The sequence below is a fragment of the Symphalangus syndactylus genome, chromosome 20 (genome assembly GCF_028878055.3).
Source record: "Symphalangus syndactylus isolate Jambi chromosome 20, NHGRI_mSymSyn1-v2.1_pri, whole genome shotgun sequence".
NCBI lineage: Eukaryota > Metazoa > Chordata > Mammalia > Primates > Hylobatidae > Symphalangus > Symphalangus syndactylus.
The window spans coordinates 48,272,941-48,417,119 of NC_072442.2; the positions used below are offsets into that span (position 1 = coordinate 48,272,941).

The following is a 144,179-nucleotide window of genomic DNA, read 5'->3' on the forward strand; positions in this document are numbered from 1 at the left end:
GGTGATCCACCAGCCTCCGCCTCCCAGTGCTGGGATTACAGGCGTGAGCCACTGTGCCCGGCGAACCTACTGGTTTTCAAGAGTTGCATCACTTTAACTGGAACATATCCGAAGAGTGGGACCAGATTTTAAGGTGAGTCAAGCCTAGCCTTCCTAAAACCCTATTGACTCCTTAATTCAGCTCAGGGCACCCCTTTGCAGCAAAATCCCATCCTTTGAGACCCCCAGGAGATGGTGGGTCAGGGAAGCAGGAGCCTCTCCTGGTCTGAGAAGTCTTAAAGGCAGGGGGGAGAAGTGCTGCCTCCTCATTTCATCTCTCTCTCTCGTCCTCCTCTCTCTGCCCTTTTTCTGTCCCTCCCTCCATTTTTTAGACGATCTGTAGAGGCAATGAGCTTTAGCAAATTTATCCAGTTGTGTAAATATTGCCACAAAGCAGCTTTATAACACCTCACTCACCCCCAAAAGTCCTCTGGACCCTATTTGCAGTCAATCCCTGCTCCTTTCCCAGCCCCCAGCAACTACTGATCTGCTTGCTGTCTCTCTAGTTTTGCCTTTTCTAGAAACTGTATAAAATGAATCATATACTACGTAGCGTTTGGTGTCTGGCTTCTCTCACTTAGCGTAACGTTTCTGCATGTACCATAGTTTGTCTCCTCCATCTTTTATTATTATTATTTGAGACAGGGTCTTGTAGCCCTGTCTACAAGGCTGCAGTGCAGTGGTGTGATCATGGCTCACTGCAACCTTGACCCCCTAGGCTCGTGCGATCCTCCTACCTCAGCCTCCCAAGTAGCTGGGCCCACGAGGGTATGCCACTATACATGCCTAATTTTTTTATTTTTTTGTAGAGACAGGGTCTTGCTATGGCCCAGGCTGATTTCAAACTTCTGGGCTCCCAAAGTGCTGAGATTACAGGCATGAGCCACCATACCTGGCGCTTTTATTATTATTTATTTATTTATTTATTATTTTTGAGATGGAGTCTCTCTTTGTTGCTCAGGCTGGAGTGCAGTGGCGCGATCTCAGCTCACTGCACGGGTTCAAGCGATTCTCATGCCTCAGCCTCCTAAGTAGCTGGGACCCACGCCCAGCTAATTTTTTTTTTTGGTATTTTTAGTAGAGACAGGGTTTTGCCATGTTGGCCAGGCTGGCCTCCAACTCCTGACTTCAAGTGATCCATCCTCCTCGGCTTCACAAAGTGCTGGGATTACAGGTGTGAGCCACCATGTCCAGCCCTTTTATTATTTTTTGGCTTAACTTTGTTTCTCTCTCTCTCTCTCTCACACACACACACACACACACGTACTCAAACACACTCATGCACACACAATTTTCTCACTAACCCTCTGACCTTCCACCCCAAGTCCTGACTTGGTCTTTGGGCCCTAAGATGCAATCAGGAAAAAAAGTGTGGAGTCCACACCCCAGCTGGGTCCTAAGTGGGTGCCTACAGGGGCAACCACCATCCAGCCTGCCCCAGCCCATGGGGGCCCAGGATGTAGTATCCCCAGTGATGGTGGGAGCAAGGGAGAAGTAGAGGCGAGGTAGGGGCTGTGAGATGTGCTTCCCTCTCCCTCCAGCTTGAGACCCTCGGCCTCTGACCAAGGCAAGTGAAATAAACATGAACGAAGCTGGGAGAATAAAGTCAGTTTACTGAATGAATACATGGCTCGAGTCCATTCAGGGTCGAGTGAGGCCTGGCAGGTGCCTTCAGCAGTGGGACCCCAGGCCACTGGACCTGGCAGGGCTTCCGGGTCCTCTTGGGCTTCTGGGCTAAGGGGGCAGCACCAGGCCAGCCTGCCAGGGGCTCCACAGTCCCAGGCTGCTTGACCTGTGCTGTCTGGGACTAGACTGGTTGCTGTGGCTGCCCATAGATGCTCAAGCCAGACCCCAAAAGAGAGTGGCACAAGGTGAAAATGCTAACTGTGAATGCTTTGGTTTCAGTTTCAGTAATGAGGAGGAGGGAGGGAGGCACTTGGGGATGTAGAAAGAAGGGCTGGCGGGAGAGGTCTCTCGGAGCTCCACAGTTGGCTTCCTTGCTAGACGACCCGGCTTTGAGAAATGCTGCCTTCATTTCCATCTCCCAACTCCGAATCTGGAAGGCAAGATGATGTTTCAGGCTGGAGGGCTGCAGCAGACTGTGGGTCTGTCACAGGGGGCATGGCACTGCTGCTTCATCTTCTCCCACCCCAGCCCTGAGGCCCAGCCACCCACATGGCCACAGTGCCTGGAACAGTGTGGGGAACAGAGACCTGCAGTCTGGGGCCAGGGAATCCACAGACTGCCCCATTGGGGTTTCAGCCACACCAGCTTCCCCCAAAGACAGCATCTTGGTCATCTCCATGTCCCCACATAGCCTGGTGCAGCACTTGTTTTCAGGCTGAATAGCTGTGGGGGCCATTGCTTCCTCTCAGGGTAAGGCCCCACTTGAACCCCTGCTTCCTAATTTGGCAGGGAAGGGGGAATGGACCCAGGTGTTTCAGGAGTTTTTCAGAAATCAATGGCTGGACGCAGAGGGACAAGTGATAGGAGGGGGAAAGGGAGGGAGAGCAAGAGGCACTGGGAGGCAGTGTGGTCCAAGTGGAGGAGGTGGAGTTGGTGGGGGGGCGGTGGGGGGTGGTCTCCTTTATTCTTGGGGGAAACTTATCTCAATATGTTTCTTTCCCCCTTGACTTGAGTGAATGCTCCCTGACAATTTAGAAACAGTTTAGGCCGGGCGCGGTGGCTTACGCCTGTAATCCCAGCGCTTTGGAAGGCCAAGGCGAGCGAATCACTTGAGATCAGGAGTTTGAGATCAGCCGGGCCAACATAGCAAAACCCCATCTCTACTTAAAATACAAAAAATTAGCCTGGGGTGGTGGCGGGTGTCTGTAATTCCAGCTGCTTAGGAAGCTGAGGCAGGAGAATCGCTTGAACTTGGGAGGCAGAGGTTGCAGTGAGCCGAGATTGTGCCACTGCACGTTAGCCTGGGCAACAGAGCGAGACTCCATCTCAAAAAGAAAAATAAAAAAAGAAAAAGAAAAGGAAGTTTCTGCCTGTTGTGGAAGAAACTGTCGCACGGAGCAGGAGCAACTGACATCCCCTCAATCCTACCTGGACCCTCTCACCCTCTCAGTTCTACCCAAGGAAGCCCCAGCCCCTGTGCTGCCCCCATCCCCTCGTCCATCCTGCGCCTTCTCCAAAAGCCAGTAGCCTTGACTAGGTGTTTGGGGAGGCGCTCTGGCCCAGCCTTTGGCCAAGGGCACTCACGCCCGCCCCGTTCCTGCCCCCGTCCTCATCTGTTTGCATATCTGCAGGAGGTATTGCCCCCACCACCGCCCCCCAACCCCTTGTCTTGGTGACACTGGGAAGTTATTTGTGCCACTGGGAAGCAGCTGTCCTGGTGCTGGCTCCTGCGCGCACCCAGAGACTCTCCCCAGCTGCCCTAACCTCGGTTTCACTTGTGGCATTTGTGTGAGGCTTTGGTTCTCACGTGCAGGGGAGGGGGGGCCTGGTCAGCAGGCTGGCATGGGCACCACAGAGCCACAAAGAGGCTGGCACTTCTCTGTGCTACCTGGTGTGCCCTGATGTTTTGTCTCTTTTCCTCCTGTGTACCTGAACCGAGCTAGGGCAGCAGGTCACAGCTGTGACTCACCTCTGGCAACCCATATTAACAAAGTGCTGCCAACCAGGCGAGTCATGCCAGGATGCCAGGGGACCAAGGGAGTGTGGCCTATGGGGGAGGCTGGGTGCCCATGGCTCTGCCACTGGCTACCCTGGCTCTTGTCTTGAGAATGGCTCTGGCGGGAAGCCAGGCCGGGGCTGCCACTGGTCAGCACCCGAGGATGGTCCCTCTGTGCTGGGTTCTCCTTGGCCTCGGCTGTGCCCACTCGTGTCCGGGGTGTGTGCAGAGCTGGGGGCAGGTGGAGAGGGCCTGGGCCTCCAGGGGAGAACTGCCTGTCTCCACCTTGGGGCCGAGAGCGGCGGGGGAGGGGTGGTGATAGAGTGGATCCTCTAGCGGGTCCCAGTTCCCGGAGGAAGGATGGCAAATGAGTTAGGGGTCGCTCCCTCTGTGGGACCATTTGCCTCGGAGCAGCACGGAAGGGCGGCAGGTTCCCTGCCTCCCGTGGAGACTCTTTTTGGAGCACCACCCTAGGGATGTTCTTCTGCCCTCCGGAGACGTCGCTCTTCCCTGGGGCCCGGGCTCGAGGCCAGGGTGCTCCAAGCCCAGGCTCCAGGGTGTGCGGGGAAAGGCTCGGTCCTGCTCGGCGCGGCCCGCCCTGGGCACTAGGGGTCGCCCCTGCCCAGCGGAAGCCACGCGGGCGCGCCCGGCCGCCGCAGGTTTCCCCGGACCGGGAAGAGCGAGGCGTCTCCGGGGAGGGGGCGCCTGGGCGCGGCGCCGGGACCCTGCCCTGTCCTCCCGGCCGCGGCTGGACGGAGCGCGGGGCCGCAGCGACCAGGCTGGGCTCCCGTCGCGCCCCTTCCGGAGCAGGAGGCCCTCGCCGAGGCCGAGCCTGGGACGCGCGGGGCGGGCGGCGGCGGGGAGCCGCGGGGCCGAGGCGCAGGGCGTTTTCCCCGGAGGTGCGGCGTGCGCCCGCGACACAAAGGTCTTTTAAAGACCTCGCAGCGCCCTTCTCGGCTGCAGAGGCTGGAGGCCCGGGGGACGAGGCCGGGGTCGGGGGTGGCCGCGCGAGGGGGTACTGGGATCGGCCGGACCCCGCGGTTGCGCCCAGGCTGGGACTCCCGGGCTCCTTTTGTGAGCGGAAGGCAGGGCCCTCCCCGGGTCTCTGAAAATGGTCAGTTGGGCTTCGCAGGGCTGCGTGCCCGGAATAATAAATTGGCTTCTCTAGGGTCGTAATCTGGGCCCCACCCCGAGCAGCTTTGAGCTGGTTTGCGCCTTCCAGGCAGGACTACTGGGGGTTTTCAAAAGCACCCCCGCGGTCGGCTGTGTCAGGACCACCTGGGTCCCGTGTGAACACGATTCCAGGGCCCCACCCCATCGCCTGAAGCGGAATCTCTGGGCGGGGCCCAGGAATCCGAGTTTTTGGCGAGTTCCCCGGTGATTCTGATGGCAAAGCCCATGTCGGAGCCACTGTTCTAACGGCTTTTGGGACAGGCAGTTGTGAAATTTTCCCCCAGAAGAATCTCTGGGGACCCAGTTGTCACACGCCCCTGGATTCACTGCTGTGTTGATTCTGCCTCCTGATGAAGTTCTTCCCGAGTCTGACTTCGAGCCCGCCTGCTTTATTAAGCACGTTTTTCTCCAGTCGGTTTTTTTTTTTAATGGAAATAGGAACAGGCAGAAGACTTTTCTCGAACCTGTTTGCAGAGAGCCGTCTTGCCCGCTTTGAGGGTCCTTTCTCGGGAGACCTGTTTGCTTTGTTCAACGTCTGAATTCAGCAGACCCAAAATCCACCAAGGCCACTAGCTTATGAGTGAATGTGGTCCCTTCAGGTAAGGGCCAGACAGCCCCTGCCAGGGCTTGGGGAGGGTTTTCCTAGAGGAATCCTGGCAGTAAAAAAACCAGCCCCCAAACTCTCCAAGTGCTGGACGCTGGAGAATCCCAGCAAGGAAAAGGAACAAATCTTATCTCATGCCGTTTGATAACCTCTTCCCTTTGTTGGCGCTTTTCCTTGCGTTCAGGATGAATTAAAATTCTTCTCTGCTCTGCAGCCAGTGAACTTGGCCTCGCCTTCCTGATTGTTTGCTGCGGCTGACTTTCCCAAGCTTTGTGGGGTTATTTTTGCCTCTGGGTGGTGGTCATTCCTTCCTTCCATGGCATTAGGTTCCACACAGTCACAGAAAAAGAGGAATTTAGCAAACACCCTCAAAATGGCAGGACTGGCCCCCAAAACCTACTTTCATTTGCCTCTGTTCTGGGTTGTGGGTAATTTCTTGACAACTACAAGAGAGAAGACAACGAGAAATGAATTGTTTTTTCCAATACAATTGTGAACAGATGTATAACCTCCTAGTTGCAGGAACGTTCTAGGAATCCCTTACACCACCTTAAAGGGGCAGGAAAATGGGCAGAGGTGCTGAGGGCTGGGTGAGTGCTAAGCATTGGCAGGGCTCAGCCTCCTCCTAACGAGAGCTGCAGCCATAACCTGGGTCACCTTTGCTGTCTCGGGCTTCTAAATTTGGCAGCGAGAACAGACTTGCTTCCTTTGAGCAATTGATCTGAATAGCAGAATCCCATTCTGATGGTCCGAATCACATTTACAGGCTGTGGGGGTGAAGGCCGTGCTAATTGGCCACTTGCCTCGCCACTGGCTTTGAAACAATCACTTGTATTCTCTGCCCGGCAGGAAGCAGCAGACCCATCAAGGCCCTGGCTCGCTCTTTGTTCTGACTTTATGGCATTTTATGCCACAATAAGAAACACTGTGTACTCCGTGGGAGCCCATTGTGCCAGGCTGCAAGGATGTGGGCTCCGGTGCAGAGGGCCTGGTGCTCTTCCCCAGGAAGAAGAGGGGCTTTGTGACAGGCTGGGGGACAAAACAAGGGGTGCTGGACACTGTTACTGGGGCAACTGCCTGGCCAGTGTGGAGGCAGCTTTAGTCCCTGGGACCGTTTCTGTGCCCAAGGAGAGGGAGGGCAGGGGAAGGATGGAATTTCATCTAGAGTAGCAGGTCCTGGTTACCTGGTAAATTATGCATCAGGACTGGGCTAGCCACTGCCTCCGTTTTCTCTGGGCTCCCAAGATAACCTCCACCTGCCTCTAGATTCTGTGCCGGCTGATCCTATCTATCTCACCAACTCTTGTTCCATCAGGAAACTGCATCTTGGTGAGTGGGAAGTTTTTGTAACTGTGGACCAAACCTGGGCTTCCCATATTTTGGGTTGATCTGGTCCTTGGAGGGAAGAGCTTTTGGTTTTGTACAAATGATGTGGATGGGGACGGGGGTAGCCGCAGTTCATCCAGTCTCACACGTGAATGAACCAGCGGGGATTTGAGCTTTTGGTTTTGTAGAAATGATGTGGGTGGGGACGGGGGTAGCCGCAGTCCATCCAGTCTCACACGTGAATGAACCAACGGGGATTTGAGAATGGCTTCTAGATCCTACCTGCTCCTCCGGCCAGCCCCTGGGCTCCCTTCCCCTGCACCTAGCCTGAAGTTTTCCACCATTAACAGCACACCTGGGGCAGAAGACAGAGGAGGGTCCTTGCTCCAGGAGATCACTGTAATAATCAGATAGAGACAAGACCTGGGCTGGGAGGAAGCCAGGACACGGGGGATGGGGGACCAGGCCCTGACAGATGGAGTGCTCCGTGTGGGGGCTGAAAGGGAAGGAGGAGAGGGAAGGCAAGGCCATTTAGCTTCACCTCAACGGTGGGGTAAAGTGAGGTTGGTGGGTCCTGTCTTCTCTGGAGATGCTCCCCGATGGGAGGAAAGGCCAGCTTCCTGCCGGCCACTTGCAGAGGTGAGCATTCAGTGCTTCCGCCAGCCTGTCCCTCACCCCAGACCCACCCCTGTCCTTCCCATGTCCGATGCTCCCATGCGGGCCCCCTTATTACCCCGTGCCATTGTGGCAGCCTCCCAGCTGGTTTCTTTCCCCTCCAATGTGGCTGCCCAAGTTCTTCTCCCAAAACCCACATCTCCTGGCCTGCCAATCCCAGGCTGGAAACTGTTCCATGGCCTCCAGAGCCGCTCACAAACCCTTCCCGCCCCGCTCCCTGCCTGCACCTTAGGCTCATTCTCTGCCCTCCCTGGCTACACACCTCCCTGACTTTCCCCAAACATGCAGGTCTTTCCACGTCTCTGTGCATTTCCATTTCCCTCAGCATGGAACACTCTCTCCCATCACGACTACCCTTGCCCATCTGCCAGACCCTCCAGGATTCTGGGTCAACATCATCCCCACGGTGGATTCATTGATGCGAGCAATAATGAAACAGGTTTGCCACCAGGCTCCCAAAGAAGTGGGAACACTGACTGCAAAGGGCACAATCTGATTGGATGAAAAGCGAGGCCTCAGAAGCATTGGCATGTGTCTGCGAAAAGCCTGGCTGGAGGTCTGTCCTAGAGGAGGGGCGGAAGGAGGGGCGAGAATGGCAGCGCCCCATTTCATCCAACTGCTCTGTGTTCCCCACATCTGACCCAACCTTCTCTTACAACACAGGCACATTTGTGGATACTCTTGGTTACATGTGTGTTCTCTCCTTAGACTCTGAGTCTCTTCTAGGAAAGGAGTGTCTTAATCATCTTTATATTCTCAGAATCTAGTTTAGAGGCTGGTATGTAGTAGGTTCGCAGAAAGTCTTTGAATAGCGGCTGAGGTGGGAGGATTTCTTGAGACCAGGAATTCAAGACCAGCCTCGGTAAACTAGCAAGACCCCATCTCTACAAAAAATAAAAAATTAGCCAGGCATAGTGGTGGACGCATCCCAGCTCCTCAGGAGGCTGAGGTGGGAGGATCACTCGAGCGCAGGCATTCAAGGCTGCCAATGAGCTGTCATCCCGCCAGTGCACTCCAGCCTGGGCAACAGAGTGAGACCCTGTCTCAAAAAGAGAAAGAAAATCTTTGAGTAAATAAATATATGTTGAACTTGGAAGTATTCCTTTACCTAGAATATTGTTCTCTCTGCAAATTTTGTACTATCACTTTCTCCAAAACATAACTCAGGACTCGCCTCCTGGAAAAAGTAGGTTCTTTTTTTTTTTTTTTTTCTTTTTGAAACGGAGTCTCACTCTGTCACCCAGGCTGGAGTGCAGTGGCACAGTCTCGGCTCACTACAAGCTCTGCCTCCCAGGTTCATGCCATTCTCCTGCCTCAGCCTCTCCAGCAGCTGGGGCTACAGGCACACGCCACCACGCCCGGTTAATTTTTGTATTTTTGGTAGAGACGGGGTTTCACCATGTTAGCCAGGATGGTCTCCATCTCCTGACCTTGTGATCCGCCTGTCTCGGCCTCCCAAAGTGCTGGGATTAAAGGCGTGAGCCACCGCGCCAGGCCAAAAAGTAGGTTCTGATTCAGTAGTTGACTGTGCATCAGAATGTTACTAAGCACCTATTAGGTACTAGGCATTTTCTAGGCACTGGAGGCCTGTGAGATATAAAAGAGATAAAGTTTCCTGTGCCCAAGTTGTTAATGAGTGCCCCCAACCCATGCGGGCCACTTGCTTATCTGGCAAAATCATTTGGGACGTCTGTAAACACTCAATGTTCCTGGCATCCATAGTGCCAGAGACATGGTCAGCAGTCAGATGTGACTCACTGTGTGCCCAGCATCATAAGAGACCGGCATAGAAGGCCTGGCTTTGCATTCAAATAGCTCACAACTTCACTGAGGAGACCAATTGTTTATGGGATTGCAGGAAACCCCAGGAAGCCCCAGCCAAGGAAGAGCTTATGTTGTCAATTTCACAGCCTGTAGGAATTCACTGGGTCCACTAGTTCTCTTGCACAGGTGCTACTTTCCAGTTATTTCCTGGTTTTATAAATATGTGTCTCCTCTTTCAACTCCTTCACAAGCTCTTTATGGAAAGGGACATCATGGCGTCATGTCTAATGTCTAGTAGCTTCTTTCCCTGATCCTCATCTCCACACCTGGTACAGGGCAGTGCATGAATGGATGAGAAATGATCACCACCATTAACAGGCATTTGTCAGCCAGGAGCGGGGGCTCACACCTGTAATCCCAGCACTTTGGGAGGCCAAGGCGGGTGGATCACCTGAGGTCAGGAGTTTGAGACCAGCCTGACCAACATGGCGAAACCCTGCCTCTACTAAAAATACACAGATTACCTGGGCATGGTGGTGCACACCGATAATCCCAGCTACTCAGGAGGCTGAGGCAGGAGAATCACTGGAACCCGGGAGGCAGAGGTTGCAGTGAGCTGAGATTGCGCCACTGCACTCCAGCCTGGGCGACAGAGCAAGACTCTTGTCTCAAAAAAAAAAAAACAAAAAAAAAAACCAGGCATCCATCACTGGGTCTCTTAATGAGACACAACCAAGAAACACAATGTGAGTGAGTTCTCCAGTTCTGGTAGATAAAGGAGAGGGAAGGAGGGCTTCTCTCCTAACTTAGTGCCTCTCTTTTGCTAAATGTTACCATCAGATTCTGAGTGTTTTCTCCAAGAAATTTCTGAGACGCAAATCAAGAAGTGTGAATTTAACAAGATCCAGTTGGTTTCCTACTGTCATTTGGGTGCCCTTTTTTTTTTTTTTTTAAACAGGGTCTCGCTCTGTCACCCAGGCTGGAGCGCGGTGGCACAGTCATGGCTCCCTGCAGCATCAGCCTCCCTGCAGCGTCAGCGGCACCTGGCCTGGGTGCCTCTTAACTGGTTATCTGTACCTGTTACTGCTCGGTGGTCTAAGTGGGTGAGATCAATTTCAGCGTTTCTCCAATTCAATGTGAGCTTGTGGTGACAGAAGAGTGTCCCTGGTCCCTCCTGCTGCTTTTTGCTCTGGTTCCCAGCTTGCTCCTGGTGCAACTTCTTCCTAGTCCAGGACAGAGTTACTGGAAGTTTCTTTAGAGAGGGTGCTTCAGGGCTTTGGTCTTCATCCGTTGGGTGGTACTGTTTGTTGTTTGTCACGTTTGCTTTGCAAGTCTGGTGGCTAATGTTGCTTGCATTGGCTCACTGCTCTTGGGGCCACCTGTAACCTGTATCAACCCCGGATGCTTTGAAGTTCAATGCGCAATAAAAAGTTCATTAAAAAGATGTGGAATCATGAAAATAAGGTTACAGAAATGTTAACAAAGGATCATTTCCTGCTTTTAGTACTTTTCTTTTTTAAAAAATGTATTTCTCTGAGAAATTTATGTCAGCATTAAAACCATGGAAGAGTTTAGGAAGGACAGGCCTGGGTCAAAAGGAGGGTGAGACTCTTGAGGAGGTATCTTGGCAGAGCCCCAGCCTGTTTTCTTAATTGAGAGCTCAGGGTCTAAGGAGAGAATGTAAGCCAGAAAAAAAGAAAATCTAGGTTTCTTATGACTAACAGTTTGAACCCAGCATTTTTTTTTTTTTTTTTTTTGAGACGGAGTCTCAGGACTGTCACCCAGGCTGGAGTACAGTGGCACAATCTCAGCTCACTGCAACCTCTGTCTTCTGGGTTCCAGCGATTCTCCTGCCTCAACCTCCCGAGTAGCTGGGATTACGGGCATGTGCCACCACACCCGGCTAATTTTTTTGTAATTTTAGTAGAGACGGGGTTTCACCATGTTGGCCAGGTTGGTCTCAAATTCCTGACCTCAAGTGATCCGCCCAGCTCGACCTCCCAAAGTGCTGGGATTATAGGCGTGAGCCACTGCTCCCGGCCCTAGCATTTTAAATAGGGATGGCTCTAAATGGATGGAAACAGCCCATGGTCTTACAGGTCTGCAGCCATGTAAGGAATTACATGTGGAATTACATATGGCAGGTGTCTCTTGTCCATGTGAAGTGACTGGGGAGAAAATGAGAGAGAGAGGAAGAGAGGAGAGAAGAAAATGAAGAGAAGGAAAGGTGTACAGGATGGGGTGGCAGTGTCATTAAAACTGCCTCATGGCACCATCAGTGGCTTGTCCACTGCCACACTGGCTCACTTTCCAGTCATGACCTTCTGACACAAGCAGAGGTCAAGAGCCAAGCCTCAAGGTCAAGAGCCAAGCCTCAAGAGGTATCCTGGGATCCAAAACACTGCCAGCAGACCAGCCCCTGGCATGACCTTAGGGGTAAGGGCAGTAACCTGTCCTCATAGTGCCCCTGCTTGGCCAGGCACAGAGAGGCATTTGACAAAGAAGGAAGTCCCTTGGGGCATAAGGTGCTGATTTGACAATGACCAAGTGTACTAAGACACTGCAGAGGTGGACCTGTCCAACTCCCTCATTTGGGTTGACTTTGTTAAGGCCAGGCTCCAGTTAGGAGGAGGACTAGGCTTCTCCCTCCACACCATGGGGCCTCCTAGAGAGCCCCAGTTCTGCTGAAGGAAGCGCAGCCACAGATGATCACTCCTGGTAAACATATCGTCTTCTCTAATGACAAATGGTGCCACCATCATCATCTTGGTTTCTTGGCAGCCTGTCTCTTTCAACAGGTACATATGCTGGCATAGCATGTCCTGGGGGCCCAGGCAGTCTCTTGTGGGGAAGGTTCCTCTTTTTCTTTCCTTTTTTTTTTTAATTTTCATTTTTGTAGAGATGGGGTCTCGCTGTGTTGCCCAGGCTGGTCTCAAGTTCCTGGCCTCAAATAATCCTCTAGCCTCGGCCTCCCAAAGTGCTGGGATTATAGGCATGAGCCATCACACCCAGCCAGGTTCCTCTTTTTTGCAGGTCCTCCATGTTCGGGTGCCCACACATAATACACAACCAGCCCCTGCATCCTTGCTGTCCTCTATTTTTGGGGGGCAAATAACCTAGAGGCTCACTCAGTTATATGACCATTGATGACCATTTAATTACTACTCATGTTTGGTAATAAGCAATTATGTGATCATCACTTACTTTTCAGCCAGAGGGTCACCGTGTATACACTTAGCAGCTGCTAAATCTTAGTCCTAACAATGACAGTCCCATATCCTCCCAAGCGACCGTGAGGACCTCAACAGCTTGCACATCCAATAAACAGCATTGCAGGGTTTTCAGGGCTGCCACCGGACAGCTCTGGGTCACAGCCAGACTTACCCTCTCTCTTTCCACCTGGTTGTTGTTGAGCCTCATGAGTTCTGCAAATCTCTGCTCATAAAGGTGAAGCAGCAGCACCAGGTACAAACATGAATTCATCAGCTCGTTTTGTGCCTACAAATGGAAAAGAAAGCTCTTCAGCTCATCTGTAAAATAGTCATGGTCTAAACTGTGGGATGCAGGGTAACAACGCTAAGAGGTGACAAGAACTGGGACAAGAGCGCAAGCTCCAAGGCAAGGCCTGCTCTTGGGGACCAGAAGACAGAGCAGGAGGAGGTCCAGGATAGAGGCCAGGGCAGCCACTCCCCTGGGATTTTTTACCATCTAGAGGAGGATGCTCTGAGAAATTTCCATTTTCCAGGCTCAATCCCATTTCACATTTATTGAGCAGTTAAATATGCAAAGCCTTGGGCTGGATGTTGTGGGGAACACAGGGCTAAAAGCCTCAGAACTCCCTGCTGGGAACCCGTCGCCTGGTGTGGGAGAGAGATTCATCCGTAAGCAGCTCCAATACAAGCTGGATGTGTCGAGTGCTACAAGAGAGATGCACCAGGCCTTGTCCGTAACATTCTCAGCAGTCACAGATGTCCCCTTGTGAAAGGCTTCCTGAGGAGCCTCATTTGCCTCCATCATTCCTTCGTTCCCCAGTCCCTGAGCATTCATCTTGATCTTGCATACCACCTTTTGCACTTGTTAATGTTTCCGCTTTTTCTTGAGGAGTGGGCTGTGTTTATTTTCTCACTGGTGCTCAGAACAGGCGCTACACAGGGAGGATGTGATGGTCTGGCTGGTCGTGGCGCTTCTCTGTCCTCAGCACTTGGGCTTTGCTGCCAAGAGTGGCTGTGCTCACTCTAGACCTTTCACAGACCTTCCATAAATCAGTGGTATTAGTAACAACTACTCCTATCCCTCTATAGGGGAAGGAGGGGAAGGCCCTTTCAGTCCCCATCTTTCCCTGGAGTGGGGGTGTTGGGATGGGCCAGGCAGTCAGTGCTCACAAAGCCACCCAGCCCCCGGGGACTAGAGTCCCCAGCAGAGGGCATGGCCCCTTCCGTCACCCTTGGGAAAGGTTGCAACTTTGACTCTGTCAGCCCAGGATAACGACATGTGGGCATGAATGACACAGTGAACACTCAGTGTCTCATCTGCCTTCTTCCTGCAGCAGCGCGGGTGCCACATCTTCCCGTTCTCATTAGATCCAGGGCAGCTCAGGAGGTTGGCACAGAACCCACCTCTCCCAGGATGAAGCAGCTGCCAGAAAAGGCACAGAAGTTGAGCAAGGATTGATATGCTCTTCCTTCTGAATCAGGGCCAACTCTGGATCTTGGTGACAGCTGGCCCTGAGATCACTGCTGCAAGCCTCTCCACCATTCTACACATCCATCTTCGAAGGCCCCAGTCCTCTGTCCTTAGCAGTTAACCTCCTATTTTTAGCCTTTGGTCGTGTTTTTTCTGCTCTGCTGACCTTGGCCTAGAGTGAGCAGAGAACAAGTTGCTTGTTTTCACTATTTCTGTTTTATTTATTTTATTTTATTTTTGAGACAGACACAGTCTTGCCCAGGCTAGAGTGCAATGGCGTGATCTCGGCTCACTGCAACCTCTGCCTCCCAGGTTCAAGCAATTCTCCTGCCTCAGCCTCCCGAGTAGCTGGGATTACAGGTGTGCACCACCACACCCAGCTAATTTTTGTATTTTTAGTAGAGATGGGGTTTCATCATGTTGGCCAGGCTGGTCTCAAACTCCTGACCTCAGGTGATCCACCTGCCTTGGCCTCCCAAATTGCTGGGATTATAGGCATGAGCCCTGCCTAGCCACTTTTTCTGTTTTAATTGCCTCCTCCTGCCCTCCCCATGAGTCTGTGCCTGCCTCCTACTGTCTCGCCAACCACCTCTTCTGAGAAGCCTTCCTCACCTGGCTTTTAGCTCCTCCTCACCAACAAAGCCTTAGCCCTTATTTGTTTACCTCGTCCCCGGCTTCCTCCTGCAAAAGCTGCCAGTGGTTCTCTCACCAGTGCTCTTTGCCAGCCAGCTTTTATGCTCGAGACACCGGGATGCATAATGACAAATCAATCAGCTAGAAAATGGCTTGGAACTATCAGGTTTGTCAAAGCATTCAGGGAAATCATTTACTTTTTATGACTCAATAAGGCCCAGAGGCATGCAGATGGGAGAATATCCACTAATGTTTTCTGCAGATAATTTGAAAAGTCACTTCTAGCAGATTGTGTCCCTTCTCTGGTCTGTGGGAGGGAACCTGTCACACGGCGCCATCAATCTCGCCGGCTCGTTTCCTTTATGTGCGCCCTTTGCAGAGCTGGTGATGCTCGACAAAGGGGCTCAGCCCACCAATCAGAGCAGGCGTGTGATAGTCAACTCCGAATCAGCCTTTATACTCCTGAGCTACAAGTGGGAGGGATTTGTTAACTCAAAGAGTTCCATCGCACTTGGCTGGCCAGGGCCAAATGAACGAGGTTTTGGAGCAGGGCTTACTGGGGCTACGGCCCATCCACTCCTTCCTTGTCCCAATCACATCACACTTTGACTCCCACATGGAGTTCCCTTTGTGTGCCAGACTGAAGGGAATGGGGGTGGCATTAATAGGAGGGGGCAGGGACATTAAAAAGGAGAAGGCATGTGAAACAGCACAAAAGGGCTCCGGAGATCTCAGCCCACCTGCCAGCTGTTTTCTCCATTTTGCTAATATTCATTTAGGCCAAGAGACTTGCTACTGATGGAAATTCTCAATATATTCCACTTAAAGAAGCTGACAGCCTGGCTGAACGTTCTGTCAAGTCTTCGAATATATTCAAGAGTGCTCCTAGTTATAAGGGTGATTAGGTGACTGCGTGTGTCTGAGGACATCTGTCCCTGGCTGAGATGGAGCCAGGCCAGGCCTGTGCTTCAGAGCAATGACAGCCTGAGGCCCACTGAGACTCTCCTGTGCGGCAGAGCAAGGATGGCAGGGGTGTGTTCCAATTCAGTGAGCAGGGGGCCCTGGAGTGCACCTTACCTGGAAAGCGCTGCCGGCTAAGGTGGGCAGTGTAGGGCCACCAGACACTGTGACTTTAGGCAGAGTTTTAACTGTGCAGGGCCAAAGGGACTCAATTTGTAATGGAAGGGAAGTAACCTCTGTTCTGCCTGTTTCCTCAAAGCGTGATAGTAAAGTGAGCTAATATATGGGATCTCACAAAACAAACACATCCTACAAGAGGCAAGATTTAGAGACAGGATTCCAGGTAAATTGTCTGGGCGTTAAGATCTGTGAGGGCAAGACCTGCATCTGTCTTGTTTGCTCCTGACTCCTAGTGCCTGGCCCAGTGCCTGGTATACTGTGCATGCTTTATATATATATGCACAGATGAAGCAATGAGAAAAAAATGCATGATTGTGATGGATCAGACAGTGACCCATTCAGCCACAACTTTTGAATCTAGTGGTTCCAGGTTTAACATGCATCAGAAATACCGAGCAGGCCTTTTCAAACACAGTTGCTAGGCAGTCCCCTCCCCTCCCCTCCCTTCCCTGCCCTCCCCCTTCTCCTCTTTTTTTGAGTCAGAGTCTCACTCTGTTGCCCAGGCTGGAGTGCAACGGTGTGATCTCGGCTTACTGCAACCTCGGCCTCCCAGGTTTAAGTGATTCTCCTGCCTCAGCCTCCCGAGTAGCTGAGATTACAGGTGTGTGCCACCACTCCCAGCTAATTTTTGTATTTTTAGTAGAGACGGGGTTTCACCACATTTGGCCAGGCTGGTCTCGAACTCCTGACCTCAAATGATCCACCTGCCTCGGCCTTTCAAAGTGTTGTGATTACAGGCGTGAGCCACCGTGCCCGGCCTCACTGCTCCTCCTTTCCTCCCTGCATTTCTGATTCAGTTGGACTGGAGTGGGTGCAAGAATGTGTACTTCTAACAAGTTCCCAGATGATGCTAACGCTCCTGGTTTAGGGACCACCCATTTTTGAGAACCACTGATCTAAACTAATGGTGAGCACTTGGTAGCTGCTAAGCTGAATCTGGCTTGTGGATGTGCTCTGGTTGGATGGAAGGAAGAAAGAAGGTAGAAAAGAAGAGTATGACCATCTTTAGCTGGGGAGAGCACTTTCCATTTTGCCACAAATGCCACCACGCCCAATGGCAGGATACCTAGGAGATTACCACCATTTGTTGTCAGCCTGGCCTCTGTGGTATCTGAGTGTGTAACCTGTGACTTAAGCTTTCCTTAAACCTGTTTTCACCTCGTCCATTTTGGAGGCTGGAATGTTATCTGGCTCACCGCAGCATGCTTCTATCCAGGAGCTCTGCCCTCCACCCCAAAACCGAGCACCCAACCAGCACCCAATATGAGTCCGGCTTCCAGGCGACAGCCAACGCTCACAGGAGCAAATGTAGGCTTGCCTCACACGCAGCACTACCGAAAGAGTCAGGGGAAAGGAGGGCTGTACTGCCACAGGCCCTGACAGACCTAAGATGAAACCGCCAGGTCCCTGGGGCCCCACTGCTGCTCTTGTCTAATGATCCCCTCTCCAGATGCTTGCAGGAGTTCCTAATCTAGCCGCTTGAGGCCTGGTAACAGACCTTGACCTTGGGGCTCATACTAGAATAATCTGAGTTCAGTGCCCTGTTAGCACCTTGTGAGCAGCATCTGCCCTGCTCCCACCGGAAGTACAGAACTAAGGTAGGAAAACGTGCTCTGACGGGAGCCCCTCCACACCCTCAAAGGCCACCGACGGTGCTGACCGGGCACCTAGAGGACACGCCCTGATCTGTGCTTAGGTCCCAGGTGAGGCGTCCATCCCAGATGTTACAGACTTTACTCCAAGGCCCGGTGGATAGAAGGCCCGCTCCTCTCTTTCCTTCCGCTGTTAAACATCTCTTCTTCAGAAAGGCCTTCTCTGGTTGAGAGCAAGTCGGAGTCCCGCAGCTGTTCCTGCAGCGGCCTGCACGGTCCTTGTACCTCTACCTGCAGGAATTGCTGGCTCCAGTCTTCGCTGCTGGTCGGTAGCCCCCTGCGGGTCTTGGGTACGGCAGCATTTTCAGCACAGTATCTCACAGGCAGCAGGTGCTCAATAAGTATTTGTAAAGTTAAACTGGCTGGGTGTGGTGGCTCACACCTGTAATTCCAGCACTTTGGAAGGCCAAGGTGGGAAGATCACTTGAGCCCAAGATTTTGAGACCAGCCTAGGCAACAAAGTAAAACAGACCCCATCTCTCAAAAAAAAAAAAAAATAAAAATAAAAATAAAAAAACAGGGTGTGGTGGCACATACCTGTGGACCTAGCTACTTAGGAGGCTGAGGCAGGAGGATCCCTTGAACCCAGGAGGGACCCTGGCCCCATCCCAGAGCTGGGGTTAGACCTGGGTTGGGCCTGTGTATCACCATTTTAATAGAAAAAAAGAAGACCTGCAGCTAAATGTTATAAGTTATCATTTTGGGTGGTTTTGTAATTAAACAAAAGCAAAAAAAAATTATAAGTGGGAAAATATATAAGAAAAACAGTTCACTAGTCAGTTAGTTTGAGGTCAAGTGAGAACCAGGCTGAGCTGAAGCCAATTCTAGGCTTCTTTTGGTTTTGCCCCTTTTTTGGTACATGTCTAGATTTGTACACGTCTAGAAGTGGTGCCACTTCTCCAGAAAGGAACCCATTTGCCAAGGACAAGCGGCAGGAGGGTGGCCAGGAGGCCCGGGTGAGCCAGGTTTGGCAGCGAGGGGAAGGGACCAGGCCCACAAGGCACAGGTGTCCACGTCACCTCCACGGCCAGGCTGGCGGCCTCCTCAACAGGGCTTGTCCCCTCAGTGGGCTCATTGCGCCTCGGGGACGAGCTGAGGTTTAATGACATTGTAGATATCTTTGTGTTCAACAACAATTGCTTCAGTCTTTATCTATGGAGAGCTTCAGAATTCGCCCAAGTCAGGCTCCCTGGGGCCTAGGGTTTTGCCCAGGCTGTGAGCAGACAGGCACTATGAATTCCCAGCAGGTCACGGGGACAGTTGGGACTGCAGTGAGGTGTGAGCCCTCAGCCGCTGCCAGACAGCAGCTGCCCATGCTATGACCCTGCTCTCCCCACAGGGCGGGCCTAGCGGCCTGGCTGCCACCTGGGATGATAATGCGAGCATTTCCAAAAGGCTCTGATGGCCTGTGAAGTTCTCACTGAAACGAATTTAAAATCATTCCTGCTTCCACGTGGAGCAATGGCTGCGCTGGATGCTTTCTGTTTCCCCTGCAGATCCGTGCCCCTCCTGCTCTGTGGCCCAGGGGCCGGCCCCATGGCTTTCCCCAGCCGGGCTCCCTTGCCCTCTGGCTTCCCGTTGGGTTTGGCCCATGGGAGGCCCCGGCGGGAGACCCAAGGGCGGAGGAGGAAGAAGCTGGGTGTCTCTTCCCCAATCCCTCTCTGCTGGGTGTGGTGTGACAGTGGTTGCTGTCTTCTGCTGAAGGCCACAGGCTGCTGGTGGCTGATCCTTAGCTACAGCGCTCATGACCCTGGCCACACTGCTAGTCCCAGGACACCCCCTTGTTCCTTGCTGCTTTCTTTTGCTGCCCACATTTTCCTCCTCCCTTCTGCGTTCTTCACTTGCCCCCTTTGAGTGTGCCACCATCTCTTCCCACGCAGATCCTGGCTGATACAATTACTGTCATAGTTCTTTCTAGAAGGTGCTTGTAGCCAGTTATCTCAATGCGGAGGGTGCAGTGGGGCCGAGGATATGGATGTGACCCAGTGGGGCTGGTTTGTTTTGTTAGTTCACTGATGGACTCTAGGCCAGTCATTGGTGCACTTAGCTTTCTCCCGAGTGCCAAGTTAGTCGAGCGTCTCTGCGGCTGTAATCTGACAATTCTCATGCATGCAGCCTTCTCTGCGCACACTCTGTCTATGGGGTGATGTACTCAAGTCTTTTCCTACATCCAGACCTGTGAGGTGTGAGTTAACATCTCTCACCTTCTACAGATAAGAGAACTGAGGTGCAGAGAGTTGCCATAGTTTCCTCAAGGTCACGGGGCCACTCTGGGGAAGGGAGTAGGGTTTAGATTGAGATCTTAATCAAAGCTGGTAGGCTTTTCAGTGGGACATGCAGCCTCAGACTATGAGTGCAAACATCTTAGTACAAATGGAAAAATGTGCTGCTGTTGGGTCAGTTCTATAAATACCATTGATAAAGGACATTAGATGGTGGCAGCAGCTTGGCAGAGGGAGAACCATGTGGAAAGGCTTGGGGCCAAAAGGGGTATTTTCTAGACACGGTGTTCCCCTGGGCTGCATGGTGTTTGTGGTGTCAGTAGATTGCTCTGATAGATAGTATTCTAGGCAACCCATCCTCATGTGAACACGTCCTCCTTAGGAGATTTGGCAGGCTCCATTGCCCAAAACGATCTATTTCTTGAGATGAACCTGTCGGTGCCCTGGCTGGCACCTGACCTCAGGCACTGAGAGGTTCTGGTTTCTTTCAATATTTCGCCTCCCACATGCTCAGCGTCCAGGAATGTGAGTCGCTCTGTTTATCGTCTCAGATCTTAGTGCCTGGTGGTTATGATGCAGTGATGTGAGACCTTCAGGCCTCAAAACACTATTTATTTCTCAAGAAGTCCTTCTCCTCTCCCCTCCCCTGCCCTCCCTTCTCCTCCTCTCTTCTTTTCTGTTTTTTCCTTTTCTTTCTCTAACCTCCTGATGCCTAACCTCTGTAATGCTGCTGTGGCATTATGCCCTCATTCACTGAACTCTTCAAATATCCTTCATTCTTGTCAATATTTTGTTCTTCGGTCTACACCCTTAAAATTTTAAACAAAGAAACTGCAGAATTGCCTGGACTCACACAAATCATTTTGACTTAGCTGTCAAAATGTTGGCCAAAAAAAGGTCTGCTAAATATTTATTGACTGCTTATAATGTGGAAATCACCTTCTAGATCAGCCCCATCCAATAGAATACACTCAGAGGTACAAACACAAATCACAGATGTAATTTAAAATTTCTAGTAGCCACATTAAAGAAGCAAAAAGAAACTGGTGAAATTAATTTTAACAATATAATTAACCTAATATTTTCAAATGATCATTTCTGTATGTAATTTTTACTTTTTTGATATTTTACTTTTTTTGGCATTAAGTATTTGCCTGAGAAAATCTTTATTTCTCCTTTGCTCTTGAAGGATAATTTTGCAGGGTACAGAAATCTAGGTTGGCCAGTTTTTTCTCTTAACACTTTAAATATTTTGTTTCGCTGTCTTCTTGCTTGCATGCTTTCTGGGAAGTCAGATGTCATTCTTATCTTTACTCCTCTTTAGGGAAGGTGTTTTTCCCCTTTGGCCTCTTACAGGATTTTTTCTTTATCTTTGATTTTTTTTTCCATTTTAAATATGATATGTCATGGTGGTGGGTTGTTTTGTTTTTGGCGTTTATCTTGTTTGGTGTTCTCTGAGCTTTCTGGATTTGTGATTTGGTGTCTGACATTAATTTGGGGGAAATTCTTAGTCATTATTGCTTCAAATAATTCTCTGTTCCTTTCTCTCTTTATTCTCCTTCTGGGTATTCCCATGATGTGTCTATTACACCTTTTGGATAGTTGTCTCACAAGTTCTTGGATATCTTGCTCTGTTTTCTTTTTCTCCAATCTTTGTTCTCTTTGTTTTTCCATTTTGGGCAGTTTCTATTGGGATATGCTCAACTCAAAGATTCTTTCCTCAGCTGTATCCAGTCTACTAATAAGCCCATCAAAGGCATTCGTCATTTGTTAGTGTTTTTCATCTCTGTCATTTCTTTTTCCTTCTTAGAATTTCCATTCCTCTGTGTACACTGCCCATCTGTTCTTAAGTGCTGTCTACTTTACCTGTTAGAGTCTTTAGCGTATTAATTATAGTGTTTTACATTCCTGGTCTGGTAATTCCAACATCCCAGCCATATCTGAGTCTGGTTCTGGTGTTTGCTCTGTCTCTTCAAACTGTGCTTTTCACCTTTGAGTATGTCTTGTAATTTTTTCTTGGTAGCCAGACGTGATGTACTGGGTAAAAGGAACTGCTATAAATGGGTTGTTAGCCATGGGGTGGTGAGGTGTGGGGAGAGGGGAAGTATTCTACAGTCCTTTGAGACTCTAGATCCCAGTCTGAGTGAGCTTGTGCCTCTGGACTGTGAACTTCACAAGTGCCTCTCAGTTTCTCTATCCTCCCCCTCCCACCTTAGGTGGGACAAGATGGCTAGAGAGGGCTGGAGTTGAGTATTTCCCTTCTTCCAGTTAGGTATGGTGCTCTGATAAAACCTCCAAAGGTTAGGCTCTGGTTAAATAGTTTCTCCTGAGAGCAAACTTTGTTAGGAAGAACAGAAAGCTCTGGCTTATACCAAAATGGTTACTTTCCCCCTCCCCCTGCTGGAAGCATGAAGGAATTTTTCTCTGCTATTCACTGTAAGCACCTGGTTGCACTCCTGGATAGAAAACTCACCGAAGTGTGGGGATACCCTTATGACAGGGTCCCCCTGGAATTTTTGACTCTCAGACTTGTCTACACTGAGCCTCCAGCAGTTCATTAATTACAGCTTAAGGTTACTTGTCCAGCACTGGTTTTCACAGAGCTTTCTGCTCAGGAGTCTCTGCTCTGATAAGTTGTGATTCTTTTTTTTTTTGGAGATGGAGTCTCACTCTGTCACCCAGGCTGGGATGCAGTGGTGGGATCTCAGCTCACTGCAACCTCCGCCTCCCGGGTTCAAGCGATTCTCAAGCCTCAGCCTCCTGAGTAGCTGAGATTACAGGCATGCGCCACCACGCCTAGCTAATTTTTGTATTTTTAGTAGAGATGGGGTTTCGCTGTGTTGGCCAAGCTAGTCTCAAACTCCTGACCTCAAATGATCCGCCCACCTTGGCCTCCCAAAATGCTGGGATTAGTGATTCTATCTGCCTGTCTTTCCAATTTTAGGGGCAGTGATTTGCTCTGTGATCTCACTTCTGTTATGGATCTAAGAAGGGTTGTTGATTTTGCACTTTTTTCAGCTTTTTACTTGTTGTTAAAGCAAAGTGACGACTTCAAGCTCTTTACATACTGAACTGGAAAGTGTACTGTCTTTGAAACTTGGTGTTTAAAATTAGGTGATATATTACCCTTTTTTTTTTGGTACTGTGTCTTTGAAATTTGGTGTGTATGTGACACTTACAGGATATGTTGATTAGAACAAGCCACCTGTTCATTAGCCACAAGTGGCTTGTGACTTCTATATTGAACAAAATAGTATTAGGTTGGTGCAAAAGTAATTGTGGATATTGCCAACAAAAGTGGCAAAACCACAATGACTTTTGCACCAACCTAATAGTTCTAAATGGAAGGCTGTTTGCCTGAGAATTGGGTGATTAACTGCTATCTCAGGCACAAATCAGCTTCCCACCTGAGGGTAACTAACTTTTTTACAATATTAGAAATGCAGTCCAAATACCCTAGGAGAGTTAATTCACTAGGTGTTAAAGATCAGCCAATAGGCATTTACCTCATGTTTATTAGCCGTAGGTAAAGCAGTTCCTTCTTATGCCAGGGTTACTTGGTTTTTAAATTAGGGACCATTTCCTCCAAGACCCTGATTTTTTTTTCTCTTGTTATTAAATTACTTCTGCAAACGTGGGTGTGGAGCTTACTAGAATTTTTTGGTATTTTTCTGTGTCCAGTTGCCCACTGAAGCTTCTTACTTTTGTTCCCAACAGCAGGGCAAACTCAACCCAGGACAAATAAGACTTCCAACTCTCAGCCAGCTGCAGTGGCTCACGCTGTAATCGTAGCACTCTGGGAGGTGGAGGCAGACAGATCACTTGAGGTCAGGAGTTCGAGACCACGCTGGCCAACATGGAGAAACCCCATCTCTACTAAAAATACAAAAATTAGGTGGGCGTGGTGGCACACGCCTATAATCCCAGCTACTCAGGAGGCTGAGGCGGGAGGATCGTTAGAACCTGGGAGGCAGAAGTTGCAGTGAGATTGTGCCACTGCATTCCCGCCTGGGCGACAGAGTGAGACTCTGTCTCAAAAAAAAAAAAAAAAAAAAAAGGCTTTTCAACTCTCTAATACCCTAATTTAGTGGCAGGTCTTCTCAGAGAAGTAAGCTAAATGGATATTGTCAGACTCCTGCCAGCAGAGACCTTCTACATTTCTTAGATCAGGGAAAGGGAATGTCTTCTCGCCCTGCCCCTCTAACATCCTTTAACCTGTGGAGGCAGAGTGGCCACATTTCTTACCTGAGATTGCTGGTGCTTCTGGTAGAACTCAGTCATGTTAAAGTCACCCAGGTCAACCAGCAGGCCTTGCTTACACATCTCACAGGTCTTCACGGCACCAAGATCTGCTCCTTAAATTAGATAAAGAATTATACGGTACATATAACCATGGGTCTGTTTGTGTTAGCACATTGACAGGTGATATTTGGAGAGTGAACTTGTGTGTGTTATGAATTCTGAGCTTGAGTGACCTTCCTTTAAAGCCAGCCATCTTCTGTAGAAAATGACCTTGAATCTGAGAGCTGAAAAATTTCCTTTGTAGTCATCTATTATGCAAGCTTCATAGAAGTGAAATTCCCATGACTTTTAAATAGCAGATCTTGCTTCTATTTAAATATAAACACGATGGTTCATAAACTTGGAATTGCTGCACAGAGGCTAAGAGTCTATAACACAGGTGTTTGTAAAAAGAGTGAATATTCAGCTTTTTTTTTTCTTGTAGACCCAACACAGGTCCAAGTAAATAAATTAGTGAGGACCAAAATAGATGGCAGAAACTATTCTCGATCAATGGCTTAAAAATCTGCCTTTACTCCTGCCCGGGTAACATTCCCACCTGAGAACAGTGAGGGAGCGAGGGGCCAGGTGTGGATACTAGTTACAGTAGTACCCAGGCCCAGCTCATCGGCCTGAGCTCAGACTCATCTGGGAAAAGAAATATGAGAAGGCTTCCTCTGTTGCTGTTTTTATAAAAACAGGCATTCTAGATCAGCATTTTTATCCTATTCCCCAACGCAAAAGTGGAGGATGCAGAACTGGGCTGCTATGTCTAAGCAAACATTCTGCCAGACAGTTTTTCCCCCTTAGTTGCGGCATTTGACTGATGATGTACTGATGTTTATTTTATGCATTAGAAAATAAAAGACCTATTAGTTACCAGTATGTATTTGGTAAAAATAGGGCTTGTGCAGTTTGATACCCGCATTCTATTTCCCCACTGGGGATATAAAGAAACAGTAAATAATAGAGACTTTCAAAGGGCAAGGATGAACAGGAAGTAATCCCTTATCTGCATTTTGTTTGCTTGACTTTTTTTTTTTAGCATCATTCAGTAACGCTTTTGGCTACCAAATGTCCCATGAGTCTTCCGATCGAATCCTACTGAACACACCCATACAAGCATTGACATTTATGAGCATAGCAGCATTTTCATGACATGTTTCATGGTTAACTTTTTCTGTGTTAGATGTTTAATTGGCCCAAATTTCTAGGAAGATAAAGGATTGCATGGCAGTCGTTAGCAACCAAAATCCACTCGTTTCTTCCCTCTCTGAAAGACTGAATACTTTGCTCGTTATATGGATATGAATTTAAGCATCTTGATCAGTGGACTTACATTTCTTATGCTAGGGAAGTTGCATAAAACAAGCTCCCTGGATGAGACAGTAATGTGATTACCCCATGTGTTCATTCTCTGATTCCATGGTGTGCTGTCCTTGGTGAGGGGGAGTGGCAACATCTCATGGGGACAGGGTAAAGCTCTAAGTCTGCCTTCAGCCTGGATAGTGACAGCTAAGGAGAAGGATATGGAAGAGGGGGAGAAATAGGATCTGGCTGTGGGGTGATATGTTTTCAGAGAGGTGTGTCTGAAAGAAGCCGCGGCTATTTTCTGATCAAGTTGCTCTTTGCGCTGATGTTCCATGCGTTTTTTGTTGTTGTTGTTGTTAAAGTTGATCTCATTCCTAAAGCCGTGCTTTAAAGAAACCTTCTGTCTCTGCCCAGAAAACTACAGCTGACCTACCGATGTGGTTGTTATTTAGGTTATAACCTGCTCAGGGAGCTGAGAAGGGGCTGCACACCCAGTTATAAGATGCTAGGGAGCTGACAAAATCAGCACATGGAAATTTCTTTATCTAATATGGTTCTAGACAATCAGATCAGCGCTCTTATCCCTATTACTAAAAGGCAGCTTTGTTTAGTTTCTTAGGTGACCCCCAAATAAAAGGAAGTAGCATGTGTGTGCTGGGGGTCTCTCATGAGGGAACTTCTGAAGTATTTTGCTGGGTGTCTGCTAGCTGGGCACGGCTACTGTGTGTCTGCTGAGCTTCCACTGCTGACCCACTTCTATTTCCTTCCTCCTGAGAAGCGATCTTAGCATCTCTGCTCAGGCCTCAAGCAGAGGTAGAACTCAGTAGCATTTGTTCCCAGGAGTCTTCTCTCAGGTTAAAAAAACAAAAAACAAAAAACAAACCAAAACCAAAACAAAAACAAAAAAACCCAACTCCCTCCCATAGTTTAAAGACAGCTTTTATGAGCAAGAATCCAGAGCTCAGCCACGTGTCCCTGAGTCGCTGTTCTGCGGAGGAGAGTGAGCTGATGACAAGGCTCCGGGGCCCACACTGTGGTGCCTCATGTTAATTACATGTCGTGGCACGTTCGCTGCACTTCCTTCCCCACCTACCTGATGTTATTTTCACTTTCAGCCACGTTTTCAGGCACTCTTGATGAACAAACTGCAGGCTTCCCACACAGCCGCAAGGCTGCAGGAGGGGGTTGCTTGGGGAACCCCCGGCTATCTGACAGATGCGACACAAGTCTCCCTCCTCCTCGGAGTCCTCCTCCAGGAGACTAAATGGAAAACAAGCCCTCGTGACCAGGAGGCTACACGTTTGCAGTTTCTACAAATACCAGTTCCCAGAGCATTGACAGAGAAGGAAGAGGGCTCCTGGCACTCACCCACTGCCCCCTCTGACCCTATTGAGATGATTTTCGATAAAAGGCACAAATTCTCTCTTTTTTTTGAAACAGAGTCTCACTCTGTTGCCCAGGCCGGAGTGCAGTGACACAATCTTGGCCCGCTGCAGCCTCAACCTCCTCAGGCTCTGGAGATCCTCCCACTTCAGCCTCCCAAGTAGCTGGGATTACAGGTGCATGCCACCACACCTGGCTATTTTAAAAATTATTTTGTAGAGATGGAGTCTCACTATGTTGCCCAGACTGATCTTGAACTCCTGGGCTGAAGCGATCCACAGGCCTTGGCCTCCCAAAGTGCTGGGATTACAGGTGTAAGCCACTGGGCCTGGCTGAGGCACAAATTCTTGTAACAGGCTTCTTTGCAATTGTCGATACATGTGAGCTGACATGGAGGACCAGCACTGCCATCATAAATCAAGAGGTAAAGGGAAATGGCTACAGAATCATTTCCAAACTGCAGTCAAGGCCAGGAGCCCTTCTCCCTGCCAGGAAGTTGGTGGGGGTGGCATCCTGGTGAGTGCATAGGATTCGTGGTCAGGTGGCCTGGGTTTGAGGCCAGCCTCTGAAACTTGTGAGTTGTGTGACCTTGGATAAGTTCCTTAATCTTCCCAAGACCCTGTTTCCTCATCTGTCCAATGAGGGTCATGGTGATAACGCCACTGCCACCTACTTCCCAGGGTTGTGGCCAGGCTGGCTACACGTGACGATAAGGAAGCTGTTCTGCAAACTGTAAAGTACATCTAGTGTCTGGCAAGGTGTTGCACACACAGTTCACTTAATAGATGTTGGTTTAGGTGGATGATGAACCAATAAACCTGGACACAAGCTCCCGAATAACACCACACATGCCAACAAATGACGTCAGCATTCCAGAATGTAAGCGGCTGGAATCTGATGAAGATAAGAACTAATGAAAATGTAAGTAAAGATATTTGTGTCTAATAAATGGTGAGTGAAGAATAGCTGGTCGATGTTCATGTTGGGAGGTTTTAAGAAGCCTAAGGCTATTTGCTTTTCTTTAGAGTCCTCACGGGACTGAGGCCCATCTGGTCAAGGAAAGGAAACTGGCTAGAGACTAAAATCAAAAGAGGAAGAAATGGACATTGCTCTGGATGGAGAAATATATGCTCAATTTCTCGAAAGACTTTTTCCCCATGAAAGGGCAGCTCAGTGTAAAGAAACAGAATTACAGTTCTCCATTATGGACATTCTCAATAACTTAAAGACATTTTCAACATTCAGACTTCAATACATTTCAACATAATTTCCATATTTTCGTAAGTAATCAGGAAGAACATGTGTACATGGGAGTGAGTGCTGCAACTGGTGAAGATAAACTACAGGGAGATCTTGCACGTTTGAGAAGGTAGGCAGAAAAGTGGTAGAAGATTATTTTTTGTTGTTGTTTGTTTTGAGATGGAGTCTTGCTCTGTCACCCAGGCTGGAGCGCAATGACTCGATCTCAGCTCACTGCAACCTCTGCCGGGTTCAAGCAATTCTCCTACCTCAGCCTCCGGAGTAGTTGGGATTATAGGCGTGCACCCCTACACCTGGCTAATTTTTGTATTTTTAGTAGAGATAGCGTTTCACCATGTTGGCCAGGCTGGTCTTGAACCCTTGACCTCAGGTGATCTGCCTGGCTTGGTCTCTCAAAGTGCTGGGATTACAGGCATGAGCCACCACACCTGGCCTAGATGATTTTTAACTTAGGCAAGTACACGGGATTTGCATTTGGAAACAAGTGCTCTAAATCAGTGGTTTCCAATAGAAAATAAATGACCATCGGGTTCACCGGTAGAGATTTTACAAACAGATTCCTGGGCTCCACCCTTACAGGTTCTGGTTCGGTATCTGGGGCCCAGGAACCTGAATGTTAAGATGGTCAGGCAGGTCTGAAGATCACTGATCTCAACAGGAGGACGAAGGGCTCTATGGTGAACTTGTTATGGTTGATAAATATCTGACTCTTAACTTAAGGTCCTCCATCTTCTCAAAGGTATAGGTGGGGATCCACCGGCTACCTTACCTTGCAAAAAAAAATTTTTTTAACAAATAAAAGTGAAGAAGAGACAGAAAAGCACAGAAAAGAAAATGAGAATCAAGCATAAAATCATTACCCCAAAGTAACTGCTTGTTATTAGTTGAGTCTGGCCGGGTGCAGGGGCTCACACCTGTAATCCTAGCACTTTGGGAAGCCGAGGCAGGAGGATGGCTTGAGCTCAGGAGTTCAAGCCCAGCCTGGGCAACACAGCGAGACCTTGTCTCAAAAAAAGAAAAAAGTATATAGCTTGGTGTACTAGCCTCTAGTATTACTCCTGTGCACATACTGTTTTACAGAATTGAGACTGCTTTTAGGATTAGCTCAAGATAGCAGGCTAGGCACCCCCATCAGTCTCCTTTCCCACACAAATCTCTTGAAAGACAAAAAAAGAAAATTAAATAGAATGAATCCACAATACTGCAGGAAAACAAGCAGGCTAGAAATAATGAGGAATTCTTGGAAAGTCGATGAAGATATGATGATATTGATGAGAGGAAAGGAAATGGCAACCCAAGGCATTCTCACAGAAGCATCGAGAAGGGAAGGGCAGACCCAGGAAAATTCCAGGCTTGGGCTGCACCAATGCAGGGGATGGGGCAATTATGAGGGTACGAGCTCAAGAACTGCTTCAGCAGGAGGGGACCAGCTGCTGCCCCCTTTCAGATACCCTGTGATGCAGGCAGCAGGTGGCATCGTGCCTCTCCCAGGGGAACATTCTGTCATTGTATTCCAAAGAAAGAGAACTCTCCATAAAGGTCAAAGTTTTTTGTCTTGTTAGAGACAGGTCTCACTCTGTCACCAGTGGCAATCATAGCTCACTGCAACCTCAAGCTCCTGTGCTCAGTTGATCCTCCCACCCCAGCCTCCCAAGTAGCTGGGACCACAGGTGCACGCCACCACACCCAGCTAATTTTAATTTTCTTTTTTTCTTAGAAACAGGGTCTCCTTTGTTGCCAGGACTGGTTTCAAAGTTTTGGCCTCAAGCAATCCTGCCTCAGCCTCCCAAAGTACTGGGACTGTGGGGAGTGAGCCACTGTGCCTGGCCACAGGTCAAAGTTTTTCAAAAAGTTCATGAATGACATTCAACTACACCAAACCTCCCACTCAGGAAACTGGATCTCAGAGGAGAAAAAGCACACAATTGCCGGGGACAGCGTGCTGGCCACCTCTCTCTACTAAACCACCCATTCCTTCCTTCATAAAACAACTGGGGGCCACCTGTCACATGTGGAAACCACCAGCATGAATGAGAGGGGACAAGGAAAATAAGTCAGCTGACTCTAGAGGAAATGAATTGTTTAACGAAGGGAGGAGGTAATTCTCAGGAGGATTCAGAGAATATTGGCAGCTGCTATGTAAAAGGAACAACAAGAGATAAGGAGGATTTCTGGGGATTTAAAAAAATGTGATTAACGAAATAAAAAATTCCAGGTGAAACAATATTAATAGACAAAATATAATTCAGGCTAAAAGTCTAAAGCTAGATATTGATTGATCCACCAAGAAGAGATCAGCCATGAGCTTTAATGCACTAAATAAAAGCAAAATTCTTATACATGCAAAGGAGAATGGGCAAATCCAAATCATAGTGAGGGATTTTAATCAATGTCTTTCAGAAATTGACAAATTCAGTGGAAAAGAATAAAGTGTGAAGGGTTTTTTGTTTGTTTGTTTGTTTGTTTGTTTGTTTTTGAGACAGGTTCTAACTCTGTTGTGCAGGCCAGAGTGCAGTGGCAAGATCTTGGCTCACTGCAGCCTCTGCCACCTCCTGGGCTCAAGTGATCCTCCCACCTCAGCCTCTCAAGTAGCTGGGACCACAGGTACATGCCACCACCCCCGGCTATTTTTTTATTTTTTGTAGAGACGGGATTTTGCCATGTTGCCCAGGCTGGTCTTGAATTCCCGAGCTCAAGGAATCTGCCCACCTTGGCCTCTCAAAGTGCTGGGATTATAGGTGTGAGCCACCATGCCTGGCCTGAAGGATTTTAACATATGTATTTTATGTATGTACGCCAACAAAGAGAGAAGAGAGAATGTATGACCTTTTCTAATGCCATAGCATATTTATAAGTATTGAATATGTATTAGGGCACAAAAAATACTGTTCATATTTTCTGAGATCACAATGTAATTAAATTAGGATGGGCAATAAAAAATTTTGAAAAGAGAGTAACAAAGAGAGATTATATATATTTATATATAGATTATATATATTTATTATATATAAATATACTAAAAATATATTTAATCTGTGTATATATAAAAATATATGTATAAATATATAAATATATACGTATAAATATATAAGTATATATTTTTTTAGAGACAGGGTCTCACTTTGTCACCCAGGCTGGAGTGCAGTGATCATACCTCACTATAGACTTGACCTTCTGGGCTCAAGGGATCCTCCTGCCTCAGCCTCTAGAGTAGCTGGGACTACAGACATGTGTCATTACACCCAGAGAATATATATATTTTTTGTAGAGACAGGGTATTGCCATGTTGTCCAGGCTGGTCTTGAACTCCTGGCCCCAGGTGATCCTCCCACCTTGGCCTCTCAAAGCACTGGGGTTAATGGCATGAGCCATAGTGCCCAGCGCTCAAATATTTTTTAAAAAACCATAAATCAGCAGGGCGCAGTGGCTCACGCCTATAATCCCAGCACTTTGGGAGACCAAGGTGGGCAGATCATGAAGTCAGGGGTTCGAGACCAGCCTGACCAACATGGTGAAACCCCGTCTCTACTAAAAATGCAAAAATTAGCCGGGTGAGGTGGCGCCTGCCTGTAATCCCAGCTACTCAGGAGGCTGAGGCAGGAGAATCGATGCACCTGAGCGGTGGAGGTTGCAGTGAGCCGAGATCGCACCACTGCACTCCAGCCTGGGCAACAGAGTGAGACTTCGTCTCAAAACAAACAAACAAACAAACAAACAAAAACCAAAAAACAAAAACAACAACACAACAAAAAACAAAAACAAAACCATAAATCAACAATAAATGTGTATAATTGATGGAGCATTTCAGGCAGATTAATAGAACAGAAGTGAAAGTCCAAAAACAGACTGATAAGGATAGTGTATGCCAAAGAAAGCATTTCAAATTAGTAAGGAAAGGATAGAATGATTGTGGATTAACGGGATAAACATTTTAAAAAAGACCTTAGAACCCCATCTAATACCATACACCAAAATATATTCCATATGAATTTAGGTATAGCTACCATGTATTAAGTGCTTACTGTATGCTACATAGTCTATGACACACACAAATGTTTAAAACCTCATTTAGTTTTCACTGTTCTTTGAGGAGTATATATTGTTATTTCTACTTGCTGGATCGAAAAACAGGTTTTTAGAAATGAAGGAACCTGGCTGGGCGTGGTGGCTCATGCCTATAATCCCAGCACTTTGGGAGGCTGAGGCGGGTGGATCACAAGGTCAGGAGTTCGAGACCAGCCTGCCCAATATGGTGAAACCCTGTCTCTACTAAAAATACAGAAATAGCCGTGCATGGTGGTGGGCACCTGTAATCCCAGCTACTCGGGAGGCTGAGGGAGGAGAATCTCTTGAACCCGGGAGGTAGAGCTTGCAGTGAGCCGAGATCGTGCCATTGACGTAGCCTGAGCAACAGAGCGAGACTCCGTCTCAAAAAACAAAAACAACAACAACAACAAAAAGAGAAAAAAGCAGTGAAGGAATCTGCCAGAATCATAGAGCTAATAGTTGGTAGAATCAGGAAGGAAATCTAGAACCATAAGACAGCAAAGCCCATGTTTCTAACCACTACGATATATGAAAGGAGAATATAATGATACTAGACAAAAATAATTATGGATGCTTGAGTGAGCACTGAAGTTTCTAAGCATGGCACCAAATGCGAAAGCAATACAGGAAAATACTGACAGATTTGATTGTAAGTAATGTTAAAATTCCACTACATCAAAAATATATACATAAAATGTAAAGTAAATAAAATGGGAAGAGTAAAAAAGTATCTGTAAAATATTTGACAAAGAATTACTTTTTTTTTTTTTGAGATGGAGTCTTGCTCTGTTGCCCAGGCTGGAGTGCAGTAGGGCCATCTCAGCTCACTGCAACCTCTGCCTCCTAGGTTCAAGAGATTCTCCCACTTCAGCCTCCCAGATAGCTGTGACTACTGGTGTGTGCCACCATGCCCTGCTAATTTTTGTATTTTTAGTAGAGACGGGGTTTCATCATGGTGGCCAGGTGCTGGTCTCAAACTCCTGACCTCAAGTGATTCACCCACTTTGGCCTCCCAAAGTGCTGGGATTACAGGAGTGAGCCACTGTGCGCAGCCAAGAATTACTAATGACAAACATTAAAAAGCATAGAAATTCCTGGAACTGGAAAGGGCGTGGAGAAAGAAGACCCTCATAAGGTGGTGGTGAGATTGCTAATGTGTAGAAATTTCCTGAAGCACAATTTGACAATATACATTAAGAACCTTAAGACTCTGCATTCCTTTCATCAGCAGTTACACATTTAGGAAGTTTTTCTAAGTAATTAGTTATGGATGTGCTAAAAAAGGAGACTGATCAAATAATAATAGACACATTTAATATAAGCAGCCCCCCAAAAATTGATGTAACACTGTAAGATGAGAGAAGGATTAAAAGCATAGGGCTTGGAAAAAAAGAAATCAAACTACTAATATTTTTCACAGTTGAAATTATTTTGTATTTTGGCAAAAATACAGAGAAAACATATAGTCAGTTGGATTTCTACATCTTAGCAACAAAGAGTTAAAATTAGAATTTAAAATATTGTTTCAATAGCAAATAACAACAAATAAAAGAACCAAGGGATAAATTAAATGACTTTTATGAAGAAAACCACAAAACTATACTGAAAGACATTAAAGAAGACACAAACAAAAGGAGAGATATAGCATGTTTATCAAAGAAAAAGTCAGTATCACAAAGATGTCAATTCTCCCAGAATATTCTATAGATTAAATGCAATTCCAATAAAAATCCCAACAGGTGGATTCTTAAGTATACAGTCAAGGACTCCGCAAAAATAGGGAAGGAGGCTTACATCATCACATATCAAAAGTTACGAAAGCTGCAGGCGTTAAGATGGAATGGCATTAGATTAGGGAAAGACAACAAAAGACCAATGGAACAGAATAGAGAGCCCTGAAACTGGGGCCTGTTGAGGCATGTTCCAAAGGAGAGGTGGCTGTGCAGATCAACAGGGAAATATCCCAAACACTTGCATATTTCATATTCATAAGTGGGAAAAAATAAAGCTTACTTCACATCACATATTAAGAACCACTTCGCATTTAAGTCCAAATCCATTTCACATTAAATCCTAAATATAAAGCTAGAGATTTTACAAGAAAATAGGAAGAAGAGCATAATGATATCAGGTTAAGAGAAGGATTTCTTAAGCAAGACAAGATACAAATTGCAATCCAAAAAGAAGATGGGGCCGGGCACGGTGGTTCAAGCCTGTAATTCCAGCACTTTGAGGGGACGAGGCGGGCTGATTGCTTGAGGTCAGGAGTTCGAGACAAGCCTGGCCAACCTGGTGAAACCTCGTCTCTATTAAAAATACATGAATTAGCTGGGTGTAATGGTGCACGCCTGTAATCCCAGCTACTGGGGAGGCTGAGGCAGGACAATCACTTGAACCCGGGAGGCGGAAGTTGCAGTGAGCTAAGATCACGCCACTGCACTTCAGCCTGGGCAATAGAGCGAGACTCAGTCTCAAAAAAAAAAAAAAAAAAGACAACATAAAGAAAAAGAAAAAGACAAACTAGACAAACTACAAATTGGGAAAAGATATTTCCAACACACAACTGTTGAAAGATTAAATTAATAGGCCAGAGATATAAAGGTATTTTAAAATAAAATACAAATACTTTAAAAGAAAAATGAGCTAAAGACATAGATACTTGGCTAGGCAAAGTGGCTCATGCTTGTAATCCCAGCACTTTGGGATGCTGAGGTGGGAGGATTGCTTGAGGCCAAAAGTTTGATACCAGCCTGGGCAATGTAGTGAGACCCCATCTCTACAAAAAAATAAAGACATCAATATTTCACAGAATGGAAAACACAAATGGTCGTTTAATATTTAAAAGAGCATATAAAATGCCTAACTTCATTAAGTCATGAAAATGCAAACTCAAGCTACAATATCATTTTATTCCCATCAGACTGGCAAATTTGAAAAGCCAATCAATACGAATGTTGTCAAGGATGTATAACATTAGACATGACTGGTTTGACACTAAATTGGCATTATTTAGTACAGTGGAAAATGTGTTCACCACCAGCCCACCAGCCCACCAGTCCACCAGCCCAGCACTTCCACTCCTAGACAAGATCCCAGAAAACTCTTCCACATGAGCCAGGAGACATTTACAAGAATGTTCATGCAGCGCCATTTGCAGAAAACAATAAAGGACGCGAATGTCCACTGACAGAATGGCTAAACTGTGGTATATCCATACGAAAGAATACTTTGTAGTGTGAAAAGAATAAACTAAAGCCAAATATATCAATAAGGGATGCATCTCACTAAGGATGTAAGAGGAAAAAGCAAGTCACAGAAGACTAGAGATTCTATTTCTACAGAGTCAAACACTTCCTCAGAGTTCATCAATATACACAACATATTGTTTAGAAAAACTGGCTGGGTCGGTGGCTCATGCCTGTAATCTAGGACTTTGGGAGGCCAAGGCGGGTGGATTGGTTGAGATCAAGAGTTTGAGACCAGCCTGGCCAACATGGTGAAACCCTGCCTCTACTTAAAAATACAAAAATTGGCTGGGCGTGGTGGTGCGGGCCTGTAATCCCAGCTACATGGGAGGCTGGGGCACGAGAATTGCTTGAACCCTAGAGGTGGAGGTTGCAGTGAGTCGTGATCATGCCACTGGGCTCCAGCCTGGGAGACAGAGTAAGGCTCTGTCTCAAGAAAAGCAAAAAACATATAAACATATGGTAAAAGCTCAAAGCAAAAAACCTCAAAACACAACACAACGAAACGCAAAAGGATGATAAACGCAGTACAGGAAAGGTCAGGGTGGGTGTGGGGAGCTGAAGGTGGGATGATGAGAAGATAGGGTGGGTGAGGAGATCAGGAGGGCTCCACTGTGTAAGGAATGTTCTGTTAGCTGGACGGTGGGCACAGGGATGTCTGGGTTTGTGTTGTGATGTGTGTGTTTTAAAAATTCTCTGAAGCGTACGTATGTTATGTACTAATTTATATGCATTAAGATAACTGAGGCAAAATTTTTAAAAAGTGTGATTGAGAAATAGGATTAGATATTAAATTAAGGCATATTATAAAACAATATCAACAGATACTAAAAATTGCATTAATATGCAAAGATAAAAGACTAGAAACAATGTTTTTAATTGTTTATCTTTGGATGATAGGGTTAGAGGTGATTTTTCTTTTAAGTCTGTATTTTTAGTATTTCCCAAAAGGAACAAATTTGAAATAATAAGAAAAGCATAAAGTTTATTATATACAGAAAAAAGAGATTGTCTGGATAAACTATTAATAGGTACACGAATAATAGCTGTTTAATGCAAGACGGTGCCTGGAAGTGAATGCATTTTCAGAGAAATTATTTTTAGCTCAAGGGCATCACTTTGGGATGGTAGAAATTTAGACTTCTGACAAGTAGGTCTGAAGCTGTATTTCTGGGGAGGTGAGGATTGGTGGGTGTAAGGTCTCTTGCCCCTTAACCGTGGGTCGGTCTTCTGGTAGCTTAATGTGGAAAAGAAAAGGTACTGCTAACTAGAAAGTTACTTCATTACTGGAGTTGGATAAACGATATTTATTAATAGGAACATGTATGCGTTCTATGTTCCATTTTCCTCTCGTTTTTACATTTCTAATTCACAGCCCACATGAGTCATGCTAATATACACAAAGAGGGCTCAGATTCCAAGAATCAATTTCCGGATCAGTAAGCCAAGATCAGAGCATGGTAAACACCTATCATAAATGAAATGGTAGAATCCTGATGTGGTGTTTAATGATGGCTTTACAAAGTATCACATTTCATAGCTGTGAAATATCCCCAAATCATCTCACAAAAAAGGAAAGATCAAAGAAAAGAGCAATTCAAAAAAGATCTTATTTCTCTCTCTCTCTCTTGCATGAAAAAGAACACATAAAATAGAAGCAGTGGTTACCCCAGCGTGGCCCTTCAGAGAACCGAGGTAACTATGGTAACTAAGAACGGTCTTTTAGTTCTCAAGGTTCGAATTCTAGAACTGTTGGTTGGATTTGGGGTAAGTCCCGTAAGGGAGAGCTGCGAACTTCAAGTGCGGAATGGTTCATTCTCTAGGGAGATAACAACCTTTTCCTAAAAAATCTTGGTTCTTCGTTGCTGGAGAGAAGAACAAGCCCTGTGAAGCAGTCAGAGATCCTTATACCCAGCAGACTTACATTGAAGGTGTGGTATTCAAGGAAAAAAACACTTCAGGAAATACAGAAGAAACTGATCAGGAACACCAGATTTTTCTTTATAAATACATATGTTTTAAGAGCAACAAAACAAAGACAATTTTCTCAAAATAATTAACCACTAAAATGTCAAGGAGGGACCCATTTATGACTTAACATTCCCATGGCTCTCTAATGAAAGCAATGCTAATTTCGGCCTTGGGAAAGTGGAAAAAATATATAATTATGAAAAGTCCTCACCTTTCTTGCAATTTCTTGAGTTTCTCAGGGTCTGCCTTTATCTTACTGGTTTCCTTTTCATCTGTGAAACCAGAGGCTGCCATCCTGCTCCCATTATCATTTTGATTTGGGAAATGAGACACTGCAAAGAAAGTAAATGGTATATTTTCTTGCAGAGACCCAGACACATGCAAATGGCCTTCTGAGTTCATTCTTGATGGAGAGGAGCTGGAAGAATCCACTAAGGACAAATTGCCCTGTGGATTTAGTAAGAGATCTGTATATAATGGAGCCCCCTGAGGCTGGCTTGTTAAAGTAATATCTTCTGCTTCCCTGACAGCAAATTCGTGTGCACTGTTTACTGGGAAATAATTATGGTTTTCGGCACTGGCAAATGGATTCCTATTTCTAATGGGAGACAGTGGTTGGCAAACATGAAACCTTGAGTTTCCCTCTGAGTCTGAGCTCTGAACTGAAGTCGATGACATTGACAAGTCTACTGGAATATCATCTCTCAGAGCAGAATGCATGAATGATGCAGGAGGGTTATAGGATGAATTCACTGATGATCTTAGAGATGTTGGTCTGCCAGAAAGAAAGTAGTCAAGAGAATTTTGAGAACTGGTTAAATAATCTTGCCAGTATCCTTCAGAATCATGGGTGCCAGGCCTATGTTCCATAGAAATACAATCACTCCATGCATTTTCAGCATTGACACCAACTTCTTGTCTGGGCTGGGATTTGGTGTCCCACGAAAGGGGGCTCTTTTTTGCATTTTCACTGCCACCTCTGTCCTTCTCTGTAGCAGATTCCCTATCAGGCAGCCTGGGGTCTTGGGACAACCTTTGCCCAGCAGAAGGCTGCTCTGTCACTGGCTGCATTGCATTGCTTATTCTCAATGAGCCATGACTGGGCTCACTTCTTCTTGAAGAATGACCTCTGCAATTTTCAGCATTTTCTTCAAAATTTTTATTTTTGGCCTGAGGGGTCGATGTGCCCCCAAATCTACTTCTTTTGTGATGGGAAGGAGAACGGGGTGAGTGCATACCAACCCACAGACATTCTTCAACGTGGGTTTGCTCTTCAGTGTCATCACTTTCTCTTCTGCTGTTCAATGACAAAATGGAATAGAAGTCTTCATCTCGGAACCTAAATGATGCTCTTCTTGGCCCTCCGACGGTGGTGGGTGTGAGTGGTGGCCCCGAGAACTCACCAATACTTGAGGACTATTTGTTTCTTGGAAGGCCTGGGACAGGGCTGGATGCAGCTCACTCTGGGAAGGAGCACTCGGGTCTCCTTTTTTGGCTCTATCAGGAGGGTTCTCAGTCATTGGCTGTGATGATGGGACCAAGTTTCTTCTCTCTCGATTTGGCCTCTTCAGCTTAGTGTTACACATCAGGACTTCTTGTTGAACTACTTGATCTGCATTGAGAAAAGACACATTTATCATTCCAGTTAAAGGGCCCATGGATGAAAGGCCTCTAGCACCAAGCGCAAAATTGCCCTTCAAATGAAACAGACAAGACCTAGAGAAGAAAATAGGCATGGTCAAAATGGCTGGAGGTACAAGAGGAGCAGAGCCCAGCAGGCTTCATTTTACTGCCCCGTATTCTCCTTTGTACCCCTGTGGTCCTAGGGAAATGGGGTGACCCTGAGGATACAGATTCTTTCTGCAGAAGCTTCCAGAAGACTGGCCCAGCTCCAGCCAGTCAGGACTGATGATGGGCAAACCTCACACTAAATACTGGCTTTTGTTCCATACGTACTGAAAGGGAAAACCACCACTCTGGAAATGACTTCTACAAAAACCACCAGCCCTTTTTCATCCACATTCATTCAACGTACATTTATGACACCCTGCCTCCCACGCAGCTTTCAAGAACTTAAGAGACGTATAACATGTCTTGGCAGATCAGGAGGAAGGCTATAGGAGCTGGCACCCAGGCACACTGGGGATTTTGGTCATGTTTACTATTTAGTGAAAATAAAAATTATAAATCTCTCATGAAATCGTTATCTTCTCTTTGTCACTAGCCCCAGGTCAATTCTGTAACTTCTGGCTACCCTAGAATCCCTACTATGAACTCCTACACAGAATCACTGAACTGGCCAGAAGCATGCTAACTGTATCTCTCTCTCTCTCTCTCTCTCTCTCACACACACACACACTTAAGCCTCACAACCCTGTGAAATAGGTAACACAATCATACGACATTATAACTTGAGGGTACCAAGGCTTAGGGCAGTCACATAACTAGCCCAAGATCCTATTTCCAGTAAGTGATGGAATGAACATTTGAACCCACGCCTGCTCCATACTAGGGTTTGTGTTCTTCACCACCACCCTGTGTTAGCCCTTAAGAAACTGGCTGGCCTTCCAATTTCCTTGTGAAAATGAGAATCCATTGAATTTGTCGTGGTGTGTGTGTGCTGTTGAGGGTCTTTTACCCTCTCGATGTGAGAAGGAAACTGACTACTTCTCTGATGCCACTTACCTTTATTTCCTCCTGACATCTGCCTCCCCCCGCTTTGTTCTCCTCTCTGCTATTGTGTGGGATCTGATGAGATGCTGCTCTTTTTATCATTCCATTTCTAAAGCGGTTCACCCTGTAGAGTGGACGGGACTCCATGGGCCCTGGAAGGTCTGTGTTGATAACAGCTCGGGCTGGTAAAATGCAAATCCTCAGAGCATCGGGCACCGCCAAGGGCCAAGTCAATGCTGGCTCACTTTAATTGAGGCTCCTCACAGGGGGGCACCAGTGTGAGTCTCTAATGTCCTAACACTCGGGCAGCTTCTTTTATTGTTAACTGCATGGGACACTCAGCAACGCAGTATGAATCTTGACTCATCAGCTCTTCTAGAAATCAGTTAAGCTCTCCTCTCAGCCCCCTCCTGGGTTTTATAAACCCCAGTTAGAGATGCAGCAGCAATTCAAGGATGCTTTGAGCATCTGGCTGTGGAACTACAGTGCTGGAGCTGGTGGCGAGGCCACTCCAGACTGGGCCGACCCCCATTTTGGGAACAAATGCTTATACGTAAGCAACTGAATTCTCCTGATAATTTTTTAAAATAGAAAAGGGGGCTGGGGGCCGTGGCTCACGCCTGTAATCCCAGCACTTTGAAAGGCCGAGGTGGGCAGATCACTTAAGGTCAGGAGTTCAAGACCAGCCTGGACAACATGGTGAAACCCCATCTCTACTAAAAATACAAAAATTAGCCGGGCGCTGTGCTGTGTGCCTGTAATCCCAGCTATTTGGGAGACTGAGGCAGGAGAATCGCTTGAACTCGGGAGGTGGAGGTTGCAGTGAGCCCAGATCATACCATTGCACTCCAGCCTGGGCAACAGAGTGAGACTCTGTCTTAAAAATAAATAAATACATAAATACATAAATCAATAAAATAGAAAAGGGATCTAGAGGAGCTGGCAGTGCAGGCTCTGGCTGATGACTTTTTTTTTTTTTGAGACAGAGTTTCACTCTTTTTGCCCAGGCTGGAGTGCAATGGTGCAATCTCGGCTCACAGAAACCTCTGCCTCCCGGGTTCAAGCAATTCTCCTGCCTCAGCCTCCTGAATAGCTGGGATTACAGGCATGCGCCACCAAGCCCGGCTAATTTTGTGTTTTTAGTAGAGACAGGGCTTCTCCATGTTGGTCAGGCTGGTCTCCAACTCCCGACCTCAAGTGATTTGCCTGCCTTGGCCTCCCAAAGTGCTGGGGTTACAAGTGTGAGCCACCGTGCCCGGCTGGCTGATGACTTTTTCTTTTGAATTTGTTGGAGGGCCTCGGAGGTGAGCTCACAGCGCTGGAACCGGAAACTTCTGGTCATTCCCTGAACGCACATGACCCATCCCCGTGAGGAGAAACACCCGATGGGCAAAAGAATCAGCAAGGGCCGCTTTTGAAAAACAGAAACTGGAAGCTCAAGGGGAGCCATCAGCTCACCTCATAGAGGCCACTGAGTTGCCACGGGGTGATGCTGGCCTGGGGGACAGGAGAAGTCCCAGGGTATGCGCAGTGTTGCGGCTCCTGCGGATTCCTGAAACATGCATCTTCATCCCTGTCTCGTCACCACAATGGTCTTCCTCTTTAAAAATTCAATCAGAGCTTCTCTGCAGTGTGTGTGTGTGTGTGTGTGTGTGTGTGTGTGTGTGTGTGTGTGTTTCCCCTAAAGGTGGCAGACTGTGCCATTCTCGATTTATGCTATTTTAACCCTATTTTTTTTTTTTTTATGTCTATCAAATAGAGAGCAGATTTCAGGAGCTCTAGGGCTGGGAATAGACAGGCACATTGGTATGCCAGGGATGTGCTATTCATAGACCAGGCCCTGCAGATGCTGCAAATGCTTCTCTGAGGCCCTGGGTTCCAGCTGTGAGTGAAGTGCCTGCCATCTCCAGGAGTTCTAGGCAACAGAATGAAACTAGAACAAGCATCTGTCTGCCCTAAGACTATGCCTTTGGTCTCGACTTCTTGGTGTGCTTGACCAATAGTTTCCTACATTCCAACAGCCACACACTTTTTTCCCTCTGGTTATAAAAGTGGTTTATCATCATTGGAGAAAATTTGGAAACTATAGAAGAGGATGAAGAATAAAATAAAAATCCCCCATAATCCAAAACTCGGATGATCATTGCTATTGTTCTGGAATTCAGAGTGGGTTGCATACTCAAGACCCCAGGGCTGTTTTCATCCTGCAATTGTGCTTTGGCTCAGCTTCTTTTCTTCTTTCTTTCTTTTTTTTTAATTTTAGAAACAGGGTCTTGCTCTGTCACCCAGGCTGGAGTACAGTTGTAGGCTCAAACAGTCCTCCTGCCTCAGCCTCCTGAATAGCTGGGACTACAGGTGCATGCCACCACACCTGGCTAATTTTAAAATTTTTTTCTAGAGATGGGGGTCTCACTTTGTTGCCCAGTCTGGTCTCGAACCTCTGGCTTCAAGCAATCCTCCTGCCTTGGCCTCCCAAAGTGCTGGGATTACAGGCATGACCCACCGTGCCTGGCCATGGCTCAGTATTTGAGCAATGAATTTATTACCTTTAGGTGGAACATGTATATTGTAGCTTACCACAGGCTCCATAACCCGTTATGCATCTGTCCTGCTATATCCACCTGCTCCCTGAAGGCATTTGAATTTATAACCCAGGGCTCTCTTATCAAGAGATATTTCTTAACAAACAAAACTGAAGTGAAGAAATTAAATATCTTATTAGGAGCATTATGCCATGCCATTAGCTATTCTTTAAGAACATGATATTAATTATAGTATAAAGGTATATATTATAATTTGTTAACTCTTCCCCTATTGTTGGGTTTATAGGTTGTTTTGAGGTTTGACTGTCAGCGATTACAATGTGATAAATATCCTTGCTCATACATTTTTGACTATATATTTTCTTAGACCAGATAAATGGGAGTGAAATTGCTAGGTCAAAAGGTATGAACTTTCTAAGAGGCTTTGACACATGTTACCAAATTCCTTTCCAGAGAATTTTTACCAAATGACCCAACAGGTAGGCTATGAAAGCATCTCTCTCATAACTGTCACCGGCAATCCATGTCAGTAGCATAGACACAACAGTGCCCAGGAATGTTCATTGTTAGTTTCACTACTAGTATTACGTATAATTTTTAAAACCTTAGTCAAATTGGTAGGCCAAATTTACGTCATGTAGATTTACATTTATTACCTTCTGAGGTTGAACTTTTTAAAAAATATGACCTATATTGTCTCCAGATGAACTTTAAAAAAATGTTTATTAGCCACCTGTATTTCTTTCTTTTTTTTTTTTTTTTTTGAGATAGAGTCTCACTCTGTCACCCAGGCTGGAGTGCAGTGGCGCCATCTCGGCTCACTGCAAGCTCCGCCTCCTGGGTTCACGCCGTTCTCCTGCCTCAGCCTCCCGAGTAGCTGGGACTACAGGCGCCTGCCACCACGCCCGGCTAATTTTTTTTTTTTGTATTTTTAGTAGAGATGGGGTTTCACCATGTTAGCCAGGATGGTCTCCATCTCCTGACCTCGTGATCCACCTGCCTCGGGCTCCCAGAGTGCTGGGATTACAGGCATGAGCCACCGTGCCCGGCCTGGAAACTGTTTTGTTTTTTCTTCTTTTTTTCTTTTTTTTTTTTTGGAGATGGAGTCTCACTGTGTCACTCAGGCTGGAATGCAGTGGGCACAATCTTGGCTCACTGCAACCTCCACCTCCCAGGTTCAAGCAATTCTCTTGCCTCAGCCTCCCGAGTAGCTAGGATTACAGGCATGCACCACCATGCCCACCTAATTTTTGTATTTTCTGTAGAGACAGAGTTTCACCATGTTGGCCAGGCTGGTCTTGAACTCCTGACCTCAAATGATCCGCCCACCTCAGCCTCCCAAAGTGCTGGGATTACAGGCATGAGCCACCATGCCCAGCCTCCTTCCCTATTTTTCTATTAGGTATTTGTGTTTTTCTTACTGATGTGTGAGAGCTTTCTGCATATTATCTCTGTTACATTTGCTTCAACTCTTTCACTGATACAATTCAAATACCTGGCTCCTACTCCATTTTGTGCAAACCACTTTAGAATGTGAGAAAAGAAGCTAAAGGGAGACTTGTGAGGAAATAATTTGGGGAGATAAGGAGCCATGGGTATAATGGAACATTAGGATGAATTCTCGTCAGATCACAGGATGATGGGCAATGACTCCTGGGTGCAGACAGAACTGTATGAGTCCCATCCGTGGGTCCAGGAACATTTCACACATGGAGACGCTCACCTTTCTCATTCCTTCCTTCCTTTCTTTTTTCCTTTTTCTTTCTTTCTTTTTTTTTTTAGAAAGTGTCTCACTCCATTGCCCAGGTCGGAGTGCAGTGGCATGTTCACAGTGCACTGCAGCCTCGACGTCCTGAGCTAATTTTTTTTTTTTTTTTTTTTTTTTTTTTTGGAGATATGGGGTTTCACCATGTTGGCCAGGCTGGTCTCAAACTCCTGGACTCAAGTGATCCTCCCACCTCTGCCTCCTATAGTGCTGGGATTACAGGGGTGAGCCACCCTGCCTGGTGAACCTCACCTTTCAAATAATATTCAACAGTTCATTAAGGGTTGTTGGCAGGAGAGAAACTATAAAGAGTTCAGTGCCCACCGTGTGGACTTATTCTGTGCTGGGTGCTGGTCAGTGTATTATTTTACTTAGTTATTATAACAATGCAATGAGGTAGATTTCATTATCCTTATTTTAAGATAAAGGAACTGTTGCCCAGAGTGGCTGCTTTAGCACCCAAGATGCCATTGCTAGGAGGAAGAGCTGGCATTAGAGCTGAAGGCTGCCTTAAAGCTCATGCCCTTCCCGGCAGAAGGCATTGATCACTAGGACCCCTGTGGACATCTCCTTGCTGCAGATTCATAGATGCAGATTCCAAGCCGTCAAAATACTAACACGTTCTTCAATATTTATGTATGTCCACCACCATCTATATCACATTTAAAAACAAAGGCAGGCCGGGTGCCGTGGCTCACGCCTGTAATCCCAGCACTTTGGGAGGCCAAGGCAAGCTGATCACTTGAGGCCAGGAGTTTGAGACTAGCCTGGCCAACATGGTGAAACCCCGTCTCTACCAAAATACAAAAAATTAGCCAGGCATGGTGGTGCGCGCCTGTGGTCCCAGCTACTTGGGAGGCTGAGGCATGTGAATTGCTTGAATCTGGGAGGTGGAGGTTGCAGTGAGTTGAGATGGTGCCACTGCACTCCAGCCTGGGCAACAGAGGGAGACTCTACCTGAAAATAAATAAATACAATAAAAAAATAAAACAAAGGCAACTGTGTTCATTGGTCATGACACAATGTGATGCTCAGTGGTTTCCTAAGAGAAAGAATGGGTCCATGGCCAGGTTGACTGTGAGGTGTTACTTTCCATGAGTTCCAAGGGGTGATACACCAAACCAGTGTTTGGGAATAAAGCATAGATTCGTTCCAATATTGTGTATTTCTCACACATTGTGATCTCGCTGAGTTGAGTGCCCTGGGTCAGAGGGGAGAAGATCTCTGTGGGGGGTGAGCAGCCTGTCACCCACAGACACACATCCTCCCCATCCCAGGAACTAAGTGGGAACAACCGCCAGGTGGGACATGCCCCAGAGCTGCAGATCTGCTTCTCTGCCTTCCCCAACCCCTGCTATCCACCACCCAAATGCCCTCTGGAGCAGCTGTACAGCTGGTGTCCACTCAAAATCGGTCACACTCATGGAGTTATGGGAGAGAAAAAGATACCCCCCCCACCCCGCCTTCTCCTTTTCCCACCAGCCTCTCTTGGAGGAAAAAAAAAACCCAAAAACCCTAGGATCATACAATTTGCTTTTAAAGCTGTTTCATTTTAAGGTACATGCACCTCATTTACTTAAAAGTACAAGTATCTAAAAACCATAAAGAATTCACCGGGTAACAGCAAAAATCAGTCCTCCTCTCCAAGGACAACGGTGCGGGAGCCCCGAGTCCTTACCCGCTTCCCTGGGAATCGGCACCTTTGCGAGCCACCATGGTTTCTGTCTGCTTCTGTCCCCAGATGCTCTCGGCTGTGCGATTCTGGGCTGACTGTAAATCTCCTCAGGTTTGGCTTCTTCTTTCTTAATAAAACCATTGGTGCTTGGTCTGCTGAAAGATGCAAAATCTTTTCAATAATTATTTTGTTTACAGGAAAATGTCTTCCATATAAAGAATGTTCAAAGGGCCCAGCAATCGTTGGGGGTGGGGTTAGGTGGAAGGGCAGTCAAGATAAAGGACCCAGGAGGTCACAGAAGAGCTGGATTTGAAATCTGGTTTCATGTAACCATGTGAGCTTGGGAAAATCACTTCACCTCTCCAAGCCTCAGTTTCCCTACCTGCTACATGGAAATCATAATGCCTCCTTCATAGGATCACCTGAGGTCAGGAGTTCGAGACCAGCCTGGCCAACATGGTGAAACCCCATCTCTACAAAAATACGAAAATTAGCTGGGCATGGTGGCGCATGCCTGTAGTCCCAGAGGCTGAGGCAGGAGAACTGCTTGAACCCGGGAGGCGGAGGTTGCAGTGAGCCAAGATGGTGCCACTGCACTCCAGCCTGGGCAACAGAGCAAGACTCCATCTCAAAAAAAAAAAAAAAAAAGCTTCTTTCATAAGCACCCATGACGCCTGCGATGCAGAGGCCGGAGGGAGGGATCTTTCCTTTTGCTAAGAAGTTTCGTCTTTTTTTTTTTTTAAGATGGAGTCTTGCTCTTGTTGCCTAGAGTGGAGTGCAGTGGCATGATCTTGGCTCACTGCAATCTCTGCCTCCCAGGTGCAAGCGATTCTCCTGCCTCAGCCTCCTGAGTAGCTGGGATTATAGGTGCCTGCCATCATGCCCAGCTAATTTTCGTATTTTTAGTAGAGACAGGGTTTCACCATGTTGGCCATGCTGGTCTCAAAGTCCTGACCTCAAGTGATCCACTCACCTCGGCCTCCCAAAGTGCTGGGATTACAGGCATGAGCCACTGTGCCCGGCCTTGCTAAGAAGTTCCTAGGTTCCAATCCATAGGTGTTGAGATGTGCCTGCTGGTAGCACTGTCAAGAGCCTTCTACAGTTGGGACACGCAATGGCCCTGCCTCCCAAGTGCTCATCCAGGTTTGAATCACAACATATTTTGTATATTACCTGCATATTTATATCCTCAGGTTGATTAGCAAACATGCCTGTACAGAAAGGTTGCAAGCATCTGGGAACCATATGCCTTTCTCTTTCCTGTCCCCTACCCTCCACTGTGTTGGGACGATGTTCACAGGAAGACAGTAGCTGGGGTGCTATTGTGGACCTAGTTTCCAATGAACATTTTCTTTTTAATCCACATTTTGAATTGGGTTGCTAATTGATACAGTTTTGAGTTTCCTCTTCACATGTATTTAGCGTCAGTGCACGTGAAAGTGGAGGAAAATTTCTAGTATATTCCATGCATCTCTACAAGTTCTTGGGTTTACAAGGCAATTACATCGTGAATATCTGCACAAAATTCCCCAAGATCATTTGTCTCGCTCATCTTCTTTAGACAGTTTAGAAATTTCACAAATAGATGTAGCCAGCTGGTAACATAGGCATAAAGCCAGGGAAGGCCCGCGACTTGTGTGTGAGAGAGCACAGCCTTTTTTGGCACATGAGGCAAATGGATTCATGTTCCAGAGTGTAAGTTGTCGTTGTCTGAATAGTTTTCCTCCAGATTCAGGAAGGGAATGAAAGTTCTTTCTGGCAGCCCATGAAACCTAATTTAATACAATGACTAGGTCTACTTACTTCTGACGGGCCCCAGGAGGGCATGGCAGCGGGTTCTGTACGCCAAGACAGAGAGGATCATGCCCCACAGGGAACTTACTAGAAGAGGGAAGCTGCTGGTGGTGTCGGAGCAACTTGGGGCAAGTTGGTGGAGCCCAGAGAAGTTCTAGGTGTGAAAGGAGAGAGTGAAAGTTCTCTGGAAAATGAGAAGATAGTCTTGGATGGTGTAGGATGGTGATTAGACATGATTTTGCTGATCAAAAAGGGGGTGAGAGGAGGAAGGTGAGAGAGTGAGAGACAGAAAGAGAGCGGGGGGATCAGGTGTTTTACGCTAAGGGATCCATCACTGAGGGAAAGAGGGAAGCATTTTCCCACTACCAGAAATTGCATTCCTTGAACACAGGCTTCTCCCTTATCACCTGAGACCTCAGCCCCCCTCAGCTCTCAGAAGTCCTGCCTCCTGCTTTCCAACTCATGGAGAGAAGAGGAAGAAACAGAAGAAGGGCCAGGGAAGGGGCAGGCGTGGGGCTCAGGCCAAGTCTAGGTCAGGACCTGGCCCCAAGGTCCTGAGGATAAGAATTTCACTTTGATTTCCAGCAGGAATCCCAGCAGAATATTCAAATTTCCCGCACACCCCAGGCAGCAGAACTTCACACTGCCCAGAGGCCACCGAGCCCCGCCACTGCATTCACCTTCACAGGGAGGGATGCTTCTGCTCATGGGACCTTTCTTCCCCAGACTGCACCAGCCAGAAGGTCCTCCGAGGTCTGTTTCCAGTTTCTTCCACCAAGTTGGCTCTGGCTCTGCTTTGGAAAAAACCCTTACTTTCAGGGTTTTTAAAAAATGGCCTTTAGCGTTTAAATATTCTAAAATTGCTTAATGAGTATGTCTTTTCTCTCCAACTAGGCTGCACGCTCCTTAAGAATGAGGATCGTCTCTCAGCCAGTCTACGCGTTGCCTCATACTGTTGTGCAGGACAAGTATTAATTGCCTTGTCGTGCAGGACAAATATTAGTATGATTTGTGGGGCTTGAGAAGATGCATTCAGCCCAAACTACAGGGGAACTTCAAAACTAGAACACATTTTTTTGTTGTGCAGAACGCCCAAGATGGCTTAAGATAAAAGGTTATTTAATTTGTTTTCTTGTTCAAAAAAACTGCTTTCTTCAAAGCATCAGATCTCTTAAATGATTGCCAAAACCATTACCATGTGTCCTCTAATCAAGTTCTCAGCAAACTAAAATAATAAAGCTGAACAACTGGAGATTGTTTTTACTAGGCCTGGCAGTGAAGAAATCGCCGCTATTAGTGCAGGCAGGATCCTCTGACCTTTGGCAACTTTAACCTCAGTTTCTGCAACTGTAAAATGGTCCATCTTGTTACTGTGAAGTTTAGCAAAAATGTACATAAATGGCCTAACTGCTAATAATGGTAGCTGCTTCTTCTACCGTAAAGAATACTACCACTACTACTGAGAATAATAATGGGAAATCTGAACTCATTCCCACGAGACAACTGAATTTGACCAGAAACTCATTGTTGTGCAGACTTCACAGGTTGGGAATAACTTATTCAATAGCCTTCATTCCGGTGCAGTTCTTGTTGATTCTCTCCCTCAACCCTTCTTTTATAAAATCCAAAAGGCAAATAGCAACTCTTTATATTATGATTTGTTCAACAAATACCTGTGCGCCTTTGCTATACTATAATTTGAGGGTTCACAAAGATGAGCAAGACGTTGCCTCATGACCTTAAAGATGATTATAATCTAATTTGGCTGCACTGCTGACTTCTTCCCTGTGATACCCTTTTGGTTCCATGGAAAACAAAACCCTTGCAAAGTATTTTCTCTTCTCTGTCTGTAAGTGCAGTCACAAATGAGGTGACCTAGATTGCACAGTTTGTGTGTACATGGGTTTAAGAGTTTCTAGGCCCAGGAATGGTGGCTCACGCCTGTAATCCCAGCATTTTGGGAGGCCAAGGTGGGCGGATCACGAGGTCAGGAGTTTGAGACCAGCCTGGACAAAATAGTGAAACCCTGTCTCTACTAAAAATACAAAATATTAGCTGGGCATGGTGGCATGCGCCTGTAATCCCAGCTACTACGGAGGCTGAGGCAGGAGAATCGCTTGAACCTGGGAGGCTGAGGTTGCAGTGAGCCGAGATCACACCACTGCACTCCAGCCTCCAGGCTGGGCGACAGTGTGAGGCTCCATCTCAAAAACAAACAAACAAACAAACAAGCAAAAAGAGATTCTAACATTCAGCCGGGCATGGTGGCTCATGTCTGTAATCCCAACACTTTGGGAGGCTGAGGCAGGAAGATCACTTGAGCCCAGGAGTTTGAGACCAGCCTGGGCAACAAAGTGAGACTCCTGTCTCTACAAAAAAAGAAATAAAAAAAATTAGCTGGGTGTGCTGGCACATACCTGTGGTCCTGGCTACATGGGAGGCTGAGGCTAGAGGATCATTTGAGCCCCAGGAGGTGGAGGCTGCAGTGAGCTGTGTTTGTACCACTGCACTCCAGCCTGGGCAACAGAGCACGACATTGTCTAGAAAAAGAGTTTCGAACCCTCAATTTGTATACCAAGTTCCCATCACTTCACTCGCATGAAAAGTGAATCGAATTTCAGACCTTTGGGGGCTAGGATGGGTCTTCACCATGTCATGGATTCATAATCTGCAGGAAGACCAAGTCCTATTTACACTGGACGATGAAATTACCTTCCTTTTCAGGTAGCAGGACAAGCCCTTTGCCTTACAGGAAACGAAGGGGTTTGTGTTCAGGAGTTTCACTGCCAGGTAACTCAATATCCTGTTTATGAGTGGATTTTGGGAAGACTTTGGTTTGCTTTGGACAACATACAGACTCCCCTACTTCCAGGATCTGAGCAAGGTGATGCCTCCAGTTTTAAAGAAACCAAACAGCTGTTTAAATGAAAGGCATCTGCCTCTGTTCTCTTGACAATGCTGGGAAACTGTGATTGTTGACTGAATAGTTCTTAATTTGACCAGGAAAGGGGGAAAAAAACGTAGAAATCTCATATTTGTACAAGACCCTGACAACTGAGAACCAAGTCCATTCAACTGTTCACGTTCGGCTCCTCCCATCACTTGTCATCCACAGATAGTTCTTGATAGACAAAGTCGAAAAGGAAGCATAAAAGGGAAGTACAGTTCCGGAATCCTTATCCCGCCCCACATTACCTTGACTGGGATCCCTGGTGCCTAGGAGGTGCCAAGATCCCCTGAAGAGACAACTCTTTGAAAAAAATGTGCTTTCTTTGGATCTGGGAAGAATTACAGCTTAATCGCAGAAGCCAATGTTGCCTTGGGGTAATACGCAGCTTTCTGTGCAGTCACAAATAATAGGTCGCGTCTATTTGCCTATTTGAGTGTGTGAGAAATGTGTGTTGTCTCACATACCCAGAGGAGATCTTAATGAAAGCTTAATTATGTACCATAAATATGTTTTATTTTGGAACTCAGGGGTGGGATTTCTGATTTTAGGAAATGTGATGCCTAATAAGTAGGCAGGAAAGGGAATGTAAACATCGGCTGAGCCCTTTCATTTGTTCCTCCTCCGAGTGGTTCTGAATGGGTTTCAGTTCCAGCGTGTGCCTTCAGAACGGCCTGCCCCCAGTGCCACCGCTCAGGGCGGCCTCGGCGTGTGCACATTCACACAGCCAAGGGTATGATCAGACGCATTAGGAGAGCCTGTTTGGTTTCTGGGGGTGACGTTGCCCAGTGTGCCAGCTACAGGAGGTAAGAAATCAAATGAGTCTCCGGAGAGGATGGGATTTTATTGGTCGCTCGCTCCTTTGGCGCTAGAAGGTGGAGCCCCAGTGCAGTGGCCACGCTGTCCCGTCTTCCTGCTCCCCCGAACACCACACCGCCTGGTATCGTTCTTGGCGTTGCCTCTGGTCCCTCTCCCGTGCACCTGCCTTCCGGAAGCCCGAAGTCCCCTCTCCCTGACTCTGCTGTGCTGTATGCCTTGCAAGAGTGACTTACCACATGAGGTAAATCCTACTGGGCCTTCGGGGGCCCTGCAGGCACAGCACAGGGGTCTCAGCTGGAGTGGGGCAGGAGATGGGGAAGTAGCACAGCACGGCCGGGGACTCGGGCACGGGGTCTGGGGAGGCAGAAGCGGTGCTTGCGAAGGAGGGAACGGTAACCAGAGGGAGACAGCGGGGAGGTTCCTGGGCCACTGGGGAGGCAGGTGGCACTAGTGGCAGGAGGAGGCAGCAGTAATTGGTATTGGGCTGCAGGACAGGGGAGAAAGCGAAGACGGAGCAGTAAGGGGTGTATTCAACACAGAACAGGGGGTGCTTGCTGTTGCCACCTGCACAAAAGAAAAAGAGCAGTCAGGAAGCAGCACTGGCGGTGGGGGGAAGGACATACAGACGTCTGAGAATGAATCCAAACTCAAAAATTGTTCTCCAATGTCATAGGAGCAGCAGGCCTGGCTCCTGCCCAGGAGGCACCTGGCCTAGATTTCAGCATCACTGAGGAGTTAACCAAGGGAAGCGGCACCAGCATCACACCCTGTTCCAGCCAACAGCCTCCAGCGTCCCTGACAGATGTCGGGAAGTTCTTTTCCCCGTAAGATCCCGGAGAATGTCCTGAGGCTGCCGTGTGGAAGCTCTGGGGCCTTTCTCGTCTCCCACTGCCAGCCTAACGAGCTGTGCTGGTAGCAACAGATGGCGCCCCGCAGGGTCTCACTTGGGTAAGGCTCTCTCCCTCAATCCTCCAGCTGCCCCCGCTAGCAGGCTGTAGTCATGCCCTGATCTGGCCTTTCTGCTGCGGAGGGGAAGCTTGGGAAAAGAGAAAGAAAGGAGAGAGATCCAGGCAGGATCATGGGAAGGGAGAAAAATCAAGCTCGGTGAAAAGCAGGTAAACAAGAGAGATGTCTCGTTGAAGATGATGATCTGTTCACTAACCTCACGCTCAAACTGCTAACCTCGCTGGAGGCAGAATACGGGTGCCTGATGGAGTCATGAGTCAGAGCTACCCCCTCACGCCTGACAAATCTCAGCTTTGCCACTAACCATCTGGGTCACCTTGAATCAATGGCCTACCTGCCCAGAACCTGTTTCCTCACCTGCAAAATGAGACGGGTGTTTTTTCTAGCCTTGCTCCTTCAAAGGTGGTTCACAGACCAGCCACATCGACGTCACCTGGGACTTCTTAGCAATGCTGGATCTCAGCCCACCCAGACCTTCTGAATCAGAATCTGTAGTTGCTCAAGAGCCCCAGGTGTTTCTCATGAATGTTAATGTTTGGAAAAGCAAGGCTCTGAGACAGCTGCCCAAACCCTGGTGATGAGAATCACCTGTTGTTCTTGTTCAAAAATAGTTTTGCAGGCCCCTTTACTGGAGATTCTGATGCTGTGGGTCAGGGACAGGAAGCAGGAATTTTTATTTTTATGAAGAACCTCCCTGATGATTTTTATTGTCAGAAAAGTTTGGAGATGCTGCAGCTAAAATCAGTTCCAAGTCTAAAATCCACAGTTGTAGCCATCCATCCAGCTGAAAACTATCACCTAAGGCTGGGTGCGGTGGCTCACGCTTGTAATCCCAGCACTTTGGGAGACTGAAGTGGGCGGATTACCTGAGGTCAGGAGTTCAATACCAGCCTGGCCAACAGGTAGAAACCCCACCTCTACTAAAAACACAAAATTAGCCGGGCGTGGTGGTGCATGCCTGTAGTCTTAGCTATTCAGGAGGCTGAGGCAGAAGAATCGCTTGAACCCGGGAGGCGGAGGTTTCAGTGAGCCGCGATCGGGCTATTGCACTCCAGCCTGGGTGACAGAGCAAGACGCCATCTCGAAAAAAAAAAAAGACGAAAAGAAAACCATTACCTATCGTGGAGGGGTCTCAGTCCTTAGTGCCATGCTACAGAGGATTCGAGTAAATATTATCCACTTCTTTCTTCCTCAGTGGCCTCTGGAGTGGCTCCTATTTCTCGGGATCATTTTTCTCTCTCCAGCTGTCTTCACTCATTCTTCTCTTTACCATTGTTATCTCCCAAAGTTCCCCCAACATCTCTCTTCTTACTCCATCCACTCTTTCAGGGGAGACATTCTTGCCATTTCAGCCACCTCTTACTCACTGCAGGCCCTTGGATCCTACCAGCAAGTGCTCTGGGAGGAAGGGGAGTGCTCTGTTGGGCAGGAGACCTGGGTCCCCAGGTGCTTCCTGGCATTGCCACCTGGCTGCCCTGCCTGCATCTCAAAGACAATACCGCAAAAGGGGGCCCACAGTCTCCTTGCTTCCTCAGCCTTGGCAGAGGCAACCTCCACTGGCCTGGTTTCCTCAGCCAGATTCCTGAGTTCTCTTTGATTCCTCTTTCCTCCTTATCCCTACATCCAAGTCACCAAGTTCTGCCAGCTTTACTTCTTAAATGGCCCTCAAGCCCACTCCCTCTTCCTATTCCCTCTGCTTTTTTTTTTTTTTAAATAGAGATGGGGTCTTGCTACGTTGACCAGGCTGGCCTTGAACTCCCAGCCTCAAGCAGTCCTCCCATCTCAGCCTCCCAAAGTGCTAGGATTCCTTACAGGTGTGAACCACTGCACCTGGCCCTCTTCCCTCTGCTTTTGCTCCCGCTCAAGCCCTTCTCATTTCTCCCCCAGTCCCCTGCAACTGCTACTTGTCTGGTCTCTTGGCTGTGTCTGGCCACGCTCACACTCTCAGCTGGCCCTTCTCCATGCTGCAGCCAGAGTCAGCTTTTAAAAATGCCAATCTGATTGCATCACTTTCCTATGTAGAGCCCTTCCAGGACTGATGCCCCATCGCCTCCAGCATGACATTTAAGGCCCTTGGAGGCCTGATCCTTTTCTACCTGTGGGGCCTCAACTTTATATTTCCTAATTTGTAGCCTGACCCTAAACCAGAAACCAGAGCTTCTCTCTTTCTCTCTCTGTCTCTCTCTCTCTTTTGAGATGGAGTCTTGCTGTGTCGCCCAGGCTGGAGTGTGGAGTGCAGTTGTGTGATCTCAGCTCACTGCAACCTCTGCCTTCTGGGTTCAAGCGATTCTCCTGCCTCAGCCTCCCGAGTAGATGGGATTACAGGTGCACACCACTATATCTGGCTAATTTTTGCATTTTTAGTAGAGATGGGGTTTCACCATGTTTACCAGTCTGGTCTCGAACTCCTGACCTCAAGTGATCCACCCAACTTGGCCTCCCAAAGTGCTGGGATTACAGGCATGAGCCACCATGCCTGGCCCTAAACCAGAACTTCTGAAACTCAAATGTACATAGGAATATCCCTGAGATCTTCTTCAATGCAGGTTCTGAGCCAGTCAGTCTGGACTGGGGCCTGAGGTTCTGCATTTCTAAGAAGCTCTCAGATGTGGTTTCTGCTACTTGCCTGGGGACACTTGGAGCACAAGGCCCTAGATTATTTGTAGCTCCTCGATATCTGTCTGTCTCTCCCTGTCTTCCTTGCTCCCTCTCCTCCGTTCCTTTGCACACTCAGTACCTGCTGCCAGGCACATCTTTCTTGCCCTCTTCACCTGGTTAAACCCCTGTCCTTCAGGATTTTCACTCCACCTGGCCCTGCCCACAAGCTCTTAGAACTTACCTTGGTCGGGGCGTGCATTGCACTATCTGCCCTTATTGGAATCCTGCTCACCCACCAGGCTGGGAGCCCTGGAGGGCAGGCCCTGTGTGTTTTGTATTCTGGTTCCCCATTACCCGGCAGGTAAACACGTATAAATGAAGTGCTGAATGAATAAGCAATGGATGAATACACCAGTTCGCCCTGGTATCATACACCCTGGGACGTGGGGGACAGTTCAATGTATTTGCTAACATCCCCATAGGTACTGGATAAACGGATGACTTCACTGATGATCAAATCGTTAAAATTTTTAATAATCAAATTATAACCACTTTTTTTGTTGTTGTTGTCGAGACATGGTTTCACTCTGTCGCCCAGGCTGGAGTGCAGTGGCACAATCTCGGCTCACCGCAACCTCCTCCTCCCGGGTTCAAGCGATTCTCGTACCTCAGCTTCCCGAGTAGCTGGGATTACAGGCATATGCCACCACACCCAGCTAATTTTTGTATTTTTAGTAGAGACAGGGTTTCGCCATGTTGGCCAGGCTGGTTTCAAACTCCCAACCTCAGGTGATCCACTTGCCTCGGCCTCCCAAAGTGCTGGGATCACAGGCGTGAGCCACTGCGCCCAGCCAAATTCTAACCACTCTTACATCTCAAATACAAGTGTCTTTGGTCAAGCAGTGTTCTTATGGAGACACTAGCCCTGGAGTGGCTGGTGGTGTTGGGAGGAGGGTTCACAAGCAGAGGAAGGCCTGGGGATTAACCTTTGCCTAAAGCCTGTTCTACATCCAGGGTTTCCACCCACCTATCCACCTGGTGAGACTGGCAAGGATTCCATTTTACTGACGAGGAAACTGAGTTCAGAGAAGTTGCCCGCTCACATTTATGGGGTTATAAAGTGATAGCACCAGGATTTGGAGCCGAGACTTCATTCTGGGCTCTGCGACAACCCCGAGCCCCCCCGCCTTGAGAGCATGTATCAGAACTGGGCTGATAATTATGATTCTCTATTAAAAAGTGGGAGTATCCACTTAAATTGTTTTGCTTTTTTCTAACTTGGCAGATAGCTTGGAAAGTTCCAGGACACCAGTGGGACTTGCCGCGAAAACCATTAATCTTGGCCTTTCAGAGAAAATCTTCAGAAGAATTTATTTGCAAGGTGAATTATGAGGATTTAGGATTTGCCCTCACATTTCTCTTTCAGGCTGCTCTTCAAGTAAATATTTCCCAATCCAAAAGGGAGCACAGTTATTTCAGAGGTTTGTCTCTGAACATCTGAATGCGCTGCTTTTTCTTAGTTGTACAAGGACCCGTCCTCACAGTAATCCACTCTGCGGCTGAAAAGTCTTGTCACTCCCGCAAACCTGAACCCCGTAATGACCAACATTGCACCCAATAATAAGTGAGGATAATTTCAGAACACTTGGCTTTGCTTTAAAGGGCAAGATTTTGGAAGCAGGTTCACAGGACTCCATCCAGATCTGTCTTCCTGGCACATAGCTCAGGGAACCATGCCCAAGCTCCAGGTGAGAGCAGAGGGCAGGAGAGGGGACGCTTGCTTCCCGCACGTCTGGCCCTAGGGTAGGGAGCTCATTAGGACTCCAGGTGCCAGAACCCCATAGCACAGTGGCCTCTGGATGCCCCTTCGTGTCCTGGAAAGGAGAGGCGGCTCCTCTCCAACTCAGGGTGGGGCTGGGAGAGGTCTTGACAGCAGGCAGGCCTTGGAGGCCACCGCAGCTCCCCAAATGTCCCTGTGCCTCTGCACTCGCTGGGCCTGCTAGCTGTTCTGGGTCTTAAGGGTATATATACAATTCTCAACATGTAACTAAGAACATGTAACTCCACTAGGCTCATACCTCACCCTACACCAGCGTTCATGATGTGGGATTTCTGAGCTGACTGCACGTGAGACCCAGCCAGGTCTTGACTCACTGCCTGAATTTTCCACGTCCTTCTGGAGATAAGGCCTGTCTCTGGCTTGGTGAATGCTGTCTGATTCTTCATCTTTTTCCATTTGGCATTTTGCTTTGAAACTCAGAGTGTTGTAAAAGTATTTGTACCTGCATTTATGTTAGAGATTCTAAAAAATACAACTCTGGGCTGGGTGCTGTGGCTCATGTCTGTAATCCTAGCACCTTGGGAGGCCAAGGCGGGAGGATCACTTGGGCCTAGGAGTTCAAGACCAGCCTGGGCAACAAAGCAAGACCTCGTCTCCATAAAAAGTGAAAAAATGGCCAGGTGTGGTGGCTCATGCCTGTAACCCCAGTACTTTGGGAGGCCAAGGCGGGTGGATCACCTGAGGTCGGGAGTTCAAGACCAGCCTGACCAACATGGAGAAACCCCGTCTCTACTAAAAATACAAAATTAGCCAGGCATGGTGGCGCATGTCTGTAGTCCCAGCTACTTGGGAGGCTGAGGCAGGAGAATTGCTTGAACCCGGGAGGCGGAGGTTGCCGTGAGCCGAGATCGCGCCATTGCACTCCGGCCTGGGCAACAAGAGCGAAACTCTGTCTCAAAACAACAACAACAAAACAAAACAAAAACAAAAACAAAAAAAGTAAAAAATTAGCCAGGCATAGTGGCGTGTGCCTGTAGTCACAGCTACTTGGGAGGCTGGGGTCAGAGGATCACTTGAGCCCAGGAGTTTGAGGTTGCAGTGACCTATGAATGCACCAGTACACTTCAGCCTGGGCAACACGGTAAGAGCCCATCTCGATAATCAATCAATCAGTCAATCAATAAAATACAACTCTGATTTTTGTAAAGAAAAACAGATGTTTTGGGAGGACAACCTTAAGACAAAGAAAACAAAGTTTTCCAGTCCCATCTCCTCATTACCTGCTGCTCTCATGTACTAGGAATAATAATGCGACAATTAATTGAGTGGCCACAGTGGCAGGGACTGTCCTAAAGGCTGGACGTATGTTTTATCATTGAGTTCTCACAGCAATCCCAGCAGGCAGGATCTGTTTCTCCCCGTTGTACAGATGAGGAAACTGAGGCACAGAGATGCTTTACTTGGCCAAAGGTAGACAGCAAATAAATGGGGCCCAGATGCAAATGCAAACATTTTGACTCCAAAACACTTGCCCATAAACCGCACGTGCCACTGCATGGAGAGAGATAACAAGGACCACCAGTCACTCGTCCAGAAGCAGTTTCATGGACTATACAAACTTAATTTAAATGCGTGAATTCCTTCTAACAAGATGAAGAGCAATCTGATGCCTTCTCAGTTACAAATCTGTTTGTAGAGGGCATTGATAGTTCCTATATTTTAAATAGTTGTTTTGGAGGTTCTAGATGGCAGATTACATACAAAGAAAAACGCTTTTTTGATGACATGGATTATCATTACATAGATTTGCAGTGAGTCGAGCCATGTTCCCCAGCTATATTATTTTTTTCAGTAAAAGTCTGGTATAACACAGGAAGTTATACCAGATTCCACTTCTGTAGCCTATTAGGCAGATGTTGCAAAGGAATTTCACTGTGTTTGATGCTTCAATTTCGTACAGAATCTCAGGTCTGACATGGAAGAAGTTTTGATGACTTACTGCCAACTTTGTATCACCCCCAAAATGCTTTAGAGAAATATCTCTCTACAGAGAAAAGCAAGCAACTGTGAATTTAACTAGTGAATTGGATCAACGTGTCCAGCTAATTCAGGTACCAAATCCTACTTTTCTGTAACAGCAGAAAACTGTCACGACTGCTATCGAGCTCAACTTTTCCTGAACAGACTCAGCCAAACTCCTTGCCATGTCTCAGTTCTCATTTCGCTATGCTAATTAGGGAGCCCAGAGGGTGAGTCTACACATGTCAAATGGATGGATCTTAACACATCGATGCTTTGTTTTTAGCCAGATTGCTGCACAACTGATTCCACTTCTGCGGCAACTGCCATCCATCACCAGAACTGCTCTGCCTGGGGATAGCCAGGCCACAGCCCTGCTCACGGCTGCATGGGTCTTGGACGTGGTCTAGGGCCAGAACGCAGTGATGAAGCTGGCGGTTTGTAGAGGCTTTTACTACAAGTAACATCCCTCATTTGATGAAATAGATATCTTTCTGCCAACTTGGCTCTGTCACTAAAACCTGGTGTTTTTGTCTGGTAATTCTTCAAATTTGATGTTTTAAAGAATGTTAAGTGAATTAATTCCTCCTTTTTGTCAGTGCTGTAAGTTCCATACAGAGTTTGCTCAGTCTGAAGAACATCTGTATTAATTAGACAAACTAAAGCACTGGGTGGATCTAAATGGTTCCTTTTAATGATTTTTCTCCACGATGACAAAGCACACTATACAACCACCCACCTGATTTTAGCAAGAGGGCTAAAAATTATATTGCATAAATGGAGTTGCATTATTTAAACTTAAATTCAGGCCAGGTGCGGTGGCTCACGCCTGTAATCCTAGCACTTTGGGAGGCAGAGGCAGGCGGATCCTTGAGATCAGGAGTTCGAGACCAGCCTGGCCTACATGGTGAAACCCTGTCTCTACTAAAAATACAAAAATTACCCGGAAATCACTTGAACTGGGGAGGCGGAGATTGCAGTGAGCTGAGATCGTGCCACTGCGCTCCAGCCTGGGCAACAGAGCGAGACTCCGTCTCAACAGAAACAAACAAACAAAAACAACAACAACAAAAAACAAAAAAACCCTGAAATTCAAACTTTTGCCATTAAAAACATCCTCGATTCGATAAATTACAACTTGTATTTTGAAATATTGGTGGAATGACCTTACCTGCTCTATTTCAACCTTAAACAGCTGAATTAAAATCCTAATTCCTACCAACAGTCTTTAAAATGAGAAATTAACTGTGATGATACTTTCCCCTGATTAAATAAGAAGCAAGAGTTGGGGCTTTGCCTGAGAGGACATCATTTCAGAAGTCAATTTGGTTTTGACTTCATTAAAGCAATAAAATGTGGGTGGTTAATCTGAGTGAAAGCTGCCATGTTCTAAAAATGCATGAAGACTTAACTGGATGGGTGGTTGCACCGCAGAAGCTATTTAGGATTGGAAAGTAGCTGTGATTTGGATTTTAATGAATTGCACACTATTGACAAATTCTTCAGCAGTTAGCCTGGATCCTTTCCACTCAACTTAGACCTTTCTGCCTAGTTATTCCAACTTAAACCTCAGTTCCTGGAGGAATCAAGTTTGCCTTATAGCTGTTGTCTTTGATGGAGATGAGCTCGAGAAACATTAAATTTTCAGTGAATTTTAGCCCCTTTCTGGATACTATTAAATCACTCCTGCCCCAGGCAGAAGACTGGTCTTTGCTCTAAGGCAGCTAAAGAGTGACTATTTTTCCAAATTGCACAAAAGGGAGGATTTATCCAGCACCTTTTCTCTCAGAGAAGACAAACCCAGAACAGGAAAACTTTATTACTTTCTCTCTTGGCTATAAATTATGCTATTCAGATGTATTTGAAAGCTTCTCTTTATGCTCTTGCTTGAGCCATAAAACTTGATACCTGGGGCCAAATGCCTTTATCCCCAAGAAGGGTGAAGAAGATGAAAAGGCAGCAGCTCTAGGCGGAAGCCACACAAATTACTGGGCAGAAAATGTGGGCGGTGGAGAAAGTTACATTGCACGATTCATGCCTCCTTGACCTTATATTCTACTCTGAAATTAATGTTGCTGTTTGCATAGGATCACTGGCCTTTCAAAACCTGAATTAGCCACTCAGAAAACACTAGGTTTAACCAATACCATCAATTTGATTGTTGTTGTTATACTTACTTATTTATTTTTGAGGCGGAGTCTTGCTCTGTTGCCCAGGCTGGAGTGCAGTGGTGCCATCTTGGCTCACTGCAACCTCCACCTCCCGGGTTCAAGCGATTCTCCTGCCTCAGCCTCCCGAGTAGCTGGGATTACAGGCATGTGTCACCACACCTGGTTAATTTTTGTATTTTTAGTAGAGACAGGGTTTCGCCATGTTGGTCAGGCTGGTCTCGAACTCCTGACCTCAAGTGATCCGCTGGCCTCAGCCTCTCAGAGTGCTGGGATTACAGGCGTGAGCCACCGCGCCCGGCCTGTTGTTGTTATTTTTAATACCGGGATTTTAGATCTGATAAATTTCAATAAGCCAGCCACTCACCTGGACAGGGTTCACTGGAGTCCGCTTTCTCTGCTTTACTTACAGTCATGGTATTTTTATGTTTCTGCTTGACTGATGTTTGGTCAATTGCTGGAAGTTTGGAGTCACACTTAAATGCAGATATCTTGGTAGATGATCTTGGTTCAGTTAGAGCATCCTCCTCACTAGAACTCTACCAAAAATGAAATACATCTGAGTATCAGTGGCCAAGTAGGTCAACTTTGTTAGGCAGAGAAAACAGAAACGAGGCAAATGCAGTGACCCTCTCCAGCAATAATCCTAGAGCCTTCTGCCAGGTCAACACGCCCGTTCACCAGAGAGATTCAGATGGACTGGGTGGAGCAACTTAGAAATAACGGCAGTTGGTAAGTCTGCTTTGTAGAACATTATGAAAGAATGCATTTTTCTATGAGTGTGTTTTGTAGAACGTTATGAAAAGAATGCATTTCTGACCCTTAAGTAATTTGATGACCGATAAATAGTGCATGTGCTTTTAAACTTTTTATTGCTTGTTATTTGAACTACTTTGGAGATAGGCTAGAAGAAAAAATGTTCCTTATGTTAATCATATACTTGACAATGAAAAGGAAATGTAGATAGTGTGACGGAGGCCGATTAAATCAGACCTCAGTTTCAATACTCTGCGTTATTGGGTGCAACAAGAGACAGACTAATCTTTTAAAATGTCCCCTCCTTGTCACTCTTCTATAAAGAAGTCAGTATAAATCTATGCATGGACAAATCATGATTCCTGCTGTGTCAGAATATCTCAACACAGCCATGCCGATGCAATAAAAATTATCCAGGCATGGAACAGCTTTATACTTGGCCACACTTACACCCACCAAAGAAAGGATGAAAACAATATAAATATCAGAAACCTGGTCTTAAAGGTGATTTAAGTACAGCCTGATGGCTTTAGGTCCTGGTGTTGGTATGACTTGCTAGGCTATCCATTCTGCAACAAATAAATCACTAGGTTCCCCCATCCCCGACCCTGGGGGGTTGTTGGGGTGGGGGTGGAGGGGCACTAAGCTCTCTCCTACATTGCACATTAGTCCAGTATTGGAAAGTCCTCTGAAAATGTGGTCCCTGGTACCTCCCCAACTGTTGCAATTTGTATTGATCTTGCTCACTGTTCTCCTTGTCAGTTCTGGCATTTTCATTTCACAGGCTCCTGACTCAGGAAAATACTCTGAGTAGCTTTGAATTATTGGGTGTGATGTAAGACAAACTAAATTCTAAAAAAGTCCTCTACTTGTCAGTCTTCTGTAAAGAAGTCTACATAAATCTACAGGTGGACAGATCATTATGCTCCAAGATGATGAATCATGCTTTTAAATTTAGAGTTTGGATACAGCCTTCAAACAAATAATTCTTGTTTTTCCGCACAATTTCAGAAAACAGACCACCCTCAGACAAAGGGACCAGAAAAGCACAAGACACAACGAACTGACTGTTCTCCCCTTTCCTTTTCGATTTTGCTATTTAATTGAAATCCTTGCAAATTACTCTGAAATGTCAAAGATGAAACATTAGGTCATTTCTTTTTTCTTTTCTTTTTTTTTTTGAGACAAAGTTTCACTCTTATTGCCCAGGCTGGAGTGCAATGGTGCCATCTTGGCTCACTGCAACCTCCACCTCTCGGGTTCAAGCAATTCTCCTGCCTCAACCTCCCGAGTAGCTGGGATTACAGGCACCCACCATCACGCCCGGCTAATTTTTGTATTTTTAGTAGAGACGGGGTTTCGTTATGTTGGCCAGGCTGGTCTCGAACTCCTGACCTTAGGTGATCAACCCATCTCAGCCTCCCAAAGTTCTGGGATTATAGGCGTGAGCCACCGTGCCTGGCTGAAACATTAGGTCATTTCTGAACATGAGATAGGTTCTCTATTCTCAGAAAAGAAAATGAGGGCACATTTTAAGTTTGACACCTAAGAATGTCGTTGTAATTGGGTCCTGGAAGTCACAGTCCTGGAATTGGGTCCCAAGAAGAGCATCAATGAATAGGGGACACAATTTCTTCCACAAACTGCCCAACACAATCAGCTCACTGCAGTGGGTTAAGTCAACTCCCACAGGGCCCTGCAATTCAGCCCTTTCTTTCCAGCCAGCAGAAAGGCAGGAAAAATGCCCCAGGCGAGGATGACCAACACCTGTGTCAGCAGCAGCAGCAGCAGCAGCAGCAGGTGTCCGCTCAGCTCATCTTAGCGGATCCACTTCCATTACCCCCAGCCAGGGCCGGAATTCTTGGCTTGCCCCAGGCTGTGGTGAATAGGGAGACCTTTATTGGTTGAACTGTTAAGCCATGTTTATCCTTCCTCCACCCATTCATTAAACCTCAAGCCTTTAGTGCACTGAAGAGGTGAAAGCTTGGCCAATTAAACCATTCTGTTACCTGCGGGATTGTGAGCCTACATTGTGAATACATCCTTCTCTGGTTCAATCAACCTTATTTCTAGGTAGTAATCATTAAGAGTCTAGAAATTGCAGCTAGAAGTTGGTGTTTTATCAGTTGTAAACTGAAGGTACAATGGTAAGAAGTGTAATACTTACAAATGTGTTAATGGACTTTTTTCCTGCTTGCCTCATTGAGAAATCTTAAATAAATCACGTCCACCTTTTGGTCTTTATTCTGTCCTCTTATGTTCTCAGCCATTTCCATCTATCCTCTTTCTTTCTTTCTTTTTTTGGAGACAACGTCTTGCTCTGTCACCCAGGCTGGAGTGCAGTAGTGCGATCTCAGTTCACTGCAACCTCGACCTCCCTGGTTCAAGCAATTCTTTGGCCTCAGCCTCCTGAGTAGCTGGAACTACAGGCGCACGCTGCCATGCCTGGCTAATTTTTTGTGTTTTAGTAGAGACGGGGTTTCACCGTGTTGCCCAGGCTGGTCTCGAACCCCTGAGCTCAGGCAAGCTGCCCGCCTTGGCCTCCCAAAGTGCTGGGATTCCAGGCGTGAGCCATCGCGCCCGGCCTATCCTCTTTGATGAAAACCCATCGTATCACGCAGGGAGGATCGTCCCTGACTGGGAGAAGTTGTAGTAAATCATCCTGGCACTAAAGTGTGGTATTTAAGGCCCTGGAGCCCAGCTCCACGGGAGTGAATCCCAGCTCTTGCACGTAGTAATTGTGTGACATTGGGTTAGTTCATTTCTCTGGATCTCAGATTTCATTTGTGAACAATAGTATCTACCTTTTGGTGGTTTTGTGAGGATTACATAATATATATGTACACATAGCACTTAGAACAGCACCATATACGTGTAACCCAGTAAATGCCATGCAAGTATTGGCTTTTATAATTAGCCATTAATTCATGTTCAGCCATTTATAAAATTAACTAGCTAACTACTGAACATTCACTACCTATGGTTGAAACTAAAGTCAAAGTCCCCAGTGAAAAATCCTGTTGGATTTCACCTATTCCAGAAGGGTGGTATGAATGGAGACGTGGGTTAGTTCCACACCGGACTCTTGGTTTCTTCTCCAGGGAATATAATCTATGATAGTATGACAATCTTATAAATGGCCAGTTGAAATTTATCTAGTTTTAAGAAAATATGGTGCAATGGTTTTTCAGACAGTAAAGCTCCAATGGCAAATATATGACAACATTAGAGATAATCAAACAATAATAATTAAAATTTTAATTTTAAAGTTGATTTTTAAATTGCATCTTTTCCTCTTGTAATTTTGAAAAATAATTACAATTTTCATTCCTTCCTCATGTGTCCCCAAGTTGAAATGTCACTTGGAGGTGGAGGCAACAGCACACTGCTATTCCTTTGGGGGACAAAAGCCAGCTCTACCTTTAAAAATCAAAACCCATGACATTAAAAACAAACAAAAAAGCAAAACAAAACAAAACCTAACCTACGTGACACTTAAGTATACTTCATATTCTCTACTGAGAATTTGATGAAAGTTCTAAAAAAGCCATGTTAACTAAAATAAGTTGACAAAATCAGTATTTTCTTGAGAATCGTCATTTTTGTACTTAAGGTTTTCCAAAGATCCCGAACTTGCTCTACTGGCCTCATGTCTAATAAAGTAGAGCTGTCACTCTGCCCAGGGCTACACGCTTTCAGAAGTTCACAGAAAGGCCCACACTGAGGAGAGAAGGAACTTAACTGGGTAAGTAGCATTGGGCAGTGAGGTAATGACATCATGGTTCAAGTTAGATGTCCTGGAAAGTGAAGGCGCACGGTTTGAGAAGGGGGATGAATCTCCTTGGGAATGTGAGAATGATTCGATTCTTAACAAACAGGGCCTAACAATATGGTGTCTGAAATGATAAGGCGACAGTGAACAGAGATGACCCGAAGAGCAAGTAAACTAAGGCAGTCGGGGACAGAAAAGACTTCAAGTTATTTTCCAACTATTGCCTGATGGCTCCTTTCCAAGAACCGGGAAACTGGTTCTTAACTGATAGGCCATTTCTGCCCCTCCCGGAGAGGTGCTACTGAATTCTGATTGATGTGTACTGAACCCATCTTTGCCGTGCGTCGTGTCATGGAGGCTGAGCTGAGTGGATCTATGATACACTGCAGGGCACAGCTTGCTGTGGATGGGAGGGAAAAGGCAAAGAGTAGTGTCAAGCTGGCGCCAGACTGTGTTGAGTACATTTGAAATGAACTTGGTCTCGTGAGATTATAAAAGAGTGTGATCAAGGCAGTGAACCTCAACCTTTAAACAGTGACAACATGGGAAGGTCGATCAAGTGACTGTGTGTGCCACCTTCGGAGCACTGTCCCCAAAGCCCACACTCAAATTGTGCCTCAAACACAAAAACCACCTTAGGAAATTGAGGGCAGCTTGTATAAATAGCATTCCGGATAGGACGGTTACCTTTACGTAGCCATGAAATATAAAATATGTTCTGCACAGAGTGCTGTTGTAGCACAAAGCAAGCAAAACTTTTTCTTGTCTAGAAAAGAACTCTTACAGCAGCAAAATCCCTCCCGTGTGTTCAATTTTGAGTGTGCCAGAATTGTACGCGCGGACAATGAAGAACAAGGATCAGTAGGCTTTTTGGTCTTTCTGGACTCAGGTACCACCCACCTGAATCAAACTGCTGCTGACTCTCATCTGTCTCCCCTATCTGAAGACGTGGCTGCCAGGTGGAGCTGGGTAAGACTAGGCACTACATGCCCTTGGTCTCTATTTTGCATGAAGATGCTTTTTGGAGGCTGGGCACTGTGGTTCACACTTGTAATCCCAGCACTTTGGGAGTCCAAGGCAGGCGGATCACTTGAGGCCAGGAGTTCGAGACCAGCCTGGCCAACATGGTGAAGCCACATCTCCACTGAAAATACGAAAAAATTAGCCAGGCGTAGTGGTGTGCGCCTGTAATTCCAGCTACTCGGGAGGCTGAGGCACGAGAATTGCTTGAACCTGGGAGGCGGAGGTTGTAGTGAGCTGAGATTGTGCCACTGCACTCCAGCCTGGGCAACAGAGCAGGACTCTGTCTCAAATAAAAAAAAAAAAAAAAAAAAAAAAAAAAAGATGCCTTTTGGAGTCAGCTGGGCTGCCAGATTGCCTAAATATCACAGGCACCTGTCTACCATCGAGTTCCACAGAGAACACCCTCCTGCCTGCAGGCTTCTCTCGGATTTTCAGTCCAGGAAGTTGAAACGACCCAGCCTGCGGCCCTGGCTGCAGAGTGGCCTCGGTGATTTAAGTCTTCATAACATTCCATCACTACGGGGGTGCCCTCTGAAGGAGAGGCATGTGGGTCTACTTGCTTTGCGATTACTATTCAGCCCACTATGGAATGGCCAGAGTGAAACTTCGCGCTGCAAGTTACTGACATGGCAAGCAGGACGTGCTAGGTACTTCTTAGGATGCCAGGCAATCCTTTGTGTGCTGCAGAAATCACCATTCAGTTTACATGGTTGGTGACCATACATTTTCCCCACTTCCAAATACTAGGGACACCTGTGTGTAGCATTATCTGGCTATAGCAGGAGCAGGGTTCTGTGTGGTGCGAAGACGAAAAGGAAGCAGTATGTGGCCAGGAAATTGATAGATTTAAAAAACTGGAATGCAGCCGGGCACGGCAGCTCACGCCTGTAATCCCAGCACGGTGGGAGGCTGACGCACTTGAGCCCAGGAGTTTGAGACCAGCCTGGGCAACATAGTGAGACTTTGTCTCTACAAAAAATAAAAAAAATTCACCAGGCGTGGTGGTGTGCACTCGTATTCCCAGCTACTCAGGAGGTTGAGGCAGGAGGATTGCGCAAGCCTGGGAGGTTGAGGCTGCAGTGAGCTGTGATTGTGCCACTGCACTCCAGCCTGGGGGACAGAGCAAGACCCTGTCTCAAAATAAATAAATAAATAAATAAATAAATAATTGGGGCCGGGCGCGGTGGCTCACACCTGTAATCCCAGCACTTTGGGAGGCCGAGGCAGGCAGATCACCTGAGGTCAGGAGTTCAAGACCAGCCCGACCAACATGGAGAAACCCTGTCTCTACTAAAAATACAAAATTAGCCGGGCATGGTGGTGCATGCCTGTAATCCCAGCTACTCAGGAGGCTGAGGCAGGAGAATCACTTGAACCTGGGAGGTGGAGGTTGCAGTGAGCTGAGATACCACCATTGCACTCCAGCCTGGGCAACAAGAGTGAAACTCCGTCTCAAAAAAAAAAAAAAAAAAAAAAGAAAAAGAAAAAAAAAAGAACGTTAAAATGCAGTGTTTAATAGCACATTGAGATTGCCCTTGACTTAGGTGTCTTTCAGATATGGTTTTGCTGCAGTGTGTTTCTCCTTCATCCTTTATTTGAATTCATATTCTTCTTTTAGCTGAGAGGAGCATCTGAGCAACACCAGGGGGCTTGGCCATCAAATGGAGATCATCGATGAAAACGCTTCCTACTCAGAATAACAGGTCATTAAACATGGAAGTCAACTGAGATGTGTCATATGCACCTATTATGTCTTTAATATCGTGCTAGGCTCTGTGAAGGATATAGAAATAAGCTGACAATGAGAGAGATAAGATTAATGCCTTACCAGCAAAATGGAAAACAACGTTTAATCAAGGGATACATTGTGTTGCACCCATTCTAAGTGTCGTGGAAAACCCCTGGGAAAAGGTGAAAGGTCAAGGGAAGGTGGCAGTGTGTGCTGGGACTTGAAGAATGGGTGGGGTCTGGCTAGGCTGGAGGTAGCACATGAGCCACAGGATGGATGGAGTGAGAAGAGCAGGCGTGATTCTAGGCCAGCCAGGCAGGTGGCTTGAGCATGGGGTGAGGAGGAGGATGTGGGCCAGACTGTGGAGAGCCCTGAGATTCGAGCAAATGTGATAGAGAGTGGGGTCCCACTGAAGGTTTCTGAGTAGAAGAATGCTTAAAGTAGTATTTACGATTTAGCTATATGTTTCTTTTAGAGAGAGAAAAAAAACATCCTGCAAATTTGCCAGTGAAATAATCTCTTTGTGGTTTCAATGCTTTATTTTTGTAAAGCATAATTCTTTTCTTTATTACAAAAGAAATGCGTGCTCAGAATGGAAAAACAAAGACAAGCATAAAGATATTTAAAACGTTCAAAATCCAATTAACCTTGAAATAAAAGCTTTGAATTGGTTGGTCTGTATTCTTTTTTTTTTTTTCTTTTTGAGACAGAGTCTTGCTCTGTCGCCCAAGCTGCAGTGCAGTGGCATGATCTCGGCTCACTGCAACCTCCACCTCCCAGGTTCAAGTGATTCTCCTGCCTCAGCCTCCCAAGTAGCTGGGATTACAGGCATGCGCCACCACACCTGGCTAATTTTTGTATTTTTAGTAGAGATGGAGTTTAGCCATATTGGCCAGACTGGTCTTGAACTCCTGATCTCAAGTGATCCGCCTGCCTCAGCCTCCCAAAGTGCTGGGATTACAGGTGTGAGCCACCTATAATGCCCGGCCCTGTATTCTTTTAGATACTTTTTAATGACTGATGGAGACTACTACCTTTCTACCAAAATCCCTTCTAAATTGCTAGGAGTTGAAGTCGGGATGTGTGGTTGCCCATCTTGAACTGAATCATTCAGCCCCTGCACCTGCTGCCCCACTGCAACTCAGGAGAAAGGTCTCACCCAGGGGAGTATGAGCAGAAGCAATGTGTGCAGCCTCCACAGAGAAAATCTCTGGCCCTGCACCTCTGCCTATCACCTTCCTGTGAGTTAGAGAGCAACAACTTTGAAAGTCATATGTTGAAGATGGCAGACCCAGCATCAGCCTGAGTCCCTGAAAGTCTGAGAAGTGCTGCCTGCTGACCTGTACATCTCACCAGGACTGTCACGTGTGCAAGAGATACACTTTTATCTTGTTGACTGAGCCACTGCATTCTTGGTCCCTTTGTTACAGCAGCTAACATTACCCTAACATAGAATTGTACCATTCATATGGGCCAGTGGCAGTGGCTCATGCCTGTAGTCCCAGTACTTTGGGAAGTGGAGGTGGGTGGATCAAGAGGTCGGGAGTTCGAGACCAGCCTGGCCAACATGGTGAAAGCCTGTCTCTACTAAAGATACCAAAAATTAGCCGGGCATGGTGGCATGGGCACCTGTAGTCCCAGCTACTTGGGAGGCTAAGGCAGGAGAATTGCTTGAACCTGGGAAGCAGAGGCTACAGTGAGCCAAGATCATGCCATTGCACTCCAGTCTGGGTGACAGGGCAAAACTCCATCTCAAAAAAAAAAAAAAAAAAAAAAAAGAATTGTACTATTTATACTGTTTTACTTAACAATACATTGCAGCAATAGATACCTTTCTAGAACTGTTTTCAACTTTATTTTGAAAAGTTTCAAATCTACGGATAAATTGAAAGAATAGTACAAATCACACCCTTTATTCTTTAACTTTGCAATTTGCTTTCTCTTTTTATATATAGTCTTTTTCTGAACACTTTCAAAGTGACCACACTTCAAGATACTTTACCCCTAAATACTTCAGCGGGCATCTCCTATCAAAATAGACATTCTCCTGCAATGCCACAATACCATTATTTTACCTAAGAAAATTTAATCATTCCATCATATTTTCTAATATGCAGAGCAGATTCCAACCCAATTGTCCCCAAGATGTCTTTTTGGCTATATATTTGGATCAGTGATTCAGTCAAGGCACAATGTCTCTTTAGTCTTTTAGTCTAGAACAATTCTCTGGTCTTTTTGGCTTTTTAATTATTTTTCCCATTTTGAAGCGATCCAGCCAGCTGTCTCATAGAATGTCTTACATTCTAAATTTGATTGCTCCTCATAATAAAATTCAGTTCAATCGTTTTGGGTGTGATTATTTTATAGGTGGTGTGGTGTCCTTCTTTATAATATCCTATCAGCAGGTGCCTTGTTAGGTTGTCCCAATATTGGTAAATGCTGTGTTTGATCTATAGGATAAGGTGGTGACCACCAGATTTCTCCAATGTAAAGGTACATTTTTTCCCTTTGTAATTAGCAGGTAATCTGTGGGATGATTCTTTGGCACTGACTGAATAGCCTGTCCCTAAGTAGTATTTTACCCAATGATTTTAGCATCTTTTAATGTGCTTTGCCTATATTGATAATTACACTGGGGTAGCAAAATTGATGATTTTCTAATTCTACATTTCTTTGTTTGAGACAGAGCCTCGCTCTGTCACCTAGGCTGAAGTGCAGTGGTGTGATCTCAGCTCACTGTAACCTCCACCCCGCAGGTTCAATTCTTGTGCCTCAGTCTTCTGCGTAGCAGGTACTACAGGTGCACGCCACCATGCCTGGCTAATTTTTATATTTTTAGTAGAGACAGGGTTTCACCATGTTGGGTACGCTGGTCTCGGACTCCTGAGCTCAAGTGATCTCCCCACCTCGGCCTCCCAAAGTGCTGGGATTGTAGGCGTCAGCTACCATGCCCAGCCTAATTCCACATTCCTTTTACAATTATTAGCTAGCATTCTTCTCTAAAGAAGTATATTCTTCCCCTTCCCCTTTCTCTTTTTTCTTTTTATTATCATTGCATTCTCAAGGATATGTTTTATTCAATTTTTTTTGTTCCTCAAATTGTGCCAAAAACGGTGAGTGGCAGTTCATTCAAGTTGGCTTTTAAAAAATTTTTTCAATGTTTGTTTTAGATACAGGGGGTACATACGCAGGTTTGTTACATGGGTATATTGCACCAGGTCATGAGCATAGTACCCGATAGACAGTTTTTCAATCCACATCCCCCTCCTTAGTGCACTTAGTAGTCCACAGTATCTGTTGTTCCCTTGTTTATATCCATGTGTGCTCAATATTTAGCTCCCACTTGTAAGTGAGAACGTGTGGTATTTGGGTTTTTGTTCCTGCGTTAATTCCCTTAGGACTATGGCCTCCAGCCCCATCCATATTGCTCCAAAGAACATGGTTTCTTTCTTTTTTATGACTGTGTAGTACTCCATAGTGTATATGTACTACATCTTCTTTATCCAATCCACCACTGATAGGCACCTACATTGATTCCATGTCTTTGCTATTGTGAACAGCATGGCAATAAACATACATATGCATGTGTCTTTTTGGCATAATGATCTATTTTTCTCTGGGTATATACCCAGTAATGGGATTGTTGGGTTGAATGGAGCTTTGTTTTAAGTAATTAGAGAAATCTCTAAACTGCTTTCCACAGTGGCTGAACTAATTTACATTCCCAGCAACAGTATGTAAGTGTTCCCTATTCTCCACAGCCTTGCCAGCATCTATTGTATTTTGACTTTTTTTTTTTTTTCGAGATGGAGTCTTGCTCTGTCTCTCAGGCTGGAGTGCAGTGGCACGATCTCGACTCACTGAAACCTCGGCCTGCTGGATTCAAACGATTTTCATGCCTCAGCCTCCTGAGTAGCTGGGATTACAGGCGTGTACCACCACACCCAGCTAATTTTTGTATTTTTAGTAGAGACGGCGTTTCACTATGTTGGTCAGGCTGGTCTTAAACTCCTGACCTCAGGTGATCCACCCGCCTTGGCCTCCCAAAGTGCTGGGATTACAGGAGTGAGCCACCGCACCTGGTCTGTATTTTGACTTTTTTTTTTTTTTTTTTGAGACAGAGTCTCACCCTGTCTCCCAGGCTAGAGTGCAGTGGCACGATCTTGGCTCACTGCAACCTCCGCCTCCCAGGTTCAAGTGATTCTCCTGCCTCAGCCTGCCTAGTAGCTGGGACTACAGGCGCCCGCCACCATGCCTAGCTAATTTTTTGTATTTTTAGTAGAGATGAGGTTTCATCGTGTTAGCCAGGATGGTCTCGATCTCCTGACCTCGTGATCCACCCACCTCAGCCTCCCAAAGTGCTGGGATTCCAGGCGTGAGCCAGCACGCCCAGCCTATTTTGACCTTTTAATAATAGCCATTCTGCACCTGGAATATCGGGTCAGTCCCGTCCTAATACTGCGCTTTTCCAACGGGCCTGGAAAACGGCACACTAGGAGATTGTGTCCCGCACCTGGCTCGGAGGGTCCTATGCCCACAGTCTCGCTGATTGCTAGCACAGCAGTCTGAGATCACGCTGCAAGGTGGCAACGAGGCTGGGGGAGGGGCGCCCACCATTGCCCAGGCTTGCTTAGGTAAACAAAGCAGCCAGGAAGCTCGAACTGGGTGGAGCCCACCACAGCTCAAGGAGGCCTGCCTGCCTCTGTAGGCTCCACCTCTGGGGGCAGGGCACAGACAACCAAAAACTCAGTGAGAACCTCCACAGCCTTAAATGCCCCTGTCTGACTGACAGCTTTGAAGAGAGTAGTGGTTCTCCCAGCACGCAGCTGGAGATCTGAGAACGGACAGACTGCCTCCTAAAGTGGGTCCCTCACCCCTGAGCAGCCTAACTGGGAGGCACCCCCCAAGTAGGGACAGACTGACACCTCATTCAACCGGGTACTCCTCTGAGACAAAACTTTCAGATAAACTATCAGACAGCTGAATTTGTGGTCTCACGAAAATCCGCTGTTCTGCAGCCACCGGTGCTGACACCCAGCCAAACAGGGTCTGGAGTGGACCTCTAGTAAACTCCAACAGACCTGCAGCTGAGGGTCTTGTCTGGTAGAAGGAAAATTAACAAACAGAAAGGACATCCACACCAAAAACCCATCTGTACATCACCATCATCGAAGACAAAAAGTAGACAAAACCACAAAGATGGGGAAAAAACAGAGCAAAAAAACTGGAAACTCTAAAAAACAGAGCACCTCTCCTCCTCCAAAGGAACGCAGTTCCTCACCAGCAACGGAACATAGCTGGATGGAGGATGACTTTGATGAGTTGAGAGAAGAAGGCTTCAGACGATCAAACTACTCTGAGCTACGAGAGGAAATTCAAAACAATAGCAAAGAAGTTAAAAACTTTGAAAAAAAATTAGAAGAATGGATAACTAGAATAACCAATGGAGAGAAGGGCTTAAAGGAGATGATGGAGCTGAAAGCCAAGTTTCGAGAACTACGTGAAGAATGCAGAAGCCTCAGTAGCAGATGCGATCAACTGGAAGAAAGGGTATCGCTGATAGAAGATGAAATGAATGAAATGAAGAGAGAAGGGAAGTTTAGAGAAAAAAGAATAAAAAGAAATGAACAAAGCCTCCAAGAAATTTGGGACTATGTGAAAAGACCAAACCTACGTCTGATTGGTGTACCTGAAAATGATGGGGAGAATGGAACCAAGTTGGAAAACACTCTGCAAGATATTATCCAGGAGAACTTCCCCAATCTAGCAAGGCAGGCCAGCATTCAAATTCAGGAAATACAGAGAACGCCACAAAGATACTCCTCGAGAAGGGCAACTCCAAGACACATAATTGTTAGATTCACCAAAGTTGAAATGAAGGAAAAAATGTTAAGGGCAGCCAGAGAGAAAGGTCGGGTTACCCACAAAGGGAAGCCCATCAGACTAACAGCTGATCTCTCAGCAGAAACTCTACAAGCCAGAAGAGAGTGGGGGCCAATATTCAACATTCTTAAAGAAAAGAATTTTCAACCCAGAATTTCCTATCCCGCCAAACTAAGCTTCATAAGTGAAGGAGAAATAAAATACTTTACAGACAAGCAAACGCTGAGTGATTTTGTCACCACCAGGCCTGCCCTAAAAGAGCTCCTGAAGGAAGCACTAAACATGGAAAGGAACAACCGGTACCAGCCCCTGCAAAAACACGCCAAATTGTAAACACCATCGAGGCTAGGAAGAAACTATAGCAACTAACGAGCAAAATAACCAACTAACATCATAATAACAGGATCAGATTCACAAATAACAATATTAACGTTAAATGTAAATGGGCTAAATGCTCCAATCAAAAGACACAGACTGGCAAACTGGATAAGGAGTCAGGACCCATCAGTGTGCTGTATTCAGGAAACTCATCTCACGTGCAGAGACACACATAGACTCAAAATAAAGGGATGGAGGAAGATCTATCAAGCAACTGGAAAACAAAAAAAGGCAGGGGTTGCAATCCTAGTCTCTGATAAAATAGACTTTAAACCAACAAAGATCAAAAGAGACAAAGAAGGCCATTACATAATGGTAAAGGGATCAATTCAACAAGAAGAGCTAACTATCCTAAATATATATGCACCCAACACAGGAGCACCCAGATTCATAAAGCAAGTCCTCAGTGACCTACAAAGGGACTTAAACTCCCACACAATAATAATGGGAGATTTTAACACCCCACTGTCAGCATTAGACAGATCAACGAGACAGAAAGTTAACAAGGATATCCAGGAATTGAACTCAGCTCTACATAAAGTGGACCTAATAGACATCTACAGAACTCTCCACCCCAAATCAACAGAATATACATTTTTTTCAGCACCACACCACACCTATTCCAAAATTGACCACATAGTTGGAAGTAAAGCTCTTCTCAGCAAATGTAAAAGAACAGAGATTATAACAAACTGTCTCTCAGACCACAGTGCAATCAAACTAGAACTCAGGATTAAGAAACTCAGTCAAAACCGCTCAACTACATGGAAACTGAACAACCTGCTCCTGAATGACTATTGGGTACATAATGAAATGAAGGCAGAAATAAAGATGTTCTTTGAAACCAACGAGAACAAAGACACAACATACCAGAATCTCTGGGACACGTTCAAAGCAGTGTGTAGAGGGAAATTTATAGCACTAAATGCCCACAAGAGAAAGCAGGAAAGATCCAAAATTGACACCCTAACATCACAATTAAAAGAACTAGAAAAGCAAGAGCAAACACATTCAAAAGCTAGCAGAAGGCTAGAAATAACTAAAATCAGAGCAGAACTGAAGGAAATAGAGACACAAAAAACCCTTCAAAAAATTAATGAATCCAGGAGCTGGTTTTTTGAAAAGATCAACAAAATTGATGGACCGCTAGCAAGACTAATAAAGAAGAAAAGAGAGAAGAATCAAATAGATGCAATAAAAAACAAAAAAGGGGATATCACCACCAATCCCACAGAAATACAATCTACCATCAGAGAATACTACAAACACCTCTATGCAAATAAACTAGAAAATCTAGAAGAAATGGATAAATTCCTCGACAAATACACCCTCCCAGGACTAAACCAGGAAGAAGTTGAATCTCTGAATAGACCAATAACAGGTTCTGAAATTGTGGCAATAATCAATAGCTTACCAACCAAAAAGAGTCCAGGACCTGATGGATTCACAGCTGAATTCTATCAGAGGTACAAGGAGGAACTGGTACCATTCCTTCTGAAACTATTCCAATCGACAGAAAAAGAGGGAATCCTCCCTAACACATTTTACGAAGCCAGCATCGTCCTGATACCAAAACCTGGCAGAGACATAACCAAAAAAGAGAATTTCAGACCAATATCCTTGATGAACATTGATGCAAAAATCCTCAATAAAATACTGGCAAACCGAATCCAGCAGCACATCAAAAAGCTTATCCACCATGATCAAGTGGGCTTCATCCCTGGGATGCAAGGCTGGTTCAACATACGCAAATCAATAAATGTAATCCAGCATATAAACAGAACCAAAGACAAAAACCACATGATTATCTCAATAGATGCAGAAAAGGCCGTTGACAAAATTCAACAACCCTTCATGCTAAAAACTCTCAATAAATTAGGTATTGATGGGACGTATCTCAAAATAATAAGAGCTATCTATGACAAACCCACAGCCAATATCATACTGAATGGGCAAAAACTGGAAGCATTCCCTCTGAAAACTGGCACAAGACAGGGATGCTCTCTCTCACCGCTCCTATTCAACATAGTGCTGGAAGTTCTGGCCAGAGCAATCAGGCAGGAGAAGGAAATAAAGGGTATTCAATTAGGAAAAGAGGAAGTCAAATTGTCCCTGTTTGCAGATGACATGATTGTATATCTAGAAAACCCCATTGTCTCAGCCCAAAATCTCCTTAAGCTGATTAGCAACTTCAGCAAAGTCTCAGGATACAAAATTAATGTACAAAAATCACAAGCATTCTTGTACACCAATAACAGACAAACAGAGAGCCAAATCATGAGTGAACTCCCATTCACAATTGCTTCAAAGAGAATAAAATACCTAGGAATCCAACTTACAAGGGATGTGAAGGACCTCTTCAAGGAGAACCACAAACCACTGCTCAATGAAATAAAAGAGGATACAAACAAATGGAAGAACATTCCATGCTCATGGGTTGGAAGAATCAATATCGTGAAAATGGCCATACTGCCCAAGGTAATTTATAGATTCAATGCCATCCCCATCAAGCTACCAATGACTTTCTTCACAGAATTGGAAAAAACTACTTTAAAGTTCATATGGAACCAAAAAAGAGCCCGCATCGCCAAGTCAATCCTAAGCCAAAAGAACAAAGCTGGAGGCATCACGCTACCTGACTTTATACTACAAGGCTACAGTAACCAAAACAGCATGGTACTGGTACCACAACAGAGACATAGATCAATGGAACAGAACAGAGCCCTCAGAAATGATGCCGCATATCTACAACTATCTGATCTTTGACAAACCTGACAAAAACAAGCAATGGGGAAAGGATTCCCTATTTAATAAATGGTGCTGGGAAAACTGGCTAGCCATATGTAGAAAGCTGCAACTGGATCCCTTCCTTACACCTTATACAAAAATTAATTCAAGATGGATTAAAGACTTATATGTTAGACCTAAAACCATTAAAATCCTACAAGAAAACCTAGGCAATACCATTCAGGACATAGGCGTGGGCAAGGACTTCATGTCTAAAACACCAAAAGCAATGGCAACAAAAGCCAAAATCGACAAATGGGATCTCATTAAACTAAAGAGCTTCTGCACAGCAAAAGAAACTACCATCAGAGTGAACAGGCAACCTACAGAATGGGAGAAAATTTTTGCAACCTACTCATCTGACAAAGGGCTAATATCCAGAATCTACAATGAACTCAAACAAATTTACAAGAAAAAAACAAACAGCCCCATCAAAAAGTGGGCAAAGGACATGAACAGACACTTCTCAAAAGAAGACATTTATGCAGCCAAAAAACACAAAACACATGAAGAAATGCTCATCATCACTGGCCATCAGAGAAATGCAAATCAAAACCACAGTGAGATACCATCTCACACCAGTTAGAATGGCCATCATTAAAAAATCAGGAAACAACAGGTGCTGGAGAGGATGTGGAGAAATAGGAACACTTTTACACTGTTGGTGGGACTGTAAACTAGTTCAACCATTGTGGAAGTCAGTGTGGCAATTCCTCAGGGATCTAGAACTAGAAATACCATTTGACCCAGCCATCCCATTACTGGGTATATACCCAAAGGACTATAAATCATGCTGCTATAAAGACACATGCACACGTATGTTTATTGCAGCACTATTCACAATAGCAAAGAGTTGGAACCAACCCAAATGTCCAACAACAATAGATTGGATTAAGAAAATGTGGCACATATACACCATGGAATACTATGCAGCCATAAAAAATGATGAGTTCGTGTCCTTTGTAGGGACACGGATGAAACTGGAAAACATCATTCTCAGTAAACTATTGCAAGGACAAAAAACCAAACACCGCATGTTCTCACTCATAGGTGGGAATTGAACAATGAGAACTCATGGACACAGGAAGGGGAACATCACACTCCGGGGACTGTTGTGGGGTGGGGGGAGGGGGGAGGGACAGCATTAGGAGATACACCTAATGCTAAATGACAAGTTAATGGGTTCAGGAAATCAACATGGCACATGGATACATATGTAACAAACCTGCACATTGTGCACATGTACCCTAAAACCCTAAAGTATAATAAAAAAAAAAAAAAGAAAATGTGGCACATATATATCATGGAATACTATGCAGCCATAAAAAAGGATGAGTTCATGTCCTTTGCAGGGACATGGATGAAGCTGGAAACCATCATTCTCAGCAAACTATCACAAGGACAGAAAACCAAACTTATGTTCTCACTCATCGGTGGGAATTGAACAATGAGAACACATGGACACAGGGTGGGGAACATCACACACCGGGGCATGTCATGCGGTGGGGGGCTGGGGGAGGGATAGCATTAGGAGAAATACTTAATGTAGATGACGAGTTAATGGGTGCAGCAAACCAACGTGGCACACGTATACCTATGTAACAAACCTGCATGTTGTGCACATGTACCCTAGAACTTAAAGTATAATTTTAAAAAATGTTGTGTTGGGTAGGGATGAATAATAAAATTATTGGGAAATAAGATCCATGTAAACTGTATTATAGAAGCTATTTCACATAATTACTTTTATGTATACAACCAATGCCTTTTTCAGAAGTGGTCTGAGTGTTTTGCAATGATGGTTTAAAGAATGCATAATTTGTATAGCAGGAAGAAGAAAACTATAGGAATCTGACACCAGCTTGTTCCACAAGCTTAAGTGTGAAAAGGAACATAAAATTTCAAATCCTGCATATCCCAAATGCGTGAGTATTGCAAATTAAATGGCCGTGACTATGCACATGAGTTTCTGCATGAAAGTTCCCTGCAGAGGAACCCAGCTGCCCACTTGTTTAGCAATTCCAGTCTGGGAAGACTGCTACATGCTACTGTTTGACTTAAATTATATTTTCTTATCTGTCCTTGATCTTATTTATGAGTGTAAAAATGTGAGAATTTATCTTAATGCTAAAAATATGTTGTTCTAGTCAAACTAGATTTAATTTTTGGATTAATCTCACTCCTTAAGTTTAATCAGCAGCAGGCATTATATTTAGTCTTTGACTAACAGGAAAAGATCCAGGCAACGTGTTCTTGGTGCTGCCAATATTGTGAGACAGTCTCTTTCACCTTCAGACTCTAAGTGAAATATTTTATTGTACAATTTTATATTCCTTAATAGAGAGCACATCTCTCTCCCAGGGATACATCTACATCTATAAACATCAATCACTGATGTTTTTAAGGTGTCCTTTGAACATTAAATAACCACAGTGTGAACATCCTAGATTAAAAAAGAAATCTCAACAAGAACTTGATTGATATCACGTATTCAGGATCTATCTCAGGATCCACGCCATTGATAGGAAAGAAGGAGTCTCTCCTCTAGAGTGTATTTCAGGCATAAAATATTAAGTAGGAATCATAAAAGGCATATTACTCATCTTAAATCAATTCGCAATGCTAACAATCAGTGTTGAATACAGCTTGTGGTATTGAGCTCTTACATAGGATAAGTAAAATTATTAGATAAGATCTTAAACATGAAATATGATCATAGAGCTTAGCAATTCAGAGCACCTTCTCTGGGGTCGGACTGCCTAGAATGGAATCTCTACCACACACTGGCTGTGAAATCTTAGGTAAAGTTTTGTAACTTCTCTAAGGCCCAGTTTTCTCATCTGTAAAGTGGGGCAAAGATGGATGGATACATAGATGGATAGATAGATAGATAGATAGATAGATAGATAGATAGATAGATACATAGATACATAGATAGATACATAGATAGGTTGATAGATAGATAAGGAGAGGTGATAGATATATACATTTATGAGAATTAAATAAGCTAATGTGTATAAAGTGCTTTGCATAGTGCCTGGAATGTTGCAAGCACTGAAATAATGATAACTGCTTAATTATTATTATCATGATACTATTGTTAATCATATTACTATCATCATATTGTTATTATCAACATATTGTTATATCATTCTAAGCAAAAATATTTTATCATCATATTGCTATGTCAATCTAGGCAAAAATATTTAAACAATTGCCAATTATTACATGATACAGTTATTACCACATTTTACTCTCTTCCTTCATCAGAAATAAAAACTAGGCCCAATCTTGCATCAAGTTAGACCATATGCCACAGAGATGATGCTGTGCTTGAGAAGGCCCAGTGCCTCCAACTCTTATAGAGTTGCAGCGTTTCTCATCTGGATGGTGTCTCATAGACCATCTGTGTCAGGACCTTTATCTACAGGAAAGAAGAGTGAGGCCCAACCATAGTGAGGCGTGAAGACTGCAGAGCTGGGAGCCACAGGGGTGGTGTCCCCGGGAAGGGAGTTCCCAGCCCTGGGCTCCTTCCTGCCCCTGGCTTTCCCTGCCCTGACCTTTGGGATTCTGCAACATCTCCTTTTTGAGTTGGCTTTTTCCTACATCGCACACACACACACGCACACACACACACGCGCACACACACCACCACCACCACCACCAGCAGCAGCCAGCAGCAGCAGCAGCCCCAGCTGACTGTCTCCCAGAATTCTTCATACCTGTTTGGAAGATGACCTGCTAGAAAACCGAGATCTCTCAAAACTTGTCTCTTGCCCCCAAAACTGATCGCGTTTCTTCTCATTTGGGTCTCTTCTACATTCCTGTCGTCTCAGACAAGCCTGAAGAACAACAACAACAAAATGTTTGTCTTAGGACCATGGCAAGCTTGGGTAACTTTATGCTTAACTCCAATGGTGAGGAGCATGAAATAAATGATATGCGTCTCCAGGTGTTCATCAAATACCTCTCACCAAGTATAAAGACCAGGTATCACTCTTCCCTTTGCTTAAAACGCTAGGTCAGACGTAATAGCCATTGCTTTAATAAATTCAAACAATAAACATACTGAGAGGCATTTTGTCAAGAATGTACCCAACTGTTGCCTTCTCAAGGAGGGCAGCACCTGTTACACCTTGTGAATTTCTCTTTCTGGTCATTCTCTTCGTGGCCCCTCCCTCTTCCTACCTTCACTATACTGTGACCCTGGAGATGACACCCTAGTTGTGGGATGAGAATTGTCAACACCAGAGCATGTGCTGTTTCTTGCACTTGGAATCTCCTCTGTTAGAAGCTCTCTTAGCAAAACTGGCTGATCTACTAAAGAGCCTGCTGCTGTGGCCTTGCTTCTCTTTAGTTTCCTCTGCCTTCTCTTCTCCAGGCCGAATTAATTGTCAGAATTGCAATGTATATTAATTTAAGCTTGAATTATACATATTTTTTTCCTATTGTAGGTAGTTGTTTGTGGTTTTGAGCCTGTTTCTCCTGCTGATCATTGAGAACCCTGAGAGTAAGAACAACTTCTTATCTTTGAATCCCCCAGCATCCAGCATTTAATTTTAGCTGAATTGCAGCCGGCCAGGTGCCCAGCGGCTCATGCCTGTAATCCCAGCGCTTTGGGAGGCCAAGGCGGGTGGATCACTTGAGGCCAGGAGTTCAAGACCAGCCTGGCCAACATGGTGAAACCCTGTTTCTACTAAAAATGTAAAAGTTAGTTGTGGTGACACATGCCTGTAATCCCAGCTACTCAGGAGGCTGAGGCACGAGAATTGCTTGAACCTGGGAGGCAGAGGTTGCAGTGAGCCAAGATAATGCCACTGCATTCCAGCCTGGGTGACAGAGCAAGATTCTGTCTCAAAAAATTAATAATAATAATTTTAGTTGAATCACATTTTTGCTTTGGAGGAAAATATCAATCCCTAAGTGCAAAATAAGAAAAATAAAATTACCAATGAAAATAATTCCCCATGTTTCTTAACAAAATTAAAATAAAATCTGGTACCAAAATATTTCTTCTGCAGTACTAGGACTGAACAAACCCGAAGATATCATGTACTATGGAAATTTCAACTGATTTTAAGTACCTCAAAATAGTAAAACAGTGTTTTTCCCCCCCAAGATGGAGTCTCACTCTGTCACCCAGGCTGCAGTGCAGTGGCATGATCTTGGCTCACTGCAACCTCCAATCCCCTGGTTCAAGCGATTCTCCTGCCTCAGCCTCCCAAGTAGCTGGGGTTACAGGAGTGCACCACCACGCTCAGCCAATTTTTGCATTTTTAGTAGAGACGGGGTTTTGCCATGTTGGCCAGGCTGGTCTTGAACTCCTGACCTCAGGTGATCGGCCTGCCTCAGCCTCCCAAAGTGCTGAGATTACAGGCATGAGCTACCGCACCCGGCCCAGTAAAACTTTTTTGGAATGTTTCTATCCTTGCAGATCCAGTAGCCCAATTCAACTTTGCCTTGCCAGGGCCAAATTATCCACTGCCATAGAAAATGAATTTGAAATAAAGACCAACAATATTGTTTCTAAACTAGGCCTGACAACTGCCCTTCCTGGCTGGGTTGAGAAAGGAAAGATTCCTTCAGAACGTTTCACGCCCTCTGTTAGAAAAAGCATTTCCTTCTGTGATGCCGTAGGACTTACCAGAATTTCACACCATGAGTAAGCCTGACATTATGCTGTAAGGTTAAGAATAGAAATGGCCCGATACTAACAAAACATTTACTCCTTGGAATTGGGACAGTTATTCACACCGTGCTTTACATCTTGAATTGCAGGTGACACCCTAGCTTCCGGACTCATCACAGCAGCCAAGTGGTCACCTGCAGGAAGTGGAATCCTAGATTCTAGGGAGAAAGATGCAGTTTCACTCCAGCTTGCTTGGGAAGGGACAACATCCTGTCCCACAGTTAATCTTCTTTTCAAAAACTATGCCACATAGATAGTAAGTCGTCATAATAAACACTGGATGCTGTTTGTTTTAATAATTTAAGCAAGAAAAACCAAAGAACACTAGGCAGTAACCATAATAAATGAGTTAAACAAAACAAACAAAAAACACCCAATCATAGAGAAACCCAGGTAATCCTAAAGGGAGTTGGCTGGAGAGTGTAACGAACTTCAGCTAAACATGTGCCTTTTTTGTTCTAATCCTTTTACAAGGACTTTAAATGGGAGCTCGTGTTTGGAAAGAGCACTGGCGTGGAGCGTTGTTTCCGAAAGGGGCAGATGTCTGTGCCGTCCTAACCTACTGGTATTAAAGGCAAAAGAAGAAAATGCTGATGGGCTGAAAGTGGAGGAGGCAGTGTTAGCAAATGCACCAGGACCAAGGCAGATTTTGTGGGATGAACAGAATTCTTGTGGGCTGAGTGTTTTTTGAAAATTCTCTCCAAGAATGCATACGACTTAAATATTTCTTTACCAAAAGGGGAGGAGGAATAGATTGGTTTGCGAAGTTGAAAAAAAATTTTTTTCCCTCTAGTTCCTTGTTCCTCTTCTTACAGAGGAGCAGAACAAACCAGTGGCAGGGCAGGTACTTAAACTTTTATCTTGACAGAGCCAAGCAATCTTTCTGTGTAAATCAAACATTAATCCTCTCAAAGTTCTAGCTTTGCTGAGAAGCAACACAGGGGCAGAGTAAATATCCAGACTTAACAGTCGTAGAAGCAGCAAGAACCTTTGCCTTATTCCCTGCAAGGGCTGGTTTTCTTTGTATTTGTAATTGTGAATGATTTTTTGTCAGCTGTTGATGTTGTTTTTGCGCGGGGTGGGCGGGGGGAGCCTAAGGTGACTGGGCAGGGGAGGACGGAATCCATGGGTCAGTAGAGGAATGGATTTGTAATTCATAACCACCAGCGGCTTCCCTTACCCTGGACTTTAAAAACATTCTCCCCTTTCAATTGCGCGTGTCAGGATTCGGATGGCTATAAATAAGTCTCTGATCATGTGGCAAAACTGGCCGAGGGCAGTCTTGAAATTGAAGGCTTCAGGTAACTTTTTATTTCTTCCTTCTGGGGAGATCAGGGCTTCTTCCTTCCCTCCTCCATTGGTGTTGACCCCCACCCCCCTAGTGCGTCCCCCTGACTACAGCATATACAGTCGGGCTGCCTTCTGTGCAGAAGGTACCACTGTGGAGGCAAAATGCAGAATGTGCATCAATGTCTGTGGGGATGACGTGGGTTTTGTGACTCACTGTAACTGAATCCTGGTAAACACGACAATCCCCAGCTCTGCCACTTTCTAACATAGTGACCTTGGGCGAGCTGACTAATGCCATTGATTCTTGCTTTCCTCATCTGTAAGAGGAAGCTGCAGATTGTTGATATGTTAACATCAACAAGGCATACAGTTGGTGATATGTTAACAGTGGCTGGCCCTTGAGGAGTGTTCAATCAAAGGTGCCCACCACCACCATCACCACCACCACCATGACTACCATTTCCATCACCACCACCACCACCTCCATCACCACCACCACCTCCATCATCACCACCACCTCCACCACCACCACCACCTCCATCACCACCACAACCATCAACCACCACCACAACCATCACCACCACCACCATCACCTCCATCACCACCACCACCACCACCTCCATCACCACCACCATCACCTCCATCACCACCAGCACAACCATCACCACCACTACCACCTCCATCACTACCACCACCACCTCCATCACTACCACTATAACCATCACCACCACCACCACCTTCATCAACCACCACCACCACCACCTCCGCCACCACCATCACCTCCATCACCACCACCACCTCCATCACTACCACCACCACCACCACCTCCATCATCACCACCAGAACCATCACCACCATCACCACCTCCATCACCACCACCACCTCCATCACTACCGCCACAACCATCACCACCACCACCTTCATCAACCATCATCACCTCTATCACCACCACTATCACCACCACTACAACCATCACCAGCACCACCACCACCTCCATCACCAGCACCACCTCCATCACCACCACAACAATCACCACCACCCACCACCACCTCCACCAACCACCACCACCACCTCCATCACCAGCACCACCACCACCTCCACCACCACCACCACCACCACCACCACTGCCACCACCACCTCCATCACCACCACAACCATCACCACCCACCACCATCACCTCCATCAACCACCACCACCTTCATCACTACCACCACAACCATCACCACCACCACAACCATTACCACCACCACCACCACCTCCATCACCACCACCACAACCATTAACACCACCATCACCTCCATCACCACCACCACCTCCATCACCACCACCACCTCCATCACCACCACCACAACCATTACCACCACCACCACCACCTCCATCACCACCACCACCTCCATCACCACCACCACAACCATCACCACCACCACCATCACCTCCATCACCACCACCACCACCACCTCCATCACCACCACCTCCATCAACCACAACCACCATCACCACCACCACCTCCATCACCACCACAACCACCACCAACACCTCCATCACCACCACCAACACCTCCATCACTACCACCACCTCCATCACCAGCACCACAACCACCTCCATCACCACCACCACATCCATCAACCACCACCACATCCATCAACCACCACCTCCATCATCACCACCACCACCACCTCCATCAACCACCACCACCACTACATCCATCAACCACCACCACCACCTCCATCACCACCACCACCTCCATCATCACCACCACCACCTCCATCACTACCATTTCCATCACATCTCCATAACCACCACCACCACCTCCATAACCACCACGACCTCCATCACCACCACAACCACAACCATCGCCACCACCACCACCTCCATCAACCACCACCACCACCTCCATCACCACCACCAAAACAATCACCACCACCACCTCCATCACCACCACCACCACAAACATCACCACAACCATCACCACCACCACCACCACCTCCACCACCACCACCATCTCCATCACCACCCCCACATCACCACCCAACCCCCACCACCCATCTCACCTCCCCACCATTACCACTGCCACCTCCACCACCACTGCCACTCCCATCACCACCAGCAGCTGTCACAGCCTTTTAATTGCTGTTCTCAATCCCATTTCCTGGTTTACTTCTATAACTATTTCTAAAGTCAGCCTTTGCCAAAGCATATGACTCTGATGTTGGTCACAGAAGAAGAGAGAATCTTTCTGTCTAGTCCTGAGGTTCATCCTTGCTTTTCTGCCCTGTAAGTAGAGGTCTGTTTCCTAAATCCCAGCCAACCAACTGAGCAGCTCCTGCTCTCAGTCATTCAGGGTCACAATGAAGCCGCTTCTCTTCGGCATTATAGCTGAGTCCACAGTTGTGCTTGAAGTTCCTTTTGTTTCTTTCATTATCAATCTGATCCCTCCAGTTATTATGTGACTTCAGAAGCCATGTGCCCCAGGAACACTTCCCAGCCTCATAATTCTGGTACAAAGCCATCAGAACCACGATCCGACTTTACGTGTCCAGCCAGAATGGCATCTGTTCCTCTATCTCAGGATGCACTTTGTGAAGTGGGAGTTGCCACTTCCTTCAGTTGGTCCCTTTTTGTTGTTGTTCTTGTGATCTGACTTGCATACCCCAGAGTTTGGTGTTTTAATTGTCCTCGGTGACATTATTAAAGTTCATTAATTTTAAGAGGTCAAGAAATCAAAGGCATAAAAACAGTTTGAGATGGTATTCCCCTCCAGCTAGTTTTTTTTTTCCTGTTTTGGCTGTGAAGAGTAGAGCAACACATACCTCAAAGGTGAGCCAGGAGAATCCCTCACCTCCGTCCCTGTGGGAAGAAAAGTTGATTTATCCCCATTCCGGCTCCCTGAGTGGACAACTCCAAACCCTCGCCACCCGCTATAAAGTTGCCTATCGTGTCCTTGAACACATGTATATTGAGATATTTAGTTGATTTGCACTTGAAAGAATCAAGATGAATAAGTGACATGAAATGAAACCAATTTGAACATATTTAATAGATTATAGAAAATCACTCTGAAATGCCAAGTGTAATCTTTGCCTTCAGCTTTCCAGTGGACATTAATGGCTAAATTCTGCCTCCAGTTACATAAACACATTTGATCAAAAAAAAAAAAAAAAAAAAAAAAAAAAGCTAGGCAGCATGAAAATCCTTGAAGCAATAGAGCCAAATTCTGAGATGGCATATAATTATATACTAGTTACCAGATTCTGAAATAGCATGCAGTATGCCAAATAGATGTTTATTTCCTCTTGTTTTCTCGAAAGGGTCCCACCCAACCACTGAAAGGAGTAGTATCAAAATAACTCAGGGTGAGGTTATCCCTCCTCTCTTGCTGCTAGCACACAGACCTGCAAAGGCACTGGGAATTTGGTGCATACCAACACTTAGCATATTTTAGGCTGTAGCAGGAATGGCTTACACAAGAGGTTTCTAAAGCCTTCAATTGGAGCCAGTTCATTAAAGGTGAGTTGAGTACAGGAAGGGACACATGCCAAATGCATATGATTTGAGATTCGTGTCTAGTTATTAGGTCTTACACTATTTGTATGCCCTGAAATGGGGAATCCCTGGTCACACTGGACCTGGAGTGAAAGCTGGGATTTCCATAGGAAGTAACCGGCCAAACTCATTGATGATCCAGAGTGCCAATATCCACCCACCACAAAGTTAACCATAGCAAATTATCTAAATACACACGGGCTGTCTATGGGCTGAGTTACTGAGGGGTCACTAACATCATGCAATTGATCCTTTTTTTTTTTTTTTTTTTTGAGACAGAGTCTTACTCTGTCACTGAGGTTGGAGTGCAGTGGCATCATCTCGGCTCACCGCAACCTCCGCCTCCTGAGTTCAAGCTATTCTCCTGCCTCAGTCTCCCAAGTTGCTGGATTACAGGTGTGCACCACCACACTCGGCTAGTTTTTGTATTTTTAGTAGAGACATTTAGCCAGGCTGATCTCAAACTCCTGGCCTCAAATGATCCACCCGCCTCTGCCTCCCAAAGTGCTGGGATTACAGGCATGAGCCACCGCGCCCGGCCTACATCATGCAATTGATTCTTAAACCACTACTTTAAATTCTTTCTGGAACAAGGCAAGGGATAGATTAATAACATAACAAAAAAAATTTGCTGCTCCCTGCAAAGTAGTTACTGTGGGTTGCCATTTAGTTACTTCAATGATATTTAGAACATTTTAAAGACAACCATATTTATTTTTTGCAGACCTTGTGGTAAGTGGTTTTGAAAATGCTCAATGAGAGTGGATTTGACTTTTAGGAATAGTCACAAGTCAGCTGGCTCTAAGTCTGACAAGCTTAGTTGGTAGCCAAGTTAGGCAACACAGGCCTTCATGAATGTCAAGGCAATTGGTTCAACATTGAAGAGGGAGACTCAGCCCCTGCCCTTAAGAAGTCATGGTCCAGGTTGAGAGGATGTCACACAAAAGACAATGTGCAGCCGGGTGCGGTGGCTCACACCTGTAATCCCAGCACTTTGAGAGGCCAAGGTGGGTGGATCACTCGAGCCCAGCAGTTCGATACCAGCCTGGCCAACATGGTGAGACCCCCATGTCTCTATAAAAACACAACAAAATTTAGCTGGGTGTGGTAGCATATGCTTGTGGTTCCAGCCACTCAGGAGGCTGAGGTGGGAGGATAACTTGAGGCTGTGAGGTTGAGGCTGCAGTCAGTTGTGATTGCACCACTGCACTCCGACCTGGGCAACCACTGCACCCCCACCTGGACAACAGAGCAAGACCATGTCTCAAAAAAAAGAGAGAAAAAAAAGACAATTTGCAATGCAGTTTCATAAGCTCTGTGCAGGAAGCATGAAAAGAGTGCTGCAGTACTAGAATGGTGGAAATATTCTAAAGTTACGATAGTTATGGCTGCAAACTTGGTAAACTTACTAAAAGTCTTTAAACTGTACACTTAAAACAGGTTGAATTTTATGATATATAATTTTTTTTTTTGAGACCAAGTTTCACTCTTGTTGCCCAGGCTGGAGTAGAGTGGCACTATCTCGGCTCACTGCAACCTCCACCTCCCAGGTTCAAGCAATTCTCCTACCTCAACCTCCTGAATAGCTAGGATTACAGGCGCCTGACACCACGCCCAGCTAATTTTTTGTATTTTTAGTAGAGACGGGGTTTCACGATGTTGGCCAGGCTGGTTTCGAACTCCTGACCTTGTGATCTGCTCGCCTTGGCCTCCCAAAGTGCTGGGATTACAGGCGTGAGCCATCGCACCCAGCCAGTAAAGTTGTTTTTAAAAACGGCTACTATGTGTATGAACACAGAGATTCCCTTTAGTTCTAAATTAAAACTATGATCCTCACCACCTTTGCCCAGGGGAGCAAGGTGAAGAAGGGGGAAGAAGACGTTGGCAAAGTGGTGAAGTGTAGGTTGCTTTTGCATAGGTTCTGAGTCTTGGGCCTGCCTTTCAGTGAGAGAAAGCACAGAGGAGTATCCTATATTCCAATGGTATTGCCACATTTACATTTTAGATGGTTTCAGGGCAACAGTCTGACAGATGGCAGGACTGGAGGCTAGGAGGCCAGTTATAAGGATATTATAATGGTCTTGGACAGAAATTAGCGAAGTTGGAACCATCGGGTGGCAACAGGGTAAAAAGGAAGGCACAAGTGCATGAGTTCTTAGGTACACTTGGCAGGACTTGGTAACTGGTGGGATGGGGATGAGGAGGGAGAGGAAGAGACAGGGAAGGCTTAGACCATAGGAGGGGCAGCAGGGGGATGGACACGGGGGTACAACCATGGACATATTTGATTTCAGATGCCTGTGTGACATCCAGGTAGACATAGCCACCTGGGAAATACACATATGACTCTGATGCTCTGGGGAGACCCAGGATTACAAGTCTTAGTGTAAAGTGGTGGTTGAACCATAGCAGAGGATGAGATGAGTCACAGTGACCTTGTGAACTAGAAAAAAATTGGGCTGAGAACGGAACCCTAGGGAAATTAACATTTGAGAGCCAGGGAGATGAAGAAAATGGAGAAAAATGTGAGAGAAACAGGAAGAAAATCAAGAGAGTGTGATGTCAGAGAGCCAAAGGATGCTGGGCGTGGAGGCTCATGCCTATAATCCCAGCACTTTGGGAGGCTGAGACAGCAGGATCACCTGAGGCCAGGAGTTCGAGACCAGCCTGGGAAACATTAAAAAAAAAGAAAGAAAGAAAGCCAAAGAGTCACGTTCAAGAAGAAAGGAGTAATAACATCAAAGGTAGTTAAGACTGCAGAAAATAAAGACTGAGAAGGAGCCTGGTGAATTTGGTTACTGACGTTAGCCGAAGAGTTTCAGGAGAGGGGAGGGGAGGTGATGGTCGGGCTGAAGCAGGCCAGGGAATCCATGGGAGGGCAGGAAGCAGAGACAGAAATGGAGCTGGCTGTTTGGGGACATCTGGGATGAGGCAGGAAGAAGCCAGCGCTGCAGCTAGAGGAGGACACGATGTCTATAGAAAGCTTTGCTCTCTTGTTCATAAGATGGGAGAGACTTAAGCACGTTCGGGGACTGAGCCAACAAGAAAGGAAATGTCAAAGCTACCAATGAGAGGCCTGTGGATGGCAGGGGCTGGAGAGCAGAGGGCCTCAAATCAGGATCTCGGGCTGGGTACCAGCAGGAAGAGGGTCGCTTCATCCTCCAAGATGTGGGGACTAGATGGTGTGTAGCCTGGAGTGAATGGGAGGAGGCTGAGTGGGTTCTCACCTGCCGGCCTTGGGGTCTTCATTTTGTTTCGTGTGAGTGTGTGAAACCGGGCAGGGAGCTCTTTGTTGAAACTATGGAGGTTGGAGGTTTGAAAAGAGTGAAAAGGTTTAAAATCGTGATGATAACAGAGGGAGCTGATGGACAAGTAAATGTGTTGACGTGAGTCATCCTTCATTCTTTTCTTTCCCTCACTCCGCCTCTCCATCCATCAGCAAGATGTCTGTTCTGCTTCTATTTCCTGGGCCGGGCCACTTCTCACCACCTCCACTCCTACCACCCCGGGCCAAGTCACCAGAATCTCTCTCCTGAATGTCTATCATAGTTTCCTTACAAGTTTTCCTCCTTCTTCTCTTGCCCCTTCTAGTCCTTTCCCCATATCGCAGCCAGAGTGACCCTTAATACAACATAAATCATACTATTCCCCCACTTAAACCATCCAATAATTCTCACAGTGATAAGAATAAAATTGGGCCAGGCGCGGTGGCTCATGCATGTGATCCCAGCACTTTGGGAGGCCGAGGCAGGCGGATCACCCGAGGTCGGGAGTTTGAGACCAGCCTGACCAACATGGAGAAACCCCATCTCTACTAAAAATACAAAATTAGCCGGGTGTGTTGGCACATGCCTGTAATCCCAGCTACTTGGGGGGCTGAGGCAGGAGAATCGCTTGAACCCGGGAGGCAGAGGTTGTGGTGAGCCGAGATCGTGCCACTGCACTCCAGCCTGGGCAACAAGAGCGAAACTCTGTTTAAAAAAAAAAAAAAAAAAGAAAAGAAAAAGAAAAAACAAAAGAATAAAACCTAAATGCCAAGCTAAGTTCTGTGAGACCCAGTGTGACACTTCCACACTTCCCCTGGGTTCATGTGTTCCAGCTCCTCTGGCTACCTTTGGTTTCATCCAGGCTGGTTCCTGCCTCAGGGCCTTTGCACTGGCTTTCCTTCCAATTGGTAAGCTCTGGTGGGATCTTTCCCATAATTCACCTCAACAGTCAAGTGTCACTTCCTCAAAGAGACCTCCCCTGCTTCTAAAGGAGCACCGCCTCCAACGCCTTAACCTGTTTTATTTTCCTCACAGTATTTATCGATAACTGAAACTACCTTACACATTTCTACTTGTGTAAGTCCTTCCCCTGCTTAATCCTAGAATAAGAACTCCAGGAGAACAGAGGCTTTGTTCAGCACATAGTAGGCACCGAATAGATATTGGCTGAATGAATGAATGAAAAGCAGCGTTGAAAGCCCAATGGAGATTAGAAAATAAAACGGCAATGGCTCAAAGCCACACAGTTGTGTGATTTTCTTCAACGAGGACCATAAAACTGTAAGATTGATTTTTTCCTATGTGCCTGTTCTGGAGACAATTTCAAACAGGAGCCGGGTGGCAGAGGCATCTTTGTGAAAAGCAGTTAGACTCCCAGGGCGACCAGTGTGGATATTTATGTTCTTATTTATTTTGCAGAAATGCCCTCGATTTTCTAGTCTTCTTATACGTGGGTTGGCATGTTGTGGGAGGAAATTGCTGACTCTGTTTCCAGCCCCAAAGCTAAACCGTATTATACAGGTGAAATCAGGTTACTGAGATAGGTCTGGTTTCCTTGGTGACCTGGGAGCTTTAGTTATATTTGAAATTGCTAAGAAGGGGAAAAACCTGATAACAGCAGTTCTGTGTTTTCCTCAGGGAAGGAGCGCTTTTCAATCCTCAGCCCAGGCTGAGGACGTGCCTTCCTGATTGGCGAGGGCTGAGGTCCCACCACCGGTGGGATGACTGACACTTTCTACTATCCCAGGATCCCACAACCCAGTCTGGCAAGTTTGTCCTATGCCAGCTCTGGGTGGCTGCAACCTCGGGATTCCTCAGGCTCCCTGTGTGTTCTGGTTTTGCATGTAAACACTGTAACTAGGGGGACCAGCAGTTAGCTCATTGTAAAATGTGCAAACCACCTTTCTTCTGGTGGGGATGACAACAGAAGGGCATGTTATTTTATAAATGGTAGGGCGACCCAGTTAATTCCTTCATGTTTTCTTTCCTTCTCAGTTGGTTTGTCAAATTTAAGCCCTAATGCCACTGGTGGACAAGGGCTCCATGCCGAACACTGAGGGAAGTACTTTTACAGTGTTTATTTCGTTTCATTTTCATGATAATACTAGAAGTGGATACGACCATTATCCTCGTTTGTTTGTTTGTTTTTGAGACGGAGGAGTCTTGCTGTGTTGCCCAGGCTAAAGTGCAGTGGTGCGATCTCGGCTTACTGCAACCTCCACCTCCTGGGTTCAAGCGATTCTCCTGCCTCAGCCTCCCGAGTAGCTGGGACTACAGTGCCACCACACCCGGCTAATTTTTTGTATTTTTGGTAGAGACAGGGTGTCACTGTGTTAGCCAGGATGGTCTCGAACTCCTGACCTCATGATCTGCCCACCTCGGCCTCCCAAAGTGCTGGGATTACAGGCGTGAGCCACTGCGCCCAGCAACCCCCCCCCCCCCGCCTTTATTTTTTACAGATGAGGAAATAAGAGAGGTGAAGTGGCTTTTGCTAGTTACATACCTATTCGGTGGGTTTGGGATTTTAGAAAACTTTTACTGCTTATCATATGTTGATGCTGTATTCTGAATTCTCTCTAAATACTGGAAGAGAAGGCAGAAGACCATTCTTGCTTTCTGCAATTACCTGATACTCAGAGTCCACCTTATGCTGCATGTCCCGCAGATACTGAACATCACTGAAGAACTTCTGCCTGTCCCTTGCGTCATGCAACATGATTCCTAATCTCCGACCTGCACAGAAAAGATAAACAAATGTGCTGTGATAGAGTCCTTTGTCATGATGCCATATTTGGATTTATTTTCATCTAATTGCTTTTATTTGTGTATTCATCTAATTGCCCTTGTTTGAAAGGCACAGATGCTCCTTTCAAGCTGAAGGGACTTCTTGTGTTGCTGTTGATGCTCTTACAGTCCTCCTGTTCCAGGCATAAATAATGCAGCCACCTTCATCAGGCACTTCAGTGATCCTGTCCTGGTTACTCAGAGGGATTTAGATGGACAGACACCTGATTCGGTTCTAGAGCACGACAAAAAGGAAAACCCAAGACCCTAGCTAAATTAGCAGTGACTAAAGTTACAGGCCTCTGGTTACTTAAATTCACTTATGCAACAATGATTGCACTCTTATTCCCATCCAGGCACTGTGCTGGGCACTGGAGTACAGCAAGCAGCAAAGTAGACACCACCCTCACCTTTGTTTTTTATTTTTTTCTTTTGTTTTGAAACAGCGTTTTGCTTTTGTTGCTCAGGCTGGAGTGCAATGGCCAGTCTCAGCTCAATGCAACCTCTGCCTCCCTGGTTCAAGTGATTCTCTTGCCTCAGCCTTCCTAGTAGCTGGGATTACAGGCACCCGCCACCATGCCTGGCTAATTTTTGTATTTTTAGTAGAGATGGGGTTTCATCATGTTGGCCGGGCTGGTCTCGAGTTCCTGACCTCAGGTGATTCACTCACCTCAGCCTCCCGAAGTGCTGGGATTATAGGTGTGAGCCACTGCGCATGGCCTGTGTTGTTTATAACCCAGGGTGCGAGACTGACTTTGAGCAAGTGAATCCTAACTATGATAGGCCCTCTGGAGCAGAACTATGGGGCTCTTAGAGAGTGTTACTATGGGAGGGCATAACCTGGTCTGGAAGGGTCAGGCAAGGTTTTCCTTAGGCAATGACACTGGGTTTGACAGAGTGAGATGGCTGAGAAGTGGGACAGAGAGGACAGCAGGTGCAGAGGCTTCAGGCATGAAGGAGCAGGTGCAGATGAGGAAGACGGGAGAGGAGCAGTGCAGCTGGGGCAGAGAGGAGCAGTGCAGCTGGGGCAGAGACGAGGAAGGAGCAGCCCCGGAAGGGCTGCAGGGGAGGCAGGGGCCAGCTCCCATGGGGCCTTGAAGGTCATGATTCAAAGAGTCATAGGAAACTACTGAAAGGTTCTAATCTGGGGAGTAAATGATTAGATTTGTGTTTTTATTTATTTGTTAATTCTTTTTCTTAGAGACAAGATCTTGCTCTGCCATCCAGGCTGGAGTGTAGTGGTGTGATCATAACTCACTGGCTATAGTGGCTCACGCCTCTTGAGGTGAATCACTTGAGCCCAGGAGTTTGAGACCAGCCTTGGCAATATAGCAAGACCATTTCTATTTAAAAAAAATTGAAACTTAGCCAGGTATTCTGATGCATGCCTATAGTCCTACCTACTCAGGAGGCTGAGGTGGGAGGATCGCTTGAGCCCAGGAGTTAGAAGCTGCAAGGAGTTAGAAGCTGCAATGAGCCATGGTCATGCCACTGCACTCTAACCTGGGCAACAGAGCAAGACCCTGTCTGTATTTAAAAAAAAAAAAAAGATTTGTATTTTAAAAAGATCCCTCCAGTTGCAGTATGAGAATGGATGGGGTGGGGGGAATGGTGGTAGAGTGAAAAACAGAAATGGGAAGACCATTGGGAATATTTCATAGTAATCTAGATGTGATAAGATGGCAACTAGCATTGGGTAGCAACGGTGGAGAGAAAAAGGAGGAGGAGGAGGACAATGAGGAGGGACAGGGGATTATAGCTACTCTTTTTTTATTTATTTATTTTTTTTATGTTGAGATGGAGTCCTGCTTTGTCGCCCAGGCTGGAGTGCAGTGGGGCTATCTCAGCTCACCACAACCTCCGCCTCCCAGGTTCCAGCGATTCTCCTGCTTCAGCCTCCAAGTAGCTGGGATTACAGGCACACGCCACCACACCCAGCTAATTTCTTATTATTAGTAGAGACGGAGTTTCACCATATTGGCCAGACTGATCTTGAGCTCCTGACCTCAGGTGATCGGCCCACCTTGGCCTCCTAAAGTGCTGGGATTACAGGCATAAGCCTCTGTGCCGGGCCAATAGTTATTCTTTACCGACTCTCTGGAAGTGATAGGCCTTGTTCTAAGCAGTTACATCAATTAATTCATTCAATCTTCTCAACAACGCTGTGAGGCTAGCACTAGATCTCTGTTTTGCAGGTGAGGAAACTGAGGGCCAAAGGGATTCAGTAACTTGCCTAAAGTTACAGAGCTAGTGAGTGGAAGAGTTGGGATGTGAACCCAGAGAGTCTCGCTCCAGTGCCCACACTCTTAACCAAGGGATTCAAGGGATGCTCAGGACAGAAAGTCATCAGGGCTTGTGATTATATGAATGGACCGGGGGTGGAAGTCTCAAGGATGCCTAGGTTACTGGCTTGAGCAGCCAGTGGGTTGGTGCCAGCATTCCCTTCAGAAAACATTGGAGGAGCTGCTTTGTGAGGAGACAGCATGGCGTCAGAAGTGTCTGGGGTGCGGCAAATGGAGATGTCAAGTGTGCTGTCAGACGCAGGGCTCTGCGGCTCACCGGAGAGGTACAGATTTGGGCATTGCTGGGATTCTGTGATAACTGAAGTTGAAGGAAGAATGGGAACGAAAAGAGAAAGAGGGCACAGGACAAAACCATGAAGAACACTAATATTTAGAGAACAAGCCACTGAAGAAAAACTCTGCAAAAAAAAAAAAAAAAAAAAAAGCCAGAGAGGCAGGAAGAAACCAGGTAGGTGCCGTTTCAGAGATGCCCAGAAGAGAGGGTTTCAAAAAGGAGGCTACTGGTAACCTTGGTGAGAGCATTCAGTGGAGTGACGGGGCTGGGAGGGCTGCAGAAGGTTGTGTAAATGGGAGGCAAAGGCGTGGAGATCATGCTTTCAAGAAGTTTGGCTTTGACTTGCATGGCCCAAATTTATGGCCAAGATATCTAAGCTCACAAAGGGATAAAATGGCACTGTTAATAACGACCCCTCATCTATGGGGTCATCAAAGCCCCCACACTATTCCTGCTCGTTGTCTACTGAATCTCTTTCATTTATTTCTACACACACACATATACATATTTTTTACAACTGCTGTGTGACAAGGGCTGCTACGCTCTGGGGATACATCAGGATGGGACAGGCGACATCCCTACCTTCAGGTGTATACGTTCTGCAGCATTCCCTCCCTCCTCCTGTTTATTCAGTTGTGTAGATATTGGCAGAGTCAGGCTGCCCCTGACTCATGGTGACCCAGTGTCTGGTCTGGTAGTTATGAAATCTCACACGGTTTATCGTCTGGCCCTGAACAATGGGGAAAACTTGTGCTCGTCTCTTGGGGGCTATTTTCTCTGGAGTATGGAAAGTTGGTCTTTGACAGTCAGAATCTGAAACTACAATCCAATGTGTATTTCCAGTCTACACACAAAACCTACATTTTGTCTCTGAGCATTTTAATAATCACTTATGGGACTATGTTTTAAAAGATCACTTTAAGCTTTTCATCTGAATGTGTACCTGCATAGAATGAAGTTACCTTTGCACTCTTTTCAGAAAACGATGGTGTTAAAACAGGCAGAAGGATAAGCTCCTGCTGCTACTGTGGGAAAGAGAAGCCTGTCTGAGTCTTAATCAGGCAGAGACCATAAAGACTCATTATAAAAATATGTTAATGGTCACTAAAGGGGAGCATCCCAGAGTCCACTTGGATGATACATTTTGGTCGCCAAAGTTAATATAGAAAGCCAGTTAATCTACCACAGCTCTAGAGCAGGGTTAATTTAAGGAGGCTTCTAAGGCAAGAGGCATGAAATAACTTTGTCTAAATAGGTAGGAAGTAGCACCCTTTGAATTACTTGCTAAGTTACCTCTGACTTCACAATCACCTACCCAATAAAGGACTTTAAAATGCCTGTAATCCCAGCACTTACGGAGGCCGAGGTGGGTGGATCACTTGAGGTCAGGAGTTCGAGATCGGCCTGGCCAACATGGCAAAACCCCACCTGTACTAAAAATACAAAAATTAGCCGGGCGTGGTGGTGCGCTCCTGTAGTCCCAGCTATTTGGGAGGCTGAGACAGCAGAATCACTTGAACCTGGAAGGCGGAGGTTGCAGTGAGCCAAGATCGCACCACTGCACTCCAGGCTGGGTGACAGAGACTCCATCCCCCCAAAAATAAAAAATAATAATAATTAAAAAAAATAAAATTGTCCACAAAAGTCTCTTTTCCTTCCCATAAACTCTCTATTACATTGTATTTTACAATATTTAGAAACATTGTGGTGCCACATGTAATTTTTTATTTAAATACGTTAAGTCTTTATGAGATTAAACAAATATTACGGGAACCAAGAAAACACGGTATTAGTGTCAGATCAAGAAGATGGTGGGTTACCTCAGTTTAAGCAAACATTCTCTGTGTTTGCTTGAACTTCATACTGCACTCAGTCAGTCTGAAAAACTGACCAGGATGAACAAGAAACAGAAATAACAGTATGGAAATAAAACTACATAAGATAATGCTTAATTCATGGATCTCAGCTTTGTGGGCCTACTCAACCAGATGGCCACTTGAAGCCAAGAATTTTTCCCCAGCAAACACAGAGGGTTGGGGTGGGGTGATAATAAAATGTGAGCAAGGCGCATGTTTCTAAAATGGCACTCTGTATTCTCTTCTATTGCTCACCTTTGAACTGCTTCTTAATTTAAAATCTACTCATGGTTATGCACACTTCTGTTTTAAGTCTTTCTGGTGATAATGTCTTGTGCCAAATCTGTGCTTTAGAAATCAACATAAGAAGCCATATTAAGTAGGGAGAGAGAATGGAGGAGGGAGTTGGAGGCAGGTGGAGAAGGAAGGAGGGGGTCCTGCCTTGCTGAAAGCAAGAGCAATTCTTCTTGGCCTCAAAATTCTACATATCTGTGACATTTTAATGGTGAATATTCTAAGAACTTTGTGACATACACATTCTTCTCTAGTGTAACTTTCCAGTGAATTCCAACCAAGTTTTCCTGACTGAGGGGAACAGAATCTGATTGCAGAATGTTTTTCAGTGCTCTAAAAACTCATGCATACATACCATCCTTCTGTTTTATAACCACATTTGTCAAACGAACTGATTTGACGGAGTCTCTTCTTAATAACAATCAAAATCTTATTGGTTTCTTACCATGTTCTCATAAGAGAAAGACATCACTAAAGTTAATATTCTGTTAAGCGATAAAGGAAAATGTAAACAATTTAACCTCCTCCTTAGACGGAAGGTTGCTTTGAAACAAAATCTAAATGGCTATTGTTAATATCGGACAATCAGGCTCAGAAATTACTCCCTTTCCACAATTAGGTGATTGGAGAAGGATCTCAGGAGACCTTATTCAACCTTTTCCCCAATTGATTAATTTGTAATGTCAAACATTATAGGATTTGTTTAAATCTTAGCTCTAAAAAAACTTTGCATTTTGAAGTCTTAGCTTATAAACATGTCTTGAGCATAAGCAACAAAGTTTACGATTTGGGCCCAATTTAAGAATACTGTGACTGCAGAGAAAAAGGGAGAATTGGTTGGGAAAGGTAAGGAGATCTATCAACTCTTCCAGCCAATTTGGCTTAAGAGTTGGGGGCGGGGTGGAGGGTGGGGAACAGACTTGTTTTTGGCGGTGACTCTTCATTTTACTGTGAAACTAGGAGAGATAGGTGGTCACATTTCGACCATCAAGCTCAGAAGAGAGGAGAAACTCAACGTGTAATTGCAAAACTTTGGGGGAGGAAACGTCACAGGTTTGACAAGCAATTCAGTGCCATCATTAATAACAATATCCAGCCAGGGAAACATAACGAGACCCCTTCTTTACAAATAATTTAAAACATTAGCCAGACATGGTGTTGGCCTGTGGTCCCAGCTACCACCGGGAGGCTGAGGCAGGAGGATCGCTTGAGCCTGGGAGGTCGAGGCTGCAGTGAGCCGTGACTGCACCGCTGCACTCCAACCTGGGAGACAGAGCGAGACTCCTTCTCAAAAATAAACAAAACCAATATCGACCATTTCGCACTCAGAAGCCCAAGGGGCCATGGTCTGTGTATACCTTTTCTGACCAGTGGCGTCTGCAGGAAAGAATGTGGGTGCGGGGGAGTGCCAGTGAGCAAAAGGTTCAGGGTCTCCCCCAAACCTGTCCCTTTGAGACAGAAAAAAGCTGGGGCTGGGGTCAGCCGAGGGGAGGGGACGGCCAGGCCACCGGATGTCAGGCCCGGTTTCCCTCCAGAATCTTGGAAGTCGAAAGAGAAGTTTGTCCCCCATCCTGGGAGAACTGGAGCGGAGCGCGGGGCGAGGCGGCCGTTACCTGGGGGTCTGCCCTTCCTCCCCTGCCGGGGCTAAAGGGGTCGAGGAGCTGGGCGGGCGGGCCGGTCCAGGGCGCAGAAGCCGCCCATTAATCGCGCGGGGACGGCCCTGAGCTCCTCTTCCTCCTCCTCCTTTTGCTTCTTCGCTCCCTACACCTGCCCCTCTTCCTCCTCCTTCCCCGAGGCTGCTTTCCGCGGCGCCGGCAGGCCTTGCCTGGGGCGGAGGCGGCGGGGGCAGCTACCGGGCGTCCTCCGGTTTCCCTAGCAACCACGCCTCCCCGCCCCTCCTTCCCTCCCGCCCCCGCGCGACCAGGTGCAGGCTCTGAGAGCGCGGAGCGGGGGGGCGGGGCGGGGCGGGGGGCGGGGGGCAGGGCGGGGCTGTGGCCTCGGGGTCCCAAGCCAGGCGTGGGCGCCCGCCGTTTGCCATGGGAACGAGGCGGGCTGCAGTCGGGGAGTCAGAGCCACGCTGGTGGGCAGAGAAGAGATGCCCAAGGAGGAGGCTGTTGGCTTTGTCTGGATGCCCAAGCTCAGACCCAGATATCCAGGCCTCCGCTCCCTTCCCTGAAAGGGTGCTGTGCTTCATAAAAAATGAGATTAGAAAACGAGAGAGGAAAATATTTTTAATGGAATCAGGAAATACAAAAAGCGGTACATGCGAAGAAGGAAAGATACTGCAGTCCTGGAGTTAGACCTCTGCAGAGGACATCTGGAATGCTGTGGTCCAACATGAAATAGAAGAAATAAGCGATGAAGCGAGGCACCCAGTCAGTGGCAGAACCGACACCAGAGCCCAGGCCTCTTCATAATCAGTCGTCTTCACCCCCTTTCCAAGGAGAGAGGTGCTTAGAGGCCTAGACCAGGCCCCACAGCTTTGGAGCAAGGGCACCAGAACCGCTACCCTCACCTTCTCTGTGCCAGGTTGATTTCTTTCTTTCTTTTTCTTTTCTTTTTTTTTTTTTTTAGAGAGAGTCTCGCTCTGTAGCCCAGGCTGGACAGTGCAGTGTTGCAATCTTGGCTCAGTGCAACCTCTGCCTCCCGGGTTCAGGCGATTTCCGTGCTTCAGCCTTCCGAGTAGCTGGGATTACAGGCATGTGCCACCACACCCGGCTAGTTTTTGTATTTTTTTTTGGTAGAGACGGGGTTTCTCCATGTTGGCCAGGCTGGTCTCGAACTCCTGACCTCAAGTGATCCGCCTGCCTGGGCCTCCAAAAGTGCTGGGATTACAGGCGTGAGCCACCTTGCCCAGCCTTGCCAGGTTGATTTCTGTCTGCGGTTCTCATGGGCAAAGATGACTCTCCTATTTACTTTACATATTTAGGCTCTCAACTTGTCAACTGATGTCAAGTTAGGGTATTTTTGATTGGGTGGAGAGTAAGGTAAAAGAAGAATAGAAATACTTGGAACTTTTCATCAGTGCCCGGAATCCCTAGGTGTCTGTGGTTTGACCGTCTTCTCAACACCTCCCCTTCCCCCCATTCAGTTGGTGCCAAGTCCTTGGCAGCATCACATTCTTCTTTCTATTCTTATCACCATCACTCTAGTTTTGGGCTCCATGACCTAGTTTCGGGCTCCATGGATTATTCTGAGGGCCTCCTGGCCACACCCTGGGCTCCTGTCCTCCACACCCTATCTCCACCATTTCCCCCGTCCTATAAGCAGCCTACATCTAATGTTGCTGGCCCCCTGCTTAAAAAGCCCTGAAAGGTTCCTCACTGCCTGTGGAGTGAAGTCCAAACTCGTCACTATGACTTTGCCTGTGCCCTCCCCCACGGTTTCCTTTCTTGGTTTTTCTCCTTCATCACTTCACTCATATTTCAGGCAGATGGGACTATGTGTTACACACTGAACATTTTTCCTTGCCTTCACACCGGCTTCAAAGACATATCCTAAGCTGGGCAGAGTCTACACAAATGTACTTAGCTGAAGTCTTTCCACTGGGCACTTTCCCATCTGAACTTCACTGGTCCTCCAGCAGCCCCTAGGATCTTTTCATCCCTAGTAGCCCAATCCATATTCTGTTCTTGTTCTCAGCTGATTATCAAGTATTCTTTAGTAAAGCATTAACTGATAATTGAAGTATTAACTGATAAGGATGTAACCTGAGAACTTGCCTCATGGTTTTTGCCTTTCAAAAGGATATGCTTTGGGCCAGGCGTGGTGGCTCACGCTTGTAGTCCCAGCACTTTGGGAGGCCGAGGCAGGGGGATCACCTGAGGTCAGGAGTTGCAGACCAGCCTGGCCAACATGGTGAAACCCCATCTCAACTAAAAATACAAAAATTAGCCAGGCGTGGCAGCGGGCACCTGTAATCCCAGCTACTCAGGAAGCTGAGGCAGGAGAATTGCTTGAACCCAGAAGGCGGAGGTTGCAGTGACCTGAGATTGCACCACTGCACTCCAGCCTGGGTGACAAGAAACTCCATCTCAAAAAAAAAAAAAAAAAAAAAGGTTGAATGTGCACATTAGGTTCAAACTATAATAGTCAAATGATAGGTAGGGAGCGTGTTCTGTTGGAGCGAGGACCCACCTCAAATAAAAATAACAGAGGAGGAAGTTGAAGCCCAGGTTCTCACCTTGTTGAAGGTAAGGGACGTGACCAGAACATATGGTAAGTACCAGAACCAGGGCTCAAAAACAGGGCTTTCCGTCTCCAGTAACTTGATATTGCCCACTACTAAGAAAAGCACCTTGGTACTCCCTGTACCCAGATTTGTCTCCTTCCACTTCAAGATCTATATAAAATAATACTTTCTATCTCAAAAGATTGCAGTGCGAATTAGAGAGGACAAGCAAAGCATACACATAGCACTCAATAATTGGTAGCTTTGCTTTATAAGGCATATCTTAAGATTTTATTGCATGTGAGTGTTAACCATAAATATTCAAAGATTTTTATTTATTTTTTATTTTTTATTTTTATTATTATTTTTTGAGACAGTCTGTCACCCAGGCTGGAGTGTTATGGCGCGATCTTGGCTCACTGCAACTGCCGCATCCCAGGTTCAAGCGATTCTCCTGCCTCAGCCTCCTGAGTAGCTGGGACTACAAGCACGTGCCACTATGCCCAGCTAATTTTTGTATTTTTAGTAGAGACAGGGTTTTGCCAGGTTGACCAGGCCGGTCTCAAACTCCTGACATCAGGTGATCCACCCGCCTCGGCCCCCCAAAGTGCTGGGATTATAGGTGTGAGCCACCATGCCCAGCCTAAAGATTTTTAAATAACAAGGTCTGGAGAAGTCACTTCATATCTCAGCTTTAAACTCTTCCACATGTCAAGTGTTCTTGAAAATTAAGTTCTATGAAAAAATCATGGTGCCTTTGAAAGAGGGCAATAGTGCCCCAGGTCAGCTCATAAAAAGCTATAGAGCAACTCCAACTTTAGTGTTTAATGAGTAAATTTAAGCTAGGCATGTAAATTACAAATAAGATTAGTTCTGGCATTAAAAAGCAAAGTCCTTAGGAAGAGAAATATTAAAATGAAGAAGAAAAACTTCTCCTGGTTGGGGAAAGGATCCTACTCTTCATTATTTCCTGCACAATGTTCCTGGTAGAGATGAATAAGTAAACAAAAAAACTTAAGACTTAAGTAGGTGGTAGATTCTAATGCTCCCTCCCACTGATCTAACAAAATACCTTAGACTAGCTAATTTGTAAACAACAGAAGTGTATTGCTCACAGTTCTGGAGGCTGGGAAGTCCAAGATCAAGTCACCTGCAGATTTGGTGTCTGGTGAGGGCTCGCCACGTTTTGTATGTAGCATCTTCTTGTTGCGTTCTCATATGGTAGAAGGGACAAACTCCCTCAAGCCTCTTTTATAAGGGCCCTAATACCATTCATCATGGTGAAGTCCTCATGACCTAGTCACCTCCCAAATGCCCTGCCTCTTAATACCACTACAATGGGAATTAGGAGTCAACATGAATTTTGGAAGGACCTAAGCATTCAGACCATAGCAAGCATCAAAAAGTTCTTTAATTATATCTAAGAGTTCTGCAAAGAACAACTTCAAGTATAAAGTTTCAAAGGTAGACTGTGTATTAAGTTTCAGAAATAACACTTTTGAGGGAAATATTTAATGCAAAGAGTAAGCTGTGCAGAGGAATAGGCATACATTCAAAGTCTCCCAAGGTTTTTGAGACAGGGATATCCAATAGCTTCATGGACACCTGACCCAGCTACTTAGTTGAGCTGGAGCAACCCACCCTCCATCTGCCTAATATTTTCTCTTCCTGAGAGAGAGAGAGAGTCTAACTAAGAGAGTCTCTTTGTAACTAACTATTCAGAAGCTCTCCTATTGGGCGTAGAGTTTTATGCCAAGTGACTTCAGAAGCAGATGGCCTCCCTCAAATACAACTTAAACTTGGTCATTTTTGCCTTGGTCATGGGATCTCGCCGTGACTAATGGGTTCCTGTTCTCATCATTGAGGCCGGTGTGGTGTTGCCTTCATCCATGCACACAGCATGAACCGCGGCAGTTTGTTTGCAAAAGAATCTCTAGGAATAGCTTTCCTGAGAAAGAGACTGTGGACATGTGAGTCCTTTAGAGCTCTGTGGGTTCTCCTCCAGCATGCCATTGTGCAGGGGCTTTATCTGATTCATTTTCAAAACTGGCTAATGACTTATTGGGTATACCAGGGGCCGTCGTGACATTCTGCATTCATCTTGTAGCTGTATTTGGCCAGACTGTGGGTATGCAATGCGACAGTCTCTCAGTGTCACTCATTAAAAGTCATCCTTTATTGATATCATTAGATGGTTAGAGAGCTTGGTAGGCTTTCAAGGTGAGCCTTCTGGATTATGTACATACAGTTGGCCCTTAAACAGCATGAATTTGAACTGCCCAGGTCTACTTATACATTGGTTTTCTTCCACCTCTGCCACCCCTGAGACAGCAGGACCCACTCCTCCTTTTCCTCCTCCTCCTCAGCCTACTCAGCATAAAGACAATGAGGATGAAGGCTTTTATGATGATCCACTTCCGCTTAATGAATAGTAAATATGTTTTCTCTTCCTTATAATTTTTTTTTGACAGGGTCTTGCTCTTTTGCCCAGGCTGGAGTGCAGTGGTACGACCTCAGCCCACTGCAACCTCCACCCCCCAGGCTCAAGTCATCCTCCCGCCTCAGCCTCTCAAATAGCTGGGAACACACGCGTATCACCGTACCTGCCTAATTTTTCTTCTTTTTTTTTTTTTTAGAGATTGGGTCTCCCTGTATTGCCCAGGCTTGTCTGAAAATCCTCAGCTCAAGCGATCCTCTCGCCTAGGCCTCCCAAAATGCTGGGATTACAGGCATGAGCCACCACATCCAGCCCAATAATAGCCATTCTAAATAGGGAGAGATAATATTTCATTGTGGTTTTGATTTGTATTTCTTTGATAAAAGTGATGTTGAGGATTTTTTATATACCTCTTGGCCATTTTTATGTCATCAGAGATGGCTATTCAGCTCATTTGCCCATTTTTAAGTTGGATATATATCTCCAACTTAAATGTGTGTGTGTGTGTGTATATATATATCTCCAACTGAAATGTGTGTGTATATATATATATATATATAGCTGTTGTTTGAATTCCTAGTATATTCTGAATATTAATTCCTTGTCAGATGAATAGTTTGCAGGCATTTTCTCTCATTCTTCAGGTTGTATCTTCACCCTGCTGATTGTTTCCTTTGCTGCACAGAACGTTTTTAGTTTGATATAATCCTGTTTGTCTATTCTTATTTTTGTTGCCTGTGCTTTTGAGGCATATTCATAAAATCTTTGCCAAGACCAGTGGCTTCAAGTGTTTCCTCTATGTTTTCTTCTAGTAGTTTCACAGCTTCAGGTCTTAGACTTAAGTCTTTAATCCATCTTGAGTTTATTTTTGTGTATGGTGTGAGATAGGGCTCTAGTTTCATTCTTCTGCATGTAAGTAACCAGTTTTTCTAGCACCATTTATTGAAGAGACTGTCCTTTCCACAATTTATATTCTTGGTACCTTTGTTGAAAATCAGTTGGCTGTAAATATGTAGATTTATTTCTGGGTTTTCTGTTCTATTCCATTGGTCTATGTGTCTCTTTTTATGCCAGTACTATGTGCTTTGGTTACTATAGCCTTGAAGTATATTTTGAAGTCAGGTAGTGTGATGCCTCCAGCTTTGTTCTTTTTGCACAGGATTGCTTTGGCTATTGGGGTCTTTTGTAGTTCCGTATGAATTTTAGTATTGTTTTTTCTATTTCTGTGAAGAATGTCATTGGTGTTTTGATAGCAATTGCATTGATTCTATAGATCACTTTTGGTAATATGGTCATTTTCACAATATTAACTCTTCTAGTCTATAAACATGGGATGTTCTGTGAGATGTCCAAAGACATCCCACATTCACAGACTGGAAGAATTAGTACACACAGACACACACACACAAATATGTACATCTTCCGATGGAGATTATTGAAGACCCAGGATTTGGTCCTTGATTTATAGGATCAGAAAATTCACTTTATTGAATTCAGAACTGACCTCTTTAGAAATTGATTCTTAATAACCCCACTCAGAAGAGACCATTTGTTATCCACCTGACCAAGTTATTATTTTATCTCAGAGAATAAAGCTGGCAGGTTGACCCTGGTCATGTGCTTGAGGTACTTCCTCCTGGTGGAAAGTCATTCCTAGGAGATCAAATTAAAGATCCGAAGGTTTGGTGAATATTAAATTACATTAAAGGGAATTGAATGTCCTTTTTTTTTTTTTTTCGAAACAGACTCTTGCTCTTTAGCCCAGGCTGGAGTGCAATGGCGCGATCTTGGCTCACTGCAACCTCCACCCCCGGGTTCAAGCAATTCTCCTGCCTCAGCTTCCCGAGTAGCTGGGATTACAGGTGCCTGCCACCACGCCTGGCTAATTTTTGTATTTTTAGTAGAGACAGGGTTTCACCATGTTGCCAGGCTGGTCTCGAACTTCTGACCTCAGGTGATCCACCCGCCTCGGCCTCCCAAAGTGCTAGGATTACAGGTGTCAGCCACTGCACTTGGCCTGTGCTTAAGAGATACATCTAGCAGATTGACGAGGCCTTAAGGAATGACCTTCCTCCCCTCAAAGGACATTTCAGTCTGGATGACTGATTTGGATTATTTACCTCAACGTTTTTGGAGACTTTTACCACATCTTTCTTTCAGGTAACTGCCGTTTTGCTGAACTTCAAGGGACCATTTCTTTTATGCCATTAACAGCAAAGTTTGGAGTTGAGAAGATCTGGGTTAAAATCCTAGCAGTGGGATTTGTTGTATTATAGCTAACAATTCTCATCACCCTTTGAATTTCGAGATCCCTGTAGTTAAAAATGGAAATAATCAGAGCCTTCTCAATGGGTTGTCATTAGGATTAATGAAATAGTGTATGTAAAGTTTCTGGCATTGTGCCTGACACAGTAGCTGCTCAACAAATGGTAGCTATCATTATTGCTTACATCGTGTACATAGATTTCATTCTCCTTGCTGAGATGAGACACCCTAAAGTACATCACCCATGCATTTATAAAGCATCTCTAAAAGCTGTTACTTTGGCCAGGCACAGTGGCTCACACATGTAATCCCAGCACTTTGGGAGGCCGAGGCGGGCGGATCATTTGAGTTCAGGAGTTCAAGGCCAGCCTGGCCAACATGGTGAAACCCTGTTTCTACTAAAAATACAAAAATTAGCTGGGTGTGGTGGTGGGCGCCTATAGTCTCAGCTACTCGGGAGGCTGAGGCAGGGAGAATTGCTTGAATTCGGGGGGTGGGGGTGGCAGTGAGCTGAGATTGTGCCATTGCACTCCAGCCTGGGCGACAGAGTGAGACTCTGTCTCAAAAAATAATAATAATAAATAAATAAAAGCTGTTACTTCTTTAAAATGCTACTGATACCTTTGTGGTTAATTTTATATTGATTATTTTTTATGCTGAATTTCAGAAAGTGACATTTTATGATCTCATCTCTGATTTTTGTTAGAGATCTTCTAATTTCATGAAACTGAGAGCGTATCCAGTTTAGGGCTTGCAACCATCCATGAACTGTATGAAATTTAGTAATGTCTGTTGGACTTTCATAGGGCAGATATTTGAGATCCAATTCTTTTGTAGAATAAAGTAGACTCCATTAGAGACTGGCAAATTTCCTATAATTAATTATAATTTTTTTAAAAAAGCATGTCCTCTGGGAGATCCCTTAGAATTTTCCTCACTTGTAACTATAGCTGATCTATTGTGCTGTTTTACAAAGAGGGGGCAAACTCATTAAAGTTTTTGGATCCTATAGTACTGAAATATTTCTCAAAAGTTCAAATGGGCTTTGATTTATTTTTCCGTTTTGGAAGCTTCGGACTTTTCAAACCCTTCATTATGGCCGTTGATTCATCTGATACAAGATTGGATGTGATTATAGGAACTTTGAGAACATAAAACATACTGCTTTTTTGCATTTCTGAAAAATTCTTACCAAAAGGAAGAATTTGACTTCTGTCCAGAAGGAGTATCTGATTTGTTTGGACTCGGGATAAACTCGAGCTATGCATATTTGGCCAAGAGTTTGATTTGTGGACTGTTCATCGAGCCGTGGGCAAGACTCAGGCTTCAGAAAGCGATGTCAGTGTCAGGAATCCCACATGAGCATTAAATATGCTTCTGGACAGATAAACACTCGAGCCAAAAAAAAAAAAATCCATCTCATCAAGAAGGCAGAGAACGTAGGCACTGAGCAACTTCTGAACCTTCAGGAAGTGGACGCTACTCCACGACATTTTGTTTTTGTTTCTGTTTTTTTTTTTTTTTTTTTTTTTTTTTGAGACAGTCTCGCTCTGTTGCCCAGGCTGGAGTGCAATGGTGCGATCTTGGCTCACTGCAACATCCGCCTCCCGGGTTCAAGCAATTCTTCTGCCTTAGCCTCCCAAGTAGCTGGGATTACAGGCATGCACCACTATGTCCCCCTAATTTTGTATTTTTAGTAGAGAAAAGGGGACCCCCATACACTGTTGGTGGGAATGTAAATTAGTATAACCACTGTGGAGAACAGTTTGGAGGTTCCTCAAAAAACTAAAAATAGGACATGTGATCCAGCAATCTCACTGCTGGGTATATATCCAAAAGAAAGGAAATCAGTATATTGAAGAGATATGTGCGTTCTCATGTTTATTGCACCACTGTTCATAATAGCTAGGATTTTTTTCGTTTTGTTTTGAGACAGAGCCTTACTCTGTCACCCAGGCTGGGGTGCAGTGGCACAATCTCGGCTCACTGCAACCTCCGCCTCCTGGGTTCAAGCAGTTCTCGTGCCCTAGCCTCCTGAGTACCTGGGACTACAGGCACGCACCACCACACTTGGCTAATTTTTGTATTTTTAGTAGACACGGGGTTTCACCATGTTGGCTAGGCTGGTCTCGAACTCCTGGTCTCTAGGAATCCACCTGCCTTGGCCTCCCAAAGTGTTGGGATTACAGGTGTGAGCCACTGTGCTGGGCCTCTGACAATAGCTAAGATTTGGAAGCAATCTAAGTGTCTATCAACAGATGAATAAATAAAGAAAATGTGGTACATATGCACAATGGAGTGCTATTCAGCCGTAAAAAAAGAATAAGATTCTGTCATTTTCAGCAACATGGATGGCACTGGAGATCATGTTAAATGAAATAAGCCAGCCATGCAGTGGCTTATGCCTATAATCCCAGCACTTTGGGAGGCCAAGGTGGGCAGATCACGAGGTCAGGAGATCGAGACCATCCTGGCTAACACAGTGAAAACCCGTCTCTACTAAAAATACAAAAAATTAGTTGGGTGTGGTGGCGGGCACCTGTAGTCCCAGCTACTCGGGAGGCTGAGGCAGGAGAATGGCATGAACCTGGGAGGCGGAGCTTGCAGTGAGCCAAGATGGCGCCACTGCACCCCAGCCTGGGAGACAGAGCAAGACTCCGTCTCAAATAAATAGATAAATAAATAAATACATAAATATAACTAAAAGAGTAAAACTAGATTGTTTGTAACACAAGGAATAAATGCTCGAGGGGCTGGATATGCCATTCTCCATGATGTGATTATTACACATCACATGCCTGTGTCAAAACATTTCATGTACCCCATAAATATATACACCTACTATGTACACGCAAAAATTAAAAATAAAAAAACTTAAAAATAAATAAACACTGACTGACAAATGCTAATGAGTGCCAGGACACTAATAGAGTGCCACAACAGAGAATACTGGGAGGCGCAGGGAGACCCTATCTACACAGGTGGTCAGAGATGACCTCTCTGTGTGAGACCTGAAGGATGAAGAGGAGACAGCCTCCAAGGGTGGAGAAAACAGGACTGAGATGATTGTAAGGTGAGAGAAAGCTCAGGGGATTCCAGAAAGCTTAAGGTGTGGCTGGAAGACTATTGTGAGGGAAGCCTGGTGAGGTTGTGAGAATTGGAGTTGGGTTTTATTCTAAGTACAATGGAAAGCCATGGAATGGCTTTAAAGTGTATGTGCATTCCTCTGTGCATATGTGTGTGCATGCATGTATATGCGCATGCGTGTGTGTGCATCTGACATATCGTCTGGAGCATATTGTAGAGACCCATGAGGAGGTTCCCCACTAGAATTGGTAATTATGACCTACTACAGCCTTTGATGAAATGTCAAAATGTCACTCAAGCATGAGCTTGTCCATCAGCATGAGACATGATCAAATATGAATTATCAAAGAAATTTTCCCCAGTTCTGGGACACACACATGACCAGATGTTCCACATTGAGTAGCAGAGCCTGATTTTTTTTTTTTTTTTTCTGACGCTGAGTTTCACTCTTGTCGCCCAGGCTGGAGCGCAATGGGCACAATCTGGCTCACTGCAACCTCCACCTCCTGGGTTCCAGTGATTCTCCCTGCCTCAAGTAGCTGGGATTACAGGTGCATGCCACCATGCCTGGCTAATTTTTGTATTTTTAGTAGGGACAGGGTTTCAGCATATTCGTCAGGCTGCTGACCTCAGGTGATCCGCCCGCCTCGGCCTCCCAAAATGCTGGGATTACAGGCATGAGCCACCTCACCCGGCCGCATATCATGATTTTTAACTTCCAGCCTCTTGTTCCGGTGCAATCCTCATAATGCCCCTTACTGATGTATCTTTGTTGCGTCCTGGGTCTTGCTCCTTTTACTCCCCTCTCTTTTCTTTCTCTTTTGATCTCCGCCTCTCCTTCCTCTTCTCTCCTTTCCCCTCCCCTCTCCATCCTTCTCCTTCTCTTCTGTCTGCCTTTCTCATTAAGAGTCAAAGTTCCTTGCCAAACCACAGCGCTTAGGTTTCTATTTTCCCGAACAGATTTCTTGGCTGGTTTTACAGACTTTTCAGTTGGTTCTCTCTTCTGCTTCCATGTAGCCTCTTCTCTGTTTCCAGTCACTGCTCCTAGACACTCTCCTCCCCTCCCTCAGCAAGCCTAACCCCTAGGTTACAAAGTTTGAAAAATGTCAACAGGAAAAAGGGCTCTTCCTCTAGCCCTGTAAAAAAGAAGATGTGAAGGAGTTAACCTCGAGCAACATCAGTCTCCAGCCATCAGTACAGTGAGGCAGTTCTTGAAAACCAGACAGAACAGAAGGTATCACTGTGCAACGTCCCTTCTGTGGCTCACGGCGCCCTCTGAGTCAGGATAATGAGAGAACATTCTTAAAACATGACCTAACCACGCTCTGTCCTCAAACAAATTCCTGGATGCGTGTGGAGTAAGCTCTCCCAGCAAGCCTGAGCACAGACGTGTGGGGCGGGCTTGTTAGCACTCTTCTGAGTTGCTCCCTTTACAAAGCCACTTTCCCAGCCAGTTCATTTGTATTAAAGTAAACTTTTAAAAATAACCAGTTGGTCTGTCCAGCAAACATGCTATGGGCCTCTCCTGGCTGTACTTTCATAGTTTTATATTGTGGCGACTGGGTCTCTGTCTTGGGGGTATTTGGGGGCCTTTGACTTCACACTGTAGCAGGAAGAAGTTATGCAAAATTCTCGTCAGATATAGAAAAAAGGAAACGGGGTGTCATTCATTTCCAGAATGGAGCAGAATCACAACACAGTGATTGTGATTGCAGAGTGTCCTTTATTTCACCTACACCTGAAGTTGTGTGTGTGTTTGTATGTGTGTGTGTGTTTAATACAGGCAGCTTATCTGAGTGATTTTAAGAAATTAATTTAATTGAAAAATGATTAAATTACAAAGAGAGGAAAAAGCATTTGGTTGGCATCACATGGGGTCAGAGGCCACTGCTAATGCAATATTTCATCAATTGCCTCATTGCTATTCTTTCAATGATGTGATTTAGTTTCTCAAATAGCTCTTATCCTGGCAGGCTTGCCTTCGATACATTGTACAGAGGCCTTATAATCATTACAATGTATTTACTTAAACATTTTAAAAGCAATTAAGCACTTTTAGATATATTTGTGTATGTGAGTGCGTGCATGCATGTGTGTGTATGTGTGTGTGTGTGTGTGTGTACACGTCCACAGAGGGATTTTATAAATGTCCGGACAAGGGTTCTGAGTGAACACTAGGACAAGTGTTGAATTTATCCACTGTAGTGCCCTTCATGCATTTCAAAGAGCTCCATGCAGACTCATGTTAAGCTTTTTTCATGCCCTTTGAATATGCCACTATCTCCCTTTAATACACTGAAGAAACAAGAGGACAAAGAGTCTCGCTGTGTTCCTTATCCAAGGCCACACAACTATTGCTGGAACCTTGAGCTTTCTGAGTGCCAGGCACTTACTTGCAGTATATCAGGAACGCCGGGATATGGTGGAGGTTTAGTTTGTTAAAAAGTGTGATAGCCCTATGATTGTGGGAAAAAGTTTTGACATACTTTGCTTTTTATTTTAATGCAGATCAGGTCATTATTATGGTCTTTCTCTTAGAAAGCTGCTGAGGTTGGGTTAAACAGTAACAGGGGTGCTTGGGAAAGGGTAGAGCAACATTTTGGCAGCATATGAACGGGTATGTGTGCACGTGGGTGGTAATACCGCATGCCCTGACCTGTCCTATGCCTCTTCCCCTTCACCTTTGTTTCAAAATGTTGTGTCCAGCGTTGAAAAATGCAGGCACAGTTTGATGCAGGTGTTTGCAACCTCCTTCAACCCAAATGCCACGGTGGTGGGGATGCCAGGCTCTCTTAGCATCCCCCCTCCCCGTGCTGCATGAGATGGGAAGGCAAAATCATGTATTCATTCATCAAACGCTGATCAAGCACTTAAGTGCTAAGTACTGTTCGAGGTTCCGCGGATTCACAGAGGAATAATATTCGCTCTTTGTGCTAGCGGGAGGAAGGAAAGTAAACAAGGCCATAGAGTAAGCTCTACAATAGAGGAAGGTGTGGGCCTGGGTGGTGAGGGGGGCACAGGGGAGATGAAGGAGAGGAAAAGGAAGGTTCTCACGGTGAGGGATGGTGAAAGGCCTCCAAGAATTGCTGGAGGCCCCATTCAGTGGTGCGTGCTGGTGCGTCAGTTCCCTCCGAGAGGAAGCATTTCTCAGCAGCACCAAACACTGGCTAGACCTTGAGCTAGATGACGTTTGTTGTCAACTCTCCCAGCCTTCCTGTCTGCGCCCTTTCCCTCCCTGTCTGAAAGGAGGCTCCCAACAGCCTTTTCAAAATCTGCTTAGGGCAGCTACGCATAATCAATATTTATTAAATCAAATTGACCTGAAAAGTATTCACACTACGGTATAAATGGCTCATACAGGGTACACCTGGGCACATGTACCTGGAAGGCCTCAAGCTAAAAGAGCTTTCGCCAGCTCAGCAGGAGAGCTTCGTAGCACGTTGGAGGCTCCTGCACCCGAATGCACATTTTCTGGATGGTTGCCCACTTTTTCTGTACTTTAAGCTGGCCCTACTTCCAAGCACCCAGCCTTACATGTTTTCCCTTCCCTGCCCACTATTGTGGCTATACGATAAGGCAGGATAAGGGCCGATAACTGCTAGTCTCAGACCTTTTGGCTAGAAATGCCACAAGACTACAGCAACAACTGCTTTGAAGCCTGGGAGAGACCAGTGATGAAAAACAAAGTTGCGGCCAGGCACAGTGGCTCACGCCTGTAATCCCAGCACTTTGGGAGGTCAAGGCGGGCGGATCACTTGAGGTCAGGAGTTCAAGACCAGCCTGGCCAACATGGTGAAACCCTGTCTCTACTAAAAATACAGAAATTAGCTGGGAATGGTGGCGCATGCCTGTAATCCCAGCTACTTGGGAGGCAGAGGCAGGACAATCACTTGAGCCCAGGAGGTTGCAGTAGGCCAAGATGGTGCCACACACTCCAGCCTGGGTGACAGAGCAAGAAAGAAAGCAAAAGTAAAACAAAGTTGCAGTGAATGGGCCTGGATGTTTAAATGTCTCTTTTAAATGCACTCACTATTTTGGTTCATGGTTTACCACTCGAATGTTTCCTGCATGAGGGCAGAACTGGTGTGGCACATAAACTGAAATTCTACCTCTAATGTGAGATAGAAAGCAGGGGGAAATGACCAGGAACCTCCACCTTATTCCCAGTCATAGCGTTCCACTAGGATTCTCCCATGGACCATATTTCAGTGTACAAAAATGTCATATTCACAGAAAGTACCGCATTTGTTTCCCCAACCATCAGGGTTGTATAGTTAGAATCAGTGCCCTGTGCAGTAAAGACTGGCAATTGGATGTTTTTCAGATCCTTAACTTAGTTCATTATGAGAAGCTGTCTAAAAAAACAAACAAGCAAACAACAAACTACAGTCTTCAATTAAAGGTTCAGAGGCCAGGCACAGTGGCTTATGCTGTAACCCCAGCACTTTGGGAGGCCGAGGCAGGCAGATCACTTGAAGTCGGGAGTTCGAGGCCAGCCTGGCCAACATGGCGACACCCTGTATCTACCAAAAATACAAAAATTAGCTGGGCATGGGTGGTGCTCACCTGTAATTCCAGCTACTTGGAAGGCATGAGAATCACTTGAATCACCCAGGAAGCAGAGCTTTCAGTAAGCCAAGATTGCGCCACTGCACTCTAGCCTGGGTGACAGAGAAAGACTCTGTCTCAAAAAAAAAAAAAAAAAAAAAAAGGTTCAGAAAGTGGACACCTTTTAGCACTGTCTAATAGAAATATGAGTCATATAAGTAATTTCAAATTTCCTAGGAATTATATTTAGAAAAGTAAAAAGAAATGGGTGAAATTCATTTTAATAACATATTTTTCTAAACCCACTAAATTAAAACATTGTCGTTTCAACATGTAATGAATTTTTTTTTATTTTTAGAGTCAGAGCCTCACTCATTGCCCAGGCTAGAGTACCGTAATGCAATCATGGCTCACTCAATCTTGAACTCCTGGGCTCAAGCCATCCTCCCACCTTAGCCTCTTGAATAGTTGGGACTACAGGCCTATGCACCACCACACCCAGTGATTTATTTTTATTTTTATTTATTGTAGAGATGGGGTCTCACTAGGTTGCCCAGGCTGGTCTGGGACTCCTAGGATCAAGCAGTCCTCCTGCCTCAGCCTCTGGACTACAGGTGCATGCCACCTTGCCCAGCTAATTAAAACTTTTTTTTTTTAATGGAGATGGAGTCTTGCTCTGTCGCCCAGGTTGGAGTGCAGTGGCATAATCTTGGCTCACTGCAACCTCTGCCTCCTGGGTTCAAGCAATTCTCCTACCTCAGCCTCCCAAGTAGCTGGGATTACAGGTGCCCGCCACCACACCCGGCTGATTTTTTGTATTTCAGTAGATACAGAGTTTCACCATGTTGCCCAGGCTGGTCTCGAACTCCTGAGCTTGGGCAATCCACCTGTCCCGGCCTCCCAAAGTGCTAGGATTACAGGCTTGAGCCACCACGCCCAGCCAACATTTTTTTTTTTTTTTTTTTTGAGACAGTCTTGCCACCCGGGCTGGAGTGCAGTGACACGATCTCAGCTCACTGCGACCTCTGCCTCCCAGGCTCAAGCAATTCTCCTGCCTCAGCCTCCCAAGTAGCTGGGATTACAGGTGTGTGCCACTATGCCAAGCTAATTTTTGTACTTTTAGTAGAGATGGTTCCAGCTACTTGGGAGGCTGAGACGGGAGGCTGGCTTGAGTCTGAGATGGTGAGGCTGCAGTGAACTCTGATTGCACCACTATACTCCAGCCTGGACAATAGAGTGAAATCTTGTCTCAAAAATTAAAAAGAAAAAGAAAGAAAATGAAAAACAATGACCACACCTCCATTTGTGTGTGTGTGTGTGTGTGTGTGTGTGTGTGTGTTTGTGAAATGAATGTTCTTTGCTGGCAATCTGACATACAGGAGAAATTAACAGAGTTAATGGCTATTCTGGCATCTGCTCCCAAGCCACTGAGACCACAGAATTAGAGGACGGGAAGGGACCCTGGAGATCTTGTTAACTGTGTCCTGGACCCTCATTGCAAGGAATCAGATTCAATTGGCCTGGGGAGGGGTCTAAGTAGCAACATTTTTAGACATCCCCTAGGTGATTCTAACGTATGGGCTGGGCTCTAAATGCAGAAACATCCCTTTCATTTTATAGGTGAAGAGACAGGAGCTAACTGAGGTCAGTGACTCATCTTACAGCTTGTTAGAGGCAGAGTGAAGCCTGGAAGCCAGATAGTCTTCTCTACCCAGCTCACACAGAGGACATTTCCATAATACCTTCATCGTGGGTCATTCTCTTGCTTAACCCCAGAGTTGCTGTCATTTTGAATTGAGACATGTTCCTCCGCTTAACCTAGCTTGGACACAAACTTCAACAAGCTTCTCTGAACCCTTACTTGCCAAGAAAATCTTCAGATCAGTGAAAACATTGAAGTGATTCTGGTCCGGGACCATGGCTGTAAATGCCTCCCATTTTAGATCCAATTGGGACCTGACACCCTATACTGAATATAGAGTTTAATTAGAGGGCACAGGGAGGGGCCCCAAAGAAGCAAATACTTGAGTCTGATGAGTCTCATTGATGCACAGCCTAAGCCAGAGTGACCATTAACAGGGTCTCACACTCAGATACATCTTGAGTGTGGAGCAGATAATGCATGTAATTAAGGTGGGTTGGGTGGGGGCGCTGGCCCAAGCTCCTCCTAGCCATGCAGGGAGGATGCAATGCAAGTACGGTCCTTCCAATTTCTCAAAGAAGTCGCAAATTCGGGTTTTTGTTTGTTTTGTTTTTTGTGAAAAACCCTGTTTTGTGAATGTTGGCAACTAGTTTGATTTTTAGAAAAACACTGTAAGAGTCAAATAAAACCCTCTTGTGAGCTATATTCTGCTTGTGAGGCTTCAGAGTACATCTTTTAGATAAGTCCAAGACTTTTTTTTTTTTTTCAGATGGTCTTGCTCTTGCCCAGGCTGAAGGGCAGTGACACACAGATCACTATAGCCTTGACCTCCTGGGCTCAAGCCATCCTCCCATTTCAGCCTCCCGAGTAGCTGGGATTACAGACATACACCACCAAGTAATATGACTTCATCATATTCAATATTGAGTTTTACTGGTTTCTAAAATGTTGGCCTAATACCATCATGTAGGTTGAGCATCCCTAATCCAAAAATTCAAAATCCGAAACTTTTTTTTTTTTTTTTTTTGAGACAGAGTCTCGCTCTGTCGCCCAGGCTGGAGTGCAGTGGCACAATCTTGGCTCACTGCAGGCTCCGCCTCCCAGGTTCACGCCATTCTCCTGCCTCAGCCTCCAGAGTAGCTGGGACTACAGGAGCCCGCCACCACGCCCGGCTAATTTTTTTGTATTTTTAGCAGAGACCGGGTTTCACCGTGTTAGCCAGGATGATCTTGATCTCCTGGCCTCATGATCCTCCCGCCTCTGCCTCCCGAAGTGCTGGGATTCCAGGCGTGAGCCACCGCGCCAGGCCCAAAATCCGAAACTTTTTGAGCGCCAAGATGACACCACAAGGGGAACATTCCACACTCGACCTCATGTGATGGGTTCAGTCAAAACATTGTTCCATGAACAGAATCATTAAAAATATTGAATAAAATTACCTTCAGGGTATGTGAATAAGGTGTATATGAAACATAAATGAATTTCGTGTTGAGACTTAATTCCATTCTCAAGATAGCTTATTATGTATACAGAAATATTCCCAAATCTAAAAAAAATCTGAAATTCTAAACACTTCTGATCCCAAGCATTTCAGATAAGGGATACTCAACCTGTCCTTACCTTGCCTTAGACATTGTGAAACTGATGATAGTGAACATTGGTACCAGAAGGAAAAGTAATTCAGAAGTCCCACCTCTGTTCCCCTTTTAAATGTTACTCATTTTCTCACTTTCCACTTTATTGTTTCTTTTGGGTGTGGCACTTGTGATTTTTTTTTTTTTTTTTTGAGACAGGGTCTCACTCTGTCACCCAGGCTGGAGTACAGTGGCATGATCATGGCTCTCTGCAGCCTCGACCTCCCCCGTCGAGCTCAGGTGATCCTCGCACCTCAGCTCCTGAGTAGCTGAGACTGCAGGCATGCACCACCACACCCGGCCAATTTTTGTATTTTTTTTTTTTAAGACAGGGTTTCACCAGGCTGCCCAGGCTGGTTTCGAACTCCTGGGCTCCAGTGATCCACCCACCTCAGCTTCCCAAAGTATAGGCACGATTCCACGACTCCCGGCCATAAATTTTCATAATGAAGTTGAAATTAAAGCTTATTACAGTTCGTAAGATCCATATAACTTATTTCAAAGTTCTTTTTGAAGATGTGAGTCAGGCTTACTAGCATCACCATGGGATAGATACTAGTTCTGCTATACACAACTGTGTAAGGAAAAATGTTTTCATTCACTGCAAAGTGAGACGGAAGCTTACACTGTAGCACTGGGGCAACCTCTTAGCCAATGAAATGATGCTGCAAATAAAAAGCAAAATTACTCTTACCCACATTCTTCATTTTAAGAAAACACCCTTGGATAAGTACATAGAGTGAGAGTCCTTGATTCGAACCAATCTAAGGTATTAATAATAACAGGTGAATGCTTAGATAATGATTTAAGAGTTGATGCTAATTTACCCTTTAATTGGAAGTATTTATAAAGCAAACATAAATGTAAGTTATGTGTGAAGCATATAAGAGATTAACAGAAAATATGCATGTCATTTATTTATTCTCCCTACACATACGTAACCTTGATTTTTGCCACAGTTCCTTTTTTCACATGTAAAAAACTTAATTAGATTGTGTGCTTGTGAGAATCAGTTTCAGGTATATTTCTGTGAGAAGCTCCACTGTCCCCAAATAACCAGAGGTAGGTAACAGTTTCTGACAAAAGCTTGAGGGAACAGGATTAAATGATAATTACAGCGATTATATTTTATCTAAAACCTTCAAGTCTCTGGAAAGCTGCTTGGTTTCTATTTTGGGCCATGCTGCCCACATATCTTAACGACAGAATTTATGCATAATTTTGCTCTTCCTGTTTTTATCTCTGTTTGGGTGTATTTATTACTTCATATGTGATGATGCAAGGCTCATTGAAAGGTCCATTTATATCCTGGTTATCTGCATGGGGATCTAGCTGCTTTTCTCTCGCTGTTTCTAGAACTCTCACTGTAACATTCAGATTTGCTGGCACCCAGCCTTTTTCAGCACATATACATTCCGCTCCCTCAGTGACTCTATTTATAGGAGTCTATGTGATTTACTCAAGACTAATAAAGACCGTGTAGAAGGATGGGTCGTGGATTTATCCATCCATGGAATTTTAGTGCATTCAGAGGGAGGTTTATCTTATGTTCTTCCCCCGCTACCCCCCAATTTAATTAAAACAACAAAAAAGGCGTTAGTCCAAATGAGTGACAGTTGGCAGATCTGCGTTATTCAACTGGAGGGACTCCCTAGTTTCTGATGCTTGGAAATGGACAAGTAATTACCTCCTGTCTGTGACTATTTTCTACCAGGCTAAGCCCAATGTTTATTGTAAACTATCTGCCATTAAAAGCTGTAATAGCAAGCCTTATGTTCCCACACCATAAATTTGACTTGCACTGTTTTTTTATTTACCTTCATGTTTTATTATATTCTTTGGAATGTTTCATTTTAAAGGAAGATAACGGGAGAATGAAAATTGAACAAATTCCAAATTCATGCTTGAATAAAGATATGCTTAGCATACATATTTTTTGCATACACCCAGACCACTGATGGCCACTTTCTGAATATTGGCAGCTTCTCTGTAACTATTAGAGGTAGTTGCTATAAGTATATCACTTGTTAAATGGTCCTGAAAATAGCCTAAAAATTAAAGTTTAAGCAGACCACATAGGCTGAGGGCAGTGATTCTCAAACTTTTGCATCTCATGAACACCCTTATTCGCAGACCCCAAAGAGCTTTTGTTTGTGTGGTTATATTTATCAATACTTACTGCATAAGAAATTAGAGCTGAGACATTTAAAAATGCTTATTTATTTATTCGTTTAAAAATAACAATAGGGCCAGGCACGGTGGTGGCTCATTCCTGTAATCCCAGCACTTTAGGAGGCCGAGGGGGGAGGATCACTTGAGTCTAGGAATTTGAGACCAGCCTGGGCAACATGACGAAATCCCATCTCTACAAAAAATTTTTTAAAATTAGCTAGGTGTCGGCTGGGCACGGTGGTTCACGCCTGTAATCCCAGCACTTTGGGAGGCCGAGGCGGGTGGATCACGAGGTCAGGAGATCGAGACCATCCTGGCTAACATGGTGAAACTCCATCTCTACTAAAAATACAAAAAATTAGCCAGGCATGGTGGTGGGCGCCTGTAGTCCCAGCTACTCGGGAGGCTGAGGCAGGAGAATGGCGTGAACCTGGGAGGCGGAGCTTGCAGTGAGCCGAGATTGTGCCACTGCACTCCAGCCTGGGTGACAGAGCGAGACTGTCTCAAAAAAAAAAATTAGCCGGGCGTCTTGGCATGCCCCTGTGGTCCCACTACTCAGGAGGCTGAGGTGGGAGGAATACCTGAGCTTGGGGGGTCGAGGCTGCAGTGAGCTGTGGTCACAGCACTGCACTCCAGCCTGAGCAACCGAGTGAGACCTGTCTCAAAAAACAAACAAACAAACCCCAAACCAATAAATTATTACATGTTAACATAAATACTATTTTTAATGAAAAATAACTGTATTTTCTGTGGCAAAAAAAAGTTTAATAAGAAGAGAGTGATTGTTTTGGATTCTGTTTGACTTTAGAAGACAGCTGGAGTCTCATATCTGCTTCTTCAGTCTGCTGTAATATGTTGCTTTGGTTGAAATATATGAAAAAAAACCTGCCCTTACACAGATATGTAGTTGTAAAAGGGAATACTTTAGCAGCCTTTTCAAATAATTATGGATATTCTGCTTTGATCCCAGATCAAAACTTGACAAGTGGTAGATTTTTTTTTTTTTTTCTTTTCTGAGATGAAGTCTTGCTCTGTCACCTAGGCTGGAGTACAGTGGTCGGATCTCAGGTCACTGCAACTTCTGCCTCCCAGGTTCAAGTGATTCTCCTGCCTCAGCCTCCCGAGTAGCTGGGACTACAGGTGTGCGCCACCACACCCAGATAAATTTTGTATTTTTAGTAGAGATGGGGTTTTGCCATGTTGGCCAGGCTGGTCTTGAACTCTTGACCTCAAGTGGTCCACCTGCCTCAGCCTCCCAAAGTGCTGGGATTACTGGTGTAAGCCACCACTCCCAGCCAAAATAAACATTTCTGTTTTTTTTTTTTTTTTTTTTTTTTGGACAGAGTTTCCCTCTATCACCCTGGCTGGAGTGCAATGGTTCAAGTGATTCTTATGCCTCAGCCTCCCAAGTAGCTGGATTATAGGAATGTGCCACCACTCCTGGCTAATTTTTCTTTTTTTTTTCTTTTTTTCCTTTCTTTCTTTCTTTCTTTTTTTTTTTTTAAATGCTTTCTTAAAGCAGAGGCAAGGTTTCACCATGTTGGCCAGGCTGGTCTCGAACTCCAGACCTCAGATGATCCACCCGCCTCAATTCAAAGTGCTGGGATTATGGGTGTGAGCCACCATGCCCAGCAATAAATGGTAATTTCTTAAAGGTTAGTTGCAATGTGGAAACTAAAACCCTTTCAGTGGACATTTTTTTTTTTAACTAATAGATTTTATTTTTTTAGAGCAGTTTTAGGTTTAAAGAAAATGAGACCATTTGGAAGGTTCTTATGTGCCCCCTTTTGCCACATTTTCCTATATTAACATCTTGCATTAATGTGGCACATTTGTTAACAATTGATGAATCAATAATACTGTACATGATTGTTAAACTAAAGCTCATAGTTTACATTAGGATTAATTATTTGTGATATACAGTTCCTTGGGTTTGGACAAATGTATAATGTCATGTGTCCACTATTATAGTAACATACAGAATAATTTTACTGCCCTAAACCCTCCCTGTGCTCCTCCTATTCAGCCCTTCTCTTCTTCCCCTGAACCCTTGGCAACCACTGATCTTTTGACTATCTTTATAGGTTGCCTTTTCTAGAACATCGTATACACTTGACCTTTAAACAGCATGGGTCTTAACTGCACAGGTCCTCTTTCACAAGATTTTTTTTTTGTTTTGAGATGGAGTCTTGCTCTGTCGCCAGGCTGGAGTGCAGTGGCGCGATCTCGGCTCACTGCAACCTCCACCTCCTCGGTTCAAGTGATTCTCCTGCCTCAGCCTCCTGAGTAGCTGGGATTACAGGCACACACCACCCCCCCAGCTAATTTTTGTTTTTTTAGTAGAGACAGGGTTTCACCAGGTTGGCCAGGATGGTCTCAATCTCCTGACCTCATGATCTGCCTGCCTCAGTCTCCCAAAGTGCTGGGATTACAGGCATGAGCCACCGCGCCCGGCTTATAATTTTTATTTTTAAAGAAATACTTTGTATGTGTGTGTGTGTCTGTGTGTAAATATATCAAGTAGAGTGTATGAGCCCATGAATGTCTCTCTCTTTTTTTCTGGAGTGTAGTGGCATAATCATGGCTCACTATAGCCTCAAACTCCTGGGCTCAAGTGATACTTCCACTTCAGTCTCCTGAGTAGCTGGGATGACAGGCGTGCACCACCACACCCAGCTAACTTTAAAATTTTTTTAGAGATAGAGTCTATGTTGCCCAGATTGGTCTTGAACTCCTGGGGTCAAGCAATCCTCCTGCCGCAACCTCCTACAGTGCTGGGATTACAGGTGTCAGCCACCGTGCCTGGCCCTAAATGTCTCTTAATGGCAAATAATAGGTAAATAATGCCTAGTAACGGGTTTATGATATATTTGTCTATATAGACAAACATATAGTACCCCAAACTTTTTCCTTTTTCTCCTAGAAAGAAAAAGCATATTTTCTTTCCTTCTGGTAGATGTACTTTGCCCTATTCCTTCCATTAAGTACAACCTAAAACCCTGAATATTATATATTAAACAAACATGAGAAGACTCTGAAAGTTGGGAAAAAAAGGAGGGCAGAACGTCTATGGACTGCAGGACCTGAAGAACAACATTGCAATGACTTACTTTGTTTTTATTTTTGACTCATATACAGCAGACTTGGAGTTGAAAAAGGTAGCAACCTGGAAATGCCAACAGGAGTAGTCAAAAAAGCCCAACCAAAGCCTGCTCTCTTTAGCCAAAGAACCGTGGAAGGGGCAGCCTAACAAGATAGAAAAGTTTTAAACATTGCTATGGATTGCATTGTGTCTCCCCAAAATTCATGTCGAAGCCTTAACTCCCAGTGTAATTGTATTTGGAGATGGCGAAGAGAGAGAAACATTAAACACATATATTAATGTAATAGATTAAAGAATCTAGAAATAGACCCCTACAGATATGTCCAGTGGATTTTTGACCAAGATGTAAGAACAGTTGAATACGGGAAAGACAGACTTTTCAACAAATGGTGTTGGAGCATCTGGATATTCATAGGTGAAAAAAAAAGGAACTTGACCTAACTCACACATCTTATACAAAAATTAACTCAAAAGATTGTGAACTTAAATGGGAAATGTAAAACTATAAGATTGTTTAGAAAAAATAGGAGAAAATATTTGGAATCTAAGCTTATGCAAAGAGATTTTAGACTTGACCCACAAACGTGATCCAGAAGAGGAAAAATTGGTATACTTGATGTCATCAAAATAAAAAGCTTTGCTCTGAAAAGACCTCATTAAGAGGATAAAAGCTCCCTATTCAATAAATGGTGCTGGGATAACTAGCTAGCCATAGGCAGAAGATTGAAGCTGGACCCCTTCTTTATACCATGCACAAAAATCAAAGTCTTTAATCCAACTTTAAGATGAATTAAAGACTTAAATGTAAAACCCAAAATTATAAAAACCCTGGAAGACTACCTAGGCAATACCATCCTGGACATAGGAACTGGCAAAGATTTCATGACAAAGACATCAAAAGCAATCACAACAAAAGCAGAACTTGACAAATGGGATCTAATTAAACTTAACAGCTTCTGCACAGCAAAAGAAACTATCAACAGAGTTAACAGACAACCTACAGAATGGGATAAGATATTTGCAATCCATGCATCTGACAAAGGTCCAATATCCAGCATCTATAAGGAATTTAAACAAATTTACAAGAACAAAACAACCTCATTAAAAAGTGGGCAAAGGATATGAACAGACAATGTTCAAAAGAAGACATACCTGCAGCCAACAAGCATATGAAAAAAGCTCAGTATCGCTGATTAGAGAAATGCAAATCAAAACCAAAATGAGATACCATCTTACACCAGTCAGAATGGCTATTATTAAAAAGTCAAAAAGTAACAGATGCTGGTGAGGTTGGAGAAAAAAGGGAACACTTATATACTGTTGGTGAGAGTATTAGTTCAACCATTGTCTAAAGCAGTATGGCAATTCCTTAAAGAGCTAAAAGCAGAACTACCATTCAACCCAACAATCCCATTACTGGGTATATATCCAGAGAAATATAAATCATTCTGCCATAAAGACACATTCGAGGCCAGGCACGGTGGCTCACGCCTGTGATCCCAGCACTTTGGGAGGCTGAGGCGGGCAGATCACGAGGTCAGGAGATCGAGACCATCCTGGCTAACACGGTGAAACCCCGTCTCTACTAAAAATACAAAAAATTAGCCGGGCGTGGTGGCGGGCGCCTGTTGTCCCAGCTACTCGGGAGGCTGAGGCAGAAGAATGGCATGAACCCAGGAGGCAGAGGTTGCAGCGAGCCGAGATCACACCACTGCACTCCAGCCTGGGCCACAGAGTAAGACTCCATCTCAAAAAAAAAAAAAAAGACACATGCATGTGAATGTTCATTGCGGCACTATTCAAAATAGCAAATACATGGAATCAACCTAAATGCCCATCAATGACAGATTGGATACAGCAAATGTGATGCATATACACCATGGAATACTATACCACCATAAAAAAGAACAGAATCATGTCTTTTGCGGGAACATAGATGGAGCTGGGCGCTATTATCCTCGGCAAACTAATGCAGGAACAGAAAACCAAATATCACATGGTCTCACTTATAAGTTGGGGAGCTAAATTATGAGAACTTATGAACACAAAGATGGGAACAACAGACACTGGGGTCTACTTGAGGGTGAAGGGTGGAGGGTGGGAGGAGGAGGAAGAGCAGAAAAATAACTATGGGTACTAGGCTTAATACCTGGGTGACAAAATAGTCAGTACAACAAGCCTCTGTGACATAAGTTTACCTGTATAACCAACCTGCACATGTACTCCCAAACCTAACATAAAAGTTTTTTTTTTAAAGAGGATAAAAAGACAAGTTATGTGCAAATTTCTGCAGAGAAAATATTTGTAAGCTACATATCTGACAAAGGACTAGTACTGGAATATATAAAGAACTCTCAAAACTCAACAGTAAAAAAAGCAAAAATCCAATTAGAAGGTAGAGAAAAGACATGAAGAAGATAATACAGATGGCAAATAAACACATGAAGAGATGTTTAATATCATTAGCCATTAGGGAAATGCAAATTAAGACCACAATGAGATACCACTACATGCCCATCAGAGTAGCTAAAATGCAAAACAGTGAAAACACCAGATGCTAGCAAGGACACTGGATCACTCATACATTGCTGGTGGAAATGTAAAATGGTACAGCCACTCTGGAAAACAGTATGACAATTTCTTTAAAAATTAAGCATGCAGGCTGGGCATGGTGGCTCATGCTTGTAATCCCAGCACTTTGGGAGGCTGAGGCAGGTGGATCACCTGAGAGGTCAGGATTTCAAGACCAGCCTGGCCAACATGGTAAAACCCCGTCTCTACTAAAAATACAAAAAATTAGCCGGGTGTGGTGGCAGATGCCTATAATCCCAGCTACTCGGGAGGCTGAGACAGGAGAATCCTTTGAACCTGGGAGGAGAGGTTGCAGTGAGCTGAGATTGCGCCACTGCACTCCAGCCTGGGCGACAGAGGGAGACTCCATCTCCAAAAAAAAAAAAAAAAAAGAAAATTAAACATGCAACTACCATACAATCCAGCAATCGCACTGTTGGACATTTATTTCCCCAAAATGAAGACTATATTCACGCAAAAACCTGTACATGAATGCTAACCCTACTTGTATTCATTATAGTAAAAACTGGACAACAAATGATGGTCCATCTGGAATACTTCTGAGCAACAAAAAGGAACAAAGGATTGATAAACACAACCACCCCTGGATGACTCTTGTGAGAATTATGCTGAGTGAATAATAAAGTCAATCCCAGAAGTCTGTATACTGTATAATTTTATTTACATGACATTCCTGAAATGACAAAATTATAGAAATAGACTCATGGTTGCCAGGGGTTAAGGAGTGGAGAATGGGAGGGAAGCAGACACAGTCATAAGAGGGTAACATGGGGGATCCTTATGGTGATGGAAATGTTCTGTATCCTTTGAGTCCAGATTTCAGCTGGTCTGCAGCAAGGACTCTCCCAGCGGTAGGGAGGCTCACTCAAAAAGGCATGGCCCAGGGCCGGGCGTGGTGGCTCACACCTGTAATCCCAGCACTCAGGGAGGCCAAGGCAGGCAGATCACAAGGTCAGAAGTTTGAGACCAGCCTGGCCAACATGGTGAAACCCCGTCTCTACTAAAAATACAAAAAAATTAGCTGGGCGTGGTGGTGGGTGCCTGTAGTCCCAGCTACTGGGGAGGCTGAGGCAGGAGAATGGTGTGAACCCAGGAGGTGGAGCTTGCAGTGAGCTAAGATCGTGCCACTGCACTCCAGCCTGGGCGACAGAGCAAGACTCTGTCTCAAAAAAAAAAAAAAAAAAAAAAGGCATGGGCCTAACACCGTAGACGGTGGGGGCAGCTGTTATACAGGCTTCATTTGAATCTCCTGTGGCTCCCACATCCAGCCTGGTATGAAATTATGGCAATGTTAACAAAACAACAACAAACAATCTATCTCTTAGAGATACTGAAGAACATACAGGTGGGACAGCTGATGAGAAATGCTGCATTCCATGCTAAGGAGTTTGGTTCGTATTTTGCAGGCAAAGGGCATCTATTGAAGGATTCTAAGTAGAAATGCTTACAAGATCAGGTTTGTAATTTTGAAAGGTCATTGGGCTTTGTCCCAGTGGCATCCTAAATAGCAAAAGAAAGTCCTGAATCGTGGGTTGTGCTCTGTTGTCACTTCTCCCTTTAATCTGAAATGCTTCCTCAGTGTTTTCCTCGTCCTTCATGAACTTGACATTTTTAAGGGTCTGGCTGGTTATTTTGAAGAATGTTCCTCGATTTGGGTTGGCCTGAGGTTTCTTCACGATGAGATTCCGCTATGCCTTCTGACAGAAATACCCAGAAATAACGCGGTGTCCTTCCCCACACATCGTATTGGATGACAGCTTCCATTCATTGTGGTATTTAGATCACTCAGTTAAGGTGGTGGCTGTCAAGTACCTTTATTGCAAAGTAATTATTTTTCTCTTTGCAATTATAAATTCATTATCTTTCTTGTGGAGAGATATTTTGAGGCAATTGTAAATATCCCATTACTCCTCAAATTTTTACCCTCTAGTTTTAGGAAGACTTTATGATTCTTGCCTGAATCATTTAATACTATCATGGTTGCCAAGCTGGCAATTTTCTACATCTGTCATTCCTTCTATATTTATCAGCTGGCTTTCTTCTGTAAAGCAGAACTTTCCCTTCTCCCCCACTTATTTACTTAAATATGCACAGAGAGAGAGAGAGAGAGAGTGGGGGGGGGGACATGTATTCTCATTTTATTCAATGAATCCATTGACTTTTAATCATTCTGCATCATGTTATTATGTTTCAGCTGTTTCTCTTACAAACAACTTATAGCTAAATTTTTTCCACATTGACTTTTTTTCTTTTTTCTTTTTTTTTAGACAGGGTCTCACTCTGTCACCCAGGCTGGAGTGCAGTGGCATGATTTCGGCTCATTGCAACCTCCGCCTCCTGACCTCAAGTGATCCTCCCGTCCTGACCTCCCAAAGTGCTGAGATTACAGGCGTGAGCCACCACACCCAGCCTCAGGTTGACTTTCAATCTTAAAACAGTAAGTTTTTCATGTATATGTGTTGTGAAAATAATATATATGGATTTTTTATGCAAAAAAGTAGATTTACATATGTTCACGTAGAAAAATATCTAAAATGTGATCTTAAGGGGAAAAGTTGCAGGAAAGTATGTATAAAATAAGCCCATCCATGAGGGGAAAAGGATATGTGTACCTCTACTTTCATAGTCATAAAAATTCCTGGAAGGTCACACAAGAAGTGGGTTAACATTGGTTACTCTAAGAAGGTGGCCTGGGTGTAGAGGTCTATTTCTAGCTTTATATATTACTGGAGCTTTAACATCTATGAACAGGTTTTACTTAGACAATTCAAAGGCCTGATGTTTGCCTGCTCACAGCCTGTGACAGATACAGACACTTGCACGGCCATGTGGTACCTGAGGCTGTTAGAGTTAATTCTAGGCTGGATGCCACATAAGCAGGTGAGATGCAGGGCCAGGGAAGGCCCCTGACAGAGAAGGACATCTGAGGCCCTGACAGAGGAAGACATCTGAGTGAAGTTCCAAAGTGAGGTGTCTCAGCTTCGTGGAAAGCATGTAAGCACTGATGTTAGGCAAGCCCAAATTTGAGTCTAGCTACTCACTCCCTGTATGAACTTGGGCAAACTTACGAGCTTCTGCAAGTCCTACGGGATTGCTGGGAGGATTAGAACTGATCATATCTGTGGCTGGGCATGATGGTTCATGCCTGTAATCCTAACACTTCAGGAGGCGGAGGCTGGTGAATTACCCAAGGTCGGGAGTTTGAGACCAGCCTGGCCAACATGATGAAACCCCATCTCTACTAAAAATACAAAAATTAGCCAGGCGTGGTGGCGGGCGCCTGTAATCCCAGTTACTGGGGAGGCTGAGGCAGGAAAATTGCATGAACCCAGGAGGTGGAGGTTGCAGAGAGCCAAGATTGCACCACTGCACTCCAGTCTCGGTGACAGAGTGAGACTCTGTCTCAAAAAAAAAAAAAAAAAGATAGTATCTGTGAAGGGCACTGAAGAAGTGCTGGTGTAAACATCCAATATATTGTTGAAAGATGAGGAGGTGGCAACAAAAAGAAAGGGGTCCAAGAGGGGAACAGCACGTGGTGTGCTGGGCCCGAGCTGCGGGTGTTGGCCTGGGGCAAGTGTAGAGAGACACAAGGACAGCTTATGACGAGCATTAAATCCCACGCTAAGAAGTTTGGTTGTATTTTGAAGGCAAAGGGCATCTACTGAAGGATTTTAAGTAGAAGTTGTTACAAGTTCAGATTTGTAATTTTGATAGGTTATGGGCAGCAAATTGAGGGCCAGGGTGGAGGGTTAAGAGTGAAATTAGGTAAGCCAATTAGAAAATTGTTGTAGTAATCTGGAAGGCAGAGGAAGACGACCTGAACTAAAGCATTTAGCTATGAAGGACGTGGAAATCATTAAGACCTAACACCTGTTGGATGCAACAGTCAAAGAGAAAGAAGGAAAAAACCCAGAGAACTTTGTCTGAAGCAAGTGTGTGTATGGTGGTGGGTGCAGATAGACAGATAGAGGAATGGATCAGGAGGAAAGAAGAGTCCAGTTTCAGGTATATTGAGTTTAACGTGTCTTTGGGGTTTTTCATTTTTTGTTTTTTTGAGACAGAGTTTCACTCTTGTTGCCCAGGCTGGAGTGCATGGCGTGATCTCGGCTCACGGCAACCTCTGCCTTCTGGTTTCAAGCGATTCTCCTGCCTCAGCCTCCAGAGTAGCTGGGATTACAGGCGCCTGCCACCATGCCCAGCTATTTTTTTTTTTTCTTTGAGATGGAGTCTTGCTCTGTCCCCCAGGCTGAAGTGCAGTGGCGCGATCTCAGCTCACTGCAACCTCCGCCTCTCGAGTTCAAGCGATTCTCTTGCCTCAGCCTCCCGAGTAGCTGGGACTACAGGCATGTGCCACCACGCCTGGCTAATTTTTGTATTTTTAGTAGAGATGGGGTTTCACCATGTTAGCCCGGATTGTCTCGATCTCCTGACCTCGTGATCCACCTGTCTTGGCCTCCCAAAGTCCTGGGATTACAGGCATGAGCCATCGCGCCCGGTCCCAGCTAATTTTTGTATTTTTAGTAGAGACGGGGTTTCAACCATGTTGGCCAGGCTGGTCTCGAACTCCTGACCTTGTGATCCACCCGCCTCAGCCTCCCAAAGTTTTGGGATTACAAGCATGAGCCACTGCACCCGGCCCAATTTTGTTTTGTTTTGTTTTTAGAGACAGTCTTGCTCTGTTGCCTAGGCTGGAGTGCAGTGACAAGATCACAGCTCACTGCAGCCTGGAACTCCTGGGCTCAAGCAATTCTTTTGCCTCAGCCTCCCAAGTAGCTGGGACTACAGGTGTGCTCTACCAAGTGCAGCTAATTTTTTTATTTTTGTAGACACAGGGTTTCACTATGTTGCCCAGGCTGGTCTCGAACTCCTGGCCTCAAGCGATCTTCCTGCCTCGGCCTTCCCAAAATGCTAGGATTACAGGCATGAGCTACCATGCCTGGCCTTAAGTCTTTGGATCCTATAACTGGCGGTGTGGTAAGCTGCTAGATCTGTGAGGCTGGTACTTAAAGGGAAAAGCCTGTGCTGGCTTTAAACACTACTTTGTTAGTGCTTGAGAGGATGGATGGCCAGAAAGGCAGTGGTTATTTTGGGTAATGGTCAATCATGCCAGGGTTAAGACACCTGGTAGATGACTCTTCAGGATGACATCAGGAGGGCTTTGCTCAGAGTTAGGAACACAAAAATGACCAGATTTTTTTTTTTTTTTTTGAGACGGAGTCTTGCTCTGTTGCCCAGGCTGGAATGCAGTGGCGCAATCTCAGCTCACTGCAATCTCTGTCTCCCAGGTTTAAGAGATTCTCCCTGCTCAGCCTCCTAAGCTGGGATTACAGGCGCACACCACCACGCCCAGTTAATTTTTCTATTTTTAGTAGAGTTGGGGTTTCAACATGTTGACCAGGCTGGTCTCGAATTCCTGGCCTCAAGCGATCCCAGCGCTCGGCCTCCCAAAGTGCTAGGATTACAGGCATGAGCCACCACGCCTGGCCAGTAGCCAGATGATTTTGAATGTCTCCAGGAAAAGCCTGAATTGTTTGTGCTTTCAAGGGGAACTAGTAACATGACAGCGGGCAGATCACGAGGTCAAAAGATTGAGACCATCCTGGCCAACATAGTGAAACTCCGTCTCCACTAAAAATACAAAAATTAGCTGGGCATGGTGGCATGCACCTGTAGTCCCAGCTACTCAGGAGGCTGAAGCAGGAGAATCGCTTGAACCCAGGAGGCGGAGGTTGCAGTGAGCTGAGATCGCGCCACTGCACTCCAGCCTGGCGACAGTGCGAGACTCTGTCTGGAAAAAAAAAAATTCAAGAAGCCAGACTTTTCCTTTTCAATAGGCATGGAGCTCTATGTCACTAATGGGGCAAATGGGGCTCTTTTCTGTGGACGAATGGATGCTTTCCCATGGTTTCCAATCTAGGCCCCTAGAGGAGAGGATTCCTCATCACCCATGGATTCTCTCAGATTGTTCAGTTGCATGATATTAGATGCATGTGTGCATTTTCTGGGGGCAAAAGTCCCCCAAATCATGACCGCAGCCATTGATCCTTTTCTTTCTCTGACTTTCTTTTTCCACCTTCCTATTTCCAATTTTTTCTTCTTCTTTTTTTTTTTTTGAGACGGAGTCTTGCTCCGTGGCCCAGGCTGGAGTGCAGTGGTGCGATCTAGGCTCACTGCAAACTCCGCCTCCCGGGTTCACGCCATTCTCCTGCCTCAGCCTCCCGAGTAGCTGGGACGACAGGCACCTGCCACCACGCCCGGCTATTTTTTTGTATTTTTAGTAGAGACGGGGTTTCACCGTGTTATCCAGGATGGTCTCGATCTCCTGACCTCGTGATCCGCCCGCCTTGGCCTCCCAAAGTGCTGGGATTACAGGCGTGAGCCACCGCGCCCGGCCTTTTCTTCTTTCTTGTCTATATGCCTTGTGTTTAATAAGCCATGGGAGGAATTTGCTTACTCCACTGTCTCACCCTGATCATCCCACATATGGCTAAAGTGACTGCTGACTCCTGGTCTAGAACAGTGCTTTCCAATCTTTAAAAATGCATGTATAATAGAACTTCCTCTGATCTGTTTGTTTTATGAAAGAAAATTTTGAATGGATCTTTATAGAAAACCAACTTAACAAAATAAAAGAAGGAGCAGTTATGTATTCAGAAGGGGAAGTCTGGGCCCCACCCACCAGGCCATTCCACGGACCCTAAGGGACCCCCAGAGTTCTGTGGAATCCCAGGTTTGAAAAACACTGGTCTAAAGCCAGGTGTTGGGGAGTAATTCCAGAGAGTTCCCCAAGGGAGGAGCACCCAAGGCCTCGAGCAGCCACATGGTTAGTATATTTCTGACCTGCTGGGTTTAAAAGACTACCCTGACGGGGCAGCTTGAGGAGCTCTGGCTAGCCTTGTCAGTTACAGAATGCAGGTGAACCGGATGTTGCAAGCCCAATGTTTTCATCAGTTTGATCACCTCTATTCATGCCTATACACTCTGGGTTGTAATGAAACTTCTGTCCAGGGTGGCCATTTGTGAATGATCTAGAGTGGAAGAGTTTATAGGGCTACCTGCAAATCATCTCTAGGGCTGAAAAAAACAAAAAACAAAAACTCAATTTAAATGCAGAAGAGTGTAGATGAAAAGATCCCTTTTCCTATTCATGCATCTTCAAATGGCTACTGGATATTTGAGAAATGATTATGAAATAATGTCAAATAAAGTCATTAGTCCCTGTTCTAGCTTAACTCCTTTTTGACTGTCCATAATAAGTACATGGGTATCCATTGCCTTCTTCATCCTCTTCTTGGGACAAAGAAGGGGCCATCTAGACAGTATGTCATCTGTAGTCTTGAAGATTTTAAAGTAGTGGTGGCAGCTGGATGCGGTGGCTCATGACTGTAACCCTGGCACTTTGGGAGGCCAAGGCCGGGGGATCACTTGAGGTCAGGAGTTCGAGACCAGCCTGGCCAACATGGTGAAACCTGTCTCTACTAAAAATACAAAAATTAGCCGGGTGTGATGATGCGTGCCTGTAATCCCAGCTACTGAGTAGGCTGAGGCAGGAGAATCGCTTTAATCCGGGAGGTGGAGGCTGCAGTGAGCTGAGATTGTGCCACTGCCCTCCAGCCTGGAGGACAGAGTTGGACTCTGTCTCAAAAAAATAAAAATAAAAATAAAAATAAAAATAAAGTAGTTGTGGCTACTCTGACTAAGAGCAGAAGTGCCCAATGCTTCAAGGCACCATGAAGACATGTGGCCTGGCCCCTTCCTTCCCCGGCCCTTGGAGAGGCCAGCTAACCTATCCAGTTGCTAACAGACAGGTTCTTTTAGGTAACTTGGATGTTTCCATTCTCTTGAGGTTTGGTGCCCAGCTTGCAGGCCTAGTTCCCACTCTTCTCCATCTAGTTTTTGGATAGATTCTCTTACATAGCTTGGCTAAGATTATCCAACTTTCTGGGCTCAACTCTTCTGAAGCTACACTCATCTGAGGTCTCAGTCCCCCATAGGAGTGTCATTCCCTCTTCTGCTGAGGGCTTTTATCACCTGCCTGGACTTGGATTGGGCTTGTTCCATCTAGTTCCCTGCCACTCCTCTCACCCCTGCTTCCTCCCTGCCACCTGGCTGCAATTCCTGGGTGGGATATCCTGATTCGCAGGTAGGAACATAAACTCCAGAAACAGTCACTCCGACAGGCCATGCCTTTATTTAGGTGAGGATACCATTGCCCAATAATTTCTTCACAACTCTTCTCTTAGATCCTGTATCACATTATATTTTGATTATCTTCAGTAACCATATTTCAGGGATTGACTTTTTTTAAATGGCCAGACATTGTTCAGGGAAGGGCTCAGTGATTAAGGTTGTGATCAAACACAACACCACTATTTGTGTCACTAAAGTAATAAAATGGATTTTCTTTTGTAATTTGCAAACTGGGCTCCAAAAGAAATTCCACTAGACTGTAAGCATGAGGGCAGGGGCTGTGTTTGTTCTGGTCATCACTTTATGCTCAGCACCAAAAAGAGAATTTGAAAAGTTGTAAGTGCTTGACCAATGTTTGTTGAGTGAATGAGTGGAAGGATTTCAAAGAATGTCTGGAGCAGAAACAGTATCATTCAGACAAGCAGATGACCTGGTAATATCCACCATCTAAAAGTTCTTGGTGAAACCCCGTCTCTACTAAAAATACAAAAATTAGCCAGGCATGGTGGCATGTGCCCGTAGTCCCAGCTACTCAGTAGGCTGAGGCAGGAGAATTGCTTGAACCTGGGAGGCAGAGGTTGCAGTGAGCCAAGGTTGCACCACTGCACTCCAGCCTGGGCGACAGAGCGAGACTCTGTCTCAAAATACATAAATAAATAAAAGTTCTTGTATTTGTCCATTTTCACACTGCTGTAAGAACTGCCTGAGACTGGGTAATTTATTAAAAAAAAAAAAAAAAAAAAAGAAGTTTAATTGGCTCACAATTCCAAATGGCTGCGGAGTCCCCAGGAAACTTATAGTCATAGCAGAAGGCAAAGAGGAGGCAAGGCACTTTCTTCACCAGGTGGCAGGAAGTAGAAGCGCCGAGCGAAGGGAGAAGAGTCCCTTATAAAACCATTAGGTCTCATGAGAACCCACTCACTACCATGAGAAGAGCATGGGGGAACCAGCCCCCATGATTCAATTACCTCCACCTGGTCTCCCCCTCAACACAGGATGATGGGGATTATAAGGATTACAATTCAAGATGCGATTTTGGGTGGGGACATAGCTGAACCATATCAGTTCTCTAACCCACTGGCTTAGCACAGTAGTCATGATACCCGTTCTTCTTTGATATGGTTTGGATTTGTGTCCCCACCCAAATCTCATGTCAAATTGGAGGAGGGGCAGAACTCCCCCTTGCTGTTCTCGTGATAGTGAGTGAGTTCTCATGAAATCTGATGATTTAAAAGTGTGTGGTTTGAAAGTCTTCCCCCTTTGCTCGCTCTCTCTCCTGCCACCCTGTAAAGAAGGTGCTTGCTTCTCCTTCACCTTCCACCGCGATTGTAAGTTTCCTGAGGCCTTCCAGTCAAGCTTCCTGTTAAGCCTGCAGAACTGTGAGTCAGTTCAACTTCTTCATAAATTACCCAGTCTCAGGTCGTTCTTTAGAGCAGTATGAGAATGGACTAATATATTCCTGCTTTATTCCTTATGCTCATGTGAAAATATACTGCAAGTTGCAATCCCCAAGAGTTAGTAACAATTAAATCAGAAGTGCAAACCTCAGGATCATCTACATATTGGAGCCATGTGTGCCGATGTTGCTCCAGAGGGACCCTCTGCAGAGGCTGTTGGTCAGTCCCAAACATCTCAGTCTTTCCATTATAAGTCATTATTACCAGAAAATTTAAAAAATGTTTTCAAGTACAGTTCAGCGCTTTAGATAGATTTGTTTTTCTCTTCATGTGGTAGAATCACATCTGGACATCAGTTAGATATATTTCATCTAAAAATAGCATTTATCCAATTTACTGTCACTGGAAGAGGTTTTTTTTTTTTTAAGGCAGACTCTGCTTATAATTCTCTGTAGTCTTTCATGGCTCACTGCCATTTAATATAAAAAAAGAAGGCATCAGATTGATTGTACGTGTGAGTGTGTGTATGGAAGCACAATGAAACAATTAGTTTTATAGACTGAAAAAAAGACAACTGCCTTATCATTCCCCTTTTATTCATTTATTTTTTTGAGCTGTCACTGGTTACGTCGTTAAACCTTAAACTCAGAATCAGTGTGAACTCCACCAGATTCTTTTTATTAATTACTTCGGGGCCACAAAACACGAATTTGGGGATTTTTTTTTTGGTCTGTTTTATTTGAGACTGGATTCTTTTCACTTATTCAGTGTGGCTTCTCAGCAACCTGCTATTTGGATTTAGAAAGAAAGAAGGAGAGCTGTGCGTGGTGGCTCATGCCTGTAATCCCAGCACTTTGGGAGGCCAAAGCAGGAGGACCACTTGATGGAGTTTGGGCCAGCTACTTGGGAGGCTGAGGCTGGAAGATCACTTGAACCCAGGAGGCAGAGGTTACAGTGAGCTGAGATGGTGCCACTGCACTCCAGCCTGGGTGACGGAGCAAGACTCCGTCTCAAAAAAAAGGAGACAAATTAAAAGGAGTCAGGAAGAAGAGATAAAGGAAAAAAGAGTAGAGGGTTAAAGCGCAGGCTCATAGAAGCCCTTGGAGCAGGTGGCACACATTTAGAAGCCGAAATTGGAGTTAAATCTGACTAAAGAAAAATCGGCAAGCTGCTGCTTCTACCTAAGGCACTGACATGAATCTAAGTTGGCTCTGAAAGGGACAGATTATAAATAAGGAGGCACTTAACAGTCTATTCCAACTGCACATTTATCAAGGTCCTCCTTCGTTCTGGAGACATTTATCTTCAGGGACAGGACTCTGACCCTCCTTGCCCTGTGGCACTGGGTCTGTCTCCCGGAAGAGAACTTTGTCTTTTGAGCTGTGGTGTTTGCCCTTTTTCTCTGAAGGCACATCCTCCCCCAACTTCCCCCATGTGATGGGGATACTTTCTGTTTTCAAAATACCTTTCAAGCAGAGTTAATGGGTCTGACCTGTCGTGATTATAATGTATCGCCCCCCGCTTGTCAAAGTGGTGGTCCTGGTCCTCAGTTAGTACAGCCTGGGCTTGGAGACCCTTTCCATGCTTTGGGGAAGGATTTATCTGACTGCCTCCACATCCTCTCCCCTTCTCCTTTGTGGCCTTCGATAGAAATGTTTAAAATGGCAGAGAGGCTGGGCGCAGTGGCTCATGCCTGTAATCCCAACATTTTGGGAGGCCAAGGCAGGCGGATCATTTGAGGTCAGGAGTTCAAGACCAGCCTGGCCAACATGGTGAAACGCTGTCTCTACTAAAACTACAAAAATTACCTACCTGGGTATGGTGGCAGATGCCTGTAAACCAGCTACTCAGGAGGCTGAGGTGCAAGAATCGCTTGAACCCGAGAGGCAGAGGCTGCAGCGAGCTGAGATTGCTCCACTGCACTCCAGCCTTGGTGACAGAGTGAGACGCTGTCTCAAAAAAATGAAAATAATAAAATAAAGTAAAATGGCAGAGAGGTGTTAGGGCTAGAGCCTGAGCCATGATGTGGAGCAACAGTGGCTGAGTTGTATAGCAGTTCAATCCAGGACCTTCGTATCATCACTACCAGGCTTTAAACAAGTGTGCTAATGTTTGATCTGCCCATGGGGATAAGCTTAAACACACCCACTCAGAAAACTCTTCAAATCCATTAACAGAGGGGCCTTTCAATTCCTAAGCATAACCAGCCTGTAAAAAGTTTTGCAATATTCAACCCTGAGATTGGACCTGTTGAACCCTTTTCATTTTGTGAACTATTTTTGTAGATTTTTTTGACACATCTCAGCACAAATGAAACAACAGACAATGTTTTAAGAGGAGTCTCTCGTTCGACTTCAGTTATTTGCAGCCTTCATTTTTCACCTTTAAAAATTTAACAGATATGTGAGTGGAATAAAATTAATTTTCACCACCCACAATAGTTCATTAGTGAAATAAGGAAAGTATTTAATGGATTTGTGCTTGGTGTGCCTAAAATTATTTCACCATAAGAAAAGGTCTTGAAAGACTAAGAAAAAGTCTGATGACAATTAAATTGCCTATGTGAACAGGAGTACTGTATAGCAGGAAAACACAGTCTTAAAATAGCTCATTGTAGAGCTGGATAAGAGAGGGAGAAATACATAAAGGAAGCACAAAGGTGTTGCATATGAAATGAAAATCTTTTTTTAAAAATACCAACACAGTACTTGTTCTTTGCTTGTGCAGAGTCCCAGATTTTCACAATCTTTCATGCTTCCATTTCATTTCTGTGGGGGTGTGACTTGCTTCAGTTAGAATCCTAAGCAAACTCCATTTCTCTGCTTTAAAAGGTAAAACTTCATTCTTCCCAGATGTACAGTAAAGCTTTGGAGGCTTCATGTTTTGAAACCTACTGATTAAGAATTTGACATTTTCTGCGAAAAAAGCCCAGTAGGGCACAAAGACAGCAGGAGGGAAGGTTCAGCAAAGAAAATTTCCCCCCACCCTTTTCATACAGCACCTTCTATATAACATCAGAGGTAGAAGAGACTGTAGCAGTGATCTCATCCATAGCCTCTTTCACAGATGAAGAAAATGAAGTGCAGAGAGGGTGAATGATTTGTCCAAGGGCACACAGCCAGTTAGTGGCCAAAGAAGACAATCCTGTCCGGGTCTTTCCTGAACTATAGCACCCAAATACCAGTTCTTTTCTTTTTTTAAATTATGTATTTATTAATTTATTTGGAGACAGAGTCTCACTCTGTTGCCCAGGCTGGAGTGCAGTGAGCAACCTCCACCTCCTGGGTTTAAGCAATTCTCCCAAGTAGCTGGGATTACAGGTGCATGCCATCACACCCAGCTAATTTTTGTATTTTTAATAGAGACAGGTTTTTGCCATATTGGCCAGGCTGGTCTCAAACTCCTGACCTCAAGTGATTCGCCTGCCTTGGACTCCCAAAATGCTGGGATTACAGGCATGAGACACCGTGCCTGACCCTGAACACCAATTCTTGCTTATTTATTTGATAAATGCTTGCCAGAGAGGGCTTCAGCACAAATCCATTTCATAGCTACGTCTTTATTAATGCACTCGTTGAAAGCAATGCATTTTTTTGTGATGTCCTCTAACGCAGCCTTATCAGGAAGAATGCTTCAGTTCCATGCCCGCTGCTCCTCCCCTGCACAGCTTAGTACAATTTGAAGATGACCTGCAGGTCCCACTGCAAGGCAGCAGGTTGCCCACAGCCTTTGGTTTGTTAGGTCAAGGAATGGGTGAGTCTGGCATGTGGCCCTCCTCAGGGTAGGGAAGTTCTGGAATCTTCTGGGTCCCAGGAGGCTCATTTGTCTAAGTCTTAACTCTTCCTGCTCTTTTTGACTCTGAGAGGAAAACACAAGAAATGAAACCCTAATTTCTTTTTTATTATCTGGTAACATTTTGCCAAAATAACTGTTTTTGTTTTCTGGTTTTCAAGCTGGTTGTGTTTTTATTTTCTTAACTTTAAAAAATAATGTTTTGGGCCAGGTGCGGTGGCTCACACCGGTAATCCCAGCACTTTGGGAGGCTGAGGCAAGTGGATCACAGAGTTGGAGACCAGCCTGGCCAACATGGTAAAACCTCGTCTCTACTAATAATACAAAAATTAGCTGGGTGTGGTGGTGCGCACCTGTAATCCCAGCTACTTAGGGGACCGAGGCAGGAGAATCGCTTGAACCTGGGAGGCGAAGGTTGCAGTGAGCTGAGATCACCCCATTGCACTCCAGCCTGGGTGAGAGGGCGAGACTCCACCTCAAACAAACAAACAAAAACAACGTTTTAAGGCCAGGCACAGTGGCTCACACCTGTAATCCTCGCACTTTAGGAGGCTGAGGTGGGAGAATCACTTGGGCCCAGGAGTATGGGACCAGCCTGGGGAATATAATGAGACCTTGTCTCTAGAAAAACTTTTTAAAATTGTCCAGATGTGGTGGTGCATGCCTGTAGTTCCAGCTACTCAGGAGGCTGAGATGGGAGGATTGCTTGAGCCCAGGAGGTGGAGGCTGCAGTGAGCTGTGATACACCATTGCTCCCCAGCCTGGGTGACACAGTGAGACTCTGGCTCCGAATAATAATAATAATAAATCAAAAAATATAAAGAAATAGAAACCAATGTTTTAAATGATAAATAGTTGTCTCCTGAAAGGTCAAGAGAAGGGTTGGTGTGAACTCCGGAATTCAGTGTGCACTCCGCCATTTCATTCTAGTAATTTAGTGCACAGCTCTGTGCCGGGCACTTGGTGTGTGGAGAGTGGGATTAGAAAAAAACAAGATAAAACCAGATGTGAGGATCCCTATACCCATACCCAAAGAGTTTTTAGTCCTGGGGAAACAAAACAAACATGACAGAAGCAACTAGAAATTATAGGTAGGTTGCTGTTCATAAAATAACCATTATGGGCCAGGCGCGGCGGCTCACACCTGGAATCCTAGCACTTTGGGAGGCTGAGGTGGATGGATCACAAGGTCAGGAAATCAAGACCATCCTGACCAACATGGTGAAACCTTGTCTCTACTAAAATACAAAAAATTAGCAGGGCGCAGTGGCGGGCACCTGTAAGCCCAGCTACTCAGGAGGCTGAGGCAGGGGAATTGCTTGAATCTGGGAGGCAGAGGTTGCAGTGAGCCGAGATCATGCTACTGCACTCCAGCCTGGTGACGGAGCGAGACTCCATCTCAAAAGAAAAAAATAAAATAAATAAATAAATAAAATAACCATTATGGCTAGCCCCAGGGGATCTTATAAAGTGGGTGGTATTTAGTCTCTTCTTTCTGTCTGTGTTTTCCCTCCTTCTGTCATCAAGCAACTCACCCAGATGCAGAGGAAAGTTAACAGGGCTGGAACTAGGGTGAGGCCAGTGAGCTACACAACTTAAGGGGACTCCAAAAGTTCAGTACTGCAGACCAAAAATATTCAGGAAAAAACCCAACAAGAACAAATAGTACAAAGAAGGCCAGGCACAGTGGCTCACGCCTGTAATCCCAACACTTTGGGAGGTCGAGGCAGGCAGATCACCTGAGGTCAGGAGTTCAAGACCAACCTGGCCAACACGGTGAAGCCCCGTCTCTACTAAAAATACAAAAATTAGCCAGGCATGGTTGTGGGCACCTGTAATCTCAGCTACTCAGGAAACTGAGGCAGGAGAATTGCTTGAACCTAGGAGGCAGAGGTTGCAGTGAGCTGAGATTGCGCCATTGTACTCTAGCCCGGGCGACAAGAGTGAGACTCCATCTCAAAAAAAAAAATACAAATAAGAAAGCTGTACAGTATAGCAACTATTTACATAGCATTTATATCGTATTAGATACTTTAGTGACCTAAGGATGATTTAAAGTACATGGGAGGGTGTGCATAGGTTAAATGTGAGTACTATACCATTTTACAGAATGGACTTGAGCATATGTGGATTTTGGTATCTGTGAGGGTTCGTGAAACTAATGCCTGCTGGATACTGAGGGGCAACTGTATAGTCACATGGAGGGTGTTGCATTTTAGGCCAAGGAAACAGCATGAATAAATTGATGGGGGCCCTTATCATACGTTTCCTCTTTGAGTAGCGTCAAGTACTTTGGTGCTGCCAGAGTTCAGGGGAGTGTAATACTTAGAATTTTTATGGTTGCAAGTAACAGGAAATTTGACTCAGAATTGCTTGGCATAAGAGGTTAGCAAACTTTTTCTGTAAAGTGCCAGATAGTACATATTTTATGCTTTGCAGGCCGCATAGTGGCCAGAGATAGGGGAGTTTTCTTCAGTAATTCAATATCAACAAGGACCTTGTGTTCCAGCTCGCCACACTGTATTTCATAATGTTGGCAGCCAGCATATCCAGGGACTTCAGGGTCTTTTTCTATGTCTGGAGATTAAGAGGAACATTGTAATGAAATATTTTAAAAATCTGAGTTAATGCAAAAAAAAAAAAAAAAAAAACCACGATGAACAAAACGTGAACATTTTAAATAAAGAGAGGACTTGCATTACTAATTTTTTCTTTTGGCCTCAGGTTCCAATATGGCTGGGTATGGCACTGAGAGTTAATGGCCAGAAATACAGTGGAATACAGTGTGTGTGTGTGTGTGTGTGCGCACGCGCGTGTGTGTGTGTGTAGAGGGAAAGAGATGAACCACAAAGCCAGAAGAAATCTTAATCACAAAACCTTAGTTCAATCAATTTTACAGGTGCAGAGCTGAGAAATTAAGTGTTTTTCCATGAATCAATCACAGAGATCTTTAAAAAGATTAAAGCTCAGATCTCTTGACCACAAATCCTGTGGATACTTACACAGCAGAGGCTTCTAAGACAGAGGAAACTCACATCTCTCCAGAGGAGGCAAGCCCAATGATTTGATCCAAATCAGGGCATATTCTAGGGCCACTCTACATAGAGATAGAGGGTTTTTTTGTTTGTTTGTTTGTGATGGAGTTTCACTCTTGTTGCCCAGGCTGGAGTGCAATGGCGTGGTCTCGGCTCACTGTAACCTCCACCTCCCAGGTTCAAGCGATTCTCCTGCTTCAGCTTCCCAAGTAGCTGGGATTACAGGCATGTACCACCACACCTGGCTAATTTTGTATTTTTAGTAGAGATGGGGTTTCACCATGTTGGCCAGGCTGGTGTCAAACTCCTGACCTCAGGTGATCCACCCACTTCGGCCTCCCAAAGTGCTGGGATTACAAGCATGAGCCACCACGCCCAGCCAAGACAGAGGTTTTAAAACAGTTAAGGGTCCCAGAGCACATGCATGGTCTCTCTTTAGATACTGTGCCACTAAGGATTCCAGAAAAATAAAACATGGCCCAGAGATGTAGCCACAGCCTCTTTTTGGATGCCAGCGGTTCCTGTTCCTCCTCACTCCTTCCCATCCAAGTTTAGGGGAGCAAAGACTATCCTATGTGCACATGACAGTTCTGAACACAGCAAAAGGTCTGAATAAGGCAAAGGACAGCTGCAGCCTGCTATTCCAGATCTCACTTTTTCTTTGTCCCCTTATAGGCTTTTGCAAAGCTCTAGGTCCCATGGAGGGTGGGCAACTGGTTTACAAGGTCCAGGGATCTGTTCTAGGTCGTAGGATCAACTCATCTCAGTTTGCTTGGGGCTTTCCTACTCTTAGCACTGAAAATCTCAAGTCCCAGGAAACCCTTCAGTGCCAGGCACACTGTCACAGCTGGTCCGAATCACTTTAGGTGCTTGAACCCAGGAGGCAGAGGTTGCAGTGAGCTGAGATCGCACCACTGCACTCCAGCCTGGGCGACAGAGTGAGATTCAGTCTCACAAAAAAAAATCACTGTAGAGACCAGCATCCACATTGGGACCCCACTGTGAGTTCCAGAGTCATTGTGGAGGTGGGGTGCTTGATCTTTTCTCAAGAATAAGATAGAACTCCAGTGTGTGGAGTAAAGGAGTGGATGAACTTGTTTTTCAAGCTGGGGGATAGGAACTTCTGGTAAAACCTGTCCTTCAGCCTCTGATAAGAATCAGAAGCTTTCGGCCAGGGTCTGTAGGCTGAAGGCAATAAGAGTTTATCACTACCCCCATGGCACTGGGGCTGCAGGCCAGAGGTGTCTGGTGAGGACCTTTGGATGAAAGGAAAGCGTTGACACTGATAACAGGCAGACTAGAAAATGCTGAGATTCAATCCCTGCCACCCATGGAATCAGGGCAGAGGGAATGGGGGCAGAAACTTTTGTACCCAAATCTACCTCCAGGGACTGGGTTTCTAGGACAACACACCCTCCCATGCGGCCAGCCACGGAGCATCTCCCCAGTCACCTGGCTCAGCCTCCCTCCCAAGACAGGGCTGCTGGAGGAAATGCTAAAGACATGAGATCCTGTCAACACCTGGGTGGTGTGGGGCAGTCCCCCACCTGGATTTTGAGAGGCAGCTGTGGACAGGAAGGCAAGAGAGGGAATGAAAGGTTGGAAAGCCCATCAGAGTTACCTTTCCCCCTCTGGTGTGTGCACACACGCGTGCACACACACACACATACATGCACATTTATGTACATTCCACCCTGATTAAAGCATTG

General features: G+C 45.4%; 1 protein-coding gene and 1 long non-coding RNA gene across 2 annotated transcripts; one reads left to right on the plus strand and one right to left on the minus strand.

The window, feature by feature from the left end:
• Positions 1-1,906: 1,906 nt before the first annotated feature.
• MARCHF10 (membrane associated ring-CH-type finger 10) lies at positions 1,907-98,572 on the minus strand. The gene is given in 14 exon segments (XM_055257514.2): positions 1,907-2,095; positions 5,839-5,881; positions 12,588-12,701; positions 23,779-23,888; positions 26,219-26,385; positions 37,243-38,434; positions 38,437-38,643; positions 45,691-45,765; positions 45,768-45,842; positions 48,162-48,275; positions 61,146-61,317; positions 80,829-80,948; positions 93,521-93,627; positions 98,367-98,572. Coding segments are annotated over 13 exon segments (2,535 nt in total). The 5' UTR covers positions 93,611-93,627; positions 98,367-98,572; the 3' UTR covers positions 1,907-2,039.
• LOC134735249 (uncharacterized) lies at positions 4,622-5,660 on the plus strand. Its single transcript, XR_010118237.1, has 2 exons — positions 4,622-4,775; positions 5,273-5,660. It is a non-coding gene; the product is annotated as an uncharacterized lncRNA (long non-coding RNA).
• Positions 98,573-144,179: the final 45,607 nt, after the last annotated feature.